The 144,179-nt window shown below is 41.9% G+C and overlaps 1 protein-coding gene and 1 long non-coding RNA gene across 2 annotated transcripts; one reads left to right on the top strand and one right to left on the bottom strand.

Moving 5' to 3' along the window:
• Nucleotides 1-50,248: 50,248 nt before the first annotated feature.
• Nucleotides 50,249-56,881, bottom strand: LOC125305385. Its single transcript, XR_007195410.1, has 3 exons — nucleotides 56,793-56,881; nucleotides 56,603-56,676; nucleotides 50,249-50,320 (listed from the first exon to the last, which is right to left on the bottom strand). It is a non-coding gene; the product is annotated as an uncharacterized LOC125305385 (long non-coding RNA).
• A 2,660-nt stretch (nucleotides 56,882-59,541) lies between these two features.
• sall3a (spalt-like transcription factor 3a) lies at nucleotides 59,542-76,128 on the top strand. The gene is made up of 4 exons (XM_048261269.1): nucleotides 59,542-60,965; nucleotides 70,278-73,472; nucleotides 73,678-74,012; nucleotides 74,368-76,128. The coding sequence occupies exons 1-4, from the start codon at nucleotides 60,884-60,886 to the stop codon at nucleotides 74,809-74,811; spliced, it is 4,056 nt and encodes a 1,351-aa protein (XP_048117226.1). The 5' UTR covers nucleotides 59,542-60,883; the 3' UTR covers nucleotides 74,812-76,128.
• Nucleotides 76,129-144,179: the final 68,051 nt, after the last annotated feature.

Here is a 144,179-nt window from a genome sequence, read left to right as displayed (position 1 = left end):
TTATATGAGTACAGTTTGATACTCAATTCACAGAATGCTAGTGTAAACGTTACCATGCAACAGCCAAAATTGCATTTAGACATGATAAAGAAATACCACCGTCTTATCTGGGCCTGAGCTTGTTTAAAATGGACTGAGCGTGGAAAAAGGTCCTGTGGTTAGACCAATCAAAATTTGCAATTCTTTTTGGAAATCATGGACTCATCTGGGCTAAAGCGGGCCTATACAAGTATTCAACCTATTCAACTTGTTTTAGTGCTCAGTTCGAAACCCAACATCTATGATGGTGTGGAGGTGCATTAATGCCTACAGCATGGAAATCTTGCACATCTGGCAAGGCACAATCAATTCTGAATGATGTATACAGGTTTTGAGCAACATATGCTGCCATCTAGGCAATATTTCTTTCCAGGGAAGACCTTGAATATTTCAGGAAAACAATGGCAAAATGATTTCTGCACATATTTGAACCATAATTCTCCATAAAGGAAGAGTCCAGGTGCTAATATGGCCTGTCTGCAGTCAAGACCTGTTAAATTAGGTGCATCATGGAATGAATAACATGATTAAGAACACCTCATGCTGCTGAGCAACTGAAATCCTATATCGGGCAGGAATGGGATATCATTTAATTCTCAAAACTCTAGCAACTGGTCTTCTCAGTTCCTAAACATTTACAGAATTTTGCTAAATGAAGAGGTGAAGCAACACAGTGGTAAACATGTTGCTGGCATGAAATTCAAAATAATCAAATGTTTTCCATGAAATAGAATATGATATGCTGTCTATGTCCTTTTTGCCACTAAGTATGGGTTTACAAGACTTATACAAGACGTACATCATCACATTCTGTTTTTATTTGCATTCTGCACAACATCCCAACTTTATGTGATTTGGGGTAGTAGTTTTCAAACATTCTAAACAGCATGACTGAGAGACCGAATGGATGGAGAGAAAAAGAGAGACAGTGAAAAGAAAGAAGGAGAGAAAAAGAGAGACAGTGAAAAGAAAGAAGGAGAGAAAAAGAGAGAGCTACTTTTATTAGACACATTCCTCCTCTATGGACACACAGACACTTCAACAGTTGCCATGGTATTGGTGCTAACTACATTTCATAATTCTCTCGCTTTGTCTCTCCTCTTTTTCCCCGGTCACTCACTCCTCCCCTCCCTCCCTCCCTCCCTCTATTTGTCGCCGTGTGTGCACAAAGTAGCTAGCTCTTTGTGTAAGGTTGTGTGGCAAAAGGTAAGTTCCTCATATTCACTGTACTTGCTTTTACTGTTTCTCAGAGCAGTCAGTAAGTTTATAAGAGTTGTCCTCTCACAAGACCACCTGTTCCACCATCCACCTGCATAATCCTATTACTACTATCCTACAGCTTACCAGTTTACTTTTCATATCTCTGAAACTATAATGGACTATATTGATATTTTTTTAAAAACAACAACAATATATTTTACTCTTAATTAATCATAAGTTAATCTGTATAATGAAAACCCTGCAATGTATCAAGTGGTCACATTAGTAAATCTAACTCACAAGACAGACATCGTCATTAGCATATCTACAGTCAAGTGTGAAATAACGGACGCAAAAGAGAGAGAGGGAGGGAGAACGAGTGAGAAAGAAGGCAAGAAGAAAAAAAGATTAGCATTTTGTGTATAAATAGTTCCAGGACAAGGGCTGTTAAGTTTGAAATTAACATGTAAACAGTTGGAAAGTGCACCCCTCGACCACCCCACCCCTTGCCTCCCTTTAAAACCTTGATAAATATACATAAAGTCTCACACAAAGAGAGCCTTGTTCCCTTAATGGGAAAGCTCTTAATGGAGACATATATTTCCAGGATTATATCAGCATTCAGTTGCAAATTCTCAGTTTTAATACTCTGGTCCGGTCTATGAATAAGAGTATCATTTGAATTCAGCAGACACCTGGTGCCATGGGCTGTGTGTGTGTGTGTGTGTGTGTGTGGGTGGGGTGGGGGGGGGGTTGGGGGTTGAGGTTGACCCGCTGTCCCTGCCAAGCCCAGGCATTTTCCCAGCCTTCCTCTGTCTCCCCATTCAGACTTCCTCCCATCGCTATACCACCCCCCCACACACACAATCACCCTCTCCCAACAAAAAACGGTGCACACTTGTAACTTTATTCTCCTGTATGACTGAAGGAAAGAGTGAGAGAAGGAGATGAAGAGAGAGAGAGAGAGACAGAGAGAGAGAAAGAACACTCCAAGCTCTCTCAAAGTTTGAAAAAAAGAAAGAAAAAATAATGGAGGCAAGAAAAATGCTCTTATCAACCTGCTTCTTACATTCACTCCAGGAAAGTTGGATGCAGGTCTAGAGTTTCGGAGAGGTGAGGGTGGGGTGGGTGTGGAGTGTGTGTGTGAGGCTGGGTGAGTAGTGTGAAGGGGGTTTGGGGCAAAAAAACCCCGTCATTCAGTACTGTAAAAGCTGAAGTAAAAGCTTTTTATGCCCCTGCCCATTGGTGGCACTGAGCTCTTCTTTTGTTTATTTATCGTACATTAGCCATTGGGGTTACAGAAGGTGGATGGAGGCATGTGTGTGTGTGTGTGTGTGGGGGGGGGTGCTGGCGCTGTTGTAGAGACAGGGGGGGCTTGGGGGTGGGGTTGAGGGGGAGGACAGGCTATTCGTATGCGCCCCACATCCACTCCACACACAATCAGGCCTGTATTACGTTTTGCAAATTTATACCCAGGATGTTGGTTTAGAGTGTTTCCCTGAAAAAAAGAGGGAGCCCCCTCTTGCTCTCTCTCTCTCTCTTTCTCTCTCTTCCCAAGTAAGTGTCTGCTTTCATGAGCTAGAGTGATTGAGGCACACAAACAAAGCTTTGTTTCCCCAGGCTCACAGATGCAGGCCTGAGCTCCTGGTTCCTCGCTCCGCCCAGCGCCCGGCGCATTCTCACTTTCTGTTTTGTTTTGTTTTGAGCACAACATGGCACTGTGGAATCTCTACATGGCTTTCCCAGGGCGGTATTTTCACCCCAAGAGACTTTTTATGGCTTATTTTGGGGGCACAACATTGGATTGCATGGAATTCCAAAAAGCACACTCTGTGTCAATTTAGTAGCATTGGCATGCTACATTTACCCCAAAATCGCTCCAGTTTAGATTTAAAGATCTCAAATAATTGTATGGAACTATTTGAATTGAGATATCAATGAATCTTACACTGACAATCTTGACTGGATGCAGGGATGATGTGGAGGACAGCGTTGCACAACTACAGGAGATACAGAATAATGTTTTTAGACCCACATGGATGATAATGTAGATTCAGACAAAAATCCTTTAATCAACCTTTTAAAAACCATGAGTAGCTCTAATGGCCCAGGATGGCCTATTAGATTTTGGATAACTAGCTAACTTGGGAAATACTTACAACAGCTGTAGTGCTTTTTTATTTTTATTTTTTTAACTTGCATAGTTTAACTTGGGAGTCAGTACAATTGACATTAAGAGGTAGAGTCATCATACTTGACTTTTGTCTAATATAATGATCTTCGTTGTCGTTATCATTGAGTAGAAAGGAAACATAACATTCCTTTTTATTATTCCTGCATATATATATATAAAAAAAACACTAAAGCCATAACAGCCGTATTTATATAATTTCATAGTAGAGACTCAAAACAGCCTGATATTGGCTACCTTTTACAGGAGTCCTGTCATTAAGAATTTGCATTTGGTGTATTCAGGTTTTTGATTGGATTCTCTCCATTTAGCTTTGCTTGGCACAGGAGATGTGTATAGTTCTTTTCAGGAAGCATAGAGGTAGTTAGGACAAATCACCAAGATGCAAATTAGTCTCAGGAATCCACTCATCATTTCTCTCCCCCAAAAACATGTTCTTTAGTTGTATGTTCCTGTCTGGGTGGGCGATGAAGTAGATAATGAAGAGTTCACTGAATACAAAGCTTTGTCTACCTATCTCATGTTCTAGAGCCAAGGCAACTCAAAAGTCCCCAAGAGAGAAGAGATGAGGGGATTGAAGTTCTTCAGCACCTTCCTGTTTGTTCTGAGTTATCACTTGGTGCCAGTCAAGGTCTCTCCTTCTAGCCACTTTGCTAAACCTATTGTATAACCCCATAAACATGAAATAAAACAAATAAACGAATAAAAGTAAAAGCAGAAATTATGTCTGTACACACTCTTTACATTTTTGTAAGAATTCCAATAAACAAAGTGATTTAAATCAACATTGTATTGAGACACAATCCACTATCATATAATCTACAATAAAAGAAAACACTTTTTAAGTTATGCCACAGTACAATGTCTTATAATTAGTTTGGGACATCAGCTACCATCAAAGACATTTCACCTGGCTGATTACACCAATCACTATGACATAAGAATTAGCAGCATATTGGAGACTAAAGTGTTCTTTTCCCTTTATTTAGCATTACCGTGGACAAGAGCTGACATCTTGGATCACTTGATCTGTCTTGTTTAATATTTAGTTTACTGTAATGATCACAATGTGGAAATGCAGATCAGACCAACAGGCAGGGTGGAGAAATGTCCACAGAGCTGTTTGAATAACTCTTGTCATATTAAACAGAGTGAAAAGGGGGATTACTAGGGCTGTGGGATGTATGATCGACTGCTTCCCTCCTCTTCAGCCTGATTACCTCTCTCCCTCCACCAGTCTGCCTTCTCTAGCCTTCCATCTCATTCTCTCTCTTTCTCTCTCTCTCTCACACACACACACGTGCGTGCGTGCTCTCTCCCGAGTTTTCTCTGTCCTTTATTGTTACTTCTGTATGTACTCTGGTCACTCTCCGTCCACACACACACACACACACACACACACACACACACAGAAAAAGACAAGACAGCCCCAGGCATTTAATCGTCTGGATGATTAGCATATCATAGTGGTGATCGACACAGTAGTTATCATGTTTCACAATGGCCACTACACTGCACACACCTCAGGCTCTCATGACAGTGGATCCCGAGCGCAGAGTGGTGTTCAGCAGGGGTAGCACACAGCTGGCATCAGAACTATAATACCAACATTTGTTCCTGCTGAGAGTCTGAAGGTACAATTTTTGAATGAAAGGGGGAAGACATTTGATATTACAGTGAATTTTCTTTCAGGGCTAACTGAAATGCAAATGTCCCTGAATGTAACATTGTTGGACATTTTGTACATCAAGCATTTTATTTGTCTTTGGCCGGGTATGGTGGGCTAGACAGTACAACCGTCAAGGACCAAAAAGAGCCAAGTAGAAAGAAAGAAAAAAAACCAGAGCTCTCGATAACTAAATCCTGTGAGTGACCGAATGGAGTGGGGACTGGGGTGTGGAAATGTGGGGCCTTGGGTGTGGTCATGGAAATTATGACTGCTGCTCAAAACGGCACGACGACGAAACAGCCTGGGCTCTCAGACACGGTGGGCAGATTTTAATTTAGTGGCACCTTCACCACTCGGTAAACTACGTAGCCCTCACCTCATGGTTGCAAGGGCCACAATTAGTGGCCAGCCTCTTTGGCGAGGGAACGTGGCTTGGAAGATATCCCCTGCCTAAGCCCCTCTAAGCCAGGGAGAGACGCGGAAGCTTTCCCCTCCCTAATCAAGCATGACTGCTTGGGGTGGACCAAGGACCTGGGTTATGATGCAGTTGATCCTATATTAAGAGGGCCTGGAGTTGGGTGCCGCAAGTACGAGTGTTTCACGGGTTCCTAGTACATCATAAAGGGCAAAAAATTGGAATATTGGATGAATGTTTTGTCACGCTTCGCACTGGGAGCGCAAAGCCTGGATCAGTCCGAAAACCCATGTCCTCCGGCTAATCGAATCCAAGTCCGAGGGCCATTAGCGAAGCCTGGGGAGCAGGAAGGGCAAGACCATCACACCAGACAGAACTACAACAAGACAGGGATGGGGGGGCCTAGCAAAAGAAAGTTTTCAGGAAGTAAACCTAAAGTTGCCCATCAGTGTTCTCTCAACTTTCATTGGGTCAAAAATCATCTTAAAACAATGATTCTCTTATTAAATAATACTAAAAGGAAAAGGTAAATAGGTAAAAAATAAAAAAAAAACATGTATGATCTGTATTCTATATGTGCTCAGATATGCACTTCTACTGTGTATACAGTACATTGACTGTATGAACTGCACTCACTTCCCCAGAGTACTTCCCCCAGCTAAGCAACCCTCCCAATGTCCTCCCGCACACCTAGCCCCCCCTCCCCCCCACCCCACACACACACACACACACACACACAAACACACTCTGCACCCCCCATGCAAATTAGAACTTCACACACGTAGCGGCAAGCTGCCGGCTGTTCCGTGATTTCACACGACCAATTAAGGCTCTCTTGGCAGTTGTGTGAACAGTTTCATTAGAGGAGATAATATTGCAAAGTGAAATGATAAGCAATCATTATGATGAATGCCCGGACGTTACATTACACGTTAATGAGGTGTAAATGATCCCATTATTTTTTTGAAAGAGAGCAGATTAGATTAAAGCAGAGTGGACAGCACTTCCCCGTGTTCAGACAAGTTAGTGCTAATTAGGCACTCGTCTCTGGGAGCAAATGAGGCGCAACCCTTTGGTAAACAATTATGCTTTCATAGCTCAAGGCAAGGTGGACAGGCGCAGACAGATGATGGCATGCACGCATGCATGGAAGTGCAATCGGAAGTGAAGAAATCTGTCCCTTCATTTTTACTAATCAATGCAATTTAAAAAAAGAAACGGGTGTCTGTCTCTCTGTGTCTCTACCTCATCTATAATGTAAAAATCATGTTATGGAGGTGCCACTTGTGTCCTATAAAAGGCAATACTCTGACTCTGAATTTGTCATATTACACTGTGAAATGCTGCTAGCACCATTACAGTATAAAACACTTGCCCTCCACCCATTTACAATTAATAAGTACCAAAAATGTATGATATTTATAATATTTATATTATTTATCAATTTACACTTCCAAGTAAGTATAGACTTATTCATATATATCAGTTGTTCTTAACTGGTCTGGCGTTGGGACCCACAATTTCCCATGCTCATTAACTGGGGAGGTTTGGATTTCAGAGCCTATACAGAGTAATGGAAAACTTCCAGTCTACTGATGATATCACATGACTTTTGAATTTTGTTTCAAATTAAAATAATGTTCTACAATGGAAACTCTCTCACACACACACACACACACACACACACACACACACACACACACACACACACACACACCGCCCCTGTTTCTGACCTTTACCTAGTTACCACAGAACACCAAAAGACTGCTTTGGATATTCCTTGTTCTGTTCACCAAACCAAAGACACCAACAAATAGTGAATTCTCACCGGATCTGGCACTCTGATGAACTATTGTCTCCAACGACATCACACACTGTTCAATGTGTCACAAACATGGTTCAGACTGACATTCCTGAAAAGCCTCAATATTTCTCCTTGAATCTCCTTCCCCTTTGAGCCTTTTTTATGTTGTTTTTACATATTATGTTCCTGTTGGTTGGAATACTTGTAATAAATCATTGTTTCATTGTATATTTTTGTGACAATACCATCCAGGGTTGCACAGAAAGAGTTTACCTTGCACCTGTGTTAATGTCACAAATCCAACCACTCCAAGTGCTTTCCATTCCCTTAGTAGTTTTTGTTTCTTGCCTTTGAATGAAAAATTTCATGAATAAAAAATCTACAAAAAAATCTACAAGGGCACCTTTCTCTATTTACACTGTTTATCGACTCAGTGCTTTGATTTCAAAAGTTATCTTACTTCCATTCCCATGGAGTATTTGTTTTCTGAATGCAAGGGCTCTTTCATATATAGTAATCTTTATGTGAATGCTTTGGTCTTTGACATTGCTTATTGTTGTGGAAGTTCTTATTTTCTGTCAAGGTGAATTAAGAGCATTCATTATAGAGCAGAATTATCGCACAGGTCTCAGGGATGAATCATGCACGCTGCATAACACCATTGAGGAAACATTCTCACTTCACTGTTGTCGAGCAACTTTTTTTGCTAGGGTGAACTGTATGGAGTGTCAAGTATGACAGACCTTTTTTGTAGAGCATATTCTTTGCTACAACATGTATTAAATAAATTATTAATCTATTGGATATGCATTTCAATGGCACTTTTATCCAAAGAAACTTACAGAGACCAGCTGCAGGGGGCTCCACCTCAGGGTTAAGCGTCTTGCCCAAGGGCAGCCGGTAATCTAATACACAACTTTCTGGTTATTGCATACAGCCCAGTTCCTAGGCCACTGCAATGTAAGAGATCAAAATATTTTGTGCACAGAAAACAAAACAAATTATTATGATGCATTACATTACAATACATTAATGCATTGGGTATACTGTACCATAGAATGTGCACTGTCTACAAAAGATCCGTTACACTTGGTGCCCCATAGGCCTGAGCGGCAGCACAATATCAATAGCAAGAAGACAAACGTATAACAGACGCCACTGTTCAATTCAAGAATTCAGAAGCTCTGCAATTAGAGCAGTCACAAAGAATCAAACTATATCTCAACCTTGCGAACCCCAACACCTAAACACTGAAACACACACACACACACACACACACACAGACACACACACACTCACTATGGAGGATAGGGCATCCATCGATTGAGCGGTGGGTGTTCTGAAGAGAGAGGGTGAGAAAAAATAAAGAAGCCAGTCTCGGTCCTCTCATTAGATAAGCGTTTATAGCTTAAAGATCGCAAGGCTGCGGGACTACACTCTCGGCTCTCAACCATCACAGAGCTGAGCCACAGCAGCCTTCCGTCTCAGAAGCAATTGATTTCATAACCCCCACACCCCCACCCTTTTGTGCCGCAAAGATGTGCTGAGATTATGACAAGAAAAACATTTCTGTAATCCCCCTGCCAATGGAGTTATGTTTTACAGACGCCAGGCCCCTTATCGTTGATTGATAACACTTAACTCAAAAACATATTTAAGCATTAGGAACGTCAATATTTTGCCGGCGACTGAAGGTGACCCTTGGCTCCTCTGTTTGCAATGTGTGCACACCGGGGCTTGCTGGTAAATTTGTAGGGGTGGTTATGTGGGGAGGCTATTATGGATTTGCTATCTGGGCCTGAAGTGTTTGTGGCTGATTATGTGATTAAATCAATAATAATTTCTGTTTGGGCTCCTTGGCTCCTCTGCTTCATCTTCTTTTTCTTGTGTAGCTGAGCGGAACGGCCTGCTCAAACACAACACACACACACACACACACACACACACACACACACACCAGATACACACACACACACACACACACACACCAGACACACTCCAGTTCTTTCGATACGTTATTCACATGCGCACAACAAACACACACACACACACACACACACACACACACACACGCACACACTTGGGTTCTTAGTACTGTACATAATTAGCATACACACATGCAAATGCTTACACAAACACCACACAAACACACATTTTTTCTTTCTCTTTTCCTCTCTCTCTCTCTCACACACACACACAAACACACACACACCAGACACACTCCAGTTTTTTCAATACGTTACTCACATGTGCACACACAAACACACACACAGACAACCTCCCATTCTTAGTGCATATGCACATACACATGTTTACACAAACGGCAGACAATCACACATTGTTTTAATTTTTCCTCTCTCTCTCTCTCTCTCTCTCTCACACACACACACAAACAAACACACTCACACACATGCACGCACGCAAGCACGCGCACGCACAGACATGCACACATTCCAGGTCTCCTTCCATCTTTCACACACAAAGACACAAATAGCCAAAACTCTTCCAAGCACACACACAGACACAGAGGAAACCACAAAAGTCAACCAGGTCCTATGAAAATAAATGCATTTTTCAAATGCCAGATGTGACACAGGTCAACAGAACCAAAGTAGTTGTGAGGGAAAGAGCAATGGGAAGCAAGCACAGATCCAGCCCTCTCTCATCCCTCTCTCTGTGCACCTCTGCTGCTTCACATGTGCTTGTGCAGAGGCCAGAAAGAGAGAGAGAGTGAGAGAGAGAGAGAGAGAGAGAGAGAGAGAGAGGTTCTATTCAACTCAATACAACAAGTTGTAGATCCAGTCTGGTTTACATTGTGACTCTGCTTCACAGTAAGGATGAAATACGTATGAAGACTTATAATATGGGTGATGATCTGAGGTCTCAGGAATGGCCTCACATGTCCTTATGGATTCTTACAGCTACTGAGAAATACAGGGCAATAGTGCAACTGTACCAGCCTATAAAAAATCATAATAAAAACAATCTTAAAAAATGTCATGATTAACAGCAGTTGACAACATGACGACACTTGGATGTCCATAACATTCTGCAAACGATCCAGAATATGCATATTGGTGTCATCTATGGGCTGAGTGGGAGGACAGCCATCGAGGATAAATTCAAATGGGTGCTTGTTAGGATATTTGAACCGAGCAATTCTTCCCACAAGTCTGATAATTGCCTCCTGCCCATCACCTAGACCCATCATTTAAACCGCGCGCCTTGGGATTGCCATGATCTCTCTCCACAGACATACACAGCGGTTGCTTCATGACCACATGACCTGAGGTGCATTTAAATTCGCAAACATTTTCAAATGTTTCCAAACAGTTTTCTGTTTGCCTTGATTTTTCCGCGAACCGTTGCAAAAACACTTGCAAACAGTTTAAGGAGGTAGATCTCCGCGAACATGTTGGGAGTTAGACTGAGAGTTACCAATGGAGATGGAATGTTTACATAAAATCGTTCAAATGTATCTGTTCACAAACATGTTCGCCGCAAACATTCGACTCTGTTCAAGGAATTTGAATGCACCTCTGCTATTCTCTATCTCCTGAGAAGGGCCGTAAGCCACACCCAAAGCACCTTCTTTCACCTGTCCGTTTCACCTGTCCTCAGTTGTGCCCTCATTTCCACTCCTTTTTTCTCCTCTTTTTCTCTCCCTCTCTCCCTCACTCTCTTCGTCTTTCACAGGGGCACAGTGCTTTAGCGCTTGGAGCTGGTGCCAAGCCACCCTCCCCAGCAACCACAAGTGCTCTCCTTCCTGGCGCTGCCAGCTTTTTTCGCTGTTGTGTCTAGACTGCAGGAAATGCAAAATTACGTTTGTTTACAACCAACAGGAACTGCAGACACAGTGTGTGATTAAGGAGCCCCGTTTCCCAGAGAGTGTGTGAGCAAGGTATCTGTGTCTGGATTGGCTGAGTTGTGGAAGCCAGGATAATACTGACTGAAGATGCATCAGCATCAGCATGGAGAGTGTTTTTTTTTACAAAAAAAAAGGTAAGAAATTGATATATTTGATTTACACGACACGGTTTGGATGTCTGTCGAACAAATCCACCATATGAAAGATGTGGGTTCAGTGATGAAAAATAAAGAGGACATGGTTGATAGTGTTGATGATAATCATACTAAATTTGACCACTATCAAACAATCTAGTTTTGTGCTGGACTGCAAAACAACCCTTTTGAATGAGCTAAGTGTGTTTGAATGAAGTTAACACACACTACCAAAGCTGGAGGGAGTCTAGGCCTCTTTCTTTCAGTCTAACAGCTTTGCAGTAGTGAGTGTGTGTGATGTGAGTATATATGTGTGTGTGTGTGTGTGTGTGTGGTGTGTGTGTGTGTGTGTGTGTGTGTGTGTGTGTGAGTACGCATACGCACTCTGAGTTAGCTCAGACGCCAGAGAGATTCCCTCAGCACCCTCTTTAAATCTATACCCAATAAAAATCAACGCCGTCTGGAAAAACAAAAGCCGGGGAAACATCTGTAAAACATTGATTTTGCAGATTGCGAGGTAACTGCATAACTAATGAGAAAAGAAATCATTTTTGATTAATTAACCCAAAAATTGGAGGATCCAAAGGCACCACGGGGGAAATGACAAGCCCGGCCGGGCTGAAGGCGTGATCAGAGCCGTGTATCGGTCAGGTGTCCCTGCTGTTTGCAGATACTTCTGCCCCAGCAGGGGGAAAGCTGTGCCCAACAGGCAGATAAACAAGATGCAAGACTCCGCTGCACACACACACACTGCTAACAGCACTAGCAAGGAATAGGCATTGCTTTCAACAAACAGCTTTCTTTCTTTGTTTACTTTGCGTAGCTATTAAACCTATACAAAAGGTTAACCTATGAGAACCTATGTTAACCTGTTAGAAGGTTACCTATGAAAACAAATAGACAGATAGGGAACTTCAGTGCATAAAATGGCTCGATATATGGAAAACAATTGGAAGAGACTACATATCTGTGATTTCTAAAACTTTGTGGGAGGTAAAATTTGTTCCCAGACAAAGCAAAACAAAAGAACACAAACAACAGAAATGTACTGTGAGATGTTTACACATGGTCTGATTCCATATGTTCTCATTCACACATTCCAAGGAAAACTGTATAAACACACACACACACACACACACACACACACACACACCTTCACCTTCTCTAATTGTCATGCACATACATGCTGGCACTCGTCTATGTACACACACACACACACACACAGACACAGTACAGACACATAAGCAAACACACCAGGAGTGGCACTGAGATGACAAGCGTGGAGTGGCGGTGGCGGTGCCCCTGCGACAGCCACCGCTCCCTAACCCAAACACAAACGCACACTGTTTGCTTGCACACACATTACTAAGCAATGTTCCTTCACTCATTTACAAGCTATCTCACACCAGTGCTGCTACACAGAATTCATCATGGCCACAGGAGCGTGTCCTCTCTGAGAGTGGTGTGCTGTAATTTGTTTGTTGTCGTGTCAGTCTGTCATAAGGCTTTGGTTGGACGTCATTAGAATAATTTTATTTGAGGTGCATACTCTGATGGCGCAGGGAGGGGGGGCAGTAGAGGCCCTGGTGGCGAGGGTCTCTCACACACAGTAACAGGCAAGACAGTGGGCCATTGTAAAGCTTTTCCGCATCACCTCTGAGATTTATGAGCACATACACTCTTCCCAGAATGCAATGTCACAGCCCCTCAATGGCCCCTCATGAATCCTCTGTCACTGATCACACACATATACACAAAAAACACACAAAGTAAGTTCAAATTTTTGAAATAGATTCTAAACAAGAGAGTGATCTGTTTTTTTCTTTTATTATTTTGATGAAAACCTTGTTTTTTATCGTGACTTGGATAGAGACTGGCTATCAACGACGCCTTTCTTTATACATGCATTCACATCATCTTGTTCTCTGATTAATTCTTTACATACACCTGGTATGTAAAGCATTAATCAACAGTATGTCCAGCTTCTCCCCTCAAGTAGTCCTCCCCCATGACCAACTCAGACAGACAACAGTTTGCGTAAATATTTGACAGATTTTCTATGTTCTCTCTCATACCTCTAAGCCCAGAGATATATTCCATATGTTCCACGTTTGTTGGGGGAAATTCTTCAGATGCTTTGCATATTTGTCCTGCGAATTTGGCCTATTTGCCATCACTTCCTCAGCATCCGTTCCCCAGGCTCATCTCCCGGCTTGCTTTTTTTTTTATAGAATCATAAACGAGCTCCATTATGGGAATCTGCAGAGACAGACTAATAAACAGATTAATAATGCATCAATCCATCTCTTGTGCAGTTAATTAGATAAAGCTATAACCCACCAGTGCAATAGATACTGCACATATTGTTTTATGGAGGGGTCACCCTGTTACTACTTGCGGAGTGTCTTTGTAAATTCCTGCTCGTAAAGAAAATAAATCTAAAGCAGTATGATAAAAGGTGTTAAGCAGACCAGGCCAGAAGCCAGCCATGGAATGAACACATTCAGATGCAAGTCACCCACATTTTCACGGCCATGTGTTTGATACATCATGACATCCGCAAAGGAGTCACAGCTACCTGTCTAAGGTACCTTTTTTTCTTGGTTCCCCTGTGAACCTCCATCAAATCCATACACACCACAACCTTAACTACCGGTATCCTGCTGCTAGACACATCTACGTACACAATATACACCAAATCAGGCCTGAAACACATTCCTCTTCCAGAGCTCTTGTAAACGGTTATCTTTACGAGTCACATCCCGTGATCTGTGCGTGGTGATATTGAGCATCATAAATACTGTTCTGTCCTAATTTCTAATTTATGAGGGGGCTGATGTGTCCTTTTGAGAGAGAAGAGAGAGGCAACCAACAAAACAGCCCCCCCCCCCCCAAAAAAAAAACCATCAGATGAATGTGGTCTGTGAATCACAAATTTCCATGGCAACCGGGGCACCACGCCATGCCTTTGAGGGACTCTACAGGGTGACATGAAAGGGCATTTTTTACAAGGTCCGGATCTCTGGGCTACCTCACATCCTGGACCTGGACTTTTGTCAGTCCTGCCGAGAGAATTTGAACAGGGAACAGGAAGCAATACCAAAAACATGAGCTTCCTGTCAGTATGCGGGAGGTTACTGTAATAAATATGTCATTGGAACAAAAATAGAAGGGTTTAACAAAATACATTTCATTAAAAGAAGAGAAAACTTTATACAAAGGTTTATGCGAAGAGTCACAATAGTTCTAGGGAGATCAAAGAGAGAGACTTGATACTCAAAGAGAGATGTAAAGTTGCTGGGTTCGCTGTCTATTCCTACTCCTATACAGTGATCCAATCATCCAACATCCACTTCATCCAACAGTGAAAAACCGTCATAAAGAGCATAAAAAATGCACGCAAACAGGAAACCTTCAAAATAATAAATCAAACTAAATTATGTCCCCACATCCCCGTGGCTTGGAGGATCATTTTCTCAGCTATGAAAAAAAAAAACAAGAGAAAAAAAATCTTTCATAACAAATTTAACTCCGGTAATTCCCTTTAATGAGCCAGGCCCATAGAGATGAGCAAGAGGCCATAGGCAGATGCTTTCACATGACATTCCACAGCTGTGTGTGCATGCATGTGTGTGTGTGTGTGTGTGTGTGTGTGTGTGTGTGTGTGTGTGTGTGTGTGTGTGTGTGTGTGTGTGTGTGTGTGTGTGTGTGTGTGTGTGTGCTGCTACTGCAGACACTTGAGAATGGCTTAAAAGAAGCCCCAATCACCCACCACTCACTCCTTCACACAACCAGGGGAAAGGGGGTGCTGCTGTGTGTGTGCGCCCATGCTGTAAAACACAATGGCCTCCCAATGTCTGAGTCAACGGCAGACACTCGTGGTTTTGTCTCGCCCGTGAATGAGCTGGAGTGGAAGAGTAATCCCTGTTGTTCATTCATGTCTGAGTCAGACCCCCAGAGTGACATAGCCGTGTCGTCGGGAACTGCACGCTCATCACATTAGTTTGCAAATCATAACTGAGACATGTTTTAACATAATGCTGTATGAGGATACAGGACAAGTGCTGGGTCCATGTAATTCCCAACTGAATCTTTGCATTGGTCAGTGTTTCATTTTGTTTACTACATTTTGCAGAATTATAATGTATATGACATTCAATTTCAGGTCATGGTGTAATTCAATTTAGTGAGATTTTTTGGGGATTTTTAATGATAGTGCTGTCAGTCAAAAATGTAGGGTTTTAATTCAAAAAGACGTAAGATGTCGGATTGTGATAATACATTTTCAACGTTTACATTTATTCCTACAGTAGGGACATCTTGCCTTATAGGCATAATGAGATAACACAATGTTGTCATTACTAGATTGAATCACAGGCCTCTCATTTGAGATCGCATGTCATATATTAGCTGCTTCTCTACTGGTGACACATGACCAAATGCCTCATAGATAACACACATCAAGCATGCCAAGACAAACTAATTTATAGATGTGTGATAAAGGAGAAGATGTAAACCAAACAAAAGGTCACAGGGTCAACTTTTTATAATTTTCAACATCTAGATACAAAGAAAATATATTTGCTTCCCGGGGCAGTAAAGCACTTTATTTTATCGAATGGGTCACATTAACTACATGGATTTGAAAAAGAGCCAGGCAGTGTCTGTCAAGGTGAAAAGGACCTCACATTTCATGTTATGCTGTTAGCACGCTATGGACTTCCCCGATCAGGCTGTTGTGAAATGTAATCTCAATAGAGCTTTTGTGCAGACACACACCCTCTCACACATCTATCGGATAGATGAGGACAGCAGGAATGACTTCAGTCCAAACAGTTGATTCAAATTAAAATATTTTTAAAAATGTGAGGAATATGCCAAGACATGTTTTTTTTTCTTTCCTCACACAATATGTAGTACTTCCAGCAGGGTGCAGCTCTGGCTTTGCTTACCTTGACTTCCTGAGCTCCACAATTTCACAGCAAGAAATCCAAACTTCACAGAGAACATTAATCTCACTCTCTAGTCCTCATCGTCGTCACTGGTTGTCTGGATGCGAAGCGAGAAAGTCAGAGAAGACCAGATCAAAAAGAGTCAAAACATCATAGGTACATGTGTTCTTCTTGTGAGAAGCACTTCCATTGTTGACTTGTGTCAATGCCTTTACCGACTCTTTTCTCTTTGTGTAGCCATCTGACATCGGGCACCCTTTATGTTTCCAATTAAGATTCTTTAACATGCTGCTGGAACAATTAGTCACCACGGTGACGCCTAGACTTTGATCTTTCTTTTCTTTTTTTTATTCAGAAGTTCTGTATCTTTATAATTCCACTTTTAGATGACATTCCATGCCCTGGAAGGCAGAAGAAGTAAAATTATGCATAGACCAAACTGATACTTTGAAAAGTTCAACTTTGTCATTATCTTTCTCTCTGATTATTGTATTTTTTGTGTGTGTCACCACTGTGATATCTTCCAAAGTAATTATCCATCTATCTATTCTTTTCTCATCTGTTAATTTCAAAGCTAGCCCCATTGTATCAGCAAACTTCAGTGTGATCCATGTTTAATGGTACACTTATCCTTTGTAATGCAGATCCAAAAGTGTATCATGTACAGTGTCTCACAAAGGGAGACCATTTCTCTGACCTGTTGTCTTGGAAATATTAGTAGGATGACAGACTAATAGGAAGATGCAGAGTTTATTTATTTTTAAACCTGTACCCAACTTACCATGGCTGGTGAAATGTTAACTAATTAACAATAGTGAGCTTAAACTTAAGTAAATGTAAAAAAGAAATGCAAACTACGAAGAAAAAAAAACTGTTTAACTTCCTTCCCAGCTGGTGAAATATTGTTATTGCACCAGAATGTTATGAGGTCTAAATACTGTAAATTTCTTTTCCACTACCAATTTGACATAAAGGTCAAAGTCATAATCATAACAAAACTGTTCCAGCCAATCACTGAAAAGGGAGGGCGGGATACAGATCGCTAGCTTGTTAGCTAGGCAGCTAATATTACGAGTTAGCTCAGTGAGCGAAATATATTACTGAATTATTTAGTGTGAGGTTTTTTGCACCCCTGGTACAATTAGCAGTGTATACTAGTCCTGGTGCACACAGCAATGTGTTCTATTAATACCCCGTCTGGTACAAATATCAATGTATGCTATTCGTACCCGTGTATAATCAGAAGTGGATGTGTGCTATTTACACTCTGGTGTAAGTACTGATGTGTGTTGTTTTTTTTTACACCTCGGTGTAGATAGCAATGTGTGCTATTTACACCCAGGTGTACATAATAATGCTAATCTATTCACATTGAATTCCGTTTGAGAATTGCTTTCTTCATTTTTTCATCATACTCTTCTTTACAACAAGGTGGAAATAAATTGTGCCTTCTCTGCAGAGGCATTGTACACATGCACACTTATACTTAGGGATGCAAATAGCTACTTTTATCAACCGCAATCAAAATACTCGAACCCCAGACTACCGTGTACAGAACTGTTGTGCTAAACACAAAGTTGCTTCTACTTGTATCTGAAAGATTACAGGCAACATGTTTCCATTAGACTTTACCTGACCATTGTCATAATCATGAGATTGCTGTTATCTAACAAACTGACGGTTTAACTCACTGAATAAATATTATGAAAATTACACCACTTTTCCAACAGAAATCTCATCAGAACATTAGTGTCGAAACTAGAGGTCTGCGCGGGACTGATTTTTCAGTCCCGCTCCCGCAATATTCTGTCCTTCTCGCGCCCGCTCCCGCATTAATGTGTCATTTTTAGTCCCGCTCCCACCCGCATCTGTAACATGATGTCCCGCTCCCGCTCGCTATAGCCCGCATGCAGGAGGGATAGCCTATTCAGTTTTTCTTTCTGTCTCACGAAAGGGGCACACACACCTGAGAAAGACTCCAGATGTTAGTTTCTTGGTTCTGAATGTAGGCTAACAACTGAAGTAGGTCTAGTCTGGTGCCCTCTTCCTCTGTCATGCTTTCGATTTTTGAGTTTTGACAATGAGCAATGACAGGAACAAATTGAACCCACGTAAACGACAATATAGGCTATAGGCCTGCTATCCGTCAGTTATGCTTAAACCCCGTTTTTTAATGCTGCCTAACAGAACATCCAGCTGAACTATAGTTATTTCCATATTTCAGTGCAGTGAATCATCGGTTTGTCCCGCACCCGCGAACGCACCTCTCTCATCCCGCCCGCTCCCGCAAAGAGCTTTCAAAAGTTGTCCCGCGTCGCACTCTTTTGCGTCGGGACCCGCGGATCCCGCGGTAGTGCAGACCTCTAGCCGAAACCTTTCTCAATTCTTTACTTTCTTTCATGAAAAACGAATGTTTTCATGTGCAACGCATTTGTTGTCCCATAGGCTATCATACAGGGTGGGAATAGCCCAGCTGTGTGGCCAAGGTTAATTTTACCACCATGGGTACAAATAGTCACTCTGGACTTTTTTCAGCCTGGTACAAATATGTAAGGGATAATGTATAGAACGCCGGTCATTATTGGGAAAATAAGTCCCAACAAGGCGAACCGGACCGGAGGGGTCTTGTTCCGCCCTGAAGGGACTTATTTTCCCAATAATGACCGGCGTTCTATACATTATCCCGCTTATTACACGGCTGCTTGCCAAAACGAAATAATAAACTTCCCACGATATGACTTAGCCTACATAGCCTATTTGTTACCGTTCATCGTGGCATTTGCTGAGAATCATATAGTTTGCAACAACACATGTTGAACTTGAATCAAACATTCTTTAGAACACAGCTGATCAACCGTCATGGTTCAACCGTTACATGAAAATATTTTACCGTAGAACTTTGGGAAAGCCCATTCAAGTTAATGGAGCGTTCAACTTGCCTTGTGAAGAGCCGTGTAATAATGTAAGTTATTTGCATCACTGTTTACAGTAATTAGAAGTGGATGCTATTCCTGGTGTATAGTAATGTGTGCTATTTACATCCTGGTGCGTGAACTTGGATTATGTGTGTGCTGAAGAGTGTGTCCGTTGAGAGAGAGAGAGAGAGAGAGAGAGAGAGAGAGAGAGAGAGAGAGAGGGGGCAAGGAGGTAAGGTAAGGTAAGGTAAGGTAATTCTACTCTTTGGGCCCGTCCCATTTCTCCCCCCTTAACACTTCCACTTGGTTTTGATTGCCCTTAACATTAAAGCCCCCTCGATAAGGGAAGTGGAGGGTAAGATCTTTCCCTATGAATTGGGACACCACTATATGCAAATTAGCGTAGCGAACGTGCTCACCTACGTCACGCGCAGCGCCGACGTGTCTACCGGTAGTAGCGTGCTACTATTTTCATTCAGGAACATACCCGTTCCAGCAGTCATTGTTGTGTGGGCTGTGCTGGTTTATCCAGGTCTGGTTAATCAACAAATATATTTGTGTTCATATGAACGCCAGAACACACACCTTAAATATTGACGAATCTACCCAAATCAGATATATAACGTTATTTGATGGGCAGACTCTCTCAAAGCACTTAGCAGATATCATGAACATCGTCAGATAGCTTCGTGAGATATTTTCTAACATTAGTGTTCAAAACTCAACAGTCCATCAGATGTGCATCAAACTAACATATTCCAACATATTTCGAAATTTTGATATGTTTATTTGTGAAAATATATAAAAAATTTGGCCGGCTCGCTGAGCTCGCACGGTATCCTGGGTAATTTCATCTCCCCCTTCGTTTTAAGCCTGCATCGGTCCTGGCTATATTTTGAGGGTTGATTTTAAGGGTAAAATAGCACTTCCCCTTGCTCCCTAAAGTAATGGGACTCCCTAGGCCTACACGTGCACGCGCAAAAACGAGGGTTATGGCCAAAATCTAGGGGTTGGGGAGGTATTGGGACGGGCCCTTAGTCTTTGGTTAAGTTGCACAAAGCTCTACAATGAAAGAACTATGAAGTTATTATTATTATTATTATTATTTTTGGACAACATAGTTGCATTGCGATTATTTTTTTTCCCAATCGGTTGTAATTTTCACATCTGTGTATTGATTTTTAGCCGATTCACAATGCATTGTTACATTCCAATCTAACATCTAGCTTTATATTGGCAGTCTACTGCCGATGGATGTTTGTTTTCTTGGGAAATGATAAAAGATAGTCCTTGGATCAGTTATACAGAAGAGATACAGTCTGGTACACAGCAGTAAGCTATTACTCCCTTCCCTCACAGCGACTTTCCGAACTTTCTCCCACCACAGCCTCGCTTTCACCCAGATAATATTGAAAATGGCGATCGTGTGACATAAGCATATTGGCGTGGACATCTCAAACAATACCATTTTTTGCCTTCAGGTTAAAGGAACCGTATGTAAGAAATGTATTTCAATTAATCATAAAATGGCCCTGATATGTCACTAGACATTAAGAAATCATGTTCATTTCAAATACTTATATCACTGACAACAGTTAGTCCGGCCAGGATATTGTCGTTTAAAAAGTGAAGTTGCAGCCCTCAACTGATGTTGATGTTGTCATGTTGTGTTTTGGCCTGATGCACCACCCTCCACCTATCTACTAATCACAAAGTCAGTGTTTCGGCATCCTGGTTGCCAGCTCTGCCAGTCGGGGATACACCACTCTACAGTAGTTTGAAAGTGATTGCAGTACCAGTTTTGGCCACAATCTTACATACGGATCCTTTTAATGTTTGTATCCAACAGTTAGGTCCGTTCAAGCTATTTATTAATTTGGACGAGCCATTCCAGAGTGGGATCACCAAGGACAGCTCCTCAAAGACTTTTCACCGCTAATAATCACTCCAACGTGAACATTTCATTAATTAAAAAAGAGAGTAGCAACTTCATAATAACAATGTAAAGGTAGAGTAAATTTTCAATTTAGCATGTGCCATATAGACAAACAAGTAAGCTATACAAATTATTGTGTGTACAAGCACATATAGCCTCTCTCACTAGATTTGTTTGGAGACTATTTTTTGAGTTGAGGATGAACATGAATAAAAAGCAATTTGTGTCTTTTAACTTAGTTGGTAAGGGAGCTGTTGAATAAAAGCAATATGAAACTCGTAATCATGGGGTTGGTAAAGGATATATCCACAATGGTCTTTTTCTTTTGACATCACAATATTACAGAATCTCCTAGTGTGGTCCAGTTGGTGGATAATGTCAAGCGCTTACCCTGATCGTTAAACTACCCTTACGCAAGGTTTTTGCTCGTCAGCCGAAATTATGGAGGGTTCAATAAATTGTTATGAAACTCATACTTAACTCTTTGAATGATGATAGTGATCTTATAAAATGAAAAAATAGAATTTTGCAATTAGCGAGCTAACATCAACGGTTACATTTCTTCTAGACTGAATACGGACCCAATACAATTTGAGTAAGAGTGAATTAGGTAAAAAACAAATTAGTTCATGGTTAGTGAAAACACACACGATGCAGACACGCCTGCAGGTGTACGGCTGTACGCACTGTGCGTACCATCAGGCTACTCGACAACGACGAGAGAGATCATTTTCTCTGTGTGTGTATTTACACCAAGGTAGCCTAGCATAACTTCCCAACTCTGCACAGTATCCAATTAACTGCATGACAGTAGGCTATTTATATTTTCGGGTAAAGTAAACACATGATCAAAATCAACTTAAAGCAGAACTATACACATGCACAACTTTTGTTTCAACACGCAGCACCCGGTGAACAGATGGGGGTTAGCTACCTTGCTCAAGGACACCTCAGCCGTGGATGTGGACATGGGAGAGCGATGTTCAACCACTTTCCCCACCCATAATTGTCCTACCAGTCAGGGATCCAACTGGTATGTGTCAGTACAATGACAACATTTTCCTGAACAATATGGGAATAGTGGTACATCAGCATCAGACTGAATGACTGGACTACTTTAACAAGAGTTTGACAAAGGTTAGGAAAGCAACAGATGACATATGCTTTCATCAGTTAAAAACACATGGCAACAACTTATTATTTGGAATGCATCAACTTACAGTATTGGATGGATTAGACCATGAAATAGTTGCTGAATTCTGAATGGTTCTTGGATTCCCCAATGTATACTGAGTTGGCTAACTGTCTCTGTAGGCTGCACATGTCATTGAAAGCGTTTGATTCTAAATCAAGAGCTCTCTCAAGAGACCCCTTCACTTCAGAGGTGTAGGAAAAAATGGCTGGGGTTAACCATCTTAGCTTATTTTTATCACATCTAACAAACGGGCATTAATGCTGTCTCTTCATCTCTGTGACTAAACTGTGAGTTTGTACTGCAGACTTGAAACAGGTCTCACTCAAGGGTGATGAGAGATCCATGACTTTGCATTTGTTGAAATGTTTTTGTCTGCTTTTGGAGTTGGGTGAAATGTACTGGGGGTAAAAAGCTGAAGGCAAATGAAGTGTGATTGATCTCTAGTCCCACTTCTACAGTGAAAACAGAGGGATGTGTCTCCAGACAAAAGGTCTCAACACAAGAATAGCAAAGTTCAATTAAGAGAAATGGAGGAGGGGAAGAAACTCATTGATTGATAAGAGAACATCTTGAAATAGGCCCTTGAGTGCTGAGGGAAGCTCCTGTTCTGATGGCCCAAATTCTTAAGGGAAATTGATGTTAATTGGTGTCTAGACGTTTTATTACTGGCACAGGAGACTGATGTCTATCTATCTGTCCATCTATCTCTATTTTTGTTTGTCCTTTTCTTTCCTGGCCTTCGTCAGGCCATAAAAAGTTCTGATGTGACGAGACCATTTGATCATTAATTTGAATGAGGTGGATTTGTGGGATGTGACCACGTGTCACATTATGTCTCTCTTTATCTCTTTCTTTCTCTCTCTCTTAATTTCTTTGATTTCATCTATCCGTCTAAATGACTTTTTTTTTTTTTTCGTTTTCCTCGGGGCACAATGGGAATTTGTGTACAGGCCACTATTTTCAGCACTATACCAAATGCCCATCTGTGGCCTGAGAAGTGACAATATGAGCAATGTTCATTTGAAAAAATAAAAAGGACACCGGGTTGTGTGACATATTTCCCAGCTGCGTTGGAACTTTCTTTTTTTATGTGGAGGAATTTCAAGAGAGTTTCCTTAATTTTGAAACTGGTGGCTTTGCAATCAGATTGTGCCTTTATGTGTTCCAGACACCATTGCGCAAAAATTACACGCCTGCTAACATGTGCTGTCACGCCTGTTATGCCATCATTTGCATTTTAACTTATAACAGAATGGAAAGAGCACCTAGCTGTGCATCGAGGGGGGGGCATTAATGTGATGCTATGTATACAGAGAGAGAAGGCAGAAATAGTGTTTGTGACTAAAGAGTTCATGTTAAAGCTAAAGACGGGTACAAGAAATGAGTCTATAGTTAAATCACTATGTATGGATCAGTCAATTAATCAAACATGCATAACTTTCTAAGTGATGTTCTGAGTTTCTTTTTTGATGTGTTTACTTGTTTATTTATCTATGTTGTTTATCTACTACTTACATTTGAGTGTGTTTCAGTAATGGAGAGGCCTTTTCTTTTTTTTTTTTTATAGAAAATTCAGTCTGGACAGGCAGGCTTTGTGGCATTTCCTGATGATGAGGTAGAGTCTCTGCGCACATGTCACTTTTTTAGTGGAAAATTACAGCTCCGTGTGCAACTCCTCAGCGGGATCCCCATTCCAAAGTAGATTTTGTCTGCAAATCACAATTATTTTCCTAATGTTCAATTTTAATTGGCCTCCCTGCTGTGATTAAGAAGACACTGTTCTATTCATAAATGTATTACTGGCAGGAAATCATTAACTTATTTCATATGGTGTGAGTGGGGGGTTATTGACATAATAACACTATCCAGGCATTTTCCCCGCATTTTTCTGAACCGCACTGCTATCATCCAACACAATGGCCGACAGTCCTATTTTTCACCATGATCTCTATGCGCTTGATCCGTGTGGCAGCTTTTGAATGATTTGAAATCCACTGTTAATACCACACATAAGTGCTAGGAGGCTTTTTCAGAGGACCACGGGGACCAGATTTATGACACCCAAACAAGTAAAAACAAAAGGGCCAGATGTCATAGTAAATGCTCTCCAGCCCCTGAAAAGGGGAGGGGGGAAAAACACGATAAACAAATCTGTCACGATAAAGACAAAAAAGAGATAACAAAAAACAGCATAAACAAAACGGCAAGAGGCACCAGTAGCAACTGAAACCACTGCCATAGTGGGAGATGGCGAGTGAAAAGCGGGTCTTGAAAAGAAAGAGAGGGGCTAGCTGTTTACTAGATGAATAATATGCCCCTTTAGATTATCTCACAAGTGAGACTTCCTACAAAGTTTATGACTTCAGATGCTGGGAGTCCACACAAAGTCAGAGAATCAGAGAGTTTGCACAGATGGTGACCACCCTCGGTCAACATTCAAATAAAATCGGAATGAGCCACCCCTTTTTCCATCTCTCTCTCTCTCTCTCTCTCTTTTGCCCCTCTTTCTCTCTCTCTGAATGTATGCAGACAAAGATAAAAGGTTGGGGTGTAAAAGTATTTAAGTAGGCAGAAGTTGTAAAGGCAAAAAAAGAGAAACTCCATTCACTGCTTGTGCAATCCTTTCTGCCTTGTTGAACTTTATTAAATTCTGTCATTCTTTCCTTTCCATCTGGACCCCTTTGTTGGTTCCCTCTCATGCATGGCTCACAGATTTTGTTCTTCACTTTGGTGTGCGAGGGGAAAAGGGAAAGTGGGTATTTGTCAGTGGTCATACCAAAGGGTACCAATGATGCAAAATTATGGACAAATGTATTAAGATTTATAGCTCACAGAATTTTGGTCTTAAGACATGAGCCAAGGCCTAAATAATGTCATGGGAGTTGTCTTGTGATGCTGAGACAAATCGTCAAGTGCTTTTCACGGCAGGGTAATATTAGCAGAGTTACGCAAGAGCAGATATAGACATAAGGTCTCACATCTCTGTTAGAAAAAAACAATGGCACTAAATGGACCAATGGAACAGGGAGAAATGTGATAAAATGTGAAATCTCTTGGTCTTGAAAAAAATGAAAGCCCACTTTTGATAAGTAAGGAAAACGTATACTTTCTAGTCTGTGGAATCTCAGGTGGAGGATATAAATGAATGAAAACAGTTTTTCATCAGAGCAAGGGGAAAATATAATATATTAGTATTACTCAGAGCTGTGGACCAACAGCACGGTGAATCGATCGCATATGTGTTGATGGATATGAAATCTACTCATGATCGAAATGAATGCGTTTCTGACACACTTGGCACACGCGTACACAATTTATACCTGCGTTTCTTTTTAATGAGCTCTTTCAGAGGGGCGAGGAGGCTCTTAAATCACATCGATAGACGGCCTGTTGCGGCAAACGGCTATGAAAGAGAAGGAAAAATGGTTATGAAAGCCCAATCAATGGCCGCGTGGGAAAGGGCAGAAAAGGGTGAGTCACAGCACACACACACACACACAACCCGACTCCACAACCGAACCTTTCGACAATCCCGATGCCACGTTGGTTCATCTCCAGGACTTCTTGATTGACACTCATCATCTAGCCCACACCTCTACAACACTTTGCCCTACAAGGAACCTCAGTCAGATACATGTTAAAAAAACTGCACAGCATTCAAAAGGTGTCAAACATGGCAGCCAAACTATGACAAAATGCAGTGGGGATAGCAGCTCTTGTAGCGACAACAACAGTGTCTTAGCAAGAAGAGTCTTAGCGAGGAGAGTCTTATTGATCTTCCTTTGAGATGAGTGAGGGGAAATAAAAGCAGAGAAGAGAGATGAAGAGGACGAAAGAGAGAGAGAGAGAGAGAGAGAGAGAGATGATGTGTGTGTGTGTGTGTGTCTCTGTGTGTTTTTCTTCTCGTTTTCTTTTTCCAAAATAAACACATTCTTAAGTGACATTCTCAGAGGATACGGCAGAGACTCTTCATGGTGTCAGACAAACAAACAGCGATGTGGTCCAAAGAGCAAAAGCTGACCTCTGTTCAAAGGCCCGATCTAATCTGTTTCCACTTTTCTTAATTAGAAAAAAGGAGTGCAGCGTTTTTTAAGTGGCCAGTGTTAATAAGAAACATCTCACAGGTGCTAATTAAAAATAAAAATGTGAGCTTATTTATTTATTTATTTATGTTTGTTTATTTATTGCCTCATTTATTGCATTTCAGGACATATTTTGTTCTTCAGCCTGTTTTAGTCTTTGATTATTCACAAACATATAATTACATATCTGGTTATGAGGACTTAAATATGTTCTTAAATATGTTACCTTGATTTCATGTATGGCAATGTACCGCATTTATTCCTGTAATACACATACATACAATATTTTTACTCATTTTTTAAAACCCTAATATTAGGGGTGCAGTACGTTAATGACCACATGATTCTGTGAAGGAGGTTATTTAATGTAAAATCTGACCATGATTACAAGACCTTTGTTCTTGCTGTATATGACTACACTCTGTTTGATTTGTTTGTACGGGTGTATACAGCGACATACCTTCAGATTGTTTGAATACAAAAGTATCTCCAAATGTAATAGTTTCCAAACGTTTGACCGGTTTTTGGAGATTGAATATTTAATATATAAAATGTGATTTCCACAATGTTGACTCTGCAACAGGTGTACGTTTACTACTTAGTTCAAATTCGAGCTGATCTGCCACTTCCAAATTGGTTTGTTTCATCTATGATACATCTGCTATTAAAGGAACACTTTCAGTGTAGAGATTTAGTTGGTAATGATGCAAATATATCATCGATCACTCAATAAATTTGACTAAACAGTCCTTTTTCCATACATCATGACATTGCCTGTCACTGAGAGCTCTGACAGTCTTAAAAGTTAGTGCCCATTCTACTTTTATATATTTTTTTCTAGAATTCATTGTCTATACGTGCATTATGTAAGGGATACAGTCAATACCAGAAGGTAAGTCCCAATATGAGCTTGACATGAAGTGGAGGGGTCTTAGTTCCTCATGAGGGATATTATTTTCCAATATTGACTGGCAGACTATACATTATCCTACTTATCATATGGCTACTTGACAAAATGAGAAAAGAAATGTCACACAAAGGTCACACTTAACTTGTTACTGTTTCATGGCTTCCACTGAGAAACAAATAGTTCGCCACACAAATAGAACTTGAAAGTTTCAGGTGTTGCATAGCAACATATTGCTGACTTTCATTTCAATGAAATCCCATTGCGATAAGTGAACAGACTATTTGATATGAAAGATGTGAATCAGAAGCACAAAACCTGCTGTCATTGTATTTTGCAGCGGTCATTAAACAAAATTATCAGACCTCCGAACGTTGGAAAGGTCTGTTCATGCTAATGAAGCTTTCTGCAACATTCTGAAGAGAGCTGTATAATAAATATGAACTAGAAAAGCATTTCCTGAAGGAAATACAGTGCATGAAAATGCAAAAATATGATGTAAAATATCATACAGAGTAAAAACAAACTATATTGGTTGCTAGGTAGATGAGGTTTAATATAGTTGGAATGACTAGACAATAAGTGGATAGTTTAAATGGTTAAATTATTTAGGTAGATAGCTGACGATAACTGACACTTGGAATGGCTCTAATGTTTGCTAGCAGTTATGCTAACTATGTTAACAAAGATAATAATGTTAACCAAGTTACTATGCTAACTAGCATGCTAACAATGTTAAAATGTTAAGTATGCTAACCATGTGACTTAGCTAACTTAGCTAATCATTTTAAGCAGTTTTGCTAAAAATGCTAACTAGCATGCTAACATGCTAGCATGCTAACTATGCTAACCATGTGACTTAGCTAACTTAGCTAATTATTTTTAGCAGGTATGCTAACTAGCATGCTAACTATGCTAACCATGTTACTTAGCTAACTTAGTTAATCATTTTTAGCAGTTATGCTAACTATGCTAACCATGTTACTTAGCTGACTTAGCTAATCATTTTAAGCAGTTTTGCTAAAAATGCTAACTAGCATGCTAACATGCTAACCATGTGACTTAGCTAACTTAGCTAATCATTTTAAGCAGTTTTGCTAAAAATGCTAATTAGCATGTTAACATGCTAGCATGCTAACTATGCTAACCATGTTACTTAGCTAACTTAGCTAACTAGCTACAGTGGGTAGGAGTCATAGTTGATGACAAGTAACAGTTACAATGGCTAAACAGTTAAAAAGTTCAGTAGTTTAAAGGGTTAAATCAAAGATCCTTGATTACTAGCAAGATAGAGCAACGTAATTCGTTACTATGGGAGCAAAACGGGACAGTTCCGGTCTGCATAAGTGGGAGTGTCACCCTACGTCACTAAATAAACTTTCTCTCTTAATAAGCAATAAGAACAAATAAACATAATTGTGTTCACAGTATTATTGTATATAATCGTGTATGATACCAATGAATCATTCTTTAGGACATGGAGAATAATTTAATTAGTCATGTGAACCGAGCTAGCTTGCTAGCTAACGCTAGCTTAAAATGCTATACAAGTGGATGGGAGTAGCTATGGCAATAGTACAGCTATGCGCTAACAAGTGACTAGTTGAAGGACTTCGCTTAAACTTAATATACTGTTGCAAATTCACTTGAGCATAAACTATCCACTTTAACTAATGTCAGTAATGTTATTCAGCTAGTTGTCATTTCAAAGAAATTACACTTCTCCGTTTAAAATGTTACCTTAGCTAAGAGGCTAGCTAGCATGCTAACAACCGGACAGTAACTGGCAGCAGCATGGTCTGATATTAGGTTATTTTATTACAAATCCAACACTAAAAAAATTACACTTTTAGGCTTGAAATGATCCCAAACACTTACAGATTATGACAAAATTTTCCAAAAAAACCTCAACAAATCCAGAAAGACATAATGACCAATTTATTGGTAAAATTCCACAAGTCTCCATTGACATTAGTGCAGCGAGGGTTTACTCTGGTCTGCATAAAGGGGGATTTCCCCCCCTCCCCCTTGCAATAATCGAACGCGGAAATTGTCGAACGTTTGCGCCTCTCGCTCCGCTTTAACCCTCTCTGGTTAAATTGTTTAACAGTAAAATATTATAGTGAGGACTTTTATTTTGAAACAGTTTTTGGCAGAGGAAGCAGTTGGGCCAGTTTGTATGCTTAACCCTTTCGTGCCCGTGCCGAACATTCCATTTTTGGTGCTGGATGACCTCCTTACACAAAAAACCTTATTTCTTGAGTATAATACATACCATCAATGGGATATACATACCATTGTAATCAGAAGGGTCAGTTCTATCAAATTATGTAAAATACATATGGTAATGTTGATATAGTATGAACAGTCTTTGAAAATCCTCTCCAAATGTATACCGAAATTCGTTAAAATTTAATTTCATTCGCATAAAAAAATGAATTTTCATCATATTTCTATACGAGATAGAGAAAAAATATATAGTGTATGACATGTTTAGCAAGTTGTGGGCTATTTAACAAAAAAGACTGAATTGGAATATCATTAACCTTTTAAAAGTTATGATAAATTAAGTGATAAGTGTAAAAAAATGCAGGAAACGGGATTTAGAATGTTGACAGAATTCACATTCTCTTTCTCACCAAAAAACATAAAAGTATGCATAAAAACAATAATGAAGTCAGACACAGTGGTTTAGATTTATTTGGTCCATAAGAATAAACCATTTATTTGTATATAAGCAAATGCTACAGTCAACAATAATGATATATAAAAGAAAAACATGTACCTTACCTGTAATACAGGAAATAAGTATACTGTATATTTATTGAAGATCCATTCTGAATAGAGACATAGAATACATTTGATTCAACAGATACAACTTCCTTATATAAATTAGTGTAATATGAAAATGATATACATCTATAAAATGTATTATTTATGAAAAGCTAGGAATACAATCAACTTCAACATCACTCAAAAATCAATGTGTGTAAACATTTGAAAGTGGATTACATAGAACAAGCCTGTTGAGAATAAACACATATACACACAAACTCTCACACACACACACACACACACACACACAGAGGAGGATAGGAAAAGGTGGGGTGGGGAACCTGAAGGTTAAACACAGAAGACCTATGACTCATAACGAAACGCATCCCCTTCTGTAGAATGCCAAATCTGACAACAATTTTGTTTACCAAAAAAGCTACTTTAGTGTTATTATGTATTGTTTTTATAACAAAGCCAACAATTTTTCTTTGGCTCCTGCTGTACAGGAATATGTACTTGATGAAAAGACGACAGAGTAGTAGTTGGAGCAGCTGAAGGCGAGGCTTAAATTTTGACGAAATGCCTGCCAGCTGTTGTGATAGATTTTCAAAAAGTCTTTCTGGCTGTAGCTACCAAACCTAGGTTCAGCACCAGATTCTGCATTGCCAAACTTGAAATAATAAGAAACTACTGAAACAGCAATGTCAATGGAGAAAAAGTGTACACAATATGTATTTCTCATTTGGTAAACGCTCCATGATCCCTTCAGAGACTTGGTTCCCCAGTAGCAATGGATATTAGGGAGGGAAGTGAAGTCCCATGTCAATGATCAATCCCAGAAAACTGTGAAACTCTTCTGGGGTCTCTTTCGTCCCATGCCCCTGCACTGTGTGTTTGCATAACGACGCCTACTAAGCACAACCTCCCACCCGCCCGGTTGGTAAAACCACATATGCCTGGGACAACAATATAAAAAAATCAACATAACAAGTCTATTTCAGTGTTTTAGTGGCAGTCTACACCACCCTACGACGCCACCTAAATCTATACCTTCTTCCTCCATCCTCACATGGTCTTCAACATTGTGAGCGCAGCTCATCAGCAGTCAGCTACCTCTTCAGGCCTGCAAGGAGGTCTGTGTAGGTCTTGTCATTCTCCATCTGATACAACAGTAAAATCATACAAATGGAATACATTTATTAATTTAAAAAATAAAATCACAAAACTACAGATGTGTGCGTGTGTGCACATACATACACAAGAAGAGGTAGCCTAAACTATTGAAGCATTTTGAGTAACTCAAAAAATATTTAGAAGTATGAAAAGTCATTTTATTACACATGGGTTTAGCTACCCTAAATCTGATTGCCTGGCTGGCATTAAGATAAAGACAGATTACATTTCACCTAGTAACTAACTGCTTAAATGCAATAATGACATTTCTGACATAATATGTGATTTCACATCATGTTTTCTATAAAACTACATATTGAGAAGAGTAGAATATCAAGTCATGCCATCTTAGAAAATGTTGAGACAAGCACGCCTGATGTTTGTCATTTAGAAGTTAGCAAGGTAAAACAGTTCACTACAAACTGCCTAGCTGCAGGTAACAACCCCAGGAGAGGCAATACGCTAATTAGGACTACATTTCTGACAGAATCCGTGATTTCACATCTTGTTTTCTACAACTACATATTGAGAGGAGTAAAAATATCGCTCAACTTATTTCATGTAAGAGAATGCAACTTAGAAACGCTGGGCTACCATTGATTTATTCAGCTTTGGTATGCTATACTGACTTGCCAATATAATGCTTACATAACAAGCAAATTGGTACTAGAAAACAAACTTACTTACAGGTTATATACTAACAGGTTTTTAATGAAATTGTCAAATGAAAATAACTGATATCAAAAGCAAACAAGAGTACTGCAAGCAGTTCAGAGTAATGCAGCTAGTTAAAGTTACATGACGATGCACTTAGCCCCCGCTATGCCATAATGTTGATGCTGATGAGAAAGCATATTACTGTCAAATAACATGATTTTATGACTACAAATTAAGATTAACCATAACTAGAAACGATGTAAAATATATATTACCTCAGTTTATCCAGCTGTGTGGTTTCCAGTCGAGGTAAACTCCAACGGTGCAGGTGGCATCTGGCGGTCCATGTTAAAATAATGAACTGAAGTGAAAAGTTTTTTCACGACTCATCTTCAAGTATCCAAAACATTTCGCCATAAACCCTTTTAACCAATCATATCAAATTGAAGCTTATGTTGTTAGGAATTCGGGGAAGATTTCAGAAATAAAATCAGTCATTGGACAGCTGAGATATTAGATGATTGGTCATCGTTAAAATTTTAACGAAATTAGAACGGTCGGGCTTGTAAGGGTTAAAGCCTGAGACTGGCAGTTGGTCCAGGTGGCCCGAACACTTGCCATAGGATTCTAATTGCTTAACGGCCGTATTGTGATGTCATAATCATAATGTTAAGTCAATGGGGAAATGTTGATAGTTTTTAATTAATAGTTTAAAAAGTATAAAAGTTACAAAGTTGAAAAATACATAGCCCAAATGTCCTCAGTAAGACCTACGTAACAAAGTTTGAATGAAGTTTCTACGTTTAACGGTTGAAGCTGCATTAAACGCGTTAGAAGAAGAAAAATAAGAATTAGAAAAGCATTTCCTGAAGGAAATACAGTGCATGAAAATGCAAAAAATATGATGTCAAATATCATACAGAGTAAAAACAAACTATATTGGTTGCTAGGTAGATGAGGTTTAATATAGTTGGAATGACTCAACAGTTAAATAGGTGGATAGTTTATATAGGTAAATCATTTACTTGGTAAATAAGGTTTAATATAGTTGGAATGATTGAACGGTTAAATAAGTGGATAGTTTAAATGGTTAAATTATTTAGGTAGATAGTTGACGATAACTGACACTTGGAATGGCTCTAATGTTTGCTAGCAGTTATGCTAACTATATTAACAAAGATAATAATGTTAACCAAGTTACTATGCTAACTAGCATGCTAACAATGTTAAAATGCTAAGTATGCTAACCATGTGACTATGTGACTTAGCTAACTTAGCTAATTATTTTTAGCAGTTATGCTAACTAGCATGCTAACGTGCTAATTATGCTAACTATGCTAACCATGTTACTTAGCTGACTTAGCTAATCATTTTAAGTAGTTTTGCTAAAAATGCTAACTAACATGCTAACTTGTTAGCATGCTAGCATGCTAACTATGCTAACCATGTGACTTAGCTAACTTAGCTAATCATTTTAAGCAGTTTTGCTAAAAATGCTAATTAGCATGCTAGCATGCTAACTATGCTAACCATGTGACTTAGCTAATCATTTTTAGCAGTTTTGCTAAAAATGCTAACTAGCATGCTAGCATGCTAACTATGTTAACCATGTTACTTAGCTAACTTAGCTAACTAGCTACAGTGGGTAGGAGTCATAGTTGATGACAAGTAACAGTTACAATGGCTGAACAGTTAAAAAGTTCAGTAGTTTAAAGGGTTAAATTGTTTAACAGTGAAATATTGTAGTGAGGACTTTTATTTTGAAACAGTTTTTGGCAGAGGAAGCAGTTGAACAGGATGTGTAGTCTTAATAGGGCCAGTTTGTATGCTTAAAGCCCGAGACTGGCAGTTGGTCCAGGTGGCCTGAACACCCGCCATAGGATTCTAATTGCTGTGATGTCATAAAGGGCAAATATTAAGTCAATGGGGAAATTTTGATAGTTTTTAATTAATAGTTTAAAAAAGTATAAAAGTTACAAAGATGAAAAAATACAAAGCCCACATGTCCTAATTAAGACCCACGAAGTTAATGTTTGAATGAAGTTTCTACGTTAAACGGTTGAAGCTGCATTAACTGCGTGCTAGAAGAATAATAATAACTAGAAAAGCATTTCCTGAAGGAAATATAGTGCATGAAAATGCAAAAAAATATGATGTCAAATATCATACAGAGTAAAAAAAACTATATTGGTTGCTAGGTAGATGAGGTTTAATATAGTTGGAATGACTGAACAGTTAAAATAGGTGGATAGTTTATATAGGTAAATAATTTACTTGGTAGATAAGGTTTAATATAGTTGGAATGATTGAACGGTTAAATAAGTGGATAGTTTAAATGGTTAAATTATTTAGGTAGATAATTGACGATAACTGACACTTGAATGGCTCTAATGTTTGCTAGCAGTTATGCTAACTATATTAACAAAGATAATAATGTTAACCAAGTTACTATGCTAACCAGCATGCTAACAATGTTAAAATGCTAAGTATGCTAACCATGTGACTTAGCTAACTTAGCTAATTATTTTTAGCAGTTATGCTAACTAACATGCTAACATGCTAACTATGCTAACCATGTTACTTAGCTGACTTAACTAATCATTTTAAGCAGTTTTGCTAAAAATGCTAACTAACTAACATGTTAGCATGCTAACTATCTTAACCATGTGACTTAGCTAACTTAGCTAATCATTTTAAGCAGTTTTGCTAAAAATGGTAACTAAGATGCTAGCATGCTAACTATGCTAACCATGTGACTTAGCTAACTTTAGCTAATCATTTTAAGCAGTTTTGCTAAAAAATGCTAATCTAAGATGCTAACATGTTAGCATGCTAACTATGCTAACCATGTGACTTAGCTAACTTAGCTAATCATTTTAAGCAGTTTTGCTAAAAATGGTAACTAGCATGCTAGCATGCTAACTATGCTAACCATGTTACTTAGCTAACTTAGCTAACTAGCTACAGTGGGTAGGAGTCATAGTTGATGACAAGTAACAGTTACAATGGCTGAACAGTTAAAAGGTTCAGTAGTTTAAAAGGGTTAAATTGTTTAACAGTGAAATATTGTAGTGAGGACTTTTATTCTGAAACAGTTTTTGGCAGAGGAAGCAGTTGAACAGGATGTGTAGTCTTAATAGGGCCAGTTTGTATGCTTAAAGCCTGAGAATGGCAGTTGGGACAGGTGGCCCTAACACCTGCCATAGGATTCTAATTGCTTAACGGCCAGATTGTGATGTCATAATCATAATGTTAAGTCAATGGGGAAATTTTGATTAGTTTTTAATTAATAGTTTAAAAAAGTATAAAAAGTTACAAAGATGAAAAATACAAAGCCCACATGTCCTAAGTAAGACCTACACGCAACATAGTTTGAATGAAGTTTCTACGTTAAACGGTTTAAACTGCATTAACTTCGTTAGAAGAAGAAGAAGAAGAAGAAGAAGAAGAAAAAAGAAGCCTTGGAATAACAGTACAGTGCATTTTCATGCACTGTAAAAAGCCTTGGAATAACAGTACAGTGCATTTTCATGCACTGTAATAATAATAAAATGCCTTGGAATAACAGTACAGTGCATTTTCATGCACTGTAATAAGAAATTTTGGAAGAACAGTATAGTGCATTTTCATGCACTATAATAAGAAATTTTGGAAGAACAGTATAGTGCATTTTCATGCACTATAACTAGATGTACCGCAGAGCGGTACAAAATATGACCGCCGCCCAGTCCAGCACATTTTTTCCACAAAAAGAAATCACGCTGAAAGGCCTATATGATTCTGTCTCACTAAATTGCATTATCCACACTCAATTCTCACTGGTATCTGCTAGACAACAAGTACCAAAACATGATTAGTTCATAGATTTCACATGTAAAATTCATTTTATACAACCCCACCTCCATCTTGCCTGTTTATAATTCTGAGAAATTCTTGATTGTTTGTGTTATGTTTATTTCATGTGTGTGGGTGTGTGTGTGTGTGAGTGTGTGTGTGTGTGTGTGTGTGTGTGTGTGTGCTTGTGTGTGTGCCTGCGTATGTGCCTGTGCATGCAAGCGTACATATGTCTACTGTGTGAGTATGTGTCATACGTATGATTACTGTGAATGTATGTGTGTGTGTGTGTGTATCTGTTTGTGCACATGTGTGCACATGAAATGGGTTAACATGACCCCTGGAGGCAAACATACGGGAAAAAATGGTCATCCTAGGCACTACAGTTCTCAACAAATTCACAGAGAACTGTGTCTGCCCTACACTCAGTGTTCGGGGGGGTCCAGTCCAGTGGGGGGGCTACAGATCAAAACGAAAAATGACGGTTTCATGTTATCCATGTGGGGGTACATGCCCACCAAGTTTTGTGTACCCCGGTCTTTCAGTGTCCCGGGAATCTTTGTTGGTGTACGTCACTAAATGTACACATAAATCATTTTATTGTAAGGCCCCCCATGAACGAAAGTACACAAAACTTGGCATGCATTCGGAGTGTGTCATAATGATCCTACACTTTTAATTTCGTGCAGTTTTGACCTTGTCAGCCAGAGATATTGTGATGAAAACACCTAATGTTTTGCTTTTCAATTTTTAACTAGGTGGCGCTATACATGAAATAAGTGGTAATGGGATGGGTTGACATGCCCCCTTAAGACCAACATACATAAAAAAGGTGGACCTCCTAGGCCCTACGGTTCTCGAGATATTCACAGAAAACTGTCTCCGGCCACCTACAGGCCAGTTGGTGTATAGTAACATAAATTAATTTATTGTGTGGCCCCCCATGAACGGAATTCCACAAAACATGGCGTGCATACAGAGGGTGTCATAATGATCCTACACTTCCAATTTCGTGCAGTTTTGACTATGTTAGGTCACAGATACCTTCAATTACAACACCTAATTTTTACTTTTTTGTGTTTAACTAGGTGGCGCTATACATGAAATGAGTGGTTATGGAATGGGTTGAGATGGCCCCTTGAGATCAACAGACAAAAAAAAAATGGGCCTCCTAAACCCTACGGTTTTCGAGATATTCACAGAAAACTGTGTCTTCGCCCCTAACCTCCTTCGGGGTCCAGTCCAGCTGGGGGCTACAGATCAAAACGAAAAACGATGGTTCCATGCTATCCATGTGGGGTTACATGCCCACCAAGTTTTGTGTACCCCGGTCTTTCAGTGTCCCGGGAATCATTGACGGAAATTTGGGCATGCGAAAAAAAAAGAAAAAAAAAGAAAGAAAAATAAAGTGTACAATAAAGTAAAAAATAAAGAGAAAATCTGACTAAACCTATATGACCGCCGCTTCGCTGTGCGGCGGTCATAATAAATACGGTAATAATTGTCAATGTCTTGGTTTTTATGATTATTAATGTATATTAATCTTCTAAAACTAAACGAATCTCTACGCTGGCCTTTCTGACAGCTCTATGTTAATGCTACTACTGTACAGTAATGCTATAATAGTAACGCTGCCTATTTTCACAGATATTTAGCTTTCTGGATTAGTGCATAGTTAGCAAAGAGTTAACAAATCTCCACCACAAACTTTAAGTGTCCCAATAAAGTGTAAATAGCAGAGTCTGGTCTTTGTCAAACCGTTGAGGGTGTAAAATTAAACTTAGCGTCTGACTCCATCGCCTCTTGTCTCCCCACTCGAGGCTACGGCAGTGCGCATCAGAGCTATGATTAAACGCTGCTTTACAGCACGCACCATGTGTGCCCTAGAGGTGGCAACAATAAGAGATCATTTCCTCTCTTCTCTCTTTATATCGTGTCCGTCCAGTCTGCACCACTGAAGTGTCACTTACTCAGAGGCTCAGAGTAAAACAGGCCATTCGCAACCCTAAAGCAAACAACCGACTTCACACAATGCTGGGTCCTCAAATATCTGACCATTTGTGTCAACCTCATGCTCATTTAACTCTTTTTTTCACTTCATAGTTTAAGTTGTTAACAATAAATTTGACCAGGTCATAAGTGGGGAAAGTGTTAAACTACACATGAAATTTGACACATCTTGATTTGAATGTTAAAAGATAAACAATGCTGGTATTACTTCAAAACATTGTCTTTTGAGAATGGTCCTGCATTTGCATGTGAGTTTTGACTAATGTGCCTGGGAAACCTGTGAAGTTTGACTACACTTCAGCCGACAGTGAAGGCAGCTTTGTTTCTCTGCCACTGTACTGTCTGCAGCACCAGTGAGCTTGAGTTAACAGAGACTGTGCATGGATGGTTCCATGAGTGGATACGGAGTGAGAGAGAGAGAGAGAGAGAGGGGGGGGGGTGGGGAGGCTTGTTTTACACAAACAACTTGGCAAGTGCCGGAATGGCATTCGTTCAAAGCTCCAGCACAGTGAGCAGTGAAGCAAGCTGAGCCGACCAGGGTCCTACCTGCAGGCAGACTGACTCCCATTGGGTCCTGCAGGAGGGGGGCTGAGTGCCCACTGGCAACATCTCAAAATGATTACTGCAGTCGCAAAGTACGGAGCCTTGAAAATGATCAGACGTGGAAAAAAATGAGTGTAGCGCCCCTTTGCTCTCTCTCTCTCTCTCTCTCTCTCTCTCTCTCTCTCTCTCTCTCTCTTGTCTCTTTCCCAAGCTGACTGGGATGACATAGTGATAGAGTGCAGGGGTGTGGGATTTGGAATGACCTCATCCCAGTTTCCTCTGGCCGCCGTGACTCCTTATATCGGACCGTTTTTTTCTCCTTTTATACAGTAGAAGTGCTCAGATCTTCATTTTCTGAAGTACTTGCAATTATCAACAGTTTGTTGTAGGTCTACAGTTCCACTTGTCACAGTCTACCTGTAGATTCAAATGTGTCTGTCAAATAGTCTAGGATATACCAAGTTTGAACATTGACATATGATCCACACACCTAAAAAAATAAATACACACAGGACGTGTTCCAGTCCTACTGGTAAGAAGAATACAAGCACTGTACATGATTTCCATCCATTTTAAAAGCTTGGATTTCATCAGTAAAGGACCTTGGAGGAGGACCTTAGATCCTACAGTTGTGATAAGGCCCCACTCACTTTCCCACTTCCTTCAACTCCAACAACAAGCATTTCTAGATGACCAGTATTTTAAGTGTCACACTCATATTTTGCACTGTACTACCAGAACAAGTAATCAGTAGAGTGTGACTTGCTGAGTCTTTGTTCATTTGCAGTAAAAAGGACTCCATAATATGCTTTTCTCTCCTTCTCTCTCTCTCTGTCTCTCTCTCTCTCTCTCTCCTCTGCTCCCCTAACACGGCAGCACACCAGGCTTGTTATGCATGACCTAAAAGATGCAGGAGTGAGTGACGCCAGCCCCTCGCCATGCACTCCTCCCCACATTAAAGGCCCTCTTGTATGGGCAGTGTGTGGTCTGCCGCCATGGGACGGTGGAGGATGAAGGAAATAAATTAGCTTTCTTGACCTTGGACCAAGTTTTCTTTTTCCCCCCACCTCCCCTCTTCCTCCACCTCCTCCTCCCCCTTCTGTTTCCCTTTTCCTTGTGAACTTCAAAGGTCAGCTGTATGACAAAACTGCCCCGTTGCCCTGCACAACTAAGAGCTATTCAAATGAAAGGCCCACATGGCCCAGTACATTAGCCAAATAATAATAAAAAAAGGGGCCATTGCTCTTGTCTAACTGTGCGGATGCTTTCAGTTACTAAGCCGGATAATGTTGCTGTTGAGAAGATGGAGGAAGAAGAGGAAGAAGGATAAATAGAACAAGAGGTGGGACTTGGTAGGGACAACAGGGACAATGTGACATGTGGGCTTGTGATTGTAGAGCTCATGGGACAGTCTCCAGGAAATGCTTGTCCAAAAAGTCCAAACAGTGTGCAATATCTCCTGTGTCAAGTCCTCCTATAGCTATAGCATAACATCTGAATTTACAAATCCAGTACAAGACCAAAAAGTATCGGCACAATACATTTCATTTTGCTTGTACTCTAAACCCATGGCCATGTATCAGCCACAGAGTTAAGAGTGTACAACACCTCTTCAATTCTATGAAGTCGGCCAGTGCAATCACTGAGTGGTGCATTTGACACCATTCAAAGTTCTGGGCCTCTGCCATGAAACTATTCATTAAGGGAATAAAATGGATTTGTCCTTTGTTTCTATCTGTCCTCCCCACCATCTTCCGAAAATTAGTCAGGTTTACCCCTTTTATACACTTTCCACCCACACCGACCCCCTCTCCATCCACCTAGCAGGGCCTAAACGTGTACGACTCTTCAACAACATTATTATTTTTGGCCCTCCAGGGAGGATGCTAGGTCTAAAATACACATGAAATGTAATTTTCCATGACACTGTGGTCCTTTTATCTGCGCTAAAAAGGGACACCTTAGGACATTGCAGAGAAAAGAGCTCATTCAATGATGGATATTGGATTTTAACACCGACAGACAAATCTAATTCTTATAATGCACAGAAGAGCCACATCCCTTAGTCCAAGGCGGTGAGCAAAAATTACTGAGGGCGGTGGGGGAAATAAAGCTGTATTGTAGCACGGCACGTGGAGCCCATTGATCTACCAGCACACCCTTGTCTCTTTATAAAATGAAATATTGATAAAGCACTGTGTAACGCATCATACTGGATAAGGTGCATCAACATGAGTGTCTTTGAAGGGCCATTCATTTCAGCACAATGACGAACAATCGAGGGCTTTTAAGGCTTATACACGGCCTCTGCTGTGCAGTGTCCTCCTGAAGTCCTCTCCTGTTCATACTCTGGCCTCTCTGCTAGTCAGTAGCCTGAGGATCTTGCGTACATTCTGGCTACATAAATGCACATTAAAGATTTCAAGTGTTTGGGGATAAGGGGTGTGTATATAGGCCTGTCCTCTGTAGAGACACTCCTCCCGATGTTTGTGAACTACACAATGTTTGCTGCAGAGCAGGTAATGAAAATGGACTGCCACCTCAAAGAGCTGGGATCAGATGGGAAATGAATACTGTGGAGACGCTTTTGACTATTTATATCATAATCATACGCTTGGAGGTCTGAGGTTAACCAAATCATGGACATAATTTCCGGAAGAGGAAAAGTTTTATGTCTTACACTGGATGCCTCTCTCTCTCTCTCTCTCTCTCTCTTTCTCTCTCTCAGACTCGCTCGCTCTTAGATTAGTCATGTAATTAAAATATTACTTGAAAACAGTACGATACAGTACGATAGAGTGAGTCAATGCTGGGATTTTGTCCAAACATGTGTGGTAGTAAGGCAGTCTTTATGACTAACAAGTGATAGGTATTAGAGCTATGTTAATGAGTTATAGCTGTTGCTGCATAGTCACTTCCCGTATGAAATTAACATGAGAATGGACAATAATTGACATACCAGACAGTGACTAGAATGGCTAATAATTGACACACCAGACAGACCGAGAGAAATTAAAATGGCCAAGTAACCCAATGGCCAGATGAATAGTGAGTTCAGAGGCCTTCTGGGTAACTGGCGAGAGCTTTACACTAATAATCTGACTCTGATTGCATCAGTCGCTCGGTCACAAAGGTTGCCCTGTGTCGTGTGTCGCAGTGGAACGGATCACATGGGCATTGGCCACAGAGACCAGACAGTAGGAAGTGAAAGTGGCTGCCTTCAGATCCTGTGCCCTCCCACCCCCATCAGAGCGTGCACACACACACACACATACACATACACGACTGACTGTGAAGATGGGAGACACTTGTGTGCATTCATAAGATTATGGGCTAGGGGTGCAGCGATATTCACATATTTCCCTTTTTATGCATTTAATCTCATGAACTGAGTTTGCAGCTGTCACCTGTCTGTGACTGTGTGTCTGTGTGTGTCTGTGTGTGTGTGTGTGTGTGTGTGTGTGTGTGTGTGTGTGTGTGTGTGTGTGTGTTTTTGAGATTATTGTTGCCGTCTCATCATTTCATCAACATTTCTCTTCCTCACAGACACACACACACGTAGGAATAGGGCACATTAAATAGGGGAGAAGTAACAGAAAAAAGCACGTCGGCAACCATAGCCCTGTACCACCCAGAGCTACTGCAGTGTGGTGACCTCCTTTAACCCTACAGCACACCCTTCTCTTCCCTTCCCTCTTAACCAGAACATGCCCCCATGAGGCCAGAAAAAACACAAACAAATGTGCACACACACACACACACACACACACACACACACACACACACACACACACAAATCATGTACATAACACACATGTGCACACATAAATGCATATAAACACATGCAATATATCATGTGCATACACACTGACACATATTGTACACACACCATGGTTAGGGAAGCTGTGAAAAGCACACTAGTATAAAAACACATATAGAAACAGTAATCAAGTTAGCAGACAAGAAGACGGCGTGACTGTCTGACTACCACACTCACATTCTCCTAACCAAAACATGTTCTTTTGGTTAGCAGAGGGCATGTTCCATGACACAGTGCATACTTCCTCCTGGTCGCCAGAGAGAACGGCACAATTATACAATTAGAAATGGCACACTCAGGAAGTCCTCTCAATACCGATCGTCTCGACTTAATCTAGCTGCAATACTGAGCTGGGCTGTATTGGGAAACAGAATAATGGACTAACTGGAGCAAATTGGAGAGCTTCCAGTTAAAAGAAATAAAACACGTTGATTAAATCATTATGTAGCGATTACTGTAATTTATGGTGTGTTCCTCTTGTCTATAGTGCTCAGTGCTTTTGCCTATGAATTCCACTATCCAAGGCTGAGTCTCCAAATTAATGCTCCTTAAATGTAATGCACTGTGACAAATCAACTCTCTCATGTACATGATACAAAATGTACAGTCTAGTAAAGTAGGCCTACAAGCACTTCAAAGGAAAACAATATTGACAGATATCAGTCGATGCGGGGATACATCTGTACACAAGACTGATATGGCAAATTGTTACCAGAATTTACAGATGATTCTGTTCATCCAAATCTGGATACCATTGTCATTCCACTTCTGAGAATGTTTGTTTGGATTGTAATGAATTTCCCACAATACTGAAACGTTTAGGTAACTCATTAGAGGAAGTTGACTTAAAAGGTTTCTTTCAATTTTACTCCAGTGTCAACAGCTCATATTTTCTGAAATATTATTGTTGTTTTTTTATCCCAGCTGAACTAGTTCCTTTTTATAGTAAAACAGGGAGTACTAGCCTCCAGCAGCAGACTCCCAGTTCCAGTAAGAGTTGAGTCACAACGTGACCGGCCGTGCTTCTCTCTTCTTCTGCTTCGGTTACTTACTTAGTGGATTGTCAGCTAAGACCAACGCCACCCTCATGTGTCATGTCAACATCTGGATCCACTCTTTCCCACTGGGGATACTGGTGCAGTTACACCGTTCCAGTACATCTGGATACAGAACTGTCTATCTGGTTGTCATGGCTTTGGTGCAGCAGAGCGCATTGGTAGTGGCAATATGGAGGCCAAGGCTTTGTGTTGTGGTGAGCTTGTTAAGGTCTATTAAGGTAGATTGCCTTGAAAATCAAGGGAAAAACGAGATAACCTTATGTCCACATTTTGATACGATCTCCTCTTTCATCGTATATCTATTACTTTCACAGAATTGCTTGAAAATGTATGCATATTTTGTGAAAGATAAAGTTATTTTTCAGTGTAAATATTATTCAGAAATACTGGACCTATCATTGAACACCTGAACACAAACCACACCATGAATATCAGACACCTTGCATTACAACTCTAAAATATCTTTAAATACTTGTAGTTCAGAAAATGGCTATGTTCAATTTAATTTCAAATCCAACTGCAAAAACTCTTCAAGAGACTCTACTCTGAATTCCCTGGTAATGGTATCACCATTGTGGATGTAGTTCTACAATCGTAGAGCGATTCATCCCTCCCCCCTCCCTTTGGTTAATGAGTACAGAAATTGACATTGTGTTTGAAACAGGACTCTTTAGGTTATTTGCTTTGATTTCATTTTTCCGTGGATGACACAGGGATCAGTGTGACAAACGCTTAAGAGGATTATTCAGGGATGAACAGACACTAAATTGGGAGAAAAGTGAAATAAAAGAGAAGGAGCATTTTTTGAGACACTAAAGTGTCGGCGATTAAAAATAAAGGCTCACACTGAGATAGTTGTCCTAAATGAATCACCTGGAGATTGCATGTTGCGCTGCATTTGCAGGGGTATTCAATTTTAATTAGTGTTTTGGAGACATCTTTTATCAGACTGTCACTAACCTCTCCTCTTTTTGGCTGAGATTTTCTCTCTCTCCCTCCCTCTTTCCTTCTTTTTCTTTCACTCCCTCAACCACTTTCTTTCTCTGTCTCTCTTGCTTTCTCTCACCCTCTCTCCTCCATTCCTCTGTCTGTCACTCTGCTCGCACTGAATGGTAGGTTCTCTTCATGGATCTTTGTGAGTATTGCTAGTATTTTTGTTATAATATTAACATGATAATAGTAGTAATACCAAACATGACATGTATGCACACACGCAAACACACACGTGATAAGGAAAAAACACACTACTAATGAGATTTCGGTCAATTTAAGGGACCTTGTGAATGAGGTCCTACCACAGTTTGGAAGCAATCATTATTTTGTCTATTAATTGCATTTTCTGTGGGGCAAGGGTGATAATTAATTTTGCTCAAGGAGAACATTCACACACACATACACACACACACACACACACACACACACACACACACACACACACACACACACACACACACACACACAAATATAACATTAAAAGCCATGTATTGTTTTTCCCTTGGTGGTAAATCATTTGTCTTCAAGAAATGTGAAAATTATGTTTGAAGTGCTACTGCTTTGAAAAGCTGTGTATTTCTCATAAAACTCAATCAGTCAATGCAATATCAAATGAATGTCCTGAAATAACTATTAAACATTCATGGATATTTCAAATTTCTGTTACCAATGTTTTTTTTTTTTTAATGAAACACATTCGGTCTATTTTCAACATGAGGATAATATCAGGAACTGGATGACTCGGGCTTGGTTAGGAGACCCTCGCTTTACTCTTTCTTGTTTCTCCTGCATTCTGATTTTCTCTTCTCTCTTTTTCCTTCTCTCTCTCTCTCTCTCTCTCTCTCTCTCTCTCTCTCTCTCTCCTGCCCCCCTGTTCTTTTGTTAGTCACCTTGTTTATTGGCTGGAGCAGCCATGGCACACTGGACATCATCTGAAAGCACAAACGACAGGGTGCAATAAGCTGGAGAATAGCGGCAATCTGAGGAAAGTTCTCCATTCACTTGCACTCCCTAACTCGCTGTCTTCTTATCCCGAGCAGAAAATAAAAAAATCAATACCAGCTCACAGGGGCTTGATAAAGGTGCTGGACAGGGAGAACAGGCATGCTGGATATAGTAAATTAAAGTGATCAAAATTTTCCAGTCGACTCAGCCCCACAAGCTACATAAACTAACAGCCCTGTCTCCACAACTGCCTGTCATCTGCCTCCTCTGTGCTATCTTTCCTCTCCTCCTTACTTTATTTCAATCTCTTTTCCTCCCCCCTCCCCCTCCTCCGCCTCCTCTTCTTCCTCCTCCTCCTCCACTTCACAGTTCTCACCTATCTGTCGTTCCTGAGTTTTCTCTCTTGACTTACTGTCTTTGTTTTCATTTCATGAGGATTCTTATCCGACCTCTTTCTCGCTCTCTCTCTCTCTGCCTCCCTCGTTGTCATGGGCCCGTTTGCAATATCGCAAAACATCCCATCAGAAAGAGCACGTCTGCAGACCCTGTTACACTAACGGGAAACAAAGCTGAGACCACAGTGGACATTTGAAAGTTTATCACAATTACCCACCACAGTGAGTCATTTTTGTTTGCCTATTTTTGCTATTTCCTACAATAACATGTGTGCCTCTTGTCACTTTGCTTCCAAAAACAAGCTCCAATTGAGTCTTTTTTTGGTTTCGCTTGCCATAGACATTGTTTTGGTTATACAGCAATGTCTGTTAAGAGGCATGCTGTTGGCAAAACAAGTGGTTTTCCGCAACATTCTGCACAACATAAGGCAGACATTTTGTGAGTAACATTTACTTTTAGGCCTCTGTTTAATGCTGCCGTTTCAGTTCCACAGACATAAAAGACAGTAAAAAAAAAGCACAACTGGTCATCCTGATAGCCAGATCACCAGTCCATATGAGTTGTCATTAATCCTGCAGGTTGCTCTCACTTCCCTCTTCCTAGGTCAATGCCAAGCACATCCAACTGAGGACACTAACTCAATTAGAGTAATGTAAAGGCCAGATGAATCATGAGCTCAAGCAGACTGTCCCAGCCAGGACACTTGGCCCAGTGCCCTCATATCAGTTAGTGCGGATTATCAGGGATTCTTAAATTAGCTCTGTTCCTGAGCCCAACAGAGCATTACATGCTCTTAACATTTCATCTGCAAGCAAGCATTGCATTCTAAATTCTAAACTCAATCTTGGCATGGGGAGGTCTGTGCTTTTTGTCCACCAAGCCTCTTCCATGGTGATCAGAAAACTGAAATCAAAACAAACACCCATTGTAACTGCCATGAGCACTCTTAATAAGACTGCAACAATGAATCGTTTAATTGATCAGCTTTCAACCATTAAATTAATCAACTATTTCGGTAATTGTTCCAAACGGCTCGTAATTTTTTAAGGAAACAACCTAAAAATTCTGTGATTTTACCTCCTTAAACTTAAATATTAAACTAGTAAACTAACAGTAACAGTAACAGTGACTTGACAGTAAACTATATATCTTTGGTGTGTGGACTAAACAAGGCATTTGAGGACATATTCTTGGACTTTGGGAAACACTCATCAACCTTTTCTGATATTTTACTGATCGAGCAACTATTTGATCAATCTATAAAATAAACACTAAATGAATCGACTATCAAATTAATCGTTAGTTGCAGCCATAGCTCTTGGTAGATGAACTAGCCATGCAGTGCTCTGGGAGCCGGTGGCTTCATAGGCTAATGACAGCTCGTGTAGCCGGGACACGCAGATTGTAGAGGCCTTGTGGGTAGCAGAGCCAGGGTGAGGTGGAGTTAGCGTGAGAGATGTTGGAGGTCGAGGAAGGAAAGTGCTGTGAATGTTGCGCAACCAGCCGTGACCTTTGACAGCCATTGTCGAGGTCCGGCGAGGTCAGTCGGTGTCTCGTCTGTGGTGGCTGTGGGACTCTATGGCTCTGCCTGTGCTGTGGTAGCACCACTTAGCGCTGGTCAGACAATGGGCACAACAGTCCCTCAGGCTGCCTGACCATCCTTTCTCTCTCTTCTCCTCCTTCTTGGTCCATCTCTTTCCTCTCATATTCAAACAACTGCTCTCATCAGTTTCTCATTCAATTGAGCTCTCTCTTGGACAGAACATTGAAAGAGAGAGAGAGAGAGAGAGAGAGAGAGAGAGAGAGAGAGAAGATGAAAATGAGTCCCATATCTTCTTGGTCAAAAAACATATCTCATCACATTTTGATTCACTTTACTGCAAAAACAGCTTATTGTATGGATGAAAAAAAAATGCTGTGTAGTCTACTTTGCAGTAGTGAACATACTGTGATGATTGCATAGAATCTTTTACTCTTCACAAAGTCATACTATGTTTATTTAAGTTGTTTATGCAATTTGAATAAAAAATGTAAAACTGTTTTCTGTCATTAATATATTTTGAACCTGATTTTAGAGAGAGAGAGAATCACCATATTTTTGGTATTTAAACAGCTCCATTGATTGCTCTAAGTGCCTGCGGATCACTGCGACGTACAATAAGTAAAGCTGTTAATCAATAACCTTTCTTTGATGATGACAGCTCAGTTATGACCACAGAGCACCTTAATCAAGCTTCTCTCCCTTCCTTTCGTCATAACATTTGGTATTTTATTTACACAAAGTGCATATGAGATTTCAGATTTTTTTGTAATTTTGGGGAACTGAAGACTTTTGAGAAAATTGAGTCATTATTTTTATAACATGTAAAATTGTAAAATGACATATTTGTGTGTGTGTGTGTGTGTGTGTGTGTGTGTGTGTGTGTGTGTGTGTGTGTAAAGCACACTTCTGAGATACCCAAAGCAGGAAGGCATATCTTCTGGTGGCTATATTATTTCAGTTGTAAATGCACATATAACCAATTAAATATTGTTTTTACTGGCTTTTGGGTAAAAAAGAAAAAATATGTCTGTCATTATTTCGAGCTATAAATGAAATATGCATTAATATTTCTTCATCCTTTTCCAAGAACATAACTGTGATTTATCTTACAACACCTAAAATGAACGAACACTGGTCACGTAATTTTTGTTGGCAACCTCTACTGCCATTATTTAAGAACATGCAGTGTTCACTGAAAAACAAAACTCTACAACCCTGCAAAACTAATTTCCTCTCGGAGTCCCATCTGACTGATTCAATAGTTCAACTTTCTTTAGTAAGAATAATTCTGCTCTTTTCAAATTCATTACTGCACAATATTTAAGACATGAAACCTAAACCATCGCACCAGGAGAGAGATTCTCAAAAACCTCTTTTCAACCAAAACCTTTTTAATAAGGCACTAGAGGTGAGATCCCAAATGCTGGGTAGCCTAATGTTGTTCTATATTTATCTATTTTAATCCTTTTACAAAGCAAAAGGATTGCAATTGCACATGTCATCCCTGACAATCCAATTGAATAACAGTTGGTACTAGTATGTTTAAGCAGTGATTTAACTGTTAAAACCTTAAGAAAAGATTATACTATTCCTCCCCTTCTGCATAGTGTGCAAGCAGGCTCACTTTAGATGCAATAACTAAATGCACTGCTGAAATGCTTTGCTTAAGTGTTTCTGTCAGGCAGACGCAATGTCAAATTAATTGTGGCTCTCGCACTGTGCATGGCAAAGCAATCCAGGAAACAGACTAAAATTACAGCTTACATGTGCTGCTTGGACCAAGACAGTCATAACGAATGGCCAGAGGACTTTGTTATGACAAAAGTATTGAATTCGCTCCGCTTGCTTGAAAGGCTTTTTTTTTCAATCCTCTGGATTCGTTTGGCCGATATGGCTGTGAGACTTATCAATGCCAGTGACACATACTGTCAACATAAAATTGTGCAAACAAAAGCTGTCTGCACTGTTGTTATGGACGTGTATTAATATTGAATAATTATGTGTTTATAATCACAGAGAATGGTTCAGCATTCTTTTCCATGAGTGGTTGTTGACAATTTCATTGATGTACATAAACAACATTCTGTTGATAGACATGCACACATGTCTGGCTAAATGGGACTGTGTGTGTGTCTGTGTGTATCTGTGTGTGTGTGTGTGTGTGTGTGTGTGTGTGTGTGTGTGTGTGTGTATCTGTGTGATGTATGCAGTGTGTGCATCTATGCATGTCTAGGTATTGCTAGTCTGTGGTGTAGATTTCACTGTGTAAAGCTCTGTCACTAGTGCCTCCTGTATGGGTGTCTGCCAAATCTACAGGCCTCCATTCTCCTAATCCTATCCCAGTTACCCAGCATGCCCGGCAACAACCCCCACACACACACACACACTCCCTCCTTCCTCTTAAAGAATTCCCCTGGTGGTTAATCAGAGTCAAGCCACTGACTGATCAATGACAGATATGAGGAACAGCTTTAGTGCGCCAGCAGTGCTTGTATTCTTTTTTATCAATTTATTTATTTCCCCCTCCCTATTATTTTTTATCAGAGATAATATTTCTCCCGCTGTTAGCAGGGGCACCCCATCCCATCTCCTGTATTAATTAAAATTTAAATACCAAATATTGATTGATACGTTATCAGTGCATAGCAGTTGGCCAGTGAGCTATTGATCCAGCAGCTTGATTTATTATCATATTCAAGAAAAATCATTTTGTGTGATTATACGAGGTAATGGACTTTTAGTGGGGGCTGTAATTCTTTTTTGTATCAGGTTCGCTGTTGTTTGCGGGGGAGAGTAGTTACGGGGGTGAGGCACGGTTTCTCAATCACTGCCCGCGATCGCCGATATACGCTGTGATCCTTTCCCTTCTGTGCGGCTGGTGAGGAGGCTAAGGCTTTAAACTCGTATAAGCACAAGATCCCAGGCTATGTCATTGGGAATAATGGCCGCCGGGATTAGCTCTTTAATCACAACAAAGATTAACAGATGGTATGAGAGCAGTTATTAGCAAACATCTTGCACTCATCAAATCAATAAGTTGATTTGTAATCAGGCTGTCGTTTTTTTTTTTTCTGGGTGGAAAGAGAGAGGCAGAGAGAGCTGGGGTAGCTCCCAGTGAAAGATCCTGGCAATCAGAGGCTACTGTGTAGCAATTACCTCTCGACAAAATAGGTGCTCTTCCGCTGCATCCTGGCCGGGGTCCAGGGACGCAAAGCAGCCATGGAACACGCGGCACCCGCACAGCTGCAGTCACCTCCGATAACCCGCTGTAACACAAACCAATATTTGGTGTTAACATTTGTAAATGTTTAATTTCAGTGTGTTTGGCAATGTATGACTGTGTGTGTGTGTGTGTGTGTGTGTGTGTGTGTGTGTGTGTGTGTGTGTGTGTGTGTGCATGTGGGTGTGTGTGTCTGTGTCAGAGGCTGTTTGCATTTGTAGTGAAACTACTCATTTATTGCATTTGTAAAACAGTATATGTTTTTACATGTTGGTAGTGGAGTTATTCCTTTATTGCTTTTAGAACACTAAATGTGGGTTTGCTTTCTCTATTCATTCGTAATAATGAAATACAAATACTAAATCACACATTTCTCGATAAATACATTTATTAAACTATTTATGAAGCAACTATGAAAACAAAAACAAAAATAGAATGGGAAACACTAATGTAAATAAATGTAAATAATTTGAATATTATTTATCAACATTAATATAATGGCCTTCCAAACATGAAAGTCAAGTGTAAGCCAGAAAACACACCCAAACACACAGACACACACACAGACACACACACACACACACACACACACACACACATACAGATAGAGAGAGAGAGAGAGAGAGAGAGAGAGGGATGTGATTACATAGCCAGAGGTTGGCAGCACTGCTCCAGGGCTAGAAGAGAAGACAGACTGGAGGCTCAAGGCTCCAGACATGATTTGAACAAGTCAAGGAACGCACAATCTACTTATGCAAAGCTCCTGCAGTCCTCACTCCATCCCTCTCCCTCTTTCACCCTCCCCCTTAATCAACCACCATCAACCCCCTCCTTCCCCAAACAACAACCTGAATCAGAGTTTTATCATTTTAATAAGCCTTTTGATTCATACACACCACGTTCGTTTTTTAATTGTTGTTGTTTTTTTATCATGGAAATTTTTTGCCTTTGTTTCTTTAAAAAACACACGCACGCACACACACACACACATACACACACACACACAAACACACACACACACACACACACACACACACACACACACACATACACATAATACAGCATCTTTTCAGCAGTTCTTTTTTGTTGTTTTTTTTTGCTATTTTTTCTGTTGTTGTCGTTGTGTGGTGCAGACGTGAATTCAGACGCATTTAAATAGATATTTGCAAAAATTTCCATATTAAACTGGCCTCTTTTTGTGGTGCTAGTGTTTTGTGCTCAGTGTGAGGAGTCTGAATGCTTCACTGTTTCTCTTTTATACAAAAATGTTTAAAATAATTATGCATTGTCCATGCAAAGAATGAAACTCTCCCTTATTATTCTTGCTGAATTCATTGATGTGGATATTCTTTTCTTAAAAAAAACACTTGGCAAAAAGTGTAGGACAAATATTATATAATATATAGTAATATACTAACATAACATTATTCTGAGTAAGACTAACAAGATATTAAAAACATTTATTAAATTAAAGTAATGTGTATAAACAATGTTTAATACATGTAACAAAATGTTAAAATCAGATGCATTTACACTAGTCTGTGAAGCCTACAGAGCAATTTTGCCACAACATACTCTTCAATCGCATTGAGGACACACACACTTGCACACATACACATACGTAAAGACAAGAATTGAGTGACACACACAAACACACAGAGACAAGAATTGAGTGACGCACACACACACACACACACACACACACACACACACACACACACACACACACACACACACACACACACACAGCAGAGAGAGAGAGAGAGAGAGAGAGAGTTGAGTGTCATCCCCCCCTCTCATGCTTGCCACCATGGTTAGAAAAAAGGGCTGGCATGCAGATATGCACTTACCCAGATTAAGCAAGGCAAATGGTGCCAAAACAATGACAGTTTGAAGTAACCGATGCTCTTTAAAAATTCAAAGGGCCCCTATTGAACACCACAGTGTGGTCCACATCTCGCCGGTGTAGGGAGAACACGCTGCACTCATTAGCTCTGATATCGGCCCCTGCGTACAATCCCCGACAACAGCCACTCCGCTCTGCTTTGCAAACCTCCAAGATGTGAAACCACGTTTGGAATTTTACAGTATTTCTGAACAATAATGTTCCAAGAAGTTTATGCACATCAAACAAGCAAACAAAAAAGAGAATGTATAATGCTATATGATTCACGTATTACTTTATATGTACTGATTGTAAATTAAATTCATTATTGGCAGACAGTCATCCAGTAACCTGGCACAAAGATGACAGCCTTTATGGTTGTTCGGAAATGTCATGATATAGAATACTGTTGATCTTAATAGCTAACCTCTCTTACTTAAACACTTTAGCACGTGCATTGTATTCCATCTCTCTCTTTCTCTCTCTTTCTCTCTCCCTTCCTCTCACACATACACACCAACATCTGGAAACAAATAGACAAACATCTATGGCATTTGCTCTCTCACTCACACTCACACACACACACACACACACACACACACACACACACACACACACACACACACACACACGCACACTCAACACACACACACACACACACACACACAAACACACAAATGTGCATGCGTGCATGCATGCTTGCTCTCTCATGCAGACCCAGTGCCAGTGACACTTGATGAGTGGTTAATATCTCTCCAAGGTCAGACCTGACGAGGAATTCCAATGAGCTTAAGTGTCATCAGTAGGGCTTTGGGTCTTGGCTGCTCATTATTCTTAGAAATGGCATTACACAGACTGCTTACCAGCTTTCCAGACACACTGCTAAAGCCTCAACAGTGGTTCTGAGCTATCTAAAAGCATTGTCTCTATGTGGTGTGTGTGTGTGTGTGTGTGTGTGTGTGTGTGTGTGTGTGTGTCTCTCTCTCTCTCTCTCTCTGTGTGTGTGTGTGTGTGTGTGTGTGTGTGTGTGTGTCTCTCTCTCTCTCTCTCTCTCTCTCTCTCTCTCTCTCTCTCTCTCTCTCTCTCTCTGTGTGTGTGTGTGTGTGTGTGAGAGAGAGAGACAGAAATAGGATATGGGTCTGTAGGACATATTAATGTATGTTATGCCTACTGGTAAACATCTATAGATGCATAAGATAATGCAAAGCACATAATAATTGAACACTATTCTCCGCATATATACATTAGCAAAGTAGTTTGATAGCATCGTTAATTTGAACTCAGTATATTGTGTTCTACTGTGTTACAGTTGCCATTGCCATCTGCATTTCACTTGAGTGAGTCCCACTAGAATTTTCATCAGACATGTTTACATTTGAATTTGACAGTTTATACTTAAAAAAAAAAAACATAGACATTAATTTTAGTGTCAACTAACCATCTAATGGCCACATAATCAAAGCAAAACTATTTCTAAGGACTGTGATGTAAGATGAACACACACATATGCAGTTCTTACATTATAGGTAACAGTCTTAAAGGACCAGGCTTATCACCATTATTCTTAATGAGAGACTTCTGAAGACATTCTGACTCCCCGTCGTCCAGCTCGGCTACTGACCAGGTCCCTGCACTGCTCTAAGATAACACACAATACAAAAACCTTCTTGAGTCTTCAAGCCAGCCTCCTTTTATTCATACCTATCTACTCATCCTGTCGCAGGCATGGCACAGGACCCTTTCTCATTGTATGGAGGGCCGTTCACTCCGATAAATTATTTTGGCCATTCTCTCTCTCTCTCTCTCTCTCTCTCTCTCTCTCTCTCTCTCTCTCTTTCTTGCTCTCTGTCCATTGGCCACTTTGGTAGAGGGAGATAGAGGGAGGGAATGAGAGGAAGACTATGTGCACATCACAAGGGATGAACAGTCCAAGTGACGAGGCTATCAGTCTGGCTCCTGAGCAAAGAATGCTCACAATAACTGACAAACACACACACATACACACATGCACACTCTGCACAAGTTAGACATTAGAGAGCAAAAAAAATCTCACTGGTTGTTCATAACAGAATTGAAAAGTGAAAATATTTGCATTAAATTCAATGTGCATTAAAAATACGGAACATTAAACACTCATAGTTTCATGTCTATGTGCTGGAATATATCCACAACACACAACTCACATTAAGATGGCCTCCCCAAATGTAATGTACACCTCAACAAATCCTCCACAATTCAAACTCAGAATTCACACTTTGCATAGAAAGCAAAGCACCTCTGACACTCAGAAAATACAAGCTGTCCAGAGAGGATCACACGCGAGGACAAACTTCTAATAGGACTAAGAGAACGGTGTAGCCTGTGTGGATGGTCGAATGGGGAGTATGACTCCACTGTCGGGAGAGATTAGTACAGCGGGTTCAGTGGAGAGGTGAGATTGCAGACGCTCACAGTAGCTCTGGACCGTCCACCACACAGCCATCCAGTCTCACACGGCTGCATTTAAGGCTCTTTCAATCAAACCAATAGCTTGTCCCCCAGCCAGGGAGAGAATAGAAAAAAACACACCACCAAGATCACAAGTTTGTGATTGTCAGTTGCCGTTGAACATAATTTGAAATCACGCTATTTATATTCAATTTTCTCACCCTGTCTTTTCCCTTCTCTCTCTGTGTATCTTCTGAAATGGTTTGCATTAATTGATCCATGATCTCATGATGAAAATATTTTTTATTTTCCTTTATAATTTGATATTATAGTGCACTATGGCACCCAGCATATTGTCCTTTTTGGTGACTGATAAGTATCACATCGTCCTAACACTTCCTGTTCAGCTACTCTGCTGCCACTAGCTTAATTACAGTAAAAAGATTAAATTGGTGAATTCAATTTGATTCAATTAGGTCTGATAGGACAAGTCAGATCTCATCTGTCTCATCAAGTGCAATGGCTGCCTGTTTCATTTTATTGCATTTGTATCATACATTTTGAATGTGTCTTTCTGTTTCACACCATTGACAACATAGTCTCGCCTCATAATTGCGGAATCAGGGTCAAAATAGCACATTGATAAATATGTATGAATGCATATATATGTAATGGTGATGTAAAGGCAATCAAATGAAATTAAATAGTGTACAAGGATGACAAAACACTCCTCGAGAAGTATCACAGGCAGTTGCCACTTAGTTGAGCTCCAGCTACAAGATTCATCACTTATGCATGTTAGGCTCAGTTACAATCTTGACAACTGGTCTCTCTCTCTTTCTCTTTCCCTCTCTCTCTCTGTGTGTGTGTGTGTGTGTGTGTGTGTGTGTGTGTGTGTGTGTGTGTGTTTGTGTGTATGTGTGTGACAGAGAGAGAGAGAAATGTGGATGTGAGAGGGAGAGAGAGATATCAAGGGCATGTCAACATCCATTCTGTTTCTATGTCTGTCTGTCTATCTGTTCTAGTGGGTGGTGAAGACAACGTGTGCATGGCCATTTGTGTGTGTGTCTGTGTGTGTGTGTGTGTGTGTGTGTGTGTGTGTGTGAGTGTGTGTGTGTGTGTGTGTGTGTGTGTGTCTGTGTGTGTCTGTGTGTGTGTGTGTCTGTGTGTGTTTGTGTGTGCACGTGCACACGTGTGTACTAACAACAGTGCACACGAGTCTCCTTTCATATTAAATACTGTGGGGCCTTGGTCTCTATGGTATAGCCTACCTCTGCATGTACAGCTGGGTAGCTGGTGATATAGTGTTGGGACTTTGCCACATAGGGTGTCTGGCTACCCTGCAATGAAATGGTATACACATCCCTTCCCTTCTTCACGACAATATGATCCAGGCTGTTAATTTAGTCATGAATATTAGTTTCAGATTCATGATAAATCAACCAAACAACCTTTTTGTGATACATTACTTATGTGGACATCATCTAACATGCATTTTGCTAGTTGTGTAATGCCATTCACATTTCGTATGACACACTGAAAGATAAAAATAAAATGGATGGTGCTGTCATTTTGATGGTAACACCTGATGTCATGTTTGGTACAGCAGTTCTCTCATTATATCACATAATGGCATACTTCAGGGTAGTGAACGATTGAGTTGGAGGCAGTGAGTGAGTGAGTGTGTGTGTGTGTGTGCAAGAGAGAGAAAGAGAGAGAGAGCTTTCTCCATTGAAATACCTCAGAAGTGCACTTATGTGAAAAATGTTGACTTAAATTGATGTTTCATATTCAGACAGTGTCCTACAACTTAACTGAAGAAGCATGCAAATTGTACAGGAACATAATGCATGCATATTTTATATAAACCATGTTTAGGACACTAGCTTACATTTTAAGCAGTGCCATGCAAGTACCACGCCTTCATTTCTCAGTCACAAGGCGCAATCTTACATCGTATATCATAGCTCTTCTCTGTGACCATCCACATTCATTAGACCATGAGCATCACTTTACCTGAGAACGCAGTCGTGAGTGTTAGCCTCCGCCTTGGCCTTCTGTATTGCCTCTTCCGGGCATGGTGCACAGCGCTGGGGGTTGGAGATGAAATCTGATGTAATTACACACGTGGTGGTTAGCAAGGGAGTACAGACCTAGTTACTTTTAACGCTGACATGCTCTCCTGAAAGCACCGCAAAAATCTTACCTCGGAAAGTCGGCACGGGAGTTGTGAGAGAAAGGGGTTTTGCAGCTGAAGTGACCGAATCCATGTTGCTGCTTTTCCCTCCCGTCAACAAACTACACGCCCCCCCCCTCTCTCTCTTCCCATCACCACTCTTCCATACCTGCACAGAGTAAGGTCGGTAAAACAAAGACCATTGCCACCCTTGCTATTCAAATTAACCCTTGAATACATTGCATGGCATAGAACTAAAATAATGTAAGTAAAATCAGACCATGTAATTGTAGAACTGATTTTGCTCCCCTCTGTGCATGCTGACATTAGTATATGTTACGGAATATGTTTTATACGAAAATATGTTTAATTTACAGAATAGGCTAATGTACAAACAAACGAGAAAGGATTTGCATGAAATGACAGCACTGCATGGTGTTTAATGAATTGCGTGACGCATTGGGGGGAGGGGCCATGTGACAATTAGGTTTAGATCATTGGTGATTTAACTGTCCTAATTTGGACAGTGGCAGACCTTGCTGGAGCCAGCAAAGGTTCGGCTCATTAGGAAAAGAGCAATTAACAAACACGGGAGCCACTCGCGTTGTAATCATTTGTTCATAAGCCTCTTATGTTGCCTTTAATGACTTTACCTCATTTTAAAGAATGGAAGATCATGTGTATATTGGATTAAAAGAGGTCTTTTCTTTTCTTTTTTCTCTTTTCCATTCTCTCCATCATCAGAGAAATACAGATTAGAGAGGAGATTGTAAAAGCCCTCTGCCGAAGAGGAGCAGATCTTCATTCCCTTGCCTTTGTGATGATATTGATGATGATGATGGCCAAGTGGACAGTTTGATTTTTGTGTGCCGAGCTAGTTATAAAGAATCAATATTATATCAAGGGGTAACTTTCGTGATAAAGGACTTTAGCCACTCTGGCTATTCATCATAAGTCTGTAGAAAGCAGATAGGTCAAAAGAAATTATATTGCACTAAAGAGTGTGTCTTCTTATCTCTCTATACCAGGGGAGTGGAGGACAAGCCGATCGATACAGTAGCTGCGGTATACTCCTTGCAATTATCAATAGCTGATTTTGTCTTCCCGGGGCTGCATCTATTAATACCAGATAATAACAGCCTTTTGGACATAACTTCAAGGGGGATGATGGGAGAGAAAAAAAGTTTGTACGTAGGACGACCTTGCTGTCAAGGAAACTGTCTCTCAGTACACATGGCAGCCACTAGGGAATAGACCTCCTTCATCCAATGGCAAATAAATACCGCGGGCACTGTCACAGTCTTCCAATATGACACTGAAAGCTGTGGAGAGAGTCGGGAACATGAAAGCACCGCTGTGGCTATATCAGTTTGCACGAAATGCAGCGACGTTATGTTTAGACGTATTTAATTTTCGATAGCAGGGTATTAAACAATATGATTAATAAGGTGCTTGGACGATTAAAATATTTATGGAAAGAGTATATGGGTTGTGCTTAAATCAATTATTATGTGGTATTTGACTTAATTTGTTGGAGCAAAACGCCATCACTAATAATGAAATTGTTGAAGGAATTAAAAAATATATTATTTTATATTCTATATACAACCCATAAAGATCAGGCATTCCACTCAGTATTCGTCTTCCTTTTTAACAGTTGCACTGTTTAATTTTGTAAAATATGAATTGCTAATATGCATGTATGCATTATGCATGATGCATTATTTTTTGTATTACAAGTATTACAAGTAGATTCAGATATAACATAGCGAATTTTAGCAAACACTGGATAGTGGATATAAAAATCACAAGAAACCGATATGCTGCAACAAAACCTGCCCCTAATAACGTCTTCTCATTAGCGACAAGGCTGCCTTGGTGTTCAGCTTACCTATAAGAAATATCTATCTAGAACTCCAGTAAATGTTTGGCTCCACCTGCGCGTAGGCCTAAATGCATTTACTAACAGTTAGAAATATTAAAAATAAATTCCTTCATGAAAAACTGATTTCTTAAACAGTGTGCGGATGACTTATTCCTAGTCCACTACATCTATCCTCTGAACAGTTCATAATTATTCAGTGGTTATTAACCTGGTTTGTACATGGGTAAATACAAAGGCAACCACTGAAATAGCAATTAAAACGATTTTGCAGCAATTCCACCTAACCCAGTTTGTGTCCAAGGCCTAAATCCGTCTGCCCGGATGAACAGTGCTGAATTTTAGGTTTTAGGTGATGCTGTGGGGTGCTTCTTCCTCTGTTCAGGTGTAGTTGTGAGCGACCTTGTGTTCTTTTAAGGTTGTAAACACGCCTTTTACGAGATGGCAGCTGGGCAGCTTCGTTTATCTGCATAAAGTAAAATCCAAACGCTTCATGAAAAGACGTGTTTTAGTTTTGGAAAGTAGTATGCTTCATATGCGTAAAATGCAGTAAATAAGGCATTCAAGGTATAATTGTTTTTCTTTTGATTTCTTTGCTATTTTATTTTGAATGTCATATGCATCAATTTATCTGTCTCACTCCTGTTAAATGAAAGCCCGGATCTACGTCTTTTGTGTAATTGGATGTTCGCTTTTAGCAACTGAAATATTTCCTCGAAATTGCTAAACTCTTATGAGATACATACATATTCGGGATGTCCATATTGGTATGAGCCCTTGCTTTGAACAGCAACGGTGTAGTACATCCTAGCGGTCGCTCCACGCAATGGGCTGAACTTTAAGCCCTGGGTTTAACTCCCTCACACACAGCCGAGTCTTGCACACACGGAACTATAGCAGTAGACAGCGAGAGCGGCGTCAGACCTCTCGTGAAATGAGCGCTCTTCTCGTGAAAAAAAAGATCTATCACGAACACTCGTCAAAGTTTTACCATCATTATATCAGCAAGTGAAGTCGGAAACCACGAAGACTTACATCAAACTGCAGGCTATTTCTGCGTCCATCACGTTTGAACTCTCTATTCCAGTGGAAGAATAGAACACGGAGACCGACCGGAGGTGAACGCTATAGCCGGGAGCGAGGTACTTGGCGAAGGCAGAGAGGCTTGACCCGCACGCTGATCGGGTTGCGCTCTTTTCTGGCGTTTTTCGCTTGTTTTGTTTAACAAACGATTGACCGACTCTGCGTGTATCACGTTGATAAGAGGAAGACAGACGATCGAGTCTGTGATTCTAAACAAAGTTTTAGAGACATTTCTGGTGACTTTGACTGGTAGGTTGTTTTCTGCGTATCCACATGGACTTAATCAGATGCTTATTCAAATCAGAAGAAGTTATCAACAAAGCTGAGTATTCAGAAGAGTAATCATATAATTATTTTCAAGTACTGGTTATTTCCAGAAGTTTTGAAACGGCACTTGTTTTCTGGTGTCACTGGGAATTAATTTCATCGGCACGGGTTTCAGTCAACAGAGGATGAAGTTAAGACTCACTGCATAAACGATAACCTGCTTCAAGTCTCTATCAGTAAGCATCAAAAGCAAGAAAGGACTCCGCAAACTCCTCGACACACATGATCAAAGAGTAGCCAACTCAGTCACGTCTGGGACTCACAAAGTTCTCCACAATAAACGAGAAGAGATGGCAAAGTATGAGTGCGTTTGATGCAAGTTGCTCTCAGTCTTTACAGCAGTAGTGGAAAGTATGCTGAGACGGTGGCTGAAGTATGGAATACGACAAAAACAAAACAAGGCATCAATGAGTATACAGCACTCGTGAGTTAAAGCCCCAGTAGAAAAGGCGAGAAGCTGACCTTCCTCGAGTGAAGACCCCCCTGAGTGCTGGGCGTATTAAGCGATATTTGGTGTGTTGTTGGAGGAGGTGGATAGTGAGCAGAGAGACAGATAGTGTGAGGGTGAACCAGCTAATTGCTAAGTCCGTCCCTCATTACCATATCCAGTGTGTCCGCTGGACTTCAGCCAATCCGCCTCACACGGGCACCATTAATCGCAATGCATTATTCACTATCATAATTATATACCGACATGCGCAATCCACACAACGGCAACGCCAGCTAATTTCCGTAATTTTGCAACTCGACTATTTGTGAACATTTTTTTCATTCGCTCCTCGCTGATGTATCTGCAAAAAGCAGAAACAAGTCGCAGCGAACTAACAGCATGTCCCGTCGCAAGCAAGCGAAGCCTCAGCATCTCAAGTCGGACGAGGACCCTTCAGTTGTTGGGGTAATATCCGAAAATGGTAAGGCACTTTTAACTACTTTAAAACGTCAAGTTTTGATACTTGTTCTTTAAAAAATAAGTCAGCAGACTTTAATATTTCACTTTAATTCGTTTATAAACATAACATCGAAAGAGACTTTTCAGTTTGCGTCTATGTGGAATAAGCTACGGAAACTTTCGATACGCATTCTTTTATATTGCACATATTTCGTTTTGATTCCCACATGCTTTTGTTTTGGGTAGATTAGTAACTTCTATTAACAGTACTCACGAGGTCGAGGGGTTATTGAGTTTAATGTTAATTTCCTTATTCCTGATACTATGTCAGTCCATAAAACAGGAGCCGAATATCATTTCATATTTGCAAAGCTGAAAGTTTAAGTCAGTCATCTTGGAAACATTGTAATGGACACAGGCTCGGTATTTATCTCAGTGCTGGAAGGAAGAGGTTCAATGCAGTCATCCACTTTTTTGAAGTCAGTAATATGTAAATCAAATAGACGCAGGAATAGACGCAGTCAACTAGGTTGTTTATCTTATATGTAGAGTTGCTCTTGACTTTAAGTGTTGAATACAGAAATTGTGTAGCAGATGATCACTTATTGTAAGCCTCTTAAAGAAAATCACAATTTGTGTTACAGAAAGTAGGGTCACATATTTATAGTAGCCAACCAGCTCTTTGTGTATTTAATTTGGCAACACCTAACTGAATTATTTTGGTCAGATGGCTCATGGAAAAAATGTCTTAGTCGGAAACCCATGGAATTCTTATATATAAAAATAATTCAATCAATTTATACACATAGCCTACCCTATATATTTACAGCATTTTACTTAAAGACGGATTACACAACTTGACAGATTAGTAAGAATAATTAAGCACAGAATAATATACACAATGAAGATGGTGACGAGTTATTTTAGACGTTGAAAAATACACCAACGGTTTTTGGCAAATGTATAGTATTTTTTAGAAGATAAGATGCAATACAGCAGAACTACAGCGAAGCAGTGTGACGAAGCCAATGCTGCAAAGTGCTGAAACTTAACAGAGCACAAGTTATGCCACTCATATCAGGAGCTCGTTGGTGCAGTGGTACTCATTGTATTGAGGTTAAAAGAAACCATGGCATATTCCGGAGCAATTAATTGTAGCGTGCGTTTTTGTCATGGAAATGTTTTTTGGTTTGATGCAGCCCATATAATTTTCACACTCTGTTGTTTCCTATATGTTGCTCCAGCCAAGCCAAACGCTCCCTGGTCAGTGTCAGCGCGATTGTTGTGTCATTGGGAAACTCTGATCCGTCTTCATGGAGTGAATAACCTACACTGATAGTTAAAACATATTAGAATAGGCCATAGTCAAGTAAATTTAAACATTTTTGCGTTGTATTTTGCCTCGCTTAAATTTGCGTTAGCCTATGTTATCAGTCATTATTCTTTAAACATTTACGAGTGTTGTTTGGCAATTCCTTCCTACTTTGGCTGCACTATCAGAAACGGTATGTGGGCACGCAGTAGAGTTGTATTTAAGAAAATATATGGACATGCTTAGCTATATGTCACGCACACACATTTATGTAGTTCTTATGTCACTAAATTATTCAAGTCGCTTCAACACTTTGGTGTTATATATGTTGGGGGCGAAATACCCTGACGATCAGGCATATAAATGAATGTTAGCAGCAATAGCTGTTAAATGAGAATAGTTGTGTCTTAGGTATAGTGGTAATGGTAGGTACGTTGATGTTGGAAAGCGGAATCTGAGGTCTGCGTCCGCAGTGATTGCTTTAGTGTGACCATTCAGTCCCTCTTAAGATCACTGACATTGAGAATTATTTCTCCTAAAACTGGTGTAATTACCTCTGATATAAGGTCATAGCACATGTGTGAACTGGAAGAAGCATTCATCCTTTTGAAACATTATACTGTATATCAAGATAAATGTTCCAGAATCATCCCTCCCCAAGAAGCCTCTGTAGCCATAGCTAAGGGTCAGCCATGTTTGACCTAATCATTTTCATCTGATACAGACTAGAGAATAAACCACATAAACTAAATAGTATACCACTCAATTGACATGTTTACAACCAGCCAAACATGTGGCTCAGGGCAAACTGTTCTGGATGGGTTTACCTTTTGTTTCTAACAGGGTGACTTTTCTTTAAATTGTTGCATTATCATTGGGTTTTGTACAAACATCCACATGTAGTGTGGTGATTATAATTTTGAATTCTATTATTTGTATGGAAGTCAGGATGCCACTTTTGATGCAGATGCACATTTTAAAATGGCGCCCTGTTACACTATAACTGTGTGTGTAAACAGTATGTGACACAATCAGAGTGGAGAGAATGATTTTAGAGAATGAAAATGTGATTTTATATTTTCAAAAAGGGTTGATACAAGGCCACAGTGAATTTTAATTCTATATAATAAATTGAGCCTACCTTACCATATCATGTTTTAAAAAATCTTGTATTATGCAAGGTGACAGAAATACAAGATACACTTGAGATGCAAAGATCATATATTGATAGAGTTGAAAAGAAACATGCCCTGGCATTTAAACAAGCCATATAGTCATACAGTATATACCTTCAATCCCACACAAGCCCATACTCCCAGACACAGTCACACATGTAAATGCAAATATATATTCAGTCCGACACACACACTCATTTGAACACGGAGACAAGCAGAAAAATGTCCTCACAGTCACATGCTGCGAACACAGACACATACATACACATACCATCAGTGACATGCATACAACTACACATACACACACAGACACACAAACACAGTAAGTTATATACCATATAGTTTGTTTGCACACACACACACATACATTTTCTTTCACTCTCTCTCTCGCTCTCTGTCTCTCTCTCTCTCTCACACACAGACACACACACACACTCGCTCACAAACACACACACACACACACACACACACACACACAGATTTCAAGACCTTTCCTTACTGTGGTATTACAATATTACCTCACGGTTCACGATTCTCTCTGTTATAGTATTCTCTTATCAATATACTGAAGCTGGAAAACTAATGCACCGTTGGTAATTATTAATCATTAAATAATATTACTATAATTACAGTACTATAAACTATTTACATAATTTTACTGTAATTTTACTAATTCATAAAATGACAGTGACATATTTACACACTCAGTCATTGAATTTCAATTGAATATTTATCTTGTCCAATCTGACTCTCATTTTACACACTCTTACATAAGTATACATACGTAAACTAACATATCCGCATATTCTATTATGGTATTGATATTTTTAATGCAATATATAACAGCCGTTTGGTAGCAATTGCCATTTAAAAAGGACTAAGTGTCTTTTGTTAAACAACACTATGCTGCTTTTTAAACTGCTCTCATCTTCCAACAGATACACTCTTGCACACGCACACACACACATACGGACACACATACGGACACATACGGACACACACACACACACACACACACACACACACGAACAACACACACACACACACACACATGCGCGATGTTCAGACGTTAGCACGGATTTATAAGTAACCAATGCCCGCATTGTTTTCCAATGTAGTGATTAGGTCTCTTTTGTGCAGCGTTCATGAGAGGGTGGGGAATCACACGTGGTGCCAACAAGCGTTTGTCTCTCCTCCCTCCCTCCCCTGCCAGACCCCCATCAGCCACCCCCCCCCCCACCCCTCCGAGTCTGCCCCAGGGCACCTTTCCTCCATTGCCCCTTAGGGTGGGTGGTTGGGAGCGCTTTGTACACCCTGCTGACTTAACCTTTGCCTATTTGGCCCTGTCAGAGGCTGCCAGTGGATGTCAAGCCCATAATACAATTAGTACATCTGTGCCATTGACCTTGGCAGTGTGGCTCAAGCAGTTGTCCTAGAAAGTGTTAACATTGACGGGCTTTCATCTTGCCACCGCTGCTTCCTCCTTGGTCAGACACTCCTAAGCCTCCTGTGAGCTCTCCAACCCCCAGCAGGACTGCACAGGGCGGGCAGGAATCTCACAACACCCACAGACGCATACACACACGCCTGGACACACACACACACACACACAGACAGGCAGATGCGGGAAGAGACAGTCACATGCAAGAAAACAAATTCAAATACATGTGTATACACTCACTCATAAACATACACAGAAAGATAGACAGATGGACATCTCTCCCTCTCTTGCGCTGTCTCTTGCTTGTGTGTACACACAGACAGACAGACACACAGACAGACAGACAGACAGCGATTATTGAGACACGACGACCATTCCTACAATTTCTTTATTTATTTGTTATTTCAAAAAGGAAATATTGTTTTTGGCTGTTGGAATATGAATTTAATACATTTAGTATTTTTACAAATGTTTTTAAAACATTTGATGCACTGTCTGTATACAAAGTGTAAGAGATTGTAAGGTATTTTATGTGAAACAAGAACTAATCTATAGTGAGACAGACTGAGACAAGAAAAAAAACATGAAAAAGGAAGATAAAGATGAGTGGATGAAATGAACGAAAGGGAAAGAAAGAATCTCTTTGGCTAACCAGAGACAACTCTGATGCCTCCCACTTCCCCTCGCTTCTGCGTGTAGTTTGGCTTTTGTTTTAATCCACTCGCACCATTTGGTTGGAGGTCTAACAGACCACCCACATAGCTATGCCAAAGATGTCCTGGAGAGGAGGTTGGCTTTTCATTCTTTCTTTCTTTCACTTTTTCTCTGCTTTTTTTCTGTCTGTTTTGTCCTGTCTTTTCTACTTTTTTTCCTCGGGATTCAGAATATATATGTTGTGCAGATAACAGCTTGGAAGTCAGGCACACATAAATATGAGGTCCCCATTGAAAGCGGGACAACGAACGCGATGCGCACTGCCGGACAAAATGCCGTCATTGAATACTGTATTGCCTGGCCTGCACAAACAAATCGTTAATGTTTTGGCTGCTAGCGCATCTGCACACAGTGACAAAGACCTCACTGTTTACGGGAATATAGAGTCGTTACTGTACCACTCTGCATAAGGGTCGGGGCTTGGGAAAGCACGAGAGCGAGAGAGAGAGAGAGAGAGAGAGAGAGAAAGCTTCTGAGGGATAGTGCTGCAGGTGTAGAGAGGAGAACTGATGGCTGCTGGGTGGTGGGGAGTGTTTGGGGGGATGGAGGGCAGCACTGGCATTGGTGTTGGCGGGTAGGCCGCAATGTGAGGCCAGGCTTGGCGGACGCAGCTCACATCACCTCCTCATTTGTAAGCAGGCAGAGACGATGATGGCTGCTCTCTTAACAGGGTGGCCTTTACAAAGTTGGGAAGTAGGGGAGGGGGGGGCAGTAAGAGAGATAGAGAGGGAGAGAAAAGGAAGAAGCCAAAGAAATAAAAATAGGATAGAACTAAGTGAAGAAGAAAATGCTATGGAAAAAAAGTGTCATTCGCACAGGAATTCCGCAACATTGTTAAACACAGCAGGCATCCTTGTATGCTCCTCCAGCACCCCCACACACACACACACACACACACACACCACCACCACCCCTTTATTTAGGCTCAGTCTATGGCTGTCTATGGCAGTTCATCCCCTCTTTCTTCATTTTGAAGTCATCCCAACTCTTAAAAAAGAATGCACATTTTGAAAGGGGTGGTTGTGCTACAAATGCAACAAATTTGGCGCTTTGCGAGGAGGGCGCACACCAGGCCACCTTGTGGCACGCTGCGCCACAAAAGCATGTGATGTCATAAAAGATGTCTTTGTGAGCCTAAAACAGCACTCTAGCGACAGACCACAGAGTGACAAGCCCCTGGAGATCTCAGGGGCATAAACCTTAAAAGAAAGATGGCCTCATAGCCGTGGAGTTGAGTTATGTGTCTTTAAAAAAAAAAAACAGCCCATTCTTTGAAGAATGTTCCCAAGTGAACGGAAACGGTGTGATCTTCTGGAATTTCTCATTAAGTGGGTCAGCATTTGTGGGTACCTGAATGTGATTGTCTGAGTGTTTCCCCCCTGTGTGTTGATATGTGTGTGTGTGTTGATATGTGTGTGTGTATGTGTGTGTGTGTGCGTGTGGTGTCTCAAATGAATATGGAAATGGTTAAGAATGGAGTGTTTGTAATTGCTCGATACTCTGCTCAATACATTGCTCTGTGGCTTTCAGTGAATCAGTGGAGAGCATGAATACTTTATCTGATATAATATGTCAGATTAGCGGTCTCAGTTAGCATGCCAAAGATTGCTCACCAAGATAGCGGATACAATGATTCAAAGTCTACAATCCCTCTATTGATTCGCTTGAGCTTCATATTTGCATTTGAGTAAAGGAAGACTCTTAAAGGAATGAAAAACGCATTGGATTTTTTAATGCCTTCCTTTCCTATGCTATAGAAGAATCAATATGCCGCTTCTCGTCTGTTGCTTTCTCCTTCCCTTTCTCTTTCTTTCTGTCTCCCTCTCCCTCTCTCTCTCTCTCTATCACTACCTTTCTCTAGTCTTTCTATTCTTGCACCCTCTCTTTCTCTTCCTCCACTTTTCTTTCTACACCTTTCTCTTTTTTCCATTTATCCTCCATCCCTCCCCTCCACCCTCTTTTTTGTGTTCTTTCAGGCCTTTTTGCCCCACATTTGATATACAGCCCATACAAATAGATTAGGTGCTTTACTAATATTTTAAAATGTTCTAGCCTATTAAGGTTAATTAATTAAACAAATCAAATGACAAAATGTAAATTTACATGCCATCACAACAATGTTCCATGTTCCATACAAGATACAACAAATCTTTTTTTTGTGAAGTTAAAAGGTGAATATTCTAAATTGTGTGAGGATATAGGGAACTCTGAATGCTTTTAATACATTATACATGATGAGTACATGATACAATAAAATATTTCATCTAGACAGCAAAGTTGGTTAATTATGTTGTGTGATAGATTGATTTAATTTAAAAAGAACAACATCATAATGAAATTACATTACTGCTCAATTAGCATGTGTGTGCTTGAATTGGTTTATGTAGTTCCTGTTACTGAAATTATATATGAAAAACAGTGTAAAGAGATAACCTAGCCTCTCAGTTAATCGATTATAATTCTGTGTGATTTGATATGACCTATCACCTTAAGATATGGCAACACAGACCCCTTTTGATTTTCTTTGCTCCACACGTGTTAGTAGTTCTTAGAAAAATAGCGTTGTAGGAGCGGGAGCTTTTGAAAAAAGAAATAAACAAAGCCAAAGCCTTCAGCAGTGAGCCAATGAGGCAAAAAAGAGAAAGAAGAAACCAACAAAAGATAGCTTAAATCTTTTCATGTCGTTTTCTCCCTTTCTTTCATTACTTTTGGCTTCAAGTCAATTCTTTGCATGTGGACATGGATGTCTTTGTCACACTGTATGGAGATAAATAGAAAAAATAAAAACCAAATAACGGCCGGCTGTGGCGTCAGCCCTTCCCTCTGGGTAGGCAGGATGAGCGGATAGCCCTCTCCAAAAGCCTTTTTGTTGATTATTAATTAAGTTAAAGAAATCGGACCCTGATGGTCGAGTCGCCCCTTTGGCGAGGAATTACAGAAAGAGTGATGAATTCCTTCACTAATGACTCATTTAGATGAGACGCAGAGACGAGTAAACGTCCCGTGGCCTCTCCAGAATGACTGACGCAAAGGGCAAGAACTCTATGCACCATGCTCTCTGTCCTTAGAACATTCTAGAACAAACGTCATGCAGAAGCTTTCACACACAGTAGTGAAGAGTGCATAAAAGAAGTGTGTTTGATTATGAATGTTTGACATTATCTGATGCAAACATTTTAGGGTGAGGATTTGTGAATTTGCTGTTGCTGTTTATTTATTTATCTTTTTGGTATTGAGAACAGGTTTGCCTTGTATTATTCTTTACAATACAGCATCTGGTGTTTGACTTTGCATGAATTGCATATATTATTTCAGATAACTTTTAAGATACAAATGAGCTATTATAAGAAGACACCTACAGCAAGAACAGAAAAATCCTTTATGTTTATAGTGTAAAAAGCAAGGCAAGGGACCATACATCAACTTAAGTGTAAAAATGAACCTGAAAACTACAACCCTGAAAGTAAGAGTTTATCTCAACATGTTTTCCTAAAGGTCTAATTATGTCTACTGATTTAAGGTCAGATTTGAGAAGGTCTCTGAAGTAAAGCAGTCATGTTGTTTTCCATACAAGAAAACAGGGGTAATTCGAATTAAACTCCCAGTAAACACACAAGTCTCTTTCTCTCTCTCTCTCTCTCTCTTTCTCTCTCTCTCTCTCACACACACACACCACACATACACACACACTCTACCCCCACACAAACGTGCACACACACACATTTCCACAGAAAGGGCCTATTTCAACTGGGCATATCCATAGATATGGAGAGGATTGGTTGTTGACCAGGTGTTAATAAGGCCTTTGCTTTGTGAACATGTTTGTCATCTTTGCTCAGAATGGCAATATGCAGAGGAAGAAGTGGCTTCTTACAAATGTGATTAAACATATGTAACTAATCAAGGACATTGCTGCTAAGCATATAATTTGTTGGGTTACATTCTGAAAGAAAGGAAAAAAAAGTTACATTTTTTATCATTTGAAAATGCCAAGCTATGAATACAACTAAAGATTTTCACTCATCATTCACAAATGATAAAGACACCCTAGACAAAAAACAAAAAAAACAATTTGTTACAGCCTTAAACCTATTGAGAGTCATGCTATTTCTATCTCGAGGCTGAATAATTGTGTGGAATTTGCTAAAGGTTAAACCGGTCAGCTTGTTTAAATGCAGAGGTTATATATTACTTTAGCAATGCTAAATGAAGAGGTTCAGGCATTTGAAATTCAGGTGGAAATAAGGGGGCTTGATAGCAGAGGGGAATCCTAATAGGGCCATCAAAGGCCTGATTTGTACTCAACTGGCAAGGCAGCTGTGAATTGTATGAAAATATTGGAAATCAATAGCGTCTATGGAATTTCATTAAGAGGCAGTATCCACAATTGATAGGCCCTCATAATTTGATGGATTACACAAAGAAAATTATTAGCTGGCTATAGAGAGTTGGGTAGAATGCGCAAAACTGGGTCTGGAGAATTGGTGAAGTAGGGCAATTTGTTCTGATAAAAAAGAATATTGATTTTGGCAATGGTTAAAAAAAAAGAATTAAAGGTTAAATCTTTGCAGAGTGGTTGTGAAACTTCACTGAATGCCTTTGGATTATTTATTCATGTATTCTATTTTTTCTTTCTTTCTTTCACCCACCCCACCCCCCACCCCTCTCCCCTCCTCTCTTACCCTCTCTCAGTCCCAGGTGAAGTCCTGGAGGATGCAGACAGTGGGAACGAGAGTCGCAGCGGCAGCGAGGAGACTCATGTGTGCGAGAAATGCTGCGCGGAGTTCTTCAAATGGTCCGACTTCTGCGAGCACTTGAAAACCTGCACCAAGAACCCTCTGGTGCTGATTGTGAATGAGAACGAGGCCACTCCAGACCCCTCCCTGGAGTACCCCGGGGAGCCCTCGCCCGTCCCCAGCTGCCCCAGCGACCCTGCAGACAGTGAGGAGGCCGGGGAGGGCAGCCAGACCCCAGCCGAGGGGGACGATGGGGCGGAGATGATGCTGGAGAGGGGAGCAGCTACAATGGAGAAAGACGACGAGCCCATGGAGGTGGAAATGTCCCCGGAGAAGCCTGCGGTGGACCCAGAGGACCAGGATGCTTCAGCCGAGCCCGACGCCCCCCTACCTCAGATTGATGATGCTGTCCAGCCCTCGGGGACTGGAAGCTATGGCATGCCCAGCACAAATGTCACCCTGGAGACATTGCAGAGCACTCGTGTGGCTGTGGCCCAGTTCTCGCAGAGCTTCAGAGGAGGGGCCTTAGCGGGAGGTGTCTCCACCATGGCCATTCCCATGATCCTGGACCAGTTGATGGCCCTGCAGCAGCAGCAGATCCACCAGCTCCAGCTCATTGAGCAGATCCGGAACCAAGTGGCACTGATGAACAGGCAGCCCTCCAGTCAGCCAGCCCTCGGCCACCACGCTCCACACCACAGCACCGGCTCAGCATCCCAGGGAGTGGCCTCCTCCTCCTGCATCCCAGCGCTGCCTAGTCAGCTGCAGCTCCACAACTTCATAACACCTCCGGTGCACCAACTGCCAGTCAGGGTCCCAGCAACGCTGAACGGCCCGGGCCCTGCATCGCTAACATCCGTTCTCGAGGGTCCCCTTAACCATGCCACCCAGGCAGGAGGCCCGCTGGCCAGTGCTGGGCTTTCCAACAGCACGTCCACCAACTCTTCGTTCCCTCCATCGAGCAGCAATGTGGTGTCCTCTTTACTGCCCCCAAGCACAATTTGTAACACAAGCAGCATCAGCAGCAGCAGTGCTGGAGCATTAGGTGGCATTACCAGCAGTGTCACCCTACCTAGGAACTCCTCTAGTCCCCCAACCTTGACCCACGGCAGCCTCTTGAGTTCATCCTCCAGTATCTCAAACATGCCTCTGATACCTCACAGTTCCTCAAGTAGCGTCATATTCCCCAACCCACTTGCTAGCATCGCAGCCACGGCTAATGCCCTCGATCCCCTGTCGGCTATGATGAAGCATCGTAAGGGCAAGCCGCCGAACGTGTCTGTGTTTGACACCAAGCCTAGCTCTGATGATCCCTTCTTCAAACACAAATGTAGGTTCTGCGCCAAGGTCTTTGGCAGTGACAGCGCTCTTCAAATTCACCTGCGCTCACACACTGGTGAAAGGCCGTTCAAGTGCAACATATGTGGCAACCGCTTCTCGACAAAGGGCAACCTCAAGGTCCACTTCCAGAGGCATAAAGAAAAATATCCCCACATTCAAATGAACCCGTATCCAGTTCCAGAGTACCTGGACAATGTGCCCACCAGCTCAGGCATCCCATATGGAATGTCACTTCCTCCAGAGAAACCAGTCACCACTTGGCTGGACAGCAAACCTGTCCTTCCCACAATACCAACCTCTGTTGGCCTCCAGCTCCCACCAACCCTCCCTAGCATGATGAGTGGCTACGGTGATTCTCCAAGTCTTACCCCTTTAAGCAGATCACCTCAAAGGCCATCTCCACCATCCAGTGAGTGTGCTTCTCTGTCTCCTAATCTGCTCAATTCTGAGGCCAGTATGTCCCGCACTTCTGAGTCACCTCGGCCCAACAACACTGCCGGGATTGACGCATCTCCTGTTCTGAAACCTGAGGGAGTTCATCTGCCGCCCAACTGCACCACAAGGCCAGGGGAGACCACTAACAGCAACACAACCTCTGTGACCCAGGTCGCGATCTCGGCAACTGTCACCATGACCACAGCCACTACTCAGAACACCAACCCCACGACTCCTCCCACCTCGACCTCCCACCCTTCTCTCCCTATGATGTCCGACCAGTTCAAAGCCAAGTTTCCTTTTGGGGGGCTCCTGGACTCTATGCAAACCTCAGAAACCTCAAAGCTGCAGCAGCTAGTGGAGAACATTGACAAGAAGATGACGGATCCCAACCAGTGTGTCATCTGCCACCGAGTGCTCAGTTGCCAGAGTGCCCTGAAGATGCACTACCGCATCCATACTGGAGAGAGACCCTTCAAATGCAAGATTTGTGGCCGTGCATTCACCACCAAGGGCAACCTAAAAACACACTTTGGGGTTCACAGATCCAAACCCCCACTTCGTGTCCAGCACTCTTGCCCCATCTGCCAGAAAAAGTTCACTAACGCCGTGGTGCTTCAGCAGCACATCCGAATGCACATGGGAGGACACATTCCAAACACTCCCCTACCAGAGGGATTTCAGGACATGGACACTGATCTGTCATTTGATGAGAAGAGCCTTGATGCCATGAGCAACTATGACGATGATCTCATTGATGAAATGGAGCAGGCTATGGAAGATGAGGCTGATCTGAAAGATGGGGAAATTGATCCAACCAAACCCCTCATGCACTCATCAGAGATGTCTCCAGGAAGCTCTCCCCCGACCTCCGTCATCTCCAGTATTGCCGCCTTGGAGAACCAGATGAAGATGATCGACTCCACTGTAAACATGACTCGTTCTTTTAGACAGAAACCCATGGAGAACGGGATCGGCTTCGGGGGCGAGAACGACTGCTTCAACCACGACTCATTTTCGGCTGGAGGCGACCTCGAAAACCACAGTGTGGGGAGTCCAGCCTTGTCCGAGTCGTCTGGCTCCATGCAAGCTCTCTCGCCGACTCACAGCCAATCCGAGAGTCACCGTTCCAAGTCCCCAGGCACAACAAACAACACTGGAGCTCCAGCAGAGGAGGGTCAGGGACAGGGACAGGGACAGGGACAGGAGAGTGGGTCTGCCACAGCCACGGTGAAATCTGAAAAATCTGAAACGCCTTCCCCAGCTTCTGCAGCAGAGAACAATGGAGCCCTGGACCTAACTGCAACCCAGCCTGGAAGGCACTTTATCAAAGAGGAACATCAGTTCAGCATGCTCTTCTTAGGCAGAGACAGAGGTAATTTAACATGTCTAAATAATTATGTTTCAATGGCAGCATGGCATGTACACATAGCTTAACCTACATTTTTTTGGCCCCTGGGGATTAAATCTTGTGTTGGTGTCTTTTTCAAAAATTATATGAAATAATCATCAAAATCAATTAAATTGATCACTGTGATGTGTGTGTTTATTAACATCTTAACCTCAATTGTGTATTACAGGTTTTAACAGTCCCGGCATGGTCACTGCACCCAACATGATCAAACTGGAGATGAACGGCCACAGCAAACCGTCCTCACTAAGTGAAGGTCCCCACATGCCCATGGGCATCCAGGTACCCGCTGCTGCACCCCAGACAGTGATGAGCTCCAACCTCACACCCATGCTGGCTCCACCTCCACCCCGCCGCACCCCCAAGCAGCACAACTGCCATTCTTGTGGGAAGAATTTCTCGTCGGCCAGCGCTTTGCAGATCCACGAGCGCACTCACACTGGAGAGAAGCCCTTTGTGTGCTCCATCTGTGGAAGGGCATTCACCACCAAGGGAAACTTGAAGGTACTTATTCAAATCAATTCGATTTCAAAGTCATTTACATTAATTTCAAATGTTAAAGTAGTGCATGCACATGTTTTTTTAAAAATAATCTGTTAATAATAATTAATAATAATAATAATAATAATAATAATAATGCCAGTTTTAATTCTATAAATCGTAATGTGTAAGTACAGGTATTATTATTATTATTATTATTATTATTATTATTATTACATATTTCATTAACATATGATTTTGTTTTATGCATAGAGTTTAATTAAAAAATGAATTATATTTATGTCTCAAATTTAATTTTAATTAAATTTAATTAACTCAAATTTAAATGCTAATTGATGTTTTTTTGTTGCTGCTGCAGGTTCATATGGGCACACATATGTGGAACAATGCCCCAGCCAGGAGAGGGCGTCGTCTTTCGGTTGAAAACCCAATGGCCCTTTTGGGTGGTGACGCCATGAAGTTCAGTGAAATGTTCCAGAAGGATCTGGCGGCACGGGCCATGAATGTGGACCCAGGATTTTGGAACCAGTATGCGGCTGCCATCAGCAATGGCCTGGCCATGAAGAACAATGAGATCTCTGTCATCCAGAATGGAGGTATCCCCCAACTGCCTGTCAGTTTAGGTGGTGGTGGTATCCCCTCACTGGGGAGCATGTCAGGGGGCATGTCGGGAGGCATGGACAGGGCACATACCGGCAGTAGCCCCCCTATGACTGGTCTAGAGAAAGCCAGCCTAGAGGTGGGGGCTGGACACCCCTTTTCAAGATTTATTGAGGACAATAAAGAGATTGGGATCAATTAATGAAAGACTTTAAGGCAGGAAAAAATGCAAGCAGAAAGACTGAGACTGTCTCAAAATGTGGAAAAGTAACTGTTAATCCAGTTTAATCCAGTTTGATTATGTACTATATTATGTACAGATGACCTTTTTCTGTTTGGTTTTTGGAACAATAGTATTCAGTATTGATTAGAGGTATTTACCTTTTTCCCATCCCTCTTAATTCACTCATATGAAGAAACTTTGTCTCTTGTTTGAGAATCTGTTGTCTTGCAAGATTTGCATGGTACTTATTTGGTTCCTATCAGTATGTTTGACTGCTTTTGAGGATTATTTTCCCAAAAAAAGTAAAAAAAAGATAATATTGATAATAATCTTAATATTGAGGATGATGATGAAGAAGAAGATGATTACGATGATAATGCTATGCTGACTCAGTTGATATGAGCAAGTTTTGGAGGGGTGAACACTGAGATCTACTAGACTGACCTAATTGTGCATAGACTGTCTGACTCTGAACATCCAGTTCCTTAAATGATATTTGTTTTGTTAAATGATATTTGACACAAGGGAGTGAAACAGGTGAAATTGAAGTGACTTTGTTTTAGTGCTCGCCTAATACTTTTTTTCTCATGAAGTAGAAACTTGAAAAAAAAGTTTGAACTATTTTAATCTTTACATTTAGTCTCTTGGCATTGTCTTATATTAATGTCCAGTGTCTTTAGTATTTATATTGACAAAAAAGCGGGTATAAGAAAATATATTTAATGCCCCCTCCCCATCACCCCCCTTTTATTGGTCCTTTTTTCTAAACTTCAGACTTCTATTATGGATATATCTTTCAATAAAGGTAAAATGGCAGTTCATTGACCAATAAACACACATTGTGAAGTTTTATTTGGATATCTAGCATAGATATGTGTAAGAGGCCAGGTACACAGAGAGGAAGCTGAGATATCTAAAGCTGCTAGTTCCCACAAAACCTGCTTTTAACCTTTGTAAAAAAGAAAAGAAGAAGAAAAAAAGACTATCCTCAGATATTATTGTGTATAAAATAACTAGTATGCATATTTTGTAAGACATGATAAAAAAGGACATCTGAAGTCGAGCATATTTGTCATGATCGTGAATGCACTTTTTAGCGGAAAAAAGTTTTTTGTCTGTACAATTCCATTAATGTTTTTTGATTGAGCTATCACTCGTTGTTTTTATTGTGTTCTGTGCAGAGTCCCTCTGGACTTTGAGCCGTGGGCAGCGTTAAGATGATACCTTTGCTCACCATCAGGCTCTGGGTCTCAGTCGCTCCATCAAATCCTATTCAAATAAAATGAGAGAACAGGACGTGTGTACTGTACGTGTGTGTGCGTGTGTGTGCGCTTGTGTGTGTGTGTGTCCTGTGATGCTATTCTTCTTGACAACCCTTGGGAGTTTTGTGAATATTTCTTTTTTTCAGTCATCGCTTTAGCAGATGCTAAGATGACTACAAGTGGTGGAAATGTGGAACTCTCTATAGTAACAACTTAATCTAATTTGCTCCAGTGTTTCTGGGCCACAGTTTACCTCGATGTTGAGCACTTTGCAAAAGAGGAGCAAATAAATTACTTTATGTTGGTCACATGTGAGCAGAATTCCGAGCATCGGTTCTTTGGACAGCAGTCTTAAGAGAGTGAGCAGGGACAAGGCAAGAATAGAGGTGAGGACTTGTGCAAAGTCCCACTGAATAACAAATACACTATAAGCTAGTGTGTGTATTCATGTAGTCATCTGTTTCTGAGAATATTTTATAACATAGATGCATTGTCCTCTTGGCTTACCCTACACCATCTCTCCAAATGAAAAGAAGAAAATGGCTTAATTCTCAGACCCCTTGCATTTCTATCTGCATTTTTCTACAGGTCTGCTCCCTTGTTATTTTACAATTAAACAAGTAAAGGCTTCACATCATCTTGCTTGAAACACATTTCCTATTCAGAAATGTTTGTCCCTTGAGGAAAGGCTCCCCGCTAAATTACGGAAATTTTTTCATTATCGTGACTTATTCTGTGGTTTGCAATAAATTTGTATGGGGCAAAATTTTTATGCAGGTCACTGTGATGGGTTGCGAGACTCTGCAAATCCCTAGAAACCCTTGACTAACCCTTACATGGTGATCATATTTTAGAAAGGCCCCGTTGTTGGCAGTTTATTGTGTCATAGGGATTTGACTAAAGTCCGAGGGGATAATGTTATTATCACACTTGGTTGTTGCCGTTTTGAAGTTTTCAAGGAGGGTAAAAAAGTGTTTCCTCGTAAGGAAAACTGTGAAGAATAGCTTATTTTCTGAGGGCTTAATGGGACGGGTTTGTGAAGTTCACGAGTCCACTTGGCCCCTGGCCTTCTAATCTCATCTGCCTCCTGTGCAACCAGTATAAGGCCTCGATACGTGTGAACAATACAATCCTGCCCCTTCTGAGCCAAATGAAAGGCTGTTTGAGTCCATCTGTGCTTAGGTAATATTAAGAATTGCAGTCAAAGGTTATCAGAATTAGCCAGACAATGCCAGTAAATTTACCATGCACTTCATGTATCATTGCAGTGGTATTCGAATGTTCAGCAAACACTGATTTGTGTTCCAACAAAAGTGCAAATGAACTTGAAAGAATGTAAATCAATTTTCTGTTTCATTATCAGGAATAAAAAGTGAGACATAAATAAATAAAATAATAATAATGCATATTTACTGGTATCAGACCTTTGACTGTAGAATTCATGTACAATATCTCACTTATAATTGCTCACATATAATTGCTCACTATCTCACACAACATAGACACATTTAGATATTTACACAGCACCTTCGACTACACAGAAGGCAACAACTTGACTTTTGGCCAGTTTCACAACCGTGGAGTGGGGGTGCCAAGCTTCTATCTGACCAAGTAGACACATGTTTCATGTCCCATATCAAAAAAACCACACTTGCCGTCATCGTAATTGCTTCCAAATTTAGTTCCCGTAATATTTTTAAATGCCCTTGTTTGTTCTTTTAAATGTTTGCAGCCATGCAGCAGATGCATGTTCCTCTTTTCAAATAACCCGCTTGTTTCCATGAGTGGAAAAGGGATGTGAAATATTTTACCACATTAAATGCAACATTATGTTTAGACAAGGCAGACTGACGTCAATTCTATGAACAATGATGGAACCCTGCTACCGTGATGTCTTATTAAGCCTGACTCATTATGCATACATTGACGCCATACTGTATCTCTACACTATTGACACTTGACACTTGGAATTCAGTTCAGTTGGCTGGAATTTCTGATATATGTTAGTTATGAACAAAAACGTCATTAATGAAAATCATTAATTGAACAGGGAAACCGTTGAACATATTTTTATTTTTTTATGTTTTTATTAGATAACCAGTGCCTGTGTGTGATAGGAATCTAAACTTTCATAATCGTCAGTAACAAATTCACATCATGAGAGGGAATAGCCATGTTCACCCAAGCAAACACCATTGACTTCCAATTATACTAGCCTTCATGATGCGAAACATAACGCAATCATTTTGCAACAACTTCTGTCTGTATTTAAAATAATAGAAAACTGAATGGAATAAGAATAATGTGTATACATTAAACAATCATTAATCATTAGTCATCAATTATTAAGATGTTATAATTATATTATTTTCTATTATAAATATGACAAAATGATTGGAATTAACTTAAATTAAATTAATTGCGCACACTCAACACAGGCTGTTTGTGAAACATGTACTGTATTTTATCATTACATTGAGCTGTGTGTAATGAAATATGCTACAATATAGATAAGCCTGACTTTAGTGTCTGTTTTGCAAGTCAGGGTTAGCAAATAACATCACATTATCTTCAGTTTTCATGTTTCGATACAAAATGTGAATGCAAATCCATTACAGGTGAAGGGAGTAATTGGAGGAAAGGCCTTAAAGATGCCACTCTTTCACACATACACACTCTCATACATGTTTTCTCTCTCTCCCTCTCTCTCTTTTCTCTCTCTCTCATGTTTTCTATCTCTCCCTCGCTCTTTCTCTCTCTCTCTGAACACAAACATACAAACAGACATCAAAAAAGGAATCAACACAGAATGAGCCAACCATCCCAGGATCAAATTATTTCTTGCTCTCTACAGTTATGTACGGAGGTTGGGAGGTGTCATTGTTAGATTTGTTTAGTATAGCGAGACAACATGCGCTCATTTACATGTTACTAAATTGTTTAACTCTTTTACTAATTAATTTGCTTGTTTTAACAAATTGTGCACTCATTTTATTAAATCATGCATTCACGTTACTAAGCCATGTGCTTGTTTCCCTAAAGTCGTGTCCTCATTCGTTTAAATTGAATTGAATAATTTCATTCCCACATTTTCTTTACAGAAACAAGGAGAGACAGCACAACAGCCCATTCGGTAAAACTAGAACATTTTACATTGTACCTTCCCCTTGATCAACAAATCAAAAGTCAAATATTGTAACACAAATGACTGCAGTCAATTTATTTTCGGTGTTACTCATGGGTGTCGGAAGGCTTTTTGAAAGTGGGTGGGACAGTTGAGCGGGGGCCTGGGGGTCCTCCCCCTGAAAAAAAATGTATGAACTAGATGCACTTTCCTGAATTCTGGTACATTTTAACAGGTTGTTAGATAAGCTACTTCTATCTAACAAAGTAAAGCTTTTGATTCAATGACTAATTTGAAACCATCTTTAATAACCTCATGATATAGGTCTTAACCTTGCATGCAATTGCAATATCTGTTAAATTAATTTCTTTAATGTTTTGAATGCAGGCCCGGAGTGGCTAATCGGGAGCTTCGGGAGCATTGGTGGGCCGTTAACGTTTTTGGCCAGTCTGAATATTGTGAGCTTAAAGTGTAACTCCAGCGAAAATTGACCCCAGGGTCTTTGTCTGCATTAAAACACATCAAATAAGCAGTGGAGACAGTATTTTTCGTTGATCAACCACTACAGAGCTTGCTCCGGTATACGCTATAGCCCCAAATCACAAACAGTGGATTAGCTAAGGGCCAAGAGCAAAACGCTTCCCAAATAGCATTTTTTAACCAGTAATATTGTTCCAACCAGCACCAGAAATCGTCTATAGTTTGCTCAGGGTCCCTACACATAAAACGAAGCACTAACAACGTAGTTAGTGAACCCAGAGTTTATTACAGAAGACTGAACACTTACCAACTGTCTCCCTACCAGCTCCTCCAGCCCAGTATCGCAAGGATTCGCTGTCACGTTTGGTTAATCTATTATTCGTGCTGGGGTTGGAGGAGCTGGAGGAGCTATCTACATACTGTAGATATTTTGCATGGCAAATGTGGGGGGGTCCAAACTAACAATTATAAAAAGTGGGTGGGACTCGTCGTATAATGGCTCCGACGCCCATGGTTGCACTTTGTAGACGGTCCCTTTGCACTCATCTATAAAGAAAACAACACTGAGCCAGTTCTAGGGTTTGAGCTTGTTGTGTTAGTCTAGTTTCTATATCTAAAACTATCTGCACCAGCTATTTTCCCCATTTTTTATCAATTATCTTTATGTAGAGTTGCATTTTTTAGAGTCTGCATTTTTTATCAATTATCTTTATGTAGAGTTGACCTTGTTTTGTTTTATTTTTACAATTTTTATTTCATCTCATCACTTTTGTTAAATATATTTTACACATAATTTTCTTGTCAATCAGGTATTCACTATTGAGAACCAGCTTAGTCTCATTTACTACCATTCTCCATATCCAAGTGATGACTTTTTTTAGGCAGGACATCCATTATTTGTGCCATAGTGTCCATGACTCCATTTTTTCATTACAATGACTTTTACTTTTACTTGGCTGCACCGGATCAAATAAGCGATAGCCGTTCTGAAAATAAAACAGACAAGGCAGGCCTGCACGGTCTGTATGTGTGACAGCCATTACAAAAAAAGTCCAAGCTCGACCACATTTATCATTTCAACCACTATAGGAAGTAGCTGGGCATTTAACAATAACAACAGCCTTTCCCCCTTTTTCCACACCAAAGCTTAACACTGGCATCTTCAAACATTCACTCTCACCTTCAGACTAAGCCTAGTGTCATCCCAAGGGGCCATACTTTTGGACAAGAGACGGCTGTCAGCATTTCCATGTAATTCTGCTGGCCTCTTTAAATGGATCAGACACTGAAAGCTTTTGACTGACCACAGTCTGCAAAAATGTAAATGAATCTGGGTCATCCATTTACTTTTGTTTCCTGGCATTCAAACAGTAGACTTTCACCAATCTCCAACCAGAGGTTAAATGAGGCTCATTTTGAGTAACAATTGTTTAGATTTTATTTTACAAGTGATAACGAGGAGAAAATAACTAGCCTACCTCAGAACTGATTGTTTATATTGTTCAGTGGTTGAGTGTTGATGCTTTGTTAGCCAGTGGCATGAGTTGGCAAAGAGCATAAGATTCATTTTTGGTGGGATCATGTTGTCATTTTTCACATTTTCATTTTGATGATTAAAAAGGTCATTGTATTATGCAATTTGCTGTTACACTAAGGTCTCTTATTGTACATTGAATGTTATCAATATTTGGAAGTCACTTTGGACAAACGTGTCAGCTAAATGAATACATTTAAATATAGCCATGAGACTGTGCTGATGGCAAAAATGCATTACATAATATTGGTCAAATGCACATTATAAAAACACAATAAAAACAAAATAACAGTATGGAAAGTAATTGTTTGCACTGTGCATGCTGTTGGGATGAAAAAAGTTAGAATTCAAATGTATGTGCATGTTGTACCCATTCTAAACAATTTGATTGGATTCCATGCAAAAGCAGGGCGCTGTTGAACACAGAGGATTTATGGCTCTAAAAATGGATTGACCCAAGTGTTCTTCTTTGGAATAATGAAAGATGAGTGTACAAGACTATAGCTCAACCAAGCAGCCTTGTCAGTCAAAAGGTCATGCCCTACCATCTGGAGGAAACAGCACAATGTAAATCATAATTTGACAGATATCCAGTCAGATACAAAGATTAGATAAACCTGTATGTCCTTGTTGAAAAGACAATTAATCTATGATGTCACTGGGTACTTGCTGTTTTATAGTGTAAGAGTCTTATTTTTTAAATAGACCTGTACAGAATAGGCATTTGTTGAGCATAAGAGGACTATGAAGCCCCCTGAGGATCATGGTGATGTTCCTGGGCTGCTTTTGTGAGCCTTCAGAATATTTTTGCATTTCCTCAAATGTTTGTGTTACTTTGATATGACAACATGCATAATACAAAGTATGAAATAGAAGTGAGAGAGAACATAAAAATGGTTAATTAATATATTGGTCACCAGAGTTCTCAGAGTTTTTACTTTTGAACGAGTCAATAAGAGTTCTTAGCTAGCCTACAGTAGCTAGCAATGAGTAAGAAAGCTAGCTAATCTAGAAAATGTAATTTGTGAACTTTTTGGTCACAATGTTACACAATTTCTAACAGTAGCCTAGGCTACATCCAGTAGTCTGCATCCACCTCGCAACATGTGCAAGGTCAAAGAAGAACCCCAAAAATCACCAAGAACAAGACTTATTTAAGACAGAAACCGTTTGCAAAATTTTGGATACATTCGCTTACTAGCTATAAGCTACTAGATAAGGTGGGGAATTATTGACGTCCACCAACTTCGTGAAAAGTGGTTTCACAAGAAACCCCGCTAAGCATTTATGTGTAGCAATGTTGACAGGCCTATGACCTGAACGTCCTCCTAGATGGGTTTGAATTGCAACCTCTAAAGAACTATGACCAGAGGTAAGTTAGAATTTCTCTCACTGAGCTTTTTTGTAGTTGTATAGTAGATGGATAGGTCGGATTGGATTTATTTGTAAATCACCTTGCTTTGCAAGCTAGTTGTCATAGCCAGGTCATTCTGTTAAAACTGCTTTGGTGTGTAGGAGTAGGCTAACTTTCTCATTTTCAGTAGGCTATCACAGCTACTGCATATGTAAGCATTATGGACATTTGCCAATCGCTATACAGACATTTCAGGTTTCTGGCTAACATATACGACGGAGTATTAGGGCCGCACATGAAGAAAAAAAAATATATTTTTGCCATGGCGAGATTAAACTCGACATGTTGACTTTAAAGTCGCCACGTCGACATTAAACTCGACATTTCGAGAATAAAGTTGAAATATCATATCTACTTTAATCTCGACGTGTCCACTTTAAAGTCGACATGCTGACATTAAACTCGCAATAGGCCCTACTGTTTAAACATAGCCTACACAGTTTACGCTATGTAGCCTACACTAATACACAATATGTTACATAAAAGAAAAATGGGCCTCAAATAGGTGTCATTTCAGATAGATTGCTAGATTGCAGATATTCAGATAGATTGCGTCTTGTCTGTTAACTACTCATTGCCGTCATCGTGAAGTGCTGTCTCGCGGTTATGGAAATACCATGCACTATGCCGTTTAGGCTAAATAGCTAGAAAAATATATGTATCCAATGATATAATGTTTCTATACAAAATGTTATTTCACTCTGTTTTACGTGGTTAAGGCCACTGCACATCCAAATAACTGCCCTTCATGACCCACAGGCCGTCACTCTCCAGGATAACATGGCAAAACTCATTTTTCTGAAACTGCTTTTCCATGTCTCACCTGCAATACGTATAGGAGGCTAGAAACACAGGTATAGCCTAAGCATATATACTATTTTGATCCCGTGAGAGAATATGTGTGCATGCACTTTATTTATGCACTTTGTGTGCATACTGTATGTGTGCATGTAGGCTAGCCTACATGGGGTGGTCGGGAGGACAGCTTCATTCGTCCCTCCATAGACATTCAGCAATAGGCTGTTTTGCATCCATTACAAACAAGCAACGTTAAAGTCTAGGATTGGGGAGAGCGCCTAGTATGCCTCTAGTGCATAAGCATGCAGTCGAACCTTTAGATGAAAAACAACACTTAATAATCCTACAATAAATTAAAAAAAAAAAACGCTATGACGTTTAGGCTACTTTTGACCATTTATCGCCTGTAACTCCGTGATAAGGACCTAACAGCAAAGTATTTGGCTGAGCAACGTAGGTTAATATGTTCTATGTTTTGTCCACATGATATAGGCCTATGTCTAATCATTGTTGCACTGGAACACTCTGAATCATTGTTGCACTTGTTGCATTGTTGAGTGTTGAGTTTAATGTCGACACGTTGAGATTAAAGTCGACATGATATTTCAACTTTATTCTCGAAATGTTGAGTTTAATGTCGACACGTCGAGATTAAAGTCGATATTAAATTTCAACTTTATTCTCGAAATGTTGAGTTTAATGTTGACATGGTGACTTTAAAGTCGACATGTCGAGTTTAATCTCGTCATGGCAAAAATATTTTTTCCTTCATGTGTGGCCCTAATACTCCGTCGTACTAACAGTTGCGGCAAGGTCATATTTTCTCATGCAAATAAAGTTTCTGGCAAACAGTTGTGGTTACCTTTTGACAATGTTGCAGCAAATTTGCAACAATGTCATATGCAAATTAGGTTTGTCACCAGAGGTTCACTGGAAGGTTGTTAGCGGTTAAAGGAACAGACCAACATTTTGGGAAATTAGCTCATTCACTATCTCCCCCAGAGTTAGATAAGATGATACATACACTTCTGTGTGTGCCTGTGCCTGAAGCACCCACCGTTAGCATTGCTTAGCATAGCTCATTGAGGTGGGCATTTCCAACCATATAGACAGGTCATCTGCTGGAAACATTAGGCCTATTTTTTGGTCAAAGTTTTCTCCATGGATTCCTGGTCAGAACCCCTATTGGAACAGATTAAAACTTGGGGCATGTTGAATTTTGTCCAAAAATCCAATATGGCCGCCGTAGCCTATTCCAAAATGGCACATTTTTACACACTTTTTGCTATGGTATGGGGACATTTCCGGTAAAAACAGTGTAATTTTAGCAAAAAACTGTCCTTTTCTATCAAATACATATTTACAGAGGATAACTGATGATTTTAAAACCCCAAGTATTTTTTCAACAATGATTTTGCAATTCAGGCTACATCTAAATTAAGTTGGTCATCAATTATGACGCCAATGTTACATGCCAATCTAGTTGGGGTCAGTGAAGAGGAGTCAAGCTGAATGGTAATTTGTTGGGGAATAGCTGTTTTAGCTGGAAACACCAAAAGCTCAGTTTTTGAGAGATTAAGTTGAAGGTGTCGGTCTGTCATCCAGACTGAAATATCAGGCATGCAGAAATCTGATGGGAAACAGTCCTCAGGTGGTAAAGACAGGTAAAGTTGTCCGCATAGCAGTGATAGTCAAATCCATGGGAGCGAATTGTCCTAAGGAAGTGGTGTAAATAGTGCCCTAATACTGATCCTTAAGGCACACCTGTGGTGAGGTCATGATACTTTGATACAAGACACACTGAAAGAACGCCCTTTAAGGTAGGATTCAAACCAGTCAAGATCTTTCCCAGAAATTCCCAGTTCAGAAACCTCTTCTTCATAAAGAGGAGAGAAGAGTCCAACAACTCACAGGGCAAAGCTCTCCTAATGGGCTCATCAAACTGTGCACTTATTTAAGCAACTTTCAGTGAGAATGTTGCAAAGTCATCTGCTGACAGTGAAGTAACTGGTGGAGGATTGAGAAGAGACTTGAAAGTTGAAAAAAGTTTTCTACTGTCAGCTGTGCTCTCAATCTTGCTCTGATAGAATGTCTTTTTTGCAAGTGTAACAGTGAATGATAAAAGGTGATAGCAAAGACTGGTAGTTACTAACATCATTTCCATCTCTGGATTTACGTCATTTTCTCTCAGCAGCTCTAAGTATTACTTTTATTAATATTAATATAATAATAGAATAATAGTAGCAATATATCTAGCCGAGTGATAAAATAGTATTTTTTATAATTCCATCACCTTTATGGAACTATCTTGTTTCTTATATCAATTAACAGTTGTCAAAATGTTTTTAATAGGGAAAAAAACCTCTAGCTTAGCCAAAAGTGTAGGCCCAAAATTCGCCATTTTGGGGATATTATTGAATTTATATTGAGTTTTTGGGAAAATGTCTAAATGCCATATGTTTTAATCTGTTTAAGTTAAGGTACCCAATTTATTTGAACTGTATTTAACCTGTAAGAGGTTTATGTTTGAAGGAAATTTGATGATTTCTGATATTTGACAAATGTCTGCCAAAATTATAATTTTTTAATGATTTAAAATTGTTAGAAAAATACTTAGGGTTTTTAAATCATCAGTTAACCTCGGTAAATATGTATTTGATAAAAAAGGACAGTTTTTTGCTAAAATGACACTGTTTTTACCAGAAATGTCCCCATAGCATCGCAATAAGTGTGTAAAAATGTGCCATTGGAATACGGCGGCCATATTGGATTTTTGGACAAAATTCAACATGCCCCAAGTTTTAATCTGTTCCCATAGGGGTTCTGACCAGGAATCCATGGAGAAAACTTTGACCAAAAAATAGGCCTAATGTTTACAGCAGATGACCTGTATAATATATATACAGTTCCAACTAGCCAGGGCCGGTTCTCCCTATACGCCTATAAGTTGCGTAGGGCCCCGCAAGTTAATGAAGGCCCCCTCCCCCGTCTCCTCTTGAGTCAAGCTAGTGACAGACAAGTTAGTAGGCCCTATGCAGTTATAGCGACAGTGCCTCATACATTACGAAGATGAACATGAAACCGAATTACCATTCAAGGCATGAAAAACGGAAGAAACGCCACGAGAATGACAGTGGGAACAGCAGTCGGGTAAACTTGCGTTCGTTCCATGGTTTGATGTCAATATGCGTCTCTCCAGCGCGTGTTGCTGGTCTAGCATAGGCCTACCTAACAGGGAAGTGAATCCCCTGATCTGTCTGCGGCTTGCTTGCCAGCCTTTCCCAGTCACAGTACTTCGCAAAGTTGTGAAATATAATCGCATATTCCGTTTGTTTAAATGCGGGCGACTGGCTACATTTAAAAAAAATAAAAAACAGCATCTTTAAATGCGTTCATAACGTGCAGCTCGGGATGAAACTAGCAGTTTTTCAGCAGAAACATGCGAGGACCCGTCGAAACTAATAGTTGATTTCATTCTTCCCATACATTTTTAAAATAACTAATTGTTTTACAATGTTTCAGTCAAGCTCTATAGCTTACAACTGAACGTATGCAAAATGGAAAGTAGGCCTAGCCTAAATTAGGCCTATATGAAGTATTAAAATGATTGTTTAAAAAATATTGAAATAATAAGAGAATCAGGGGAGCCAGTTCATAGCCTATGTCTTTGGCAAGTAGGGTACTACAGACACACAGGTGAAAAACAGTCAGCCAGTAGGCTACTAGCACAACCAGACCCTTACAAAAAAAACTGCATTACTTCAAGTGTCAAACTGCAGATTTCTGAGTATGAAAACCGCAGTTTTAGAGTTCTAGTTCTTATGCAGGGAATGCAGTATTTTAGACACAAAAAACTGCATTGTACTGCATAGTACTGTACTTTACTACAGAAATGCAGTATTTTGGACATGAAAATACTATACTGTACTGTAGCCTACTGTGGTATAACTGAACTGTACTTGGAAAAACTGCAGTTATTTTTTGCAAGGGGATATATACAGCAAGCATCAAAAGCAAACAGCCCAGACACTGAAACTGGGTATTTATTGCTGTGTGAAGGTGATTCACACACAACTATGTTTCTTTCTCCTAGTCCTTTATAGGGAAAAACACTATATTTGGTAACTTCCATAGACATCCAAAATGGGGTGGGATGATTGTATTTGGTTACTGTTTGTATTGGGTTAATGGTTACATTTTCGCACTCAGAGGTAGGAGGGCCCCTTAGCAGGATTTTGCTTAGGGCCCCATGGAGGTCTGAACCGGCACTGCAACTAGCCTATCCCCCAAAAATGTCAGTATATATATCTATGGTAAAATGCAACAGCAACAGCGATTTTCTAAGCATATAAGATAAGAACTACATTCTCATTCAGGTAAAGCACTCCCAGTAAATACGCAAAGTTTCGGGAACCTTCCCTAAAGGTTCCCTGAAGGTCACAAAATAAACCTTTAAAAGACGTTCTGGGAACATCCTCTAAAGGTATTGTGTTGTGTAGCCTTCAGAGAACGTTCCCAGAATGTCCCCTTACAGCTGTTTTTGTGCAACTGTCAGGGAACCTTTAGGGAACGTTCCCTGATGGTTATATTAAAGGAGAATTCCGGTGTGATATTGACCTAAAGTGTGTTGAAACATGATACCGAGTGTGAACGTGTGTCCCTTGAAAATGGTTTAGCTAGGCTAGTTTACAGTACTGTAAAGGACACCGTAAATTTGAAAGTACTAGGTATAACCCAGTATAAACATACAGCTGGTTGTTAACTGTGATATCTTGGAGGAGGACACTATCACTATCGCAGGCATGAGATAAGTATAACTGTATACATGCAAAGGGCATGATTAATATTAATAATGAATGAATGACAATTAGATTTGATACATGCACATGTTCTTTCTCCTATCGTGAGCTGATATCTCCCAAATCAAATCATACTCAGTGCCCGCTTCGTAGGTTATGATTTTTCTCTGCTCGAGTTTTAAACATGGTTCAAAGAACGTTCCGTGAACATCCGTGATCCGTGGTTCCGTGGAAAGTTCCCGAAACAAAAACATTGTTTGCTGGGCTGCTATTGCAACTTTTCAGGTGCTGTGTGCAAATCACTCTGCCAAAGTAGCAGTGCTTTTCCTGAATGAGAACATAGCTCCAAATTTGCATATACTAAGAATAACAACATGTTCCTGAAGCTGTTTGAAAAAATTCCCCTCAGGTTACACATTATCAGCAGCTCCATTCTTGCCAGTTTTAGTCCCTTTCAGAATAGGCTGTTTCTGGGGCCTGTTGCCTTAAATGCAAATGAGCTGTTGTTGGCCACGCTCCACTCCGGAAATGATTCCATGTTTACGTCAATGAACAGCATGGTCGTAACGTTACTGTCTATGAGGAATAGGAGTAGGTGTTGGTGACACGGTGATGGAGGATTCTCCACCAGAAAGTCTCCAACTGCCAGTGATAAAATGCACTGACGGTTCTGTTTGAATTTTCGTAGTAAAGTAGCCTAATAGTCAAGTTATTGGAGTTTAGCCGAAATGTCTGCTAAATACAATAACGATAGCAGACGTACCTACGGCCAAATTACAGCCGTGGGGATATAGTTTACCAACCCCGCTCCCACTCGTGTCATATTGCTTAAAGGAACCATATGTAAGATTGTGGCCAAAACTGGTACTGCAATCACTTTGAAAATACTGAAGAGCGGTGTATCCCCTCCCCCTCCCCCCTGACTCGAGGTTGCCAACCAGGATGGCGAAACACTACTGACTTCGTGATTAGTAGATAGGTGGAGGGTGGCGCATCAGGCCAAAACACAACATGACATGACAAAACACAACATCAACATCAGTTGAGGGCTGCAACTTCACTTTTTAAATGACAATATCCTGGCCGGAATACTGTTGTCAGTGATATAAGTATTTGAAATGAACATGATTTCTTCATGTCTAGTGAAATATCAGGGCCATTTTATGATTAATTGAAATATTTTTCTTACATAAGGCTCCTTTAAATATGCCAAGAACGAGACGTGTCCTGGGGAGTTTCTGTTTGTATACTTATGGATGATATCAGGTGTGTAAAAGACGTTAAAGACACAATATTTTGTGTAGCCTCGCCTATGGTTGGAAACGATAGGCTACGACCAAAATGGAGGATCTTCGACAGGTAGTTCGTAACCTAATGGGTGCACTGATGATGCACTGATGATGGTCTGAATGGGACCCGAAAACGTTTTGCATTTTGGTAGGACTTTGCACTTTTTATCACTGATTGGATTAAAATTTGCCTCGGCAACATTGGTGTGCGAGTTCTTTCTAACCCTAACCCTAACCCTAATGCACACACCAGGCCTAGAGTTGTTGGCGCGATACCCTGTTTGCCATATACCTAACCTAATGGGTGGAAATATTCAAATAATCCAAAATATCCAAATGAGCATAAATCTCGACCAGTAGTTTTAGTAGTTTTTAGACACTGCTGCATAAGAACTTAAGTATAACAGGTCTCAATATAGATCTGGGATGATGAAAAAAAGAAAAATACTAGTTTTTTTTTGCTTTCTGGCCGCAGGATGACCCAAGCACCCAAGCTGAATGCATGAGCTGTTGATCTAAATTGCAGAAATCGTAAATAAAGGGCCAAACTGACATGTCGCATTTCCTATATTTAAAAACTCGAATAAATATATAAACTCGAGCAACGTGAACGAGCAACGAGAATCATGTAGGCTACTTTAATAGGGGAGATGAATCGCCCTTTAGTGAGCGCAACACAGCACATAGTGAGCACTTTTTTTCGAGCGCATAACCTGCTTTATCCAGAGGGAGACATTTTTGGATGCAGTGACAAAAAAACTATCATGGACCTGGCTGGGAAATGCGACAGTTGTGGAGTCAGCATTCGTAGCCTGTCGTTGCAAAACTGTACAGTTCCAAACCCAAAAATGGTAAACTAACAGTCAATAAAAGTGGACTGTCAGAGCAGCACAAAATGCTAAAAGCCATGCCGAGTGTCCTGTTCGCTCTTAAACCTTCCATCACATTTGGTGCATCTACCTAGCCACTTTGTAAATGTGTTAGAATTCGTTCCATACTTTAAAGAACATTTTGAGCAATCACCTAGCCCACGTGCAATGCGATCGTTCCGCCTAGCTCCACTCATCCATCTGGGATCGATCCATTGGAGTGGTGCTTCAGAAGGCTGGGCCTTATCAAAAATCCTTGCATATGATTGGATAAGCCACTTATCCGTCATCTATTGACGTGCTACTTCAACCACTCACATCGAAGCCAACCCATGACGCTGAGAACAGTCTCACAGTCGCTTCTATGCTACATCTATGAAACTCCCGCCCTGCGTCCTGATTGGCTCTACCATACAATCTGGTGTCGAAATCACTCTCAACGGAAGCGATCTCAGATGGATGTGAGTAGGGTTAGGATTTTACAAGAACATTTTGAAATGAATGGAAAGACAGTGATGAGATTTTGCGCTCTGCTGTAGCCTAGGCCTGCTAGTGGTGAGTCTGTTATACAGTAGCCTATTTACTTGTATTGTAGCCTATGCAACACTAAACACTGTGTGCTAGTCTATTAAACACTATAGGCTATGACCGCTATGTTCTTGCACTATTTTCCTCTATGATCATATTGTTTCAGTTATCCAAAAGGATCGAAGGATGCTCTTTATTATATGGCAATTTTGGAAAAATAACTAATAAAGGTGAGATGAGGTAGTCCCCCTGTCAGTGCTCATGGCCCCCCACCTGTTGCTCTCTGGTGCCGACCCTGAGCACCAGAGACACAAAATAACACCCCAAATCCCAGAAAAAGTGATTTTTTCATAAAATGGGCACTGGGCAGTTTAAAAAAAAAAAAAAAATGAAATTTGAATGATTGACAGTATAATGGCCGCAATGGAAGCAGGGAAGGTTCCTAGCTATTTTGCCTATAACTTGTCCCATAAGATTTTTTGCTGTCTCTGGCAGTGGGTGTTTTCTAATTCGATGCCTTGCCATAATATTAAGTGAGTTGAGAACTTTGTTTTCTGTCAGACAGACCTTTGAAGTATAAAAAAGCCTCTGTAAAATTACTGCATGAAGACATTATGCCTCAGACAAAAATGCAAAAGCCAAAACACGTTCCAAAATGCCAAATGAAATTACGAGATTCCTGCCTTTTTCTCCACCTTCAGCGTCTCTCCAAGGCTGATGTATACACAAGTGTCTTCTAAAATGGAATGAATGCATCAGCTATGCCCCCCACCACCACGCTGTCTCTCTCTTTCAAACCCACCCCGTCAGCTTGGTGCAAGCAGCTGAAGTGTATCACTAGACTGCAGACACCATAATTGCTTGATTCAATCAGCAAACCTTGGGACACAAAAAATAATTGACGCAATCATATAAAAAGTAATATGCATAAAAGAAGAGTCACAATGTGAGATGTGCCACTACAGAGCTAATGAGGAAATCAACACTTTGGCCTCAAGCAACTTTGGCCACCAGTGGAATTCCACCCAGATGACTGACAGCACCACAGATGAGAGGGGCTATTCTGAGCAAAGAAGACGAGCTGCTTTCAGCTCCAGTGAGCCAAATCCTAGACAACCGCACCATTGACATATTTTAGATGATTAAGACATGAACGTAATTCTGTGTCCATCATACGTTTCCTGTTCATTTTTGAGAATTTCTATCATGAATGGGGACATGATAGGATTAATTGCTGAATCTTGCATATGTGTTAAGAATGAATATGTGAGTATGACTTTAACAGCTGGATGTGGGTTTTATTTCTTTGCCACTAACACAAGGTTATTCTCTCTTTTCCCACATCACCCATATTTGCTTAAAAAAACATTCTGGGTGAAGTCTTTGCTTTATGCCTAAAACCAATATGTAAATAATGAACTACTCAAGCTTAATGTGAAGGGCAGACTTTACCTTGATTCAATGCAATGTGGCACACGTTTTGACATGTCACACCAGTGGAAAGAGATCATTGGATTATAAGCATGATTTTCAATAGAAGCCAGGCACATTTCTCATTCATTACATTTTTTCCTGCTCAGCTCATAACTGTCAGCTTAATGCACTCACAAATACATTCTCAATGGAATTCTTTGGCTAAATTGATACTTAAATTTTCCTGGTCTGGGGGCTACTGTGCTTCTTGTAGCCTGGTTTTGAATATGACATACCACTCATGCCTTGGTTCATTGTTGGCAATTACCGAATGAAAATCTTTATTTCTCAAGACCAGGCCAAAAAAATGTAAAGACTTTTGTTCTAGTCTAAGGGTGGACCAATTTTATGGCATTTCAGAATATAATTCAATATGCTGTAGTTTAGTCCTCATAAAAGCACTTTGTTAAGGCAAGCAATTTTACCTCAAGTGATTTCAATTACGATGCACCAGCCAGCAGACCATGAGGTTATACGGGGATTCAGACTCGTGCTGATGTGAACATGAGCTGGTTCAAAATCTTAAGGTTTCGCAGAGCTGATGTGCTTTATAAGGCAGTAGTAATGAACACAGTGCTTAAGTAGATTTATGTTTGGTCCTGAAGCCAATGTCATGAACATATAAGTACTGTCCTTTATATTAATGTGGTCACTGATATGTACTAACCATGCAGTGTTCAAATTCCTCAAGGGAATTTTAATGGAAAATATGTCCCATGTATGCGTGAGTAAGTCTCACACTGTAACAGCTTCAAATCCCATATTTATCCCAGAAAGCCGTGTCACCATCAGGCATTGTGGTGGACATTCTGTTATGAGGGGAATGAGGCCTCTCAATTCATGAGTGAAGAAGCAGAAGAACCCATTCTCTTCTCATTAGATAATACAGAATGCATAATGCATTCCTGTTCCTCATTTATGTATTGTTTTCTTTTTTTTACCATGGTTGCAATTTTTTTGTAAGTGAATGTGCGTGACACTCTGGCATGACAGTGTGGTGGACAGACAGATCGCATAAACGGACGGGTGTGCAGACAGAGGGATGGACAGATGAATGAATGAGTGGAGCTGTCAGTGGGAGGAGGCTGTCTGTGGCTTGTTTAATGCTTGGCGCGGCGGTGAAAGCCCCGGACGAAACGAATGCTGTAAATATTCCCATTGATCGAGAAGCAGGGGGCCCTACGATGATGCAGAGACGCAGAGCCACCAGAGTAAATCTAGTCGACAGTATTCCAATCCTATTCTCAGGGCTCTTGGATCTGAGATTGGTGCTTTAAATCGAAAAGCGCGTTTGTGTGTTTTTTTTTCTTTTTCTTTTGTTGTTTTATTTTTATTTTTTTTCAACTAAACTCTCCTCTCCCCTCTCCTTTTTTTGCCATTGCTTTACTGCAGGTTTGTCTGATAACATTGCTAGCCAATCATTTATAGCTGGTGAGTTTGATATGCAGACTTTGCTCAACCCTGACATGGTGGGTGGCACGCGTTGTTGTTGTTGTTGTTGTTGTTGTTGAGAGGGAAGGTGGCTGACAGAACGCTTTCAGCTTGTCTCCTGTCGCTGCCTCTTCCCCCCACATCCTCAGCTCTGGGGTTCTTCATGCAAAATCTATTCAAGACAAAAACAAAAGAAAACAAAAAAATGGGGAGATTCGATTGAATCGGAATCTGGCTGAAATTGGAAGAGGGCCCTCTCTCTAGTACATCCCCACCAGCGACTATGTTAGTGCTTCTCTCTCCCTGGAAAGTCTGAAGCTCCAACCTCCTTTCAGGCTGGAATTTCCACAAGCAGGCCAAAGGCTGCCGGCTGGTTGGTGGGATGCTTGGCCGGCTTCCTAAGTGTTATTTTTCACAGAGGCCCTTGAGATGACAAAGTTAAGCACTCCAGATCATCTGGAATTGGATTGTGTGGTTTACCTATTCAAATTCTTTCCTGTGTGTATTCTAAAAACCCTATGGGGTCTGGCACTTTTTTTTTTGTTCCCTTTCCTTCATCAGGCCCTATTCCATTTAGCAGCTCAATTTGACTTTTTTTTATTTCCAATCTAAGGGGAGCAGTGAATACTTCGAGTGGATATTTGAACTTTACATGCATGACTTTCTTCATATTGTGTCTCCCCTTTTGCACCTGGTTTTTTAAACCAGTGATGCCTGACCATGTGTTTTCCAGCACCACCTGTCTTTTCATTCTTCTCTCTCTCTCCTTGCCCTCTAGTGCATTTGACTTTGAAAGGGCTAGATGGAAATACCCCCCCCCCACCCCACCCCACCCCACCCACACAAGACTTCTTATTCATAGCCCAGCATCCATTTTACTTAATATATTCATCTGTACATTTCTGCTTTGTCACTCTAGTGCTTCGAGCAATTTCCTGACAGGCATTACCCTATGCCTTGTGCTGGCGAAGTGCTCTAATGTTTCCCTGTCCACACTGTTTTCTGACTTTTGACTGCTGAAGGCTCCATACTACAGAATGGTTCCAGCGGAACTGAACACCGCTGGGTGGAGGGTATCCCACAGGTGTTATTGTGAGGGGTAAATGAGGTATGACACATTGTAGGTTAGGATCAACAACGAGAGAGCCTTAATCTCAAGATCATCTTTCAGCCCCATCTGTCGTTCATGTTGGCATGGGAAGATGTTTCTGCTGCTTACAGTCTTTCAACTATCCCCATAATCAGATACCATGTCCCGCTTTGAGAGAAATAGCCATCATCTTCTGCATTTGAATTTATTTGATGATTTAAGTTGTACATTAAAATGGTATCCATCTCACCTTTTCCCCTCGACAGCCATTGTAGTTTATCTTTGGTTCCCTCATGCATATTCAGTACTTCCAGGGTATTGGTGGGCTGTTTCAGAATAGCTTGCTCTGGCCTAGGTGGAGGGGGGGAGGTGGAGGGGGCTAAAAGCTTCGAACTTAAGATGCACTCTCAAGGCCCAAATGGGCGAAAAAGACACAGCGAATGCATTTATATATGATTCTCGCTGCCGAAAGAAAATCCGCTTGAACTTTTAATGGAACAAATTAGTGTTGAGGTTTTCAAAAACAGGAGACGGGAGCTGAGGGAGGAGGAGAAGAGAAGAGTGGAGTCCAGGGAGAGAGAGAGAGAGAGAGAGAGAGATCTTGTAATTGGTGATCTGTGAGGCGAAGTGCTCTCAGGTTGAACGTGATACTCCGTGGGGAACGAGCGGGCCGTGGTGTGTCGGGGATCTTGCCGTGACACTCAGAAGCCCTGTACCAGCTCCAGGCCTCGTGTGTGCCAGGTGAGGCCTCGCTACAGACCTATCCAATCTCCTGCAGCCAGACTGGGGCTCTAACGTAGCACAGCAGATGGGCTCTCTAGCCCGCCACCCCCACACACACACACCCCCCTCGCCTTCCCATACTTTGTTTCCAATGCTGTTCCATTCTGAGGTCAGTACATTAAGCATGTAAGTGCCCCGACATGAAGTGCTTTATTGCTGCTTCTGTGTGTGTCTGTGTGTGTATGTGTGTAGAATTTACTTACCCAGTTGGCTTATCAAAGTCTATACAAGTATGTATGTGCATGTCAGTGTAAGTTATTTTCTTTTGTTTTATTATTTCTTGGCATGGTTGGTGGTCATGAAAGAGAGGTGAGAGAAAGACGAGCCGCGATTTGGAAAATCGATGAGCGTGGCACGACACGCCTGTGTCCAGTCTGCAGAGGACCACGTCATCAATTAAACAAACTTCGAGTGCCGGCTCCATCCATCAGGTACTCGCTGGATCAGGTATTGGGTTCTGCGTCGCCGTGACGAATGCGGGACCTCCGCCACAGGCCCAAGGTTGCCGATCGATAGAGATCATCATTCCGATGCGGCTTTTATCTCTCTCACACTGCGGCCTGGGGGCTCTACATTAATTTTAACACCGAAATCTCCGGGGTCAGTGTGGTTCGGCCAGGGAGGAAGGGAGGGAGGAAGGGAATGATCACTATCACTTACTTGTCTCTCGATTCACTGTTATCCTTCTCATTCACTCTCCCTGTCTCTCTCTCTCTCTCTCTCTCTCTCTCTCTGCCTGTCCAGCTTTGTCTTTGCATCCCATTGTTGTTTGAACATACTGACCAGTCATTGTGTCATTGTTAAGGCTGAAAGCCCGGGTGGGATAGAGTTGTGTGAAGCAAATTTTATCTAAAGGAATAATTTATATGGGATTGGTGTATTTTCAATTTGAGTAGGGGATTGCATACCCTCAAAAAAATTCTGAATGTGTGTTATCAGTTCACAAAGGGTTGTGTCAGAGGAGGCTTGCGAACCGGACCATCACTGAAAACGTAAGGCTTTTCATGACCCCCTTCAGTTGTAGACTGAGAGCTGTTTTTGCACCATCTACAGGCCACGTTTGCATGAATTTCAGCACCATTTCTCTGTAAACTCTTTTTCTGAGTCCTCGATTTCTCCTTTCTTTTTGTGGCGGGCGATTTATTCAGTGCGTAAGGACAGGACCGTGTGAAAGCCCCCTAGTTATTATTGATTGGAGTCATTATGGAATTTTATGCCAATAAACTGTCATGGTTTACTGTAACACACAAATGATTAAGGCCTTTCTGTTCTCCGGGTTTGAGTACTTGCAAAAGCTTGCTTATTAGCAAGGGTCATTATGAGAAAATGGAGTTTTGCAATTGAGAAAGAGAATGATGATTATCGATTCTTTCTCTTTTTTTTTGCTTTGTGTTATTTGCCTGTTTAATTGTTCCATTTCTCCTTTGTCCTATTGAGTTGTCACAAATGACATATTTTACATCTGGCCAATTAACCATATCTCAGTGTCCCTTTCTTTCTTTCTAAGCTGATGTCACTGTATCAGTTCAGTTTTGAAGCTCTATCTCTCAGTTGGCTAATGAAATTGTGCCGTGTAAATCGCTTCTCTCTCTCTCTCTCTCTCTCTCTCTCTTTTCTCTCTCTCTCTTTCTGTGTGTGTGTGTTACATGGACACTGCTGAGTGACCTCATGTAATGGCTGAGGGCCTATAACACATGTTCAGTGAATGAAGCTGCATAAAAACAGTGTTTGTCAGTGTTAATTTGTTCTTCATGTGTGAGGCACAAGAATACTCATGCCAAAACAAATGAGCAGGTCTCCCATTAAATTCAGCTGAATTCAATCAATCATTTAAATCTGTCTTAGTCGTGAAGTCTCAATGCTATGGTGTTACACTGTCATCTTCAAGCACCGGTTTATGACATGAGTAAAGATTAAAAGTACATTATTACAAATTAAGATGCATATGGAATAGGGCTGACCATAACCCCCACACACACACACACACACACACACACAACTGCAGTCTGACCATCACAGATGTACCTCGACATTAAGCCTCTCATCGATTTTCCCTCTAATGAACAAATTGGATTTTTCACAGCTGACCAATTTAATGTTTTCTCGCGGTTTCCGTGTGTTTAGTTTTTAGGGATTACAAAACAGTTATAATTCAAGTACAAAGACCCATTCCATTCCCATCCCTGTTTATTTAAACATCTCTTAATGCCATTCAGCTCATGTACAAATAATGCCTCATGAGCGGAGAAGCAGAAACGTTAGGCTATTAGGCAGAAGTGTGGGGGGGGGAAAGGTGTGGTAGGCCAGCAAGCAAGGCTGCCAACTAGAACAGCTGCATCCATGATGATGCTGATGCAGTTGTTGTTTCTATTGATGTGCTAGTGCTTATGCTAAAAGGGGGGAAAAGACAGGTTTTCTCATAGCACTGAATGGCAAGACTAGTGTAGCGCGTTGGCTTCTGGATGATAGTGTGTGTGTGTGTGTGTGTGTGTGTGTGTGTGTGTCACACTGAGATGTGGCACCTGCAGATTTTCATTGAGTGATTTACTGTCTGAAGCTTGCTGGATGATAATTGACAAGGTTAATGACTCAATGAAGATGGCTACCGTGCTCAATACATCCTGCAAACTTACCAAATAAATAAAAGAAATGCCTAAGCATTGATTTGGTGCTTCAGAGCAATGTGAAAGCAGTGACTCAACAGGACAAATGCTTAAAGGTCCAGTAGGTTCATTGCATAGCCCAGGCTATTCCACATGTTATCACATGTTAGCTTGACTATACCCATGGTAAATGAAATTAGATAGAATACATGCCTGCTGACAAGTCCATATGCATATGTCTTTGTGTGAACATGTGCGCGTGTGTGCGTGTGATATAAGACTCTTTATGGTGACATGAGTGTGGAATAAGTGGTGATATAAAGAGCTCATCGTTCCGGCCATGCTAACTATCTCCCGCCGAGTCGAGCAACAGTTTGCCACCTCAGCAGTGTGGGAGCCAGGACCCTGCCTGTCCAGCGATCACCCTGCGTTTGCCATTACATTACATCTTATCATTTCCTCTGGCTCTGTAACCCGAAACGAGCGCCCATCAATTATGCAGCGCCCCGAGATCTTCCTGCCCCAGAAGATCCAACGGTAGATCGAGGGCCCCGACACAAGCCTCGCGCAGAGCTTCATTCATATGCCTGCTCCTGTTCTGCCTCGGCCACCGTGACGGTCCCTTTTTATTTTACGAGGGTGTCCTAGGCCTGGCGCCAATGACCCAAAACACTATGCGACGTGAGCAGACCCCTCCTTGGGGTTTTAATTTTCTGCATAGATTTTTCCATTAGTCCGACGCTAAGCAAATGCTGGAGATCCACTTTGTCTTTTTTATTAAAACCCCGACCAAAAGAAATGGCCACCTAATGAGGTTTTTCTTTTTTTCCCCCCAACCTCCCCTTTTTTCGGTGCAATAAAATGTCAACCGTCTCTCTTGGACAGACGAATATTCCGGTCCTTATTGAGCTTAGCATTTCTTCACTCCCTCCATTTGAATTATTAAATACACAGAAACTGGTTAAGCAGTGTACATTTTCGGAAAGGTCAGAAAGTTCATTAACTATGGAGTGCCATTGATTGCAACCTCACTTCGTCTCTCAGCTTGGTATAGGCTTTCTGCACTGATTATGAGCGCTAAGCTGTAGTTCACCTCAAAGGCTAGGGCTTGATGGAGAGAAAGAGAGAAAAAAAGAGAGAGGGCTTTCAGAGAGAAAAAGGGAGCTCACAGAATGGGAGAGAGAGAGAGAGAGAGAGAGAGAGAGAGAGAGAGATTTCAAGACTGTTTCTGGCTGAATTTATCTCGTCTTTTTAATTATCTGTCGACTGTATTGGTTAAAACTGCACAATAAGTTACAGTGGACATTCATGATGGGGTAGGATGATTATTGTATCACACAACTGGAAGCTACATGAGACGGCGGTTATGGCTGTCAGTTGCCTGTCAAAATGAGACTTTTACCCTACCAAGGTCTGTCATTGATTATGTCACAATGTTGGTCATTTAATATTTATGTCAGTGGTATTCTCACTTGGAGTGGCCGGTTGGCTGTGGCTGTGGCATGATGCATTCATCTATATTCATGTATGTCTTGCAGAAGTATTTTTCTGGTTTAAATACTGCATGAAAAAAGGTCAGATTCTTGTCTGCTGGTAAGGACTTCTGCTGGTAAAGCCCATTCCATATATATACAATACCCCATTATATATTTTTATTTTATTTTTTCCATTTTGGAGATCAGACAAAAAAATCCATAATTACTAAGACAGCTGATGTATCCATTACACAATAATCCCTTCCCAACAATCAGTCAGCGTGCGATAAAAATCTGTATTTTGATTGAACTTGTGCTAAATCGTTCAGATCCAACACAATTGACTTTGATGTTCACTCATTTGAAATAATATCAGATTAGCCAGGGATGAAAACTGATCCCCAATCAGTGGAGATGATTTCATAAAGAGTGTGCTTGAATTTCAGTGTCATAAATAAGTCATGGTAATTCCATATTTCACTGACCTCTTTCATTTAGTCCTCGGCTGAAAGTGCGGAGCCTGTGACAAACATAGTTAGGTGTATGCCGTGTGCATTTTTGACCTGGCCCTACAGATGTCAAGACTGCTTAGTTTATTTTTCCAAGGAGACTCTGTGATGGCTCGAGTTAATCAGGTCTTCATTTGACCTCTCTGTTTTTTTTCTCCTCTCTCTTTCTCAGCTTTACTCATTTATTAGATGGCAGTAATCTGTTGCACATTCATTTGAGAATTTCTCAAATATTTTTCTTGTACTTGTCATTTTACTTGGTTTTGCTATGATATGTTGTTACTTCTTTCTTTCTTTCTTTCTTTCTTTCTTTCTTTTGTACATTCAATGTGTATGTGTGTGAGTGTGTGTCTTTGCCTCATTGTGTGTGTAAAAACATTCCACTTAATTTTCTCAAAGAACACAAGTGAGTACATCTCTGTGTATGTGTTTGTGGTGATGCATATGCATGTGTGTGTTTATGTGGTGACGCTTTTGAAACGGTAAGATTCATAAGTCACCGGCACCCAGCTGCTAGCCCTTCCTACACATGCAATTTTCAGATGCCCCTGTGTGCGCCAAGCAATAATTATGTTGAAGTTTTCAATTACACGCCTTCCATCTCATTAACAAAAAAATGTTGGGCTATTGTATAATTAGATATATGAGCTTACCACCTACATTTAACATAACAGCTATACAGCAGCGTGATTTAAAACAGATAGCCTGCCCGAACACATGCTCATTCATAGAGGTTTGGTAATCTGTAATAAACTGGAAAGAAAAATGAGCAAGAAATTAGGTTGCCCAACCCCTCTCTTTTTTCCATTCTACCCCTGTGTGTGATTCTCAGGAAACACATGTGGGCTTTTAATTGAAAGATATGCAGAAGAAGGAAATATTCATTAGACCAACGGAAGAAAACGATCTTGCCAACATTGCCACAGCGTTGCCAGTGCGCCTGTATATGGGAGTTCTTTTCTTTCTTTCTTTTTTTTTGCCGGTGGCGTGTAACTCGGTAACGCACACTCTCATTGCACACCTTGCAGTGTGCTTTGATCTAATTACTGTGCGACCGTTTGCGTCATGTTTCTTGTTCCTCTCACCCATTTCGCCATCACCTTCGCGGTCCGGCTCGCCGCGACAGAGACTGACCCCGTTCTGATATTATATAAAAAATGAACGCGTCCGTCATCTTGGATATCTCGCCATCTTAAGTGGCTCTACCTTGTTACCAGCCAGTGTTGAGTTTCAGCACGGTGCAACTCAATCCCACCCCCAGAAAATGCCACTCAGTCATATCATTTTGGCCGCCAAAGTCATAACCCTGAAAGTCTGTGACCAGAGGAATAGGATGAGGCAGCTCAGGGGAATATCTGCCTGAGGTCAACTGGTTTAGCCCCTGCGAGGTATAAACTTACTCAGCATCTCACTATGACAGCTGCACATATACTTTCTGCATGTTGAATTCATTATGTGCCCTACAATGCAGATACAGAGCAAAGTACAGTTCTGACAGCTAGTGTTTGAAATATATAGTGGGTGTTTTAGCATCATTTAAATGTTGGCCTCACAAGCTGGTTGTCAATTTGGTTTGATCACATGAAATAAAGAGTAAACCCAGGTTGTGCCCATCAATAGCACTATCAAGTTCTTCGCTAGTCAGTTCTACCTCAAGTTTCCTGTGAACACAAAAGAGCAATGTTGTGACAGACTGCTCTTGGATGACATCACCTGATTAAATGTAAGGGAGGTATGGCAGGCACAATAGAGCACACAGGTTTTGAATGAGTCTATATCCGTCTCTATGTCCGTCCCTCTCTCTCTCTGTGTGTGTGTGTGTGTGTGTGTGTGTGTCTGTGTGTCTGTATGTGTGTGTGTGTATGTGTGTGTGTGTGTGTGTGTGTGTGTCTGTGTGTCTGTATGTGTGTGTGTGTGTGTGAGCGTATCTGTCCATCCACTTGCTCAGCTGTAAAGTGATCCAGCTCTGATATTGGCGCTCCCGTGACAGAGTTATTAAAGCTCATCCTCTTAATGCAGCAGGGCGGCGGGTGTTACGTTTCTCAGGCCCTCAGACACTCAGCGGCCCGTCAGATCGCCGCTGCTGCTTCCCCAGCCGCTGCCGCCACCGCCACCATCATCATCGCCGTCGCCGTGCACACGTGCCGGGTCCAGTGTGTCTCTGTGTCCCCACTCAGCTAGCGTAGCCAGTATCACAAGGCAAGCTTAACAATCAGTACTGAATAAGCAGAAAACTTGTCTCTCACACTATTCCTGTCATTCCTGTTCTGTATGGTAGAACTATCAGGAAACATTACAGTATAAACTTACATATGATTAATCCTACAGAACATTGGGAATGTTTTTGTGTTGTTGACTGAAGCATTACTATTAGTCATAGTTGCAGAAATATTCAGTTGACGAGGGATTGTTAGCTTTCATATTCTTTCTTCTTTTTCTTTTTGTCGCTGACTTTTCAAGGCTGGACTTTTCGAGGTCTTTGTTCCGCGAGTTTGAGTGCGGCTTTAATTACACCCATAAGGGAATGCATTCTGCGCTGTCTTGTTAATTACATTGATCTTTTGCAATTTCCAAGCCCATATTCCTAGAGATTATTGGATAAAGTGCAGGCAAATTCTCTCGAGTGGGCTCCGTGACCTCGGGACGCACAACGGCATCTCCGATCTAAGTGGGTATTAAATGGATATAATTGACAGTGACCCCTCCTGGCACCTTGCTCCTCTGAACCCTTCCAGAAGGACCTTCTTCGAGGTAATGAATGCATTAGCATAAGCAAGAAAGAATAAAGCAGTACATATACATTTTTGCACAAACAGAGAGCAAGAGAGAGAGAGAGAGAGCTAAAACCAGAGACAGTCATGTGAATGGTCAACGTGTTCACCACTCTAAACCTAGGTGCCCCTCCTCCCTATTATGAAAACTGCAAGTCCGTACTGACACATGGCTCACCTCATAAGCCTAACAAATGGAGGCCCTGGGCCTGCATAATTATATTAATGCTTGGGAGAAGTTTGAGGCCCTGGATGGATGTTAACAAGGGGATGGTGTCCATGTTTGCATATTGATTCTGTCAGGGTCATGGCCTGGGCCCCTAATCCATTTGTGTGATGATCTAGAATGATGGCTTGAACAAACTGACCTCTTCATGGCATTCTGGTATGTCTAATATAACTGCTCTTCCTGTGGCTGTGTGTGTTTGTGGTTTGTGCATAAATATATGACCATAGATATGTGTATGCTTGTGGATGTATATGAGCACAACTGTGTTCCCATGTTTGCATATCTTTGTCAGTAAGAGGATCAGTACATGTTCCAGTGTCTTTGTGTGTGTGTGTGTGTGTGTTTGTGTAAGACGAGGACACGTATCCACTTATTGAAGACACCTCTCTGTTTTCCATGCTGCCTTCACACACACACACACACACACACACACACACACACACAGAAGAGTTTTGTGTAACATGTTGCTGCTCCCTGAACCTCCGCAGGTTTGTTGGCATGATCCAGGTAACCTGAGTGTGGGCGGGCGGAATCAATGCTGGCCCTGGCTGCCGTCCGCATGATGATTGCGTTCGGGGCAGATGGTTTGTGGCTGAGGCTAGATTGGGGCTCCTCCAGGCTTCACTAGGTTCACTCAAACAGCTTGTCACATCCAGGCACAGATTTGGACTTGAGTGAAATCTTTCCTGAGTGGGTAACTACAATCCTGCCCCCCACCCCACCCTCTTTCTCTCTCTCTCTCTCTCTCTCTCTCTCTCTCTCTCTCTCTTTTATGAGGCCCACTTCTACATGTTTTTATTCTTTCACTTTGACACACATGTAGAAATAAAATCCTTGATTTCATAGAGGGATGAGTAATGGTAGCGCATGACTTCATTGTCGGTACATTGATTTTTTTTACTATCAGTAGTACGCTCTCTGTTTTCTGATGTTTAAAGCCAAGGAATTTATTTGTAAGGTTATGCACCCAATGTTGACTCAGTGTTGACTGTTTTCATTTCCATCATCATTGTTGTTGTGTATGTGCTTGTCTGGAAAACCAGACGCTTTGAATCTCCATTACCTTAGAGGATGACGAATGGTCAGAGCGAAGTTTTGCACATAGGGCTGCGGAAAAAAAAGAAGAAAAAAAAAGGTTTATCTTTGGCCCTGAGAAGCTGCCAACAATCCGGTCATGCCTCTTTAATCTTTCTCCCACGAAACCTCAAGCCCCATTGCTCTCGGAGCTGCTTGATACAAGTCAGACCGCGCACTTTTTGACACTCGTCCGGAGAAATGATTGCCGGACGAACAGACGCCGGCTCGCGCTTTCGACCCCCCTTATTGTACGCCGACCGGCGACTGTGTGCGCTTCGTGGTGACGGCGGAGTGCTTAATTTGTCATGGTAACGGGGAAATGATGTAGCTCCTGCAGCGGCAGCAATGGCCAGGGCCATGGGAAGCTACCTTTATTGAGAAAAATCCATCAGAGTGATCTGATGAGCTGCTGATAAATGATTAACCCAGGGCTACATGATAAGTAGCTTATTAAATGTCACACAGATATGTGATCCGTGTAGGGCGATATTACACGCGCTCTCATCCCGCTCACCCTCACCCTAACACGTCAGCCGGGGCAAACTTCATTACAGAGATGTTTCTCTGCTTGTGCACCACATCAAAAAAAATAAATAAATAAATGAGGAGAGGATGGTAGGAGGAGGAGAAATAGCGACTAACTGTAAACAGTATCGATGTGGCCCGTGGCTCTCATTACAGCTAGCCACGGCTCTTCATCTTAATGACTAACTCCTAAGAAGCATCGTACAGAGAGAGAGAGAGAGAGAGAGAGAGAGAGATGTGGTGGTGAAGGAGGAAAAAAGGAATAAGGGAACGAGAGGGAGGAAAGAAAGAGAAAGAGAGGGGGAAATATTGCAGTCTGTGTAGGGGTTTGTACAACAGGGAAGAACGTCAGAGCTGTCGATGAGGAGGAGGTCTTGATGTCACAATAATAGGTTCCTGTAATGAGTGCATTAGAAGGAGAAAGAAAAACCTCAAAACCCCAGTGCTCCTCCAAAGAAATCATCATCTTAAATGCTTACTTCATTTCCGTGGGAATATATACATTTTGTGCAAATGTCTGTTGTCCATTTTCTGTGATCATTCCTTTAATAGTCTGGATATTTGGATTGTTGGAAGTTATACTAAGAAGTGGATTTGGATTGAAGTTATGCTACTAAGCATACTAAAAATGTGAAATAGTAGGAGGACACCTCTAGTCTATCTATTTGGGAATCTTTTGCTTCGGTCATTTATGTAATGTCATTTGATACTCTACATGCCTGGTATTTATCGCACGAGAGAAAAAGCCTGCAGCTTATTTGTCCCACAGGTTGCCCTATGAGGACCGTGTCAGATGCTCCCCACCTGTGATCTCGGAGCGCTTTGATCCTCTAAAAGCTATGGCGTGACAAAGACAGAGAGAGACGGAGAGAGAGAGAGAGACAGAGAGAAAGAGAGAAAATGTCTAGGATCTAAACCTAACCAAGAACCCCCCGCCCTCTCCCCCCTCCCACCTTTCTTTCAACCTGGATTAAAAATTCATAAGACGTATTGAATCAGTGTGGAAATCCCAAAATATATGCAATTTGATCAAGCGGGGATTAAAAGCGTCATTGTGCTTGTCAATAAGGAATGGCAGTGACTGCGGTATCATATTGACTAGTGCGTATTAATACTCTGGCGTCCAATTGGTCCATCAGCTGATTGTTTAGAATGTAAATGATGCTGCTGATGGCTCCGGTGACTGATGGCTTAAATTCCAATTAATCAATTGGTTCATCAGTTTCCCTAATTCAGATCAAATATCTCCTGAGTGCACACTCTTCTTTCAGTGGTATTAGGAGAAATAAATGCTTTGAAAGTAATTTTCATCAATCTCGTGTACATGCCAATACGCCGCGCACACGAAGCCCAGGTTGAGGTCTTAATGTCTTAAATGTGTGTGTGTGTGTGTGGGTGTATGTGTGCGCCATCTCTCTTGAAGACTTTTTCTGCAGTCACATACATACACACACTCTCTCTCTCACACACACACACACACACACACACACACACACACACACACACACCTACACCTATTCAAGTGACCCAAAGAACATTAGGAAGAGCACAGCGTAGAGAAAGAGTCTATGTCGGAGCCTGGGGCTTTTTTTTTTTACTAAACCTGGATGTTTGGAGTTCTATAGTATATTGAAAATACATTGGATTTGTGAGTCAGTGTTGAATTGTAAGACCATTGTGGCTTTGCTAATTGCAGCTATAGCTCTCCCTGCATTGGCATAGTGCTGCTGTTATATAAAGTTGTAAAGAGTTAAGATTGCGCTGAAGCGCTTGGGTGTCATGTCTCCAGCCACACTGCACACCCTTTTGTCTGCAGCACATACTAATATTTCAGCATTGTCTGTTGCCGGCTGCTCTGATCTACTAGCGTTACACGCCCGATTATTAGTGGTTTATGACAGGTCATGTGATCCGCACGTAATGACACTCCATCCAGCCGCCCGGCGCCCTCGCACACACACATTAATTCACCCGACGTGTTCCAGACCTTTCGTGATACGGGCCACTATCGGCACCATCTCAAGGCTCCTGCGGCCATCAAAGCCATCTCCTGCACGACAAGCCTTGTCAATTATACAAAATAAAATCAAGTATTCATAAGCAGCCTGTAATGGGATATTGGCTGACAGATTTAATAATTCAGTTTTGCTGTGGCTTAACCGGCATTAGTTTGTAGCTAATGGTCTCCTTTGTAAAAAATTCATTGAAGACAATGCTGGAGTGAGAAGATACGCATAATTATGCCTACTTAATTTACTTTGGGCAGCTGCAAATTAAAAGCTTGTTTCCAAAGGAGTGCTTGACCGTTTAAGCAGCCGGAGACAACGGCGGTGGCGGCCGGCCGGCGGGTGAAGGTACTGTAATTTGATTTATGAATTTGATCCCCCGCCCCTGCCCCCACCCACCCCCTAATTTCATTCATCAATGTTTCATCGGGGCCAATTACGCATTGTGCCTGTGCTCTTCGCTGGGCCATTATCGGCGATGAATATCTTTGTCACTAGGTGTGTAATGGTATTGCTAAATATTCTATAATGGCTCGGCGGGGCCTTGTCTTGTGTCTCGTGTTATTAGAGGACCAAGTCTCTTCAGATGAAACTTCTCTCTCTCTCTCTCTCTCTCTCTCTCTCTCTCTCTCTCTCTCTCTCTCTCTCTCTTTGTTGAGTGATGGTGCTTTATCAGATGACGGGGGCCGCAACGGATGCCAAGGAGGTGCTGTGTGCGCGTGTGTATGTGTCTCTCTGTGTGTGTGTGTGTGTGTGTGTGTGTGTGTGTGTGTGTGTGTGTGTGTGTCAGCGGGGGAGGGGGCATTCCATCATGCCCCCTGGCGCTGGACGTGTCATCTTTGTTGTCACTCTTGTGTTGCATGTTGAGAGCTCATCTGCCATCTGCCAATCTTAATTTTTCCCAGAGCTGGTCTGCCTGAGAGAGGCATTGGGGGCAGATGGGGAGGATTACTGGATGCAAACTCCTAACCGCAGACAGACCTCTTCAAGGGTACCAGAATGCATGTACATGCATGCCACAGTACAACCTAGTTACTGCTTTACTCGTTCAGTAGTTGAAATGTATTTGTCTTTTCATTTACTACAGTGTATTTGACATGGCTTCCAGACACATATAGTAGGTTTCTCTCTATGAATGGTAAAAAAAATATGTTTAATTTGAATAATTATCTTCATGCTTGACTGTAAACTGATCTGTGGATGCAAGTGAATTTACTAATGTATTTAAATGATGACGTGGACCTTTCAGCATCTCCAAATCAAACGGAACAATTCTTCATCGAATTCATTTTCAGCCACTCTGACCCGCTGTATCAGAACATGATCACACTGACATGATGGTCTGTATTATATGATTGATCACATACCCCACAGTGATGTTGCCCCAGAAGTGTACGATCCCTGCGCATTATTTGATCTCTATTACCCTGACCGCGTGTGCAGGGGCAGCAGGCACGGACGGTGAACACTTAAGAACAGCAAGGGAGGCATTCACAAGGGCCCTACAAATGCTTACTGGTGGCGAACGGCATCGATCCTGGGTATAATTCTCTATGAAATTGATGGATGAGGGCAGGCATTGACAGAAAGGGTAAAGACCACTTTGAGACGTCCCCTGTGAATAAGTATGATGGAAAATAGATTGTTGAGGAAGATTTATGTTTGCTCTCTCCCTTGCCACTTGAGAGAACCTGCTGCCTGAAACCTACAGCCGACCCCCACACCACACACACACACACACACACACACACACACACACACCCTGACTCCCAACACACCACCCCCCAGCTTACAACGCTGAAACCTGCCAGTCTGTGTAGATTAGAAACACTCACTACCTGTTTTTCCTCCTCTTCCTCTTGCACCAGGCTGTTCATGATTAGCTCCCTTAGACACACATATATTCCAAACATGCGTCGGCCTTCATTTCAATCAATTATGATTCAGAATCAGGAGAGGAGTGAAAACACACACACCGGTGACAGTGGAAGGCCGTTTGTTTTTGTTTGGACTAGTTTGCTTCCCTTCATTTTCCATTGATTAATGACTCAATTTGCGCGCTGATTAGATGAAGTGTTTGCTTGACTGAATATGGTATGGCTGGTATGACTCTATAACCGTGTGTGTTTACGCGGTGCAGTGCAATATGTGTGTGCGTTTATGTGTGTGTGTGTGTGAGTGTGTGTAAATTTGCGTAAATGTGGGCCATGTCATATTTGCTAATCCAGGAGGCACTTGTCAGTTAGACGCGAGACAGCATGCATTTTTGACATGCGCTCGACTGGCCTCTGACAGCATAGCCGGGTCAGGTTTACATGAAAGGGGGACCTGGTTGCGGTCTTGCGGAATACAGAGGCTTACCCTGCTGGAAACAAGTGGTCCCTGACCATGACCTCACCACCTAAGGAAAAAGACAGCCAGTAGTATCTGGTGTGTTGGCCAGGCCCCACCCTCCCATGCACTTGCTTCACGTCAGTTATCGTGTCAGCAAAAGACCCGCCCACAATTAGTCATCGGGATGATTCTGCAAATGCAGATTGCATAATGCATAAATAACACCCCTCCTCCCTCTTCGCCCTGCACACAACTCCTGCTCCCTGAACATTTTAATTAAGCTTTGATGTGCTTGATGTCAAACATTGATTTTAATTTGTACCTCCAGTAAACATTGCGCTGAGGTTTTTGAGCTCGCACTCACTCTCTCTCTTTCTCTCTCTTTCTCTCTCTCTCTCTCCTCATGCTCAGCTATGGCTAATTATGTGATTTACCAGCACATATTTTATTGCTGAGCAAATTGAATCAAGAACAGCTGAATACATCATTTTCGTACAGTGCATAATGATACAAAACTCAAGAAAGCATTAAGTGAAGTGAAGTTAATTGAATCTGTAGCTAGTCATTACAGGCCGTCTGTGAGGAGGCCTCGTTTTAAGTGGGGAAACTTAATCAGAGGATGACAGCATCATAGCTGTGAAGTGAAAGCAGACGGATGACAAATGTATTTTCTTGTACCTACAGTACATTTGGTCATGTCTCCCCCGCAATTAAGTTATATTAACATGCAAGCTGCTTTTTGTCTAAAAAAAAGTAGATTTTTTGAAGTGTATATGAAGTGTATTGCAGCATCATTTGAGTAAACAAGGACTCAACTACGCCTCATTGCTCAAGCAGTTTTATTGTGCCATTTGTGTTAAAATGTGTGGAATCTCTTTGCAAAGCACTCATGCATTTTGTAATAATATCACTTTCAGATATGGGCAAGGATTTTCCTTGGTCATTGTCTTTTATTTATTCATTCATAATGAAGATGAAATAAGACAGAAGACTTCAAAAAGTCTCTCATTTGAAATGTGCTCTTTCCTATCTGAGGCCATAGTGCTTAGAGGGTGAAGTCATGTGTGGAGCCAATACACTTAGCCTAGTCTACAGGGCCCTACAGGATGCCCAGTTCTGCCATGTCTGTGCATATTCGCCGTGCCAGCAGTGTAATCAGATAATGCCAACGAACGGTCAAACGCCCTGCAGCCTTCGCGTCTGATTTCTCTCTCTCACAAAAAGAGGGGGAAGAAAAAATAATCTTGGCCCTCACGACAGCTTTGCCTTTCACCCTGAGCCTTGGCGAGCAGAAAGCTTTTTGCTTTTGTATTGTGAGACGCGATTCAAAGAAATATAGATTTCCAATGCATTAAAAATTCACCTGGGTCCTGCCTGTAGGAGAAAAGCTCTATCCTTAGAGGTTAACACACTTGATGGGAAAGACATTTCCACAGAAGCGAACGTTCGTGAGCCAACATGACACGGGCGCCCGAAGCCCGCCGCTCCGGACGACGGTGTCAGGCAGCGGGAAGTTATGGGAGCGCTTGCGGGAGCTTATCTTTTATTTTCCTGCCGGAGGTCGCGACCCCTATTAAAGGAGAGAGCTAAGTGGCCATGGCTGGAAGGGGGCACGGTGGGGACAGCCTGCCGTACCTCTCTGTCATGGCCCATTAGACAGGCCTGCAGTTGGAGTCGCGTGGGCCCTGCTGGCCTGTCTGCTGGCTCCACAGTAACCTCTCACTGAGAGAGGTGAGGAATAGACTTGCGATGGAGTCCGCATCAAGTGCAGAGAGGCATGACCTTACCTATGACTGGGGGAACAGGGAATGACCCCACCAATGTCTGGGGGAACAGGGAATGAAGAGATGATGAGGTCCACTGTCATAAAGAGTAAAGACAGTAGTAGGGGCAAAAGAAGATGGATTGCTATTTTCTTCTTAAGTCAGAAATGTCATTGGAAATGAAAGATATAATGAGGATGGAAAGAATTACGGAAATATAAGAAGACGGGTGATATTGATTGAGTGTTTTTTATGTACTGTATGTTGAACGGCCATTTTATGAACAGTTAAATAATATATAGGCTGTGATTTAAAGTCGTTGGCAATAATGATGAAAATGGAGTTGATTGATGTCGGGGAGAACCCAGTCTGGCCTTTGCATTCTGAGTCTGCCACCTGTTGAGAGTATGTAAAATGCTATCGGTCCAGGAGGAATGTTCCCTCATCTGTATCACATTATGTCTATCCCATCTGAGTCGGACACCAAGGGACAGAGAAAGTCAGGAGATGGGAGGAATAGGGTTCCAGACCTAAGAAAAAAGAAGGGCCCTGTTTACAATCAAGTCCGGAGTCAAAGGCCGAGATGGGGAAAAATAAAACAGCCATCATGTTAATCTTAACCCCCGAGCCATGGGCCTTCATGTGTGGCCCCGGGCCTGCGAGCCTATCCTCCAGCTCTTCCCATGAAGCACTCCCGGCAGGGGGACGTCTTGTGCAGCCCTGTTTATGTTCTCCACTTACCAAAACATCACCTTTTAGCTCCTCGTCCGAGTTTAAACAGGACCAAGCTAGTATCAATTAGGCCAGGAAAAATGTCACTGCACGTGGTGTATCGGGGGTTTGTGGAGGAAGGAACAAAAAGAGAGAAAGAAAGCAGAGCCAGCCTTTGAGTTCTCTACTGACTTTCGACACTGGTCATTTGGAGGTCATTTTTTTTGTGTTGGCTACGCAACAGCCAGTTTCATCGTAAACCTTTATGCTTGAAAAAGGAGGGGGTGCTCTCTGCCTCCCATGATGCCTGGAGACTAAGATTCATCAAAAACCTCTCTCATACTCACATGCCTAATTATATGAGTGGAGTAGTTTGCGCTGTAAGTAAAGGCTGGGATGTGCTCTTTGACCCTCAACGACAAAATGTCACACCCAGATGACAGAGATTGACGGGAAATTGACCCTGTCAAACACACAAAAAACAATTCCCACTATGCATCGATGTGCCCTCGTCAGTATTCATCTCCTACTCGGCCCAATAAAACACTTGTAATTGGTTATGAGGTCATAGCGAATGTTAAAGGAGGAGGGGATTAGAATGACCTCCGCCAGACCTCAACAAAGAGCGGGTGAAATAGACTCCTCCCTCCTCATCCACAGGGACTTTACTATCAAATACACTTGGAAACAAAATACAACGTTGTGTTGTGCTTTTTTTCATATTTTATTTTTTATTTTTGTTATAGGTGCTGACCCTGGAGGCAATTTGTGTTGTATTATATATATATATATAATACAACACATATGTATTGGCATTTGATTTGATTACTTTACGTGAAACTATATAGATTACATTTCTTTTGCCAACGTTTGCCAATTTGTGTCTTTATGCATTCAAACTTTCTCTAAACTGGCCAAACAATTTCCTACATTTAGAGAGTTTCTACGTCCTACATATGTCCTACGCGTGACAAAGTCATTCACTGTGCATAAAACTCTGCATGTGTCCTGTGCAGCTCCATCCAATCTCCTGAGTCTCACTGGCCATGAAGTGATGAGCGCCACAAAGAGGAGGCTCCTCCTCTGTAAGCCATCCTCGGCCGTCTGTCACCCCACTGATATCTCGCATGATTTGATGGACAGCGAGGAAGTGGCGGTGCTGAGATGTCCTGTCAGCTGCCATCATCTTAACCCTCCTCTCCCGGGCCGCAGTGTAACCAGAGTCGCCCGCTCACCAGCCTCACCGGCCTTCATTTTCAAGGCCACCAAAGGAAGTCCGCATTGGCCCGTGGAGGAGGCCGAGGCCCGAGGCTGAGCCTTGTGTCGGCGGCGCCCTCTGTCTCTCTCGCGCACCCCAAGAAGAGATGACACCGCCAAGATCTTTGGTTCAGATTTTGTTGTCTTCCCAAAGCACTTAATGTGATCAGAGAATTAAAATTTCAACGAGTCATTGAATGATAGCTCGTGGCCACGAGGCAAGAGTGTAGCTTGGGTTTCCTCCTGGGCCACTCGGCAGTCATATCTGCCACATTTCTCCCATTCAGCACCACACACACTCTTCCTTGGTTTCTTTCCCCTCTCTCTCTCTCTCTCTCTCTCTCTCTCTCTAATCTCCTCTGATTGCCTTCTGTCTATCTCTCACCCCATCTACCTTTCCTCTATTTTACATCCTTTCTTTTTCTCCTACTTTTCTACCTCTCTTTTTTTTTCTTCCTTATTTTCTTTGTATATTTTTCTTTATTTCCTTCTTTCTTTCTGTCTTTTTTTTCTTTCTTTCTTCTCTTCCTCTCCGCCAGTCTTTCACTTTCCCTCTCTCAGCTGCCATGGTTTAATGTAATCAGGTAAATTTATTATGGGCCATGAGGTCACTGTGATTTTATGTAATTGAAGGCCCACGGAAATGTATTATCAGATCCATGGAGCTGTAAGCCATAGCATTTACTGTTAATTAGTTTTATTGAGCTGCCTGCCTGTTTTATCTGTGATGAACCCAGTGTTATGATTAAGGGGCATTTTTTTAATGATCTTTAAATAAGATAGACAAATGTTGCCCTTGACCCAACAGGAAACATGTTGACCTCATTTTTTCAACATTATTAATCATGAGAGTGTATGTGTTTGAATCAGATATCAGAGAATAGAGACATTGTAAAGGCATTATCTAGAGCGCCTTTTAATCAGTTGATGCAGAGAACTAACTGGATTTTCCCTTCCCTTCCAGGCCCTCATGAATATATGTTATGGCTGACATGTATTACATACATTTCTGTCCTAGGAGTAAACAATCTAGCACTAATATGACATGATATTACTGTATATAAATATGTCATTATACTATGGAAATTGTCTTTTGTTAGAAGATGTATTATTGATAGGACAGTGGGGAGTAGAAAGGAAATGAGAGAGTAGGACTCCACAGAACCCAAACTTTGCTGGTCAGATTTCATCTATTTACCATTTTTTTGTGTTTCTCATGTGAGTGTGCGAGTCTGCCCTTGAACACTCATGCATGCATATGGTGTTCGTGTGTGTGTGTGTGTGTGTGTGTGTGTGTGTGTGTGTGTGTGTGTGTGTGTGTGTGTGTGTGTGTGTGTGTGTGTGTGTGTGTGTTTTTTTGAGAATTTTTATGATTTGAGTTGTGAGGATTAAGTACCAAGGACATGAGAGAATCCACTAACAGGTGCAGTCTGAACACAAGTAGTTACTCTTGAGCTTTGTGACTCTCATGAATGAGTGCATGAAATGTGGATTGATTTGAGATAAGTGCTTAATTTATTAGAGTGTAAAGCAATGTACTGTTTCCTGGGGCTTTTTCTTCTTTTTCTTTTGATTCTTATTTTCATTCTTCTTCTTTTTTTTCAGAATTCGTCTTGAACATTGACACTGGGTTACGCTATGTAGACTACTTTCATTTTCAAGCTAGCTTGCAGCTGTGTTCTAGTGACTGCTGAAGCAACTTCAAAGACATCTTTTCTCTGTGTTTCTCTCAATTCACTGAATCTCTCTCTCTCTTCTCTCTCTCACTCTCTCTCTCTTTTCTATCTTTATCTCTATCTCTATATTTCTTTACCTCTGCTAAATATCTGATCTGCTAAAGGGTCTGCTAAATATCAGTCATATTTCTCCTTTCTGACTTTCTCAGTGCCCTATTTCTCATCTCTCTCCACTCTTCAATTCCATTTCTTAAAGGTTGTATCAGTGATTGCGGGGTAACGTCACTTCTGTTGATGTTCAAACAAAGCAGAGAGCTAGCTCGCTACTCCCTCCCATGCAATTGAAACTCTCCTAAATGCGCATCTCATCGGTTATTGGTTGGAACACTTTGTTTTGCCTTTGAGTGGTTGCCAACACTTGTTGGTAGCAATTGTTTTTGTGTACAGATCTCGTAGGCTAGGCTGCCTACATAGACACGTTTTTTGATGGCCTGCTTATGGGCAGGCAGCTTATGGGGCAGAGTTCGGATCGTTAGGAAAGATTAGATGAATGTGATCATTTATCTTTGGGTCTGAAATCGTTGATACAACCTTTAACACTCATTCATACTAACTCATGTTTCACATATTCTAACTAGTACTCATACCCACTTACTCACTCGCTCATTCTCACTCATACCCACTCTTTCAAGCTCACACACTCACTTTTTCATACCCACTTACTTAATCATACTCATTTTCACGCAAACTCATTCATTCTTTCTTAGTCATTCATATTCACTCTCATTCTCTGTCAGTCGTACCAACTCACTAACACTAATACTTACTCACTCTCACTCACACTTAGTAACTCAGCGCTCTTTTTCAAACTATCCTTTGTTGGTCATTCTCTAAGTGCAAAATAACTTATCATACCTTTGCCTTGCATGCACTGGTATTTCCTTCAGGGATTGCATCTCTAGTTATATTTGCCAATGTCAACAATCATTCACTTCAACTGAATAGATGTGTTCCTGTCTGTCCTTCTCTTTCCTTCTTTAGAGTCATTCATGAGCATGTGAACACGTGTTCACAGGTATCCCTTGCTTTCTCTTTACCGTGATCTGTCTTTCCTTGCCTGTGTGTGTGTGTGTACGCGTGTGTGTGTGTGTGTGTATCTGTCTCCCTCTGTCAGTGTGTGTCTGTGTCTTTACCGAAGACGCTCCATCTCATTAATGCGAGACGTTGAGGTCTGTCCATTGGGGCCTCTGGAAGATAATCTTCCCATGTTTTGCTATGAAAGCGCTTCTGAATGTAACCAAAGAAACTCACTTAAACGGCGAAGGGTCCGGCTGAATTATTCAGCATTTACAATCAATTTTAGCCCCCCCGGGCCCATGCAGCTTCGCACGCCAGTCATGGAAATGTTGACAGCTTTGTGCGCACTGCAGCCCAGCTCCGCTGCAACATGAGCAGCAATGCAGGCACTCTCTCTCTCTCTCTCTTTATCTCTCTCTCTCTCTCTCTCTCTCTCTTTCATTTCTCTCTCTCTCGTGCATGTCTGCGTGCATACGCTGTGGATTTGTGGGTGTTTATGGGCATGTGTGTGTGTGTGTGTGTGTGTGTGTGTGTAATGCAAGTGCATGAGGGTGTGCATTTGTGTAAAAGGGGGGTACATGTGTACACCCAGCATCCTTAGAGGCATTTTCATTTGTGTGTGTCTGTGTGTGTGTGTGTGTGTGTGTGTGTGTGTGTGTGTGTGTGTGTGTGTGTGTGTGCACCACAATATGTTTGTTTGCCTCTGTTGTAGCATACAGTACTTAAATGTGTGTGTGGTATTCCAATTGTGTAGATTAGAGGAAGAAAAAGAATTCCTCTTCCAACAGCTGCAATAGTTATAGTTTATATGACTTTATTTTAAGGCAATTCATGTCACTGCTGAGAGAGACATGTTCTGTTTTGTTTCATGGTCCTGTTATTATGGTTGGCCTTGCTTTGATCGGCCATAATGAGAGTACAGCATTCACGCTATTTCCAATCAAGCGCCTGCAGCCTGAGGTAAAACAGCCTCCTCCTTCCTGTCTTACTCTCTCTCTGCACTCGTTTTTCTTTTGCCGCCTACGTTTTTTTATTCTCTCACTTTATCTTTCCGTATCATTTGTTTCTTTCACTTCTTTTCAGCGCTGTCTCAATGCCTCTGTCTCCATCTCTCTGTCTCTATCTGTTTTTCTCTGTCACTCTCAATCTTTTTTCTCTGTCCATATTTCTAAGTGCCCATCTCCTCTCTCATCTCTTTCTTTCTTGCACATTTAGTAATTTTATCTTCACACACACACACACACACACACACACACACACACACACAAACTTTTCAACCATTATTCTGCAGTCTCCCCTGTTCTTACTCCATTCTGCCAGTTCTATAGGACTTATTGACTCCAGAGCACGACATACTTTGCTGGTCAGATTTAACAAACTAAATCAGCCCTATTTTTTATTTGATTATTTTTGTGTGTCTTTGTTTTTGCGTGTCTTTCTTATATGAGTGTGCGAATCTGCTAAACACTCATGCATGCATATGTGTGGTGTGTGTTTGTATTTGTGTGTGTGTGTGTGCCTCTGTGCATGTGTGTGTTTGTGTGTGTGCGCATGTCCCAGTCTGTGTGGTGTTGGCTTTCCGGCCAGTATGATTCAGCTCTGACAGAGGCCTGTTATATTCTTCTGTACAATAAGCAGTAGTATAATAGTCCTGAGGATTACCACAATTGTGGGTGGTAACAGACAGGCAGTGGAGCTTGCAAGGTGACACAAGACACCCCCTCTTGTGGGGAGCCCTATCAATTATTTCTGGCATGCCCATCCAATGTCCAATAGGGACTGTGTTGGACTATAGGGGCCTGTGCAGAAGCTGTTTTTTTTATTATTTTTTGTCAGTCACAGCGAACTCCAATGAATGAACATAGGTACAAAATAGAAAAACCTCCAGGTCTATATCTAAAATGATTATTGTATGTATGTACAGTATGAATAAGTAATTTAATAATTAGTCAAATGTAAAATAGTAGTTAAATAAATGAACCTGCTTTTATAAATGAATTAAAAAAAAAAGAAGACTGTTGAGGTCTATGACTTACAGACACCTTGATGTCTTATCATGCTTCCTGGGGCTGTATTTGAGATTGTTTGACAGCAGAGGAATCGGGAAACAGGGGAACACGATACTGCTTTAAGCATGATTAAACTGACACCCCATGGAGTGTCTCGGGTGCGTTTTTTGTGTTCTCAATGCGCCGGCGGCAGGTTATTCAACAATGTCTAGCGATGGTTGGCAAAGGGCTCAGCTGTCAGGCTGACTCCACTGGTGGGGCAATTACCTGAGAGTGAGAGAGAGGGGCTAAGAGCCGTGGAGAGCTAAAGGGCAAAGGAGCGACCCCTGGCGGGTACGCGTTTTGCGCACCTGTGTTTGACGTTAGTGACGTGTAACATTGCTTATTGTGGCCTGAAATCATCTGAATCTTGGACTTGGTTTTTTTGAGGCGGGAAAGATATCAGAAATATCAGATGTGAGTGAGCGGTGGCGAAGCGATGAGAAGTACAGTACGCACGCACATATAAACATGGCGGCAGTCCAGCTCCGGCTCCGTCCTCCGACCCGCTCGGCCCACTCATCTGTGTCCCCTCGGAGCATGTCGGAGAGGGGTCAAGGTTTGCTTCCTGAACATCTGCGCCGACGATCAAAGCCCCTCTGGGCTATTTCGGCTCGTCTCCTCGCAGTGGCCACAGGATCTTTCGGACGGAGGAGCCTCGGCCCTGGGCCGGCCACCCGAAGGCCCCTGCGCTCTATTTATTTATAAATGTAAATACTTTTTTATTGTTTATTTTTCCCTGTTCATTTATTTTCACTTCATCCGCGTCCTGCCCCCTGCTTGTTCTCTCTGTGCTCCTTGCCCATAGGGATCCTGATGAGAATATGCTTTATTTTATTTTGGGGACCGACTCCGTTTGTATGATTTGGCCTCTATCCACACGTGGGAGATTAACGAGTTGTTTGGTGTACTTTAAGTGCATATTCAGTGTTTATACGTTTGTGTGTCTACGTATACATATGTACATTGTATGTTTCTCTGTCCCATGCTGTCGGAGGTACTTCACATGAGACAATGGGTCTGTGACTGTGTGCCCTTTATGTGTGTGTGTGTGTGTGTGTGTGTGTCTGCATGTCCACACTAAGCAAGTCTGTCTTCTCAGACATTCTCAGAGTCAGGTCTGGCCCTTCTGAAATCAGTACGCTTTTCTGATGGTTTTATTAATGCAAGATCAGTGTACAGTGTGCAGAGGGGGGGGGGGGGGTGGAGAGCATAGCCACAAAGAGGAGCTTTGTTTATGGCCCTCATTCTTGGCCACACACAAGGCTTACTGAGAGAGCATTTCCTCTTCTGATTCATTCTCCCCCCTGTCGTTTGCGTAACTTATGCCTCTGTTAACAAAAGCAAAAAAAAAGCAAGAGAGTGAGTGAAAGAGAGAGAGAGAGAACTTCTCACAGACCTCTTCTAAACTGATGTATCCATTTTTTTTTTATCCGAGCCCACTCATTTCTCAGATTTCACAAAATATCCATTATCCATTTAATCATTAACCCACATACGTGTGAGCCATTGCTCTTAGCTGACTTCTTGGCCCAAGTACAGTTGCGCTGAGGCTCTGTATTGTTGCTGCCCTTCAACTCATTTCCTTCTTCTGCTCCAAACCATTTGGACCTGGTCAGTCGCCCCTTTGTGCTGTTAAAAGCAAAAAAGAAAAAAAAAATCTCACCCTCAGTACCGCAACTTGAACCAAGCCCCAACCGAGCCCCCCACCCCTCCTACCTCCACCTCCGTCAGAGCATGTGGTCTTCTATATTCCGTACATGCGCTGTAATGGAAAAAACAAAGATAATCCGAACAATATGCAGCTTCGTTTTTAATGCATTCACTCCTTCGCTGCGTTGACCCTGTCGGACAGCCAACAACAATCGCCAGACGCTGTGAGGTGTCTGTGGCGTGCACACTTAGCACTGTTTTTGGATTTCGTAGCGGCTCGTTGGCGATGTGACTCGATACATTTGACTTTCCAGCGCTTTCCGGGTGGCTCTGACACCGAGAGCTCAGAAGGCTTGAGGCCAAGTCAGATCAACCTACATTCATTGAAAAACGCAAACTTTCATAGACCTAGCAGTTTATTCAGTTTAAGTTTGATTTATTTTGTTGACACTGCTTTGTTTGATATCTGTTTTGGATGTGTTCAAGGGTTACTGAGTTAAAGTCTGAGTGTGTTCCATCTGGAAGACAGCAGAACAGTCCAATTACCAAGTTGTAAAATGAGAGTACAGAGTATCATACAGCTCTATTATCACACATGGAGCAGTGGGAAGCAGAGCATGCTAGCCACGCATGGAGGAGGGTGGAGGGGAGAGGAGAAGGAGGAGGGGGAGGGAGGAGGAGGGGGAGGGGGAGGAGGAGGGGAGGAGGGGGGGAGGAGGAGGGTGAGGAGGAGGGTGGAGGTCTGAGGTTAGGAGCAGATTTATGGACAGATTGATTCCCACCCTGCTGCCTTGGAGAGGAGTGCAGCAGGGCCAAGCAAAACTGGTGTGTGTGTGTGTGTTTATGTGTGTGTGTGTGTGTGTGTGTGTGTGTGTGTGTGTGTGTATGTGTCTTTGTATGTGTGGGTTTGTATGCATATGTGTATGTGTGTGTGTGTGTGTGTGTGTAAGGGATTGAGATGTGCAGTGTGAGCTAGTGTTGTCCTGCTGCAGACGCGCTTGCTCGCTCACTCGCTCGCTGGCTGCCATGAGAGACACATGCGGCGCGTCCCTGGGCCCGTGGGGTCTGAGGTGAGGTGGTGCGTGCTATATTTGGGTTTGGGGCTTTTCCTCGCCGACGCACCAGCAGCAGCGGTCCCACTCTCTCGCTCGCTCTCACTCCACGTCTCCGTGTGTGGGCCTCCATGTTTTGTCATCGCTGCGAATGTGTTTAGGAATCATCTGCGAAGCACTTGACCGCAGAGCGCGTTCGAGGAGATAGTACACATGTGCACGTACACACAGACACACACACACACACACTCTCACTCACTAAGACTCGGCGCTTGCACACAGACAAGGGTGGTGATGTTGCTAAACTGCGCTTCTTCTCTCGTAGTGCAAATGCGTGCATGCTTACACAAGTTCAGAGATCTTTTGACCTTTCAAGAACACACACACACACACACACACGCACACCCAAACATATTTTATAAGTTCACTTTCTATCTGCATGGCACACAAGGATTTCCATCCTTTCTCCATCTGTGTCTGTCATCCTTGTTTTCTCCATCTTCACCATTCATGTCTTATGTAGGTCTCACTCTCCTTCCTCTGTCCGCTGTGAACTCACAGCGATCACCTGAGCTGTCTTCGCATATGTGTGTGTGTGTGTGTGTGTATGTGTGTGTGTGTGTGCAGTGGCGCAAAAAGTGGGTATGCGCTATATGCGGCGCATAGGGGCGCAGAACCATGGGGGCGCCAAAGCGATGGTAAAAATAAAAAAAATAATAATAATAATATATTTGGTGTATTCTATATGTAGCTACTGCATTTCTTCAATGTTAAATAACATTTTAGAACACTAACAGGCTAGAGTAGGTGCCCTATCTCATAAGATTCTATCATAGAATTTTGACATAGAAGAGGGAGTGGGGGCACCGTGAGCTGAAGTGAGAAGGTAATGAAAGTAGTGAGTTTTAGATCAATGGAAAAAAAGATGGATAAAGCAAAAAGCTGTCGGGGCTAAAATAGAAAAAAGAAAGGAAAATGAGATGACATGTCAAGGGATGCGACAGTAGTTAGGCTAAATAAGTGGATGGTGAAAAGCAACAGGTAGGATTTAAAGTGTGAGGCCTGTGCTTGGAGGCGCACGTTTCATGTTCATGTTATTCATGTTACCAGACTAACTAGCGTTTGCTATATGCCGATTGAAACAGCCTATTCCATTCAGATATAGGTGGCTACCATGCTCATACTGCACTTTTAATGGCAAACTGCAAACAGAAATGTCACACTAGCAACAACTCATTACATGATTCCATTTCCTAACAATGAAGACTCCTTGTAATAACTCCATATTGTGCTGTCAATGTGGCTCAAACAAAGGCTAGAGTTGAATTAGCCTTATCCTTTGTGAGCAACAGCTGGCAAAATGATGTTATGAGAGCCGTTTAGACTCTCTTAAAGTGACAATGCGACATTTAACAATACTTCAAGTTCAAATCGGCAGAATTTCTTAAAAAATAATAATATGTAATACATTATTGGCCTTTTGTTTTACTTTAGTTGTTTGTGTTTTTTTTTGGGGTGCGCCAATTTGTTGTTGCATACCCCTCAAAAAATGGGTAGCTGTGCCCCTGTGTGTGTGTGGTGTGTGTGTGTGTGTGTGTGTGTGTGTGTGTGTGTGTGTGTGTGTGTGTGTGTCCCTGTGTCCGTGTGTGTGACACACGCAGGCCGCCTCCCCACTAATGGGACACTTAGTCGTCTGGGCTTATGTCATCCCCCGTCCCAGCGCGCTGCATCGGATGGCCTCGCTATCGCTGCGGCCGAGCCCTGCAGTCCCCGCGCCCATCGATCTGCGGCCAGCCATCCCCATGGCAACCGGAGCCGCCCGGACCCCGAAGGTGTCCCCCTTCACCGATCTAGAGCCCCCTCACAACTCTCTCTCACACACACACACAGAAACACATTCACACACTCATGCAAACACACACACACACACACACACACACACACACATACACACACACACACATTCACACACACGTGCATACAGTACACACACTTGCATACACCCACATACACTCGCATGCACACACACACACACACACACACACACACACACACACACACACACACAGTCACAGGCAGACAGTTCACCTCAAGCACACTCCTGGCCTGACCTTGACCCGTGCTGAGAGTTTGTGGCTTTGTAAGAGGAGGGCTGTGGGAGCCATCAGGCAGTTGGTGTGTGTGTGTGTGTGTGTGTGGAGGAATCTGGATGCTTCTGGGGCTTTGTGGCTGAGCTGAGTGGAGATCGCAGAGGCACACTGGTCCAGGGCTGTAATACTGAGACAGGTGCATAATTAAAGATCAGCCCTTTGCAGTACTAAAGCTTGTGTTGGACTGCAGTACATAAAGAACCTTATGACGTATTCGAAAGGAAGCTTCCGTTAAACTGCAGTGAACATCTGTAAAACAGTGACACTACCATGAAAATTGATCAAGATTGTTGTCAATGTAGTCTTCATCATATCAGGTCTGAATTATTATCTTCGCCTCAGTACTGTACTTTCATTTTTCCCAAAGGCATGTGTAAACGTGCATCTAGCCCCAAGCCCTCGCCTGGTTCCACCTTTATAATACTGCAGAGAGATTCTGTGTGGACTCCTATCCTCTCCCCCTTCAGCTTGTTGTGAGACAAGCAGCCGGTTGTTGATTAACGGTATCTCATTTACCGTACGGGTAAGAAATGCGGCCGCCACTTTGTTGCTCTAAAAAGCTCCTGTGTTGTTGGTCCCCAGCCTGCCCACCTATTGCCCCCCTCATGCACCACCGCCAGCCTCCCATCCAATTGCCCCCTCACGCGCCACCGCCAGCCTCCCATCCCATCCCTCCTATCCATCCCAGCCCTCCCCATCATCTTCATCTAATATTAATAGTGCATCCGTCCTCAGACCTAGTCTCGTAATGAAGGGGCCAAATTAAGACTGGGAGGATGGTATTGATCAGAGGGCGCGTGGGACTCCATGACAATGGTGAGGGGAGCTGTGTGTGTGTGTGTGTGTGTGGGGGCACATTATAAACCGGCGGCCGCACATTCTCTACGGGCTCATTTGTTTCACATCGGAATCGCAGAGCTGCGGAGAATAGGTGGCTTTCGCAACACCTCGCCAACCACCGCATGGAACAATTTCTAAATCCAGTGGCGGTGTCTAGTTATGGCAGCTTAATCCTGTTTGGCGATAAAAACTCAGCCTGTGTGTATGCAGCGTGTATACACAGAGGCACACACAGATATGAAAAATGACACAAGAGGCTGAAATAGAGACAAAGTGCAGACATGAGTGCACGCAGGCCAGGAAATGTGCTCGAGCTGATGACAGAGTTTATATTGCTATGAGAGGAAGGCAGTTCAGACACTCAAAACCACTTTTGACATTGTCACATAACTCTGTTTTTGTCAGTTTCTAAGGAGTGTGTGTGTGTGTGTCCGTGTGTGTGTGTGTGTGTGTGTGTGTGTGTGTGTATTTAAGAATGTGAGGCTATAAATGTGCACATTCGTGAAAAGTGTGGATCTCTATGTGTGCGTGGGTGTGCCCACTGTATTGCGTGCACCACACTGAGAGAATTGGGCCCACAACACTGTTTAGATGCAATCGGAAAGCAGATATTTGGAAAAACAAGCTTGTTCGTCCATAGCCGGGCTGTTTAGATAAATATAAGCATACACCGCATCAACAATAACAAGGCAGAAAAAAACCAAGAGGCTTTTCCCCCCTGCCCCGACCAATTTAATATCTCCATTATGAAGCTGCCTGTTGAGACACTGTGTGTGGTCCTCTGCCGTGCGGCTGGCCACTGTGGTCACTTTGTTGAATTTTTTTTTGCCATCATTTTTCAACACAGGGCAGTGTTGCTTATAATAAAACCAGATTATGAAAACATCTAGGGTTCCTGACAGGCAATGACAAATTCAAATATCAACAAGGAGATATGACAAAAAGGGCATCTGAAAGCCTGGCTGCCACGGCTTGCATAAACGGAATGAGTTGATGAAACGGTGGGGGTTACCGTCTCCTGCTAGATGCTGTTCATCATGGTTGTTTCCACAAGAGGGGCTTTCTCGATGAAGAGGTACCAAAACGTTTGATGTTTTATGAGGGGAACTGCTCTTCACATTCACTTTTTCTGCTCGTTGCACTCTTTTGAGTCGTGCACATGCATTATGGCAACAGTGCGTCGAACAGAACCTACTGACAATCTGATGAATCTGAGATTTTTCCAGAATGTAACATTTTAGAAACAACTTTTTTAGAGAAATGGAAGTCTTTGTTTTTATGTGTGCATTAAATTGTAAAGGTGCCAGTTTTTATCACCCTGCAGCTGGCTTTGGATGCTGCTGCTGATTGCATTGCCGCGAAGGCCAGACATTTGAAGGGGGAACTAAAAATCACTCAACATGTACACAGTTAGATCTATGACACCAGTTATGGCAGCAATGGTACCAATAAGGCCACAGCCATATGCTGGCCCCAGTGTCAGTGAGAGGGGGATGGAAAGAGTGGGAGGAAGGGAGAGTGTGAGAATATCAGTGTTTTGGGTGCTAATCATGTCAAGCGGTTTAGGCTTTCATAAACAAAAGAGCTTAAAAATTAGGCCACTCTTAACAATCTGCTAATTCAGTAGCAGCGTACGCTGCCGCTGCCACCTCCTCCTCTGCCGCTAGTTATCCACGGCGGATTACGAATGCGTGCGCAAAGCCGTCAGCCTCTTTATGAGGTGGCAGCGATATTACAGCTGCTCACAATTAAAACTGATTTCCCGAGGCCAGCCGGCCGGCCGGCAGCGTCCCCCCCCCCCTCCCCCTGAGTAAATAAACGGCAGGTCCGTAGAGGTGGGCTGCGCCGCCGCCGCGCTGCAAAAACACGGCTGATTTGGACATCTGGAGCGGCGTAGGGAAGGCCTGATGCTTGTGCACCCCCTCCAACCCTACGTCCACCACACCCCTGACAAATTGCCCCCGGAGTCGGGAGCGGTGGGCACCCCCTCGTCCACCTCCACCCTCCTTTCCTCTTTCCCCCACTCCACCCTACTCATCTTCTTCCTTTCCTGCACTCGCTTTTCTTCACACACTTTTTCCGCCTCTCTGTCTCCTCTTTCTCCTCTTTGTCTTGTGTCTGTTAACAGGCTAACAGGTGGAATGGGAGAGAGTTCTCATGCTTCTCTAATTAGAATCCTCTGGCTTCCAAGAACTTTCCAGAACTATCCTTTCCCTTACTACTGCTCTTAATGTAATCCTGAGATTGTGACAGATCATGTTTAGATTGTGAAATGCTAGCCTTGGGTCTGAAGTCCACTGTTTTTATACAGTATATCTCCTCAGTCACTCCAGTCTTAAACTCTCCTGCATGTCCACGCTGACTTTTGTTCATGTATGTATATATGTGTGTGCATTGCTTGTATTATGCATGTACTGTATGTATATGTATATACTGTACTGTATGTGTGTCTCCATAGCTACTCCTTAGCACAAAATAAAAAGCACATTTCAAATTTAAGACGAGACAAATAATATCTGTGCTAATTTAGATGATGTCGATCATTAAAGTGCAGTCCTTGTTGTGTGCCTGAAAGCCAGCCGCAGCCAAGGCCACTTGTGTTGCAGATGCCTCTGTACTCCTTCCTGGTGTTCTGTAATCTGTAATCAATCTCCTTGAATACATAGTTTGGTAACCTTGGCTTTCTAGATAAAGTTGCACTTGTCAATGAGAAAGGTCAGACACAGATGTTAATTAACCTAGAGGGAAATTAACCAACCAGGGGTTTAAGAGTGACATTTACAAAATTAGCTTTATAAATCTTCCTTCTTTTCTTGTACTTCATTTCATTCTTTTCTCTTTTGGCAGGAAAACATCCCCCCCATCATATTGCTCCCTCCTGAACATTATTCAATGTTACAGGTGTTGGATAGTTTTTTGTACACAGATTTATAATCTACACTCTGAAAAGGTGATTAAAATAAATAGGAAAAAATATGCACTCTTAAAAAGAATGTGTTGTCTCTATCTGGACACAGAAATGTGTTAAAAGACAATGCAAGTCGTGCTGTTTTCAACACATATTATGTAACAAATAAAAAAGGAAACAACACAAATGGTTATGTCCCTGACTGGACACAGAGATGCGTTAAAAACAATGCAAGTTGTGTTGTTTTTAACACATTCGTTTTAATAGTGGTGTTCATTCTTTAGACATGCCTGGATCATGAGAGCCTCCTACTATGAAGAGGGTATTAATATGGCACCCACAGATCTTTCATTACAGGTGACTTTGTAATTACTTGCTTGTGTCACCTACAGTACTGTTGTTTAGAATCAATTCTCAGAACAGTATTATATTGTGTTGAATGTACATATCAACAAGGCAAATTAATTGTACATACATCAATTAATACATAGTATGCCCTAAAATACCTTTTCTGAATAACTAATCTACATACACTGATGATAGAATGGTGTGTTAGCCTTGAAATGATGAGTTCAAAAATAATTGTCCATCTATTCATAATTTGAAAGCAGTACTCTATATTTGCTATTTGGCAAGTCTGTTCAGCATGTCTATTAACTTTTTATTTTAGGATTTTAGGGCATGTGTCTGAGATTTAGGTGTGTGTGTGTGTGTGTGTGTGTGTGTGTGTGTGTGTGGGTGGGTGTATGTGTGTGTGTGTGTGGTATGGACAGGAAAGTTCATGCTATGGTGTTTTTCCGAGTCCCTACACATCTTTATGTGTTGAGCATACGTGCTCCATGAGTGTCCAACTCCAGAACAAGGTCACAAACACTCAAACACACACACACACACACACACGCCAACTGTGCAGACTTTGGGAACAAACAGAGAGGACACATGGCCTCAATGGGGCGTACCATGGCTACAGGAAGCTGCCAATTTACGCCGCCAAACACTTGCCGAGCGGCTGGGCTGATGTGCATCATGCCATGCTGACCCCCCACCCCCCTATGCCCGCCCCCTCCCCCCTCCTACCTACATCACCCCCACTCCTCCACCCCCTCTCCCCTCGTACCTACACCACCCCCACTCCTCCACCCCCTCCCCATCTGAGAGTTCCCGCTCTGGGAAGGAGCCTGTCATTAGTGGTTTAACCCTCCGTCATGGGGAACAGGGCCTGAGGAGAGGATAATGGCTGTGTGAAACAACATATGCGTGCACACATACACACACACACACACACACACACACACTCACACACTCACTCACTTACTCACATACACTCACACACACCATGTACATGTATTCCTCTTTACACATCACCACATACTGTGGAAGAACACACATGCAAATGCACATACACACACATGCATGCATACACACACATACATAACTCTTGTTAACACATGACACACAGCAATGTTCTCGGCCACCCACCCACTTAGATGAAACACAACAGTACACACATTGTCAAAAACATGATCTGGTGAATTTAGTACATTTCATTCACAAAAATCCAATATGGCTGCCATATTCCAAAATGAGTCTAGAATTTAATCTAGCATTTATGGCTGGTCGACACAACAGATGCTCATCAGATGACCGCAGTGAGTGGTTGGGGATGTACTTAAGCCATAAGCAGATCCAGCAGATATAGGGAGTCAATGTAGAGTAACTAGGAGAGGAGTTACATGTGTCCTCTTTGGCTGATTGAACGATCTTACTACACAATCAGGCAGGCTAGCTAACAGTGAAATACAATAGTCCAGTTTGGAGATAACCATGGCCTGCACAAGAAGTTGTGTGTCCCCATAGCATAGCAAAAAGTGTGTAAAAATGTGCCATTTTGGAATAAGGCGGCCATATTGGATTTTTGGATTTTAAGATTTTTTTTTAATCTGTTCCAATAGGGGTTCTGACCAGGAATCCATGGAGAAAACTTTGACCAAAAAATAGGCCTAATGTTTCCAGCAGGTGACCTGTCTATATGTGAGTGTGTGAGTCTGCCTTTGAACACTCATGCATACATGTGGGTGTGATTGTGTGTGCGTGTGTGTGTGTGTGTGTGTGTGTGTGTGTGTGTGTCTTATTGCGTGTGTGTGTGTGTCTGTGTGTGTGTGTGTGTGTGTGTGTGCATATTATATGTGTATGTATATATCCCTATCCACAACAGTCAGCCCGTACAAAACCACCCCCACCCCCCTTCTCCTGGGCTTTGTGCCTGACCCTTGCATGGCCATCTGGCTGGCGCTGGGGACTGCCACTGTCATCTGCTGGTAATTAGTGTCACCTGCACATTGCGCCGGCCGATAAACACTCGGCCTGTCACCGATGGCAGTGCGTGCATGCAAGGCACTTGTTTAGACAACAGAAGCACCACTGTGTGTGTGTGTGTGTGTGTGTGCGCGCACATGTGTGACTGAGTGGATATTTCTGTATCCTTGAATGTGTGTTTGTGTGTGGGTGAGAGAGAGACAGAGAGAGACAGAAAGAGTGTTCTAGTGATCATGTACAGTATGTAGCCATCTTAGATGTATCTGCGTGTGTGTCCATAGACTTCGTCTGTCTGACAGACACTGGCACGCATAGTCTGTTGTAGCAGTAGCAGTAAAGCAGGGACTGTTAAGGGCCCCTTACCATACGAATAGCATATGAAGCACACTTGACTGTCCTACGCTGGGGCCTCTCCCTCCGTGTTCTATTGTCCAACATACTCTGGCCATTGGCCAAGCTGGCCTCCCAAATCCCGACTTGACAACTTGATGTTTGTATGAGCAGGCCTTCGCCTTCTCACCTTTTGTAATTTGACTTTTTGCATTATTTTATTGTGTGTCCTACATGTTGATCTTCTGCTATGGAATCCTACCGTGGTGTTCCATCCATATTGTGCGGGCAGTGTTTTTTTTTTGTTGTTGTTTTTTTTTTGTTTATTGCGCACATCATGCACACACACACACATACACACACACACAGATGAAGCATAGACAGAGAGAGAGACAGAAACAGAGACAGAGAGGAGGAAAAACCCCTCTGATCTCTGTTCCCTTCATAAATTCTCGTCCGTTATGATGCAAATGAAATGTGTTTAGCTTGGACACTTTTTATGTGTCTCCCAACTGTCATGTTCTGTATTGCTCCACACTGAGCGCTGCACTCGGGTGTTTACGCTTTGCAAATCACTGACCCCTGAGAGCTCAGGAAACCCTTCTGGCTTCATATACAGTATCTCTCCAATGAGAAATACTTCCTCTCAAATATTTATAATGGGTCAGCGTATCCACAGGAAGATATTAGTTTAAATTAGGGCCATTGAAACTCAAGTGTCCAGTCGGATGGCGTCCTTCTGCAAGATGCTTTAGGAAATGCGTCCAGACGATCAGTGCAAGATTAAAGGGTATGATGGCCACAATTTGCTGCTGCACTGTACATTAATGCCACCACTATGCAATTGTTTGATGGTGGTGCATATTACCTCCATTCTTATCCTGTGACTATGTGCCTCAAAGCGGTTTCTGGAGAGGGGGGTGGGTTTGAACTGCCCTCATAGAGCAAACCCAAGACAGCCCATGCAAAGATGAAAGAAATTGCCCCATATCTTCTGGTCGCAGGGGCATAACCCCTGTTAACATGTGGTAAATGTTTCAACATTTGAGAAAAAAGAAAAATGAAACAATGTTAACGATTGGCCTTTTTCCTGCTTTAATTGTTCGGTATATCAGTGAACTACAGTAGTCAGGGCATGAATTTGCATCTGAACCTGAGCGAATCATCTCTCTGGGGTCCCTGGCACGCCAACGTCCCTGCGGAACATTACCCCAACATTTATGCAACGGCGTGCCACACTGAATGGCCTCCCTCTCCATGCAGTACACCTCCCCACCCCCCACCCCACCCATCCAGTCGTGGCTCAGGGGCAAGGGAGGCGGGGCGAGCACAGAGATATTATATTAATCTATTTTTCTGGTAATTTAGAGGTTGCGGGGTGAGAGTGATGAGAGGGTGCGTGGGTGGGGGGGGCGGGGGGTGGATGGAGGGGGTGAGGGTGGCAAGAGGGAGGGGCGGGGCTGTGTGGGGTTAACCCCCCCCCCCCCCTGATTGGAGTTCCTAAACTGTCCCCAGTGGCCCACAGAGTGGCTGATAATTGTGTGCTGGATAGATGTGTATATCAAATAGTTTACAAAATGAAGCCAGCTGTGTTTCCCTTGCATACTGTGGCTTCCTGACATGCACCATTAAACCTTATTAGCTACTTCCTTTTACAGAGATCCTCGCCCCATCTTCCAGCCCTCATATTAACATTTTCTGTCCTTCCAACTGGAAATTATTTGCTTTATTGTAGAGTGTCAACTCGCCCTAGTTTTGTGATGTGCCCTAATTGGTACTTTGGCGCGTAATCACGGTGAAGGGCCAGCGCGATGCACCCCTTTGTGTGTGTGTGTGTGTGCGCGTGGAGATAAGAACAAATTGTGTGCTCTCTTCCAACCCTACTCCTCCTCTCCTTCCTCTCATCATTCTCTCTGTCTCTCTCTCACTCACTCACTCCTCTTCCTCTTTTTTCTGTCTGTATACTTTTTCTCAGCTTATCAAGACTTTTCTCCCAAAGCTGCCCGAGCCGTGCCTGCTAGAACACATGTCAATATTTGGGCATCGTCTGGTTTATTACAGTAGAAAGCATAAGAGTTTAGTGCTGTATAGAGCATAAGAGTTTAGTGCTGTATGGCCAGGTCTCTGATTATCAAGCCATGTTACAAGATGTTTATCTGTTGTCTATAGTTGATGTCTGAAACATCACACTGGTGACTAAAATGAACTCACAATATTTTGTGGTTCTTTTGAGTGTCTATTTTTGCAGTGGTATCATTTGCTAGCTGTTGGTGGTGTCTGTCCATATTCTGAACATAATCCATTCTCTGTTGTGTGTCTCAGCATCCCTTTCCGTTAACACCCCTCGAGAGACAGTGGAGAAATTACAAGATCATCATCACTCGAGAGCCACCGACACCTCAACTAGAGGCAGGATATTGCCATAGGTAGGGCAATGAAAAGTATGGAGGCACTCTTAGCTTTATGCTTTTAGTTATGACAACAGCTGGATCAACATACAGTTCTGTATTTAAGGGAATAACACTCATACACTGTATATCATTATGTTTTTTACGAGGCTTACCAGATGGAATACTAATCTTTGCAGAGGCCTACAGATGATGCACTTCATAGAGGGGCTGGGCTTGATGATGTCAGACAAGTTATTGAAATAATTAGACTATGTACCTGGGTGGTCCTGACGTGAACGGTTGGTGTGTGTGTGTGTGTGTGTGTGTGTGTGTGTGTGTGTGTGTGTGTGTGTGTGTGTGTGTGTGTGTGTGTGTGTGTGTGTGTGTGTGTGTGTGTGTGTGTGTGTGTGTGTGGTAGCTGGGGACATAGGGATGTAGGGCCATGCGGGATACTGTTTACAACTGATTGTTTCCAATGCTCAGAGAAATAATAATAGTTGGTCTCTGCAGATGTGTGTGATCCCCCCAATATATCTTAACCCTTCCTGTGCTGGTATTGCTCTTTTTCAAGACTTGATTTGAATGGCTATATTGATTCTCAGAAGTGCAAGGTTTGTGACACTTTGACATCCTGTCATTGGATGAGATAGATGAGTTGCCTCTTGCTTTGAAGGATTTTCACATGAAGATAAGACCTTTGTCTGGTGTTCTTCAGCTGAGCAGCATAGACAGATGTGTCTATTTTTCTAGAGGAAATGTCCTGTGTTATTCTGTCATTCATATGTGATAAGTCATTATCTTTTAACTTACTACCCTTGTGTTGTTTTATTAACATTTTAAAAGTTTTATAGATTTATGTAGAAGAATGGAGACATTTAGACTATTTGAAGATGCACAACATGTAAGATTTACAACATTTTGAGACTGTTTATCTGAATTATATTCTGTATACTAATAGCAGGAGATGAGATTCATCTTTTTTGTATACACAATCTCTATCTCCATATCTAGCTATTACAGAAAAGCATGAATGTGGCTCGCGTTGTCCCTATTATGTGTCCCAGATGTAAATATGAGCTTGCAACAAGGATAAATATCCTGGCCTACAGGGCCAAGATGGTTTCGATCATACCGCCCAGTGCTCTCTCTATCTTCTTTGGACCTGCTCCAGGACAGTTATGAAGAGCACATGAAGCATACAATTGCTTTTCTCTTCCTTCCCAAACGTCACAGTATGTGAAAACACTGTCATCATCTATTCTTCTCCAAAAAAATATGTTTTTTTTTTTCCAGAGGGAAAAAAAGTGCAGATGTGTCATCATTAGATGCACATGTACAACAGCACACCCATGTGTTTAGACACAGGGGATATATGAGCGTAATAATGAGTTGATGTCTGTGGACTTCGCTCTCCCTGTTTGAGAGAGGGACGCCATATGCCCTTGAAGCTTGCCGAGAGTGATTTGTAAATGAGATAGGTGACTATAGAAGACCCTTGGTATTTCTCTAGGCGCCCCGGCGATCAATTAAAGGGAGACAATAATAAATGTATACATTTAGACGAATTTCACCCCTGTGATAAATTATTTTACCCTTGAGCTATTGACATTGTCTGAAGGGAAAAAAAACATCCCTTTTGTGTATTCTGTCGGAGATCTCTTTGCTTTCCCTGTCCTCTCTAAACACAGGTTAGGGGGCTGGGAGACAGAATATCTGAGAACATTTCTATGAGGCAGTAGAGATAGTTCAAAAACATACACTTTTATGTACCCTCACAAATGTTCTCACAAACAGATAGTAAAACACACATGTGCACATATACGCAAACACACACACACACACACACACACACAGAATGTAATCCAGATGGAATGGTTCTTTTACACATTTAATGGGAATTGCAAGGTAAAGCATACACTCTGTTCACTGATCGTATCTTTTTTAGATCGAAGTAATTGAGTCTCCTCCCCCCTCCCCCCACCCTTCCCCCTGCACTCTTGGTTGAATGAATAATGTCCTGATCTGGAGCTTTGTAAACTGAGGCTACCTCTGTTAGCAAGCAAATTTGTTTTAGGCTGTCCCTTCAGGTTTTGACAGAAGTTATTTCTGTCTGTCTCACTTTTTCTCTCATTCGTTCACTGCCACCTCCCACCCCAATACTTCCTCCCCAGTTTTTGTTTGAAGGAACTGACCGTGACCACTTTATCACCCATATGGCCAGAGGCTAAGAGGGGCTCACTCTGGAAATGTTCTCATCCCTTCTCTTTCCGATGTATTTTAAACATAGCTGTCCACCCAGATGCCCCCTGTAATGTAGTGACATGTTATGCCCACTGTTTTCGTCGGCATATCTCCCAGGATGAAAGACTTTCGTTGTGATGGGACATCTCGCCGCCTTATAGAGATTCTAAACTGTTTTTTTCCCCTCCACATGCGTCACTGCACAGAGGCACTCCTATGACAGCTTGTTGGAACAAAGATGCTAGAGACTCCCCTTTAAGCAGCAGTCCACTCTCGCCGAAACAAAGTTAGGTCTGAAGTTTGGAATAGTGTAAAGAGCATGTTCAATGCTCAATATTTATTTTAAATGTATACACAGTTTGATTATTTTTAAATGGAGTGTCAAACAAAAGAAAAACACAATAGAGATGAATACATTACAATGCTTTTCAAAACCCTAAGTTGTCAAGGTCCTTGGCTTCAGGCCATGATATATTTTCACCTTAAGCACCCAGGAAGGTGTGCAGTGTAGGTATGTAGACTGTCCTGAATAAGGCAGCTGTGCATGCTAACACAATCAATAAAAGATTAAAGCCTGCGCACAGCATGTGGTCCGTTTGTTACCTGTCTGCCAAGGGCAATGGGCTATCCGCTCTGAGAAGGGAGAAGGATTGGACTTGCAGGGTCTGAGGAATGCTCTGGCACTAACATAATTGGAAGGTAGTCGCCTTATGACTGCAAATTGGGTTTTTGCGCTTCATCAATACGCATTTTGACAAGCAGTGTCCATCATGCCGCATCCCTCTCTCGCCACGCCAGAGCAGAAAACGAAGTGTTCCAATAATTACATTAAAGCATTAAAGCTGCCCCCCTCCACCCCTTCTCCACACACACACACACACACACACACACACACCCTCTGTTCCCCTCCCTCCTTGTTCTCTTCTTTCGACATCACCACTCCCTTTATCCTCGGACAAGAAAAGCAATATGGTATAATTAGGTTTGATTGGGGTTGGGGTGCACGCTTCCGGTGGCGAGATCTGCAGATGAGCAATGTTACCATAGCGACGTGCATCTGTGACCGGCGGAGCGTGAAACGCGAGAGGCGCTGTGCCTTTGACGGCAGAAGACATCTGTTAACCGCGTGCCGGTGCCAAACGCTGCTGACAGCACTGCACCGGCGGATGGACGCGTGCACACACACACACACACGCACCACGGGAAAAAAAAAAATCTGGCACGACAGTGTGCCGACTGAATGAGCGAAATGGTGCTTAAATGCAGAGGCCATCATTTACTCTTCATCTGCTGAGAGGCGGTTTCAAAGCCCCCCTTCTCTGACTTGAGGCATCAAGGTGCAAGTGGCTCCAGCAGTCGGTCCCTCCTCCGACACAGGCAGGCCCCCGGGGCCAGCTGGCGTGGCTGAGCACCACACTCCTCTACCTGGGCTCCACTCTTAAGGAGCAGTTTGTTTCTTAGAAATGAATCCTTCTCTGATGGAACGGATGGAAATTTCAAACTGCACTTAATGATAATGTTCCTTAATCGGCTGGATTGACATTTAACATTTGATGTAATCATTGAAACCTACGTATAATCTTATATGTTTTGTAAAGAAGTGCAAGTGAAAATCACAATGAACCATTTAAGAGGGTAGAGATTTGGTCTTTATCTCTGGCCGGCTTTTGGAAAACCGTGGCCCGTCTGTTTTGATATCATATGAGAGTGTCTGGAATCCTTGTTTGACTCATGCGAACCCTTCATGTCTGTCTCTGTGTCTCTCCATCATAAACAACGCAGCCCAAATAAATGATGTGTTTCTGGTGCAACAGGAAGTGACTCAGAGGAAGGTATTATTATGCGGTACGGTTTGATGTGCCCTCACATTGCGTTTATGTATTTTCTCTCTTCTGTTTTTGTTGTTGTGCTGTGTAAACGTTGCATGCAGAGAAGTACACAGATAACTGGACTGTTTAGTCCCTGGTCTGGCTTTGCTAATCTTGAGACTGTTTCTTTTTTGTGTTTTTGATGATACCAGCAAATAACAATGCAAAGCATTGGCCACTTTTCCTGTTTCCTTTATTCGGTCTATTCTTGGCCTTTTTTCCATCTTATTCTCCTTCCTTGTGACTAAATATTAATGAATAGTGGGCATTTTGCTTTGGGAACTCAAAAGCAGGTCAAATGGCTTATTAAAAGGAAAAAGAAAAGTGGGACTGTCCACACACACACACACACACACACACACACACACACACACTCTCACATACACACTCTCTCTCACACACACACACACACTCTCTCTTTCTCTCTTTCTCTCTCTCTCACACACACACACACAAACACACACACACATACACACACACACACACACACACTCTTTCTCTCTCACACACACACACACACACGTGCCCTTTCTGCTTCACTGGAAATGAAACAGTCAGCTGTAGGTGACAAACACCTTTCAATGAAAGAGATTGCTTCAAAGCCACTATGGATAAGTCGTGTTCAGTTACAGCTGAAAGCTTGACTTTTCCATCTAAAACCTCCTCACTGTCCTCCGCTCTTTCTGTCTCAGCCCTCCACTTTCTTTTCTTCCTCACTCTCTCCTCCACTCGTCCAATGACTTGCCCTCTCCCTCTCTCTCTCTCTCTCTCTTCTCCACTCTTCCAATGACTTGCCCTCTCCCTCTCTCTCTCACTCTTTCTCCACTCGTCCAATGACTTGCCCTCTCCATCTCTCTCTCTCTCTCTCTTTCTCTCTATCCTCCACTCTTCCAATGACTTGTCCTCTCCCTTTCACCTGTTCTCTTCACTGTCATTTTCCTTCCCTTCTTTTTTCAATTTTCAACCTGCTCTGCTTCCCTCTCTCCTCTTATCTTCCAGTGATCCCCCTTTTCCCCTTTCTTTCTCTCCCATCTTTTGCTCACAGACAGTTCCAGGGGGTTAGAGAGGGGGAAAAAGATATCACCGTCTGATATTACCGACCCCTCTGACCCCTCCCCAAAGTGCCAAAGCATCACAGCTAAAACAATTACTCCACTGATTTTGTAAGGCCCGCTCGCATAAAATCCAACTACCTGATATCTGGCGCTAACCTTAAGTGACAGAATGAAGAAAAAGCTTCCCTTCCAAGACCATCCACCTCTGACAACTGGCCACCAGGAAAGCATGTAGCCCTTTTAGGGTATTAAAGTGGCTAATTAACCCCATATAAAAGCACATACAGCAGGTAAATAAAGACAAAGCTGCCCTTGCACTGGCAGTACGTGGCTCTTATTAAAGTAGGCTGAAAAACAACAACTTCAGCTGGTACAAATGACTCACTAGGGGGGTTAGAGATGGGAAGAAACTTACTCTCAATAAAACTGTCAGTGTACCCGGAGACAAAACCAGTTGTGTAGTTGTGTTCTTAATGTGGTCATGTGAGTGAGCACTACGTACAGAACAATTTTAGTTTGGACGCTACGCGATACATCTGTGCTATGATACATCAACGACATGCACAATATAATACTGTTCTTCATCTACACTGTAATGGATGTGTGTAAACATGCCCGTTAATCCGTGTAAAGCTCATTTGGACACTTCCACCAAAAAGGTCAACTAAGAGGTCATCAACAGGTCTTTGTAAGAAAAGAAAAAGGCTTTACATGGACATTGACCTTGCTCTCAATAGACTTAACAAACAATAGCAGATATCTCATCTAAGCAAAAAAAAAGATGAAAACATGAGAAAACGAGAGAGGCACCAGCGTCGCTGGGGGTTGGTCTGGAAGATTATGGTCTGGGCGTGTGAGTCAGGCCCGGCTGGCATTTAGCAGAAGCTCGTCAGAATCATCAGCACGCTCCCTAATTCCAGTTATTATTCTGCTTGGACTGTTGCATGATGGGAACAGGAGGGCCAGGCCGGCTGGTGTCTGGTGGAGGATATGTAAACCACACATTATGTGCAGTCCATGTCACGAGTTGCGTGTCCACCACTGCATCAAAGGGCCGGGCAGACAGTATTTTTAGACGTGGTCGTGTTTCTGGGATGTTAACTTTGTTTTCTCCGTCACACATATCCACTCCCTTTATGATTCACTTAAAGGATGAGATGCACAGCTATTTAAAAAACATTTCCTACATCTGATGATAATGATTACTATACTTGATTACTTAAAATGCATTATTATCATGTACATTACAATCATAAGCGTTTATGATGGTGATAAGAACACTTAATCTAATATGTCAGACCTCAGACATGTAATAAAGCATACATGTATGTACAAGTATATGTGTGTTTATGTATGTATATATGTATGTATGTATGTATGTATGTATGTATGAATGAATGAATGAATGAATGAATGTCATTTTCATACAGTTCCTCCATTGTCATCGCTGACCTCTATGCACCTCTTTGATAGGGGTACTTAGTTATCACCTCCATGCTACCCTTCCCAGGCTCTCTTCATGAAAGCTGGCTATAAAATCGGCGTGACTGTGTAGCGCCTGGCCAGCGGTCCTTTTGTGGCGGCCATCGATCTGTGTGCGCTTGTTGTGTGCACATCTCCGGCGTTATTGAGATGACAATAGTCAACGAGGGCTCCCCTCTCCACTGTAATGCGGCGTCTCAAATCCATTATAACCCGATTATATTTCCTCTCTTCCCTGTGGAAGCAGCGCTTTGTGACAGGGGGGCATAATCTTTAATGGAATTTGTGTGGAAATTAAATTATATGTGCATCGATAAACATAACATAATTCAGAAGAGTAAATGGGCTTAATTTATTGGATGGGCAAGCGTAATGGCACCGGTGTGGAGCGAGACCAGCGGCGGGCAAGTGGGATGCGAGCAGCGGGTGACCTGCCGATGCATCATCCACGTGTGTGTTATAAGTGGAGTGTGTGTGTGTGTGTTAAGGTGTAATAGATAGAGTTTAGCTGAGAGGCCACATATGATCTGCCTGTGTATTTAAGTGAACGTGTAAGTGGTGTGTCCGATGTGTGTGTGTGTGTGTGTGTGTGTGTGTGCGCGCGGTGTGCGCAGCGCGGCAGCGCAGCGCAGCGCGTGCGCAGCGGTGTGCGTAGCGCGCAGGCGCAGTGTGTGTGTGTGTGTGTGTGCTGACAGATGATGCCAACCATGGTCTGGAACAGCAGGTGACTGGCAGACACTTCATCCACATGAGTGGGTAAAGAAAGTTCAACCATTTATTAAGAAACGCTATAATTTAATGGGCTGGGTACACACACACACACACACTTCTAATCTTCTCATCTCCTCCTCCCCCTCTCCTCTCATACATACAGACACACTCATTCTATTTCTCTGATTCACAGCCTCTCCTAGTTGATATCTTTTCCACCCCCCTTACACACACACCCACACACACACACACACTCTCTCCATATCAACAAAGACATATGTGCAGAATAAAAACAGGAAGGGGAAATCAATTAAGGTTGGAGAGAGATGAAAATATGGTGGAGACTGAGAAAAAAGAGAGGAGAGAAAGAATGGAAAGAAAAAGGAGAAGAATAGATCAAAGGAGAGGGGTGAGCAACATGGCACGAGTAAGGAGAAGGAGGGGGGGGGGCTGGCAGTGGCGGGTGGGGTGGGGATGGAGGTGGAGGGGAGGGTGGGGGCGTTGATGGGGTGGCTCTGCAGCTGTAACAGTCAAGTGTTTGATTGCCCGGGCGGGGGAGGGAGAGAGGTTGTCATTTCGCATCTTAACCTTGCGACGGGGGCTCCTCTTTTTTTAGCGGCCGGGAGGTTAATAATCAAAAATGATCTGGTTCACTAGAGCAGATAAACTGTGTCAAACACAGCTGGGACAGAGCGCCGCCCCGCCACCTCTGAGCTAAATGGAGGGTTGCAGGGCCACGGGAAGACGGGATGAAAAAGACCCTTCGCTCTACTGTATGACATGAATAGACTTCTAGGTGTCGTGTGTTTTTTTTTCCCTTCTCTCTCTTCGTCCTCATCTCTGGTCTGAGATCAGCAATGCGCATGAAGACTGCGCAGATGTGGAAGACTTGTGTGGCATCTCCGTGCGTGGGAAAGTGGATGGCCTTTGGCTGCCTGGCTTTGAGATAAAATTATTGTTTGTTTATGCATTGTATTTTTACTGTCATTTTTCATGCTGGCTGTTTGGTGCCTGCTCGACTGAAGTTGTTTAAGAAACTGACCACAGTGTTTATTCCGCAGAAATGACTAGCGTCATGGTTATGCTTTTTGGACATTAGCGTAGTAGACAGATGACTGGTCCTCAACACTGACAAACACACACACACACACACAGATATATATACACACACACAGAGAGAATGAGAAGTAGTCATGTCAAAGGAGACCATTAGTAAGGATGATTGTTCCAATTGCCTTGTTAAGATATCTCCACTTGCCAACTCAGGAGTGATACAGTAAAGTTGCCTCCAGCGTAGGCGTTTAGTGATGGACAGCAGACAAAAAGAGCAAAGCATAGCAGGCAAATGTATTTCATCGTCCACTCCGGCCTATTTGTAGGTGCAGTGGAGGAGAACTTGTAGTACAATCTTGTTTTTTCTTTCTTAAGTGGAGAGATACTATCAAGCCTAAGCACTGACTGAGTGTGTGTGTGTGTGTGTGTGTGTGTGTGTGTGTGTGTGGGGGTGGGGGTGGGGGGGGGTGGTGCTTAGCTTAACTTAGCTGTTTGTGTGTGTGTGTGTGTGTGAGCGAGAGAGAGTGTGTGTGTGAGAGAGAGAAGGAGAGGTGGTGTTACTGCTTCGTGGGGGAGCAGTCGTAGCTACACGTGGGGGGGTGCTTAGCTTAGCTGTTTGTGTGTGTGTGTGTGTGTGTGTGTGTGAGAGAGAGAGAGAGAGGGAGAGAGAGAGAGTGTGTGTGTGAGAGAGGGAGAGGTGGTGATGTGTTACTGCTTCGTGGGGAAGCAGTCATGGCTACACGTGTGGGGGGGTGCTTAGCTTAGCTTAGCTTGTGTGTGTGTGTGTGTGTGTGTGTGTGAGAGAGAGAGAGAGAGAGAGAGAGTGTGTGAGAGAGAGGGAGAGGTGGTGATGTGTTACTGCTTCGTGGGGAAGCAGTCATGGCTACACGTGGCTTTTCTTTATGTCCGGACCCCCGTCTCGCTGGCGTTTATGACCGGCTCCTCTGCTTGCTCCCGTTCACTGATTTACTGCCGGGCCCACGCTTAATGTAAGCACACCGTTATCGGGAAGAGGGGTCATAAATATCAGAGATATAAGGGGTCGGCAAAGGTCAATCGCTCAGGAAGGTCCCTGTCATAATTTGTTTAAGGAGCCATATTCAATAGATGTTTTGCAGCTTGTCAATGACCATCGTGGAGAATAATGCAAACAGTTCGTTATTCACGGTTGTTGGACCTGTCAGCTGAAGCCGATATCTCCGGTTTGCTGTAGGGCACCGCACAGATTTAAAATGCCTCAATCCCTCTGGATGACATAGCAAGTATCACAGATCTCAGCCGTTGAAAAAATAAAATCAGTTATCACTTTCCACAGTGTTTGGAGTGATGACATGACTTGGTACTAGGAGAGCATTTTAGAAGAGTATTGTCCAGAGGTCTTAGATTAGTATCTGAGATTAGAGTTTGTGATGCTTTCAAGAGAGGTGATTTATGTTTAAGGTGTAGAATTATTATAGTGCATTGCAGTCACCTCATCTAGAGGAGTGACACTGAGGAAAAAATCCTTCTTTTGGTTCGGTTACAGGACCCTCTCAGCCAATGCCCATGTCTATATGATCAGAAAGAATTATGTGGCTTTTTTTATGGACTCTCAAATTGTCCTCTCTTTCTCTTTCTCTCTCTCTCCTCTCTCTCTCTCTCTCAGACAGATGGAATGCATATCTTTATTTATTTATTTATTTCCCATAATACTCTTTATCTCCTCTATTGTTTGTGGGCCCGCGAGATTGATCAATATTTAATTTTCTGGGAGAGAGAGAAAGAGATAGACAGCGAGAGGAGTAGAGATAGTAAGAGCGAGAGAGAGAGAGAGTAAAAGAGAGAGAGAGAGAGACAGAGAGAGAAGCAGCAGTAACACTTACAAACACACAATCTTTTTTTTTTTATTCCAATCTCTCTTTTTTGCTTCTCCTCACATTCATCTTTCCCCCTGTTCTCTCCTGTTGTCTTGGTAACTCATCATAAGGGCATTATGGTTCCTACAAAAGAAAAGAACAGAACAGAAAAGAAAAGAAAGAAAAGAAAAGAACAGAACAGAAAAGAAAAGAAAAGAAAAGACGATGGTCAGCTCTTTGGGTTAGTGGAATAGAGAATAGGATGACCCAAATGTGATGAAGTGGCATATATGAGACTAAAGGTTGTGAATTGGATTCAGAACAAAGAACAAAGCTCACCTCTACACACACACACACACACACACACACACACACACACACACACACACACACACACACACACACATACACCTTGCAATGGTATAATCCTGGGGTCACCCCCCTATTACCTTTGACCTTCTGCAGGAAGACAGAGGAAGTGGTCAGCCGAGGCTCTTAGTAACCAAAGAGGCTCATCAAAGAGCCATCTATTAGGCTTAGCAGGCAGTGCTCCTGCCCAGGACACATCAATCTCACTGGGGTAGAACATAGAGCAATCCTGGCTGTGTTTGGGTCACGGATGTGTGAGGTTCGTACTTGTGTACCTGGTAGAATGTTTGCTAACACACGGTACTAACACCTGTAGGAGATGAGGAGTGGACTCCTGCAGTGGACTCGGAGGACTGGAACGTTGTAAGTTGCACTGTCCAGAAAAGTGGGATGCTTTAGCCACTCTCTGTCTCCTGCCGATACCGGCTAAAGTAAGTGCTTAGTCAGGCCCAACTAATCATGTCCCTTTGTCGATGTCTTGGAGACGAGCGAGTCGTTGTCATTGACATACGCCATTACTGTCCTGACCTCCCAGCCCTTCCCGGGATAAATAAGCCATAGATTTCATTTAAAACTGACAGATGTTTATACCAACATCCAGTTTTGTTTTCTTCTGCCATTTCTAATCTTTTCTTTGTGATAGATTTCCTCTCTTATTTTGGCTTTCTCGGGCTTTGACTTCAAAGCTCTGACTGAGGGTTTTGAAGCTTGCGGAAGGGTGTCGAATTTGCTAAAGGAAAAAGAACACATATCAGACATAATTAGTCATTTTGCCATGCCATTATTGAGACAAAACACACCGTCATTGTCCTGAAATGCATTACTTCCCCCAGGACAGTACTTTGGTGTGCTTAATTCCTTTTTTCTTATGGAAAAAGATGCCTCATTTAGCATAAGTAATCATGAAGGGGAAAAAGGTGAAAGTTTCCTCTCTCTTTCTCTGGACTCTCTGTCTTATCACTGCATGTCCAACATGAAACGGATTCACTCTGGGCCATATAAGGCCTCTCTGATAGAAGCCCTTTCATTTATGTTCCGCCACTAATGACATACAGAAGGGATGGTGGAATTCTGCGACACATGGTGGTGGTTTTTAGGTCATTTCCAACCAGCAAGAGGAATTTGAACGCTCATAATCCAGCACACCAAAATTGTTCCCCGACCGTGAACCATTGGCTGGCTTTGAAAAGCCCCCTTCAAGACCTAAAATAACAGCGATAAAGCTTTATCTTTACACCTCAAAGGGACATAATTTTTTCTCTCCGCTCAGCTTGTCTGCATAGTCAGCATCCATTTTTAGCCCTTGTAACTTTCCTATCTACATAGTTGTGTAATCGGTTTAAATAGTTCAGGGTCCCAGGTGTACTGGGCCAGGTGTTTTGTATTAACAGGCACCTGTTTATATATACATGTATGTGATGGTGTGTGTGTGTGTGTGTGTGTTTGTGGGCACAGTGCTTGGTGAAATTGTGACTTGTTTACCAAGTTACCTGATTTGACAGAGGAGGACTTTAAAGCTGTTTAGCTGATGTGGTATACTGTATGCTAAACACTCGGAGAGGAAGTTGGGGGGAATTTACTGCCATGTGTTTGGGGAAAGAGAGGAAATAAGCCACAGCAGCAGCGACAACAATAACAACAACAACATCAAACTGAACTCTGTTGGGTTTCCTTTCCAGAGCCCATTTTCTAAGGCCCATTGTAAACCATATAATCCAGGTTCTTCTCACTGAGTGCGTTGATGGGGCTTTATCAAAAAATACATAACATAGGCTACTGTATTGTCTTGATTTATAGTGATAATGTACGGACAAACTGTTTTAACTACATGTAGAATATACAGCAACATTACCACAAATGACAATGTAACCTGCTTGCAATATAGCCTCACAGGAGCTTTCAGCCTTCAATAACAACAGATGTCTCACTTTGTCATTGTGCCTCCCATGCCAGCTGATAGTCTAGCATATCATAGCTAACCTCATGCTAAGGGCTCCACAGAGACCATTGAAACCAGTGAAGTTAGGTAACGCCAACACAACTGTCTCCAACTGCCTGTAATTTAGACAGCCTGTGTCGAACGAAGCTTGAGCTAAATAATAAACAGATGGTCGTCACCCAATATAGCAAGTACCAGTCCAGAACTACAAAGGGGGGAA

The sequence above is a fragment of the Alosa alosa genome, chromosome 13, assembly GCF_017589495.1.
Source record: "Alosa alosa isolate M-15738 ecotype Scorff River chromosome 13, AALO_Geno_1.1, whole genome shotgun sequence".
Lineage (NCBI taxonomy): Eukaryota > Metazoa > Chordata > Actinopteri > Clupeiformes > Clupeidae > Alosa > Alosa alosa.
This window is presented reverse-complemented; position numbering and strand designations above follow the sequence as displayed.

Excerpts from the sequence above, each read along its gene's own strand:
- sall3a (XM_048261269.1), top strand. The coding sequence starts at position 60,884 with ATGTCCCGTCGCAAGCAAGCGAAGCCTCAGCATCTCAAGTCGGACGAG. Across the intron at positions 73,473-73,677 it reads CTTCTTAGGCAGAGACAGAG|GTTTTAACAGTCCCGGCATG; the intron begins GTAATTTAACAT and ends TGTGTATTACAG. Across the intron at positions 74,013-74,367 it reads CCACCAAGGGAAACTTGAAG|GTTCATATGGGCACACATAT; the intron begins GTACTTATTCAA and ends TTGCTGCTGCAG.